This window comes from Cheilinus undulatus, linkage group 20, assembly GCF_018320785.1.
Source record: "Cheilinus undulatus linkage group 20, ASM1832078v1, whole genome shotgun sequence".
In the NCBI taxonomy this organism is placed as follows: Eukaryota; Metazoa; Chordata; class Actinopteri; order Labriformes; family Labridae; genus Cheilinus; species Cheilinus undulatus.
The window spans coordinates 29709276-29831171 of record NC_054884.1 but is presented as its reverse complement, the minus strand read 5'-3'; the positions used below and the strand labels follow the sequence as shown (position 1 = coordinate 29831171).

At 39.0% G+C, this 121896-nt stretch overlaps 3 protein-coding genes across 5 annotated transcripts; all 3 read left to right on the top strand.

The window, feature by feature from the left end:
* Window positions 1-551: 551 nt before the first annotated feature.
* On the top strand, window positions 552-59687 carry kif19 (kinesin family member 19). The gene is made up of 19 exons (XM_041814958.1): window positions 552-1044; window positions 5094-5174; window positions 39041-39151; window positions 39245-39332; window positions 41195-41331; window positions 47914-48039; window positions 48122-48316; window positions 52339-52485; window positions 52592-52714; window positions 53051-53207; window positions 53321-53495; window positions 53714-53912; window positions 54004-54274; window positions 55658-55782; window positions 55862-56025; window positions 56108-56213; window positions 56939-57062; window positions 57741-58129; window positions 58598-59687. Exons 1-19 carry the CDS (start codon window positions 1006-1008, stop codon window positions 58880-58882), a joined length of 3042 nt encoding a protein of 1013 aa, XP_041670892.1. The 5' UTR covers window positions 552-1005; the 3' UTR covers window positions 58883-59687.
* Window positions 59688-60664: 977 nt separating this feature from the next.
* si:ch73-127m5.2 (uncharacterized protein LOC561202 homolog) lies at window positions 60665-67947 on the top strand. 3 transcript variants are annotated; one of them, XM_041816432.1, is made up of 6 exons: window positions 60686-60794; window positions 63534-63809; window positions 64085-64211; window positions 64588-64788; window positions 64902-65031; window positions 65112-67947. In XM_041816432.1, the coding sequence occupies exons 3-6, from the start codon at window positions 64154-64156 to the stop codon at window positions 65578-65580; spliced, it is 858 nt and encodes a 285-aa protein (XP_041672366.1). In that variant the 5' UTR covers window positions 60686-60794; window positions 63534-63809; window positions 64085-64153; the 3' UTR covers window positions 65581-67947. The 3 variants fall into 3 exon arrangements, with proteins under 3 accessions (XP_041672365.1, XP_041672366.1, XP_041672364.1); XM_041816431.1 differs by having other exon boundaries at window positions 60665-60759; window positions 63534-64211; XM_041816430.1 differs by having other exon boundaries at window positions 63534-64211.
* A 1469-nt stretch (window positions 67948-69416) lies between these two features.
* On the top strand, window positions 69417-77481 carry si:dkey-21e13.3 (uncharacterized protein LOC100150043 homolog). The gene is made up of 5 exons (XM_041816150.1): window positions 69417-69510; window positions 72653-72760; window positions 74186-74308; window positions 76164-76289; window positions 77009-77481. Exons 1-5 carry the CDS (start codon window positions 69417-69419, stop codon window positions 77479-77481), a joined length of 924 nt encoding a protein of 307 aa, XP_041672084.1.
* Window positions 77482-121896: the final 44415 nt, after the last annotated feature.

Below are 121896 nucleotides of genomic sequence, written 5' to 3'. Positions count from 1 at the left end.
TAAATAAAAATAAATAAATAAAACAGTGTTGGTACACATATATTTTTGAGAGCAATTTAATTTGTTGTGAAAATTTGTACTTTTGGTCCAACATGGGGCTGTTGGAAGTACACGAAGGCAGTTGTGGGTTTTACCAGAAGATGTCAGTATCGTCTTCTCTAAAAAAATACTGGCAGCTGTCGACTGAATTGACTGCTGTATGATAAAACCTCATCACCTGCACACAGTATGCAACCAATACAGGTTAGTTTTGGGATACTTTGACTATCAATACATGGCTAACCATCAGGTAACAGCAGACAAAACGCATATGTATATTGCACAGGTGACAGTCAACAAACATAAAGATGAGGGAAAAAATGAACTTACAAGGAAAATATACCTCATGTTAGTGGTAGTATTATTTGTACATAGAGACATTTAACACGTTTTCGTGATTAACTTTCAATAAACGGAAGTAGCATTTTTAGCTAGTTTTTACAGTTGCTAGCTTGATTAGCAACGCCGGTGCTCGCGTGTCTCCAGGGACAACATAAAGGCAACGCACGCTCACGCGCTCACACGTAAACATACAGCAGCAGGGCAGCGGAGAGCAGCGAGGAGAGGCAGACAGGGAAGTGAGCGGAGCAGGTGGACAGCTGTTGGTGTTCTCCACCTCTGTGTGCTTGGATAATTGTCATGTTCGTGTTGCTAACCTGCAGACGAACGGAAGCACAGGAGAAGGAGAAGCGGGGGAGCGTCGACGCAATTTAAGGGACGTTGAAAGAGAGAGACTGGCTGGGTGACGGAAGAGTGATAAACGTTTTTTGGTTCGGTTCAAGGTGCAGCGGAGGCAGTCAGAAACCGTTACAGAGCGGCTAAACAGAGAGTAGCTCCTGTGTTAGCAGAAGAGCGTCAGGTGTGTCAAAAGAAGAGGTAGCATGCAGGTAGGGACAGTGAGGAGGATGGTGCAGTGTCTTGTCTGCTGGTAACGTTTCTTGTTATCCTGCCGGACGGAAAGTGACCATGAAGGACACGGGGGAATCCAAGGACCAGCAATTAACTGTGAGTTAAACTTACAAAATGTCCTGTTATGTTACCTTTTTAGTCCTACGTTTGCTGGAATGCTTATGTTTTAAAAAAATATTCTAGTATGTTTTTTAAAAAGGTGAAGCATGTATCTCAGAGGTACTAACCAATACATCTGCCGCTAGCGTACACTCTTTTGGGTACTCCAGTTAAGTCCAGCAAAACGTTGTTTTCTACTCCAGTCTGTTGACATTTTATGTTTCGTATCATTTAAGTTAAAAAAAAAACACAAACAATGGAAGCTGCTTTATTTACAGTCTGGTTGTTTGGCTATATTGACTGTTAGCCTGCTTTCTATACTGATTTTATACACTGTTATGTTTGAGTTAAGGCTGGAAATTACAGGAGTCACGTATTGATAGAATGATGTTTGATGTAATATTAATAGTCAAATCTCAAGCATACACTTTGATCAGCACCTTTATGACATTGTCAAGAACATTAACGGTTGATATTAAAGTACAATTTATTGCAGATCTGATGCATTTAGTTGCATCACAATTTGTGTTTCTACTAAACAACCACATCTTTTTGTTTGATCATAAATCCCAACAGTATGTCCTAATAGTGAGTCACTGTATGCATGATTTTACAGCCTTACATTACCTGCACTGCTGCAGCCCATAACTGAATAATTGAAGTGGCTGTTTCAGTTGCCTGGCCTCTCTCTTGTCCAGCATGTAATACACTTTCTACAGGGTGCTGACAGAGAGAGTGACTTATTAATTCCCCCTGGAACTGAGGTAGATCATTTTAACAATAATGTTACTGTTATTACAAAACCCCTGCTGCAATAATTTTAACTAACTAAACTTCCTCCTTGTATGAAGACTTGCTGTGATTGTCAGAGGTTGTCTTTATCATTATATTTCCCCTTTAGAAGCTATTACCAACTGGAGGATTAAAAAAACACAGCTTTAAGAAACTAGACAGCCCATTATTGTAGAAGTTGTAAAAAATGTATTATATTTTTAAAGTCATGACAGCCACAGCCACTCAGAAATGATATAGGAAGTGTTACTCTAAAGCTGTGTTAGAGGTTAGGAGCTGAGCTGCTGCTAACTGTAGTTCAGCCCAATTTCAAGGCCCAGGTTATACGTTGCTGAGCTGCAACAACAAAAATGTAACTAACATCATGTTACCAGTTTTTGTCAAAAATTTCCTCATCTTTGTTTGGCTGGAATTCACTTTTTTATACAACAGATACTACTTTTAAAGCCTAAGTAGTCACAGTTAACAAATTTCAAACTATGAATTATCCCTGTGAATGCACCAAAGTCTTTAAAAACCAATGCTGTAGTATTCAGAATGTGCTAATTTAAACTGTTGTACAGAGCTTTGGTTATGGTGGCTATGCTTTCACTCTATTATGATGAAGCTTGGTGACCTGATGTAGTTTTCAGCTACCCTTGGATTAATTTGTGTTATTTTAATGGCAAAAATCATTTTGGATGAAAGAGAAATATATTGCAAATAGCTATAGATAATACTGATATATGGGTTCTTAGATAAGTCCAGGGTGTACCCTGCCTCTTGCCCAGTGACTGCTGGGATAGGCTCCAGCTCTCCCACTACCTCAAACGGGATAAGCAGTGTAGAAAATGGATGGATGGATTCCTAGATATTGTAGCACTTTATGTGGTTCAATATTGAACAATGTAATTGCACATCACATCTTGTCTGATATTATGCAAGCTGAAAAAAAGACTTTAAATCTAAAATAATTCTTAATAAATTGTTTGGGTATAGTTGTGTAGAAATTTATATCACATTTTATATTCCAGAAGGAAAAGATATCACATTGTCGTGAGTGTTTCCCAAGCACTGACAATACTTGGGTTGGCCACCTAGGTATATTTTCTGACCATTTTTCTTTTACTAATAGAATTAATGAATTAGGCGTCTTCTTTATAGTTTTCTGCAGCGTCTTGCTGCCGATATGATCCTGTACTTGTGCACACAAGGATAATGGTTGCCTCAGCAACAATAAGCCTTCACACATCAATCAATCAATCAATCAAACTTTATTTATAAAGCGCTTTTCATACATGACATGTAACTCAAAGTGCTGTACATGGACAAATTAAAAACATTCCCTCAAACCCACCCACCCCCACCTTTTGCGTAATATAGACAATTAGAGTCATTCCCTCACACCCACACACCCGCAACCACCCTACAGACAACAGTTACATGTGCACCCACTCACACCCACTCACACACACTGTTTCACAAACACACACAAAAATAGTGGACATTAGGCTGAGTACAAGAGGCTGAGTACAGATGAACCAGTTGAGAAAGCGCCATCAGAGGGGCCGTCTGCACCAGGAGCAGCGAGTCACCCACAGCTACAGGACACCGACGCAGGACCCAGAGGAGGGATGAGGCAGAGACACCAAACCTCCACCAGGAACCCACGAGACAGACCCCTGCAGCCATAGCCGACCACCGCTCCCGGTGCAGAGGGCTCCCCCAGAGGAAACACTGGAGATCCTAAAAATGATAAAAGGATAAAAATAAGTAAAACCTCAGTACAAATAAAATCTAAGAACTAAAATATAAAATAGCATAACTAAGAAATTAAGGTAGGAAAAGAATAAAATTCATAAATAAATACAGATTGAAGGCCTAAAATAAATAAATATCATAAATGAAATAGATAAATATTAATCAAAAGCTAAGCTAAAAAGGTGTGTCTTGAGCCTGCTCTTAAAAACATGAACGTTCTCTGCGGCCCTGAGCTCCTCTGGCAGGCTGTTCCATAGACGAGGGCCGTAGTGCTGGAAAGACGCCTCGCCATGAGTGTGTGTCCTGACTTTGGGAATGACTAAGAGCCTGCTGCCAGAGGAGCGCAGGGTCCGCGAGGACGACTAACCTCTGTGTATATAGACTAACGAGTGAAACTTTTGAAAAGGCAAGTGATACTTGCACATCTTCATAGTACATACAGTTCATACACAACAATTATACCCAAAGAAAGAGGCAGGGTGGGATCCCCACTGCCTAAGTACACCATCATTCTGTGGGACACACTAGCAACTTATTCCAGTATTGCCCAACCTTTACTCATGTAAAATGGATGTTTACTTCTGTGCATACGTCATTTGCCAGCAAAAAAATAAAATGCAGCTCTATTGGCTGTCATTCTCACTGACGTAGAATAAGTCGGTCAGTCCATTCATATGAGGGAAAACTGTCCAAAGTTTATCACTGAAGTTGGTGTAACTTTCCTCCTGTTTTCCATAAAGCTTGTATACTGAATATTATCCAGTGACTACTTGTGGAGGCTAGTTAGACCTCTCAAACAACAGGTGTCTGTTTCACTTTGAGTGATGTTAAGTATTGCTGATTGTGGTGAAAATGTCACCGCTTTAATTTGTTTTTTAATGGATCATTAATCAGGCTGTGAAGTAATTAAGAGTTGAATATGGGACTAAAAATATCAATCAATCCATTTAGATAAGTTTTTTTTAACCAAAGTCAGTGTGGTAGGAAAGAGATGTCACCAGTCTGCAATAGAGCGAACACATGTAGAGATAAGCACGTTGACAGACATATGGAAACATTTAGATATCCTTTATGCCTGAAAACATATGGATGGAATCTAAAGAAAACATCAAAAGAATATTATGCAAAATTTCACTTAAAACAACTAAGAGTGAGTGTTCTTATCATCTGGCTCAGGGAAAAAAATCATACATCCCTTACTTGACATTTCAGAGACTGCTCATGCAATTTTCTTATTGCAACTCCACCAATCTGGGCTGCAACGGGTGTCAGGAATTGAATTACAAACGTCAATACATCTGCCTCAGTTCAGAATCCAGACATATTCTATTATTACACATTAATATTACCATTTTATTTGCAATACAGGAGAAACCATGCACTAGTGTCAGTTATCCATACTCCTCAAAGGCAAAGCTCAATTCATTTTCTGACCCATGATTGAACTAAATCAAATTTCTCTGTGTGGATAAAATCCATGGATGATGTTATTCAATTTATTCTATGTGCTTCAGGTTGCCTTGAGGATCCGACCTCTCAGTGATGCAGAGCAGGAGGAGGGCGCAACAATCGTGGCCCACAGAGTGGACGACCAGGTGAGATCCTTTGCGTGTGTTTGTGTGTCAGTAAACTGTTTACCTCTTTTTACATACAGTATGCACTCATGTGACTGAGTGATAGGGTCAGTGTGTGCAGTCCAGAGGAAGAGAGGGCTGTTGTCTCTGTTTCAGGAAGCTGCACAGATAAGGTATCTGCAGCTCTTTTAAAAACAGACTTGTTTGTTAGGCTCAAATGTCATGTTTCATTTGGAAATGAATGCTGGATGAGTCAGACCTGGAGCAGAAAGGTAAACCTTTCTAACGACTCACAAAGAGCTTCACAGTTTTTCATAAGGCAAATAATGGCAGAAATCTGAACCACAGCAACAGCTCAGGCTTTAATTGGGAGCTCACAAACGCAAAGCTTTTCATGCTGCAAACATAAAACATTTGTGCAGATGGTACATTTGTCTGTAAGTGAGTGTAAGTAGTAATTATTTCTGCTATGGATTATTCATGTATCAATTATGCTGTAATTTTCGGTTAATTCATGGTTCACAGGGGGGTTCCATCCCTTCAGCTTTCTAACAGAATTAATACAACAAAATCAGTGAGTTATTGGTCAAAACGTGCTGCCAGCATTACCCAGACTACAACACTGAAACCACAATTCAGTTGGATAACAGACCTGTTTTGTTCTAGTAACAGTTTATCGATTATTACTGCTTAGTTAACTATATCTGCAATAGAGTTGAACTTGACAGTTCAGCAGGAAACAAACCTGCTACTTTTTTCTTAATTACTTCTGTTCAGAAGGCACAATATTACCAGCATAATATTGGTTTTGGCAGGTTATAGCTTGAAAAGTTAATTATCTATACTGGAAAATATGAACATTTCTGCTGATAATCACAGCCAGTTTTGGCTGTACACATTGTCAGAATATGCTAAAATGATTGTGCAGTTAAAAGCAGAATCAGTGGACCTACCTCCTCATACCCTAATCCTCTCTTCTCTGGACTTCAGCCATTTGATTTTTTTTTTCCCTTAAGAGGAATTTGTTTTTGTTTTATTCCAAGCACTTAATCAGGGTTGGCTTGGGGCACAACTATTCAAATTGGCTGTTTTATTATAATTAATTTTGATAATTCAGTTCTTGTAGGGGAAAGACTCTGTATTCTTAACATTAAAAAGTCATGTATGTATGGGTAGAGGTTTTTTTGAAGGATGTGATTTCTTAAAAGAGAGGCCAAACTTTAGTGCTGTTTACAGTTGTGCCAACTGTTTAAATTGCAGGGGGTAAAAAAACAATCTTGAGCTACTTTTGAGTCCCTAAAGTAGCGACAAATTCAGGGGAAAGAGTTCAAATAGCTCACACAGAGGCGAAAACAGTCATGGATTAAAAACCTCCATCTAAAGCTGGGAGAAGTGGAGTCAGTCAGTACTCATGTATGGTCCAAGCAGTTTGGTTAGGTGTAGTAAAATTTGTCATGGCTAAGCTTGGCAAATTTGGATGGGATTGGAAATCCATCTGTTTTCTTAGCAATCTGGATCATTTGGCTAAGCTTAGTACCAAGAGCTGGTGTTCTAAACAACTTCTCATTTTGTACTGACTTTTTAAATGTGTATAAAGCCTCCTACAGACTGCATTTTTAACAATCTTACACATTTCTGGCATGCTACACTGTGTGACATGAATCTCATACATCAAGTTTGATGTTTGCAGACTGTACTATGACAGCTCCATCTAATTGCTGTTGAATTGCAGGCTACCACATACACCAATATGCAAGAAATAAACATCAGTGTACGCCACATCAGTGTGTGTCGACCATCTATGCCGCCAGTGCCGTGGTAAATAATGAAGCAAAGCAACAACTAATTTCATTAACTGTAGCATTCATACACTTAGAAAAACATCTGAGATCAAGATTTTCCTCCTTGTTGGAATCCCATAATGTTCTGCTATGCAGTATTAACCTGACACGCCAGATGGATTTGTTTCACACATCCATCTGGGAAAGCTTCAATAGGAAACGTTTGAGAAAAGGCAGAGGATTTGAAAAAAACTCGGAGTATGATTGGGTGAATGTTCTGTCTATCACATGGCCAATAAGAGCAACTAAACACTTGACATAGCTGCTATCGAGCTGCGCATGCACAGCTACCAAGGAATAATGCGAAACATGGCAACTATAGGCATGTAAGTACTCGACTTTTGTGGTTTTTGAAAAGAAAACAACTCAATGCTGTTCTTTGTTCTTCTTTTAACAAAGAAATGTCGTCTAGTTCTGATAAAACTGGCGCTTTGGCAGCATCCACGCTAAGCTCTTCCACCGTAAGGGCACCGGCCTGTTGCTGCTGCTTGTTTACGTCACGACTCTGAAAGTACTGCCCCCTCATTGCTGATTGGTCCTGTCACTTTCTAACCGGGCCCAAACGATTCAGATGGGAGCTTTGCGAGATTGATTCGCCAGTGAAAAACAAGGAAACGGGTGTATCCATCTGCTTTGCAAGGTTAATGCAGCATCGCGTTTATCGTTATGTCATTTCTTGTTGCATTCCTATTGGTCAGTTAGTTGATTTAAGTTGTCGCAGCAGTCACATTGTGAGATGGTCATCCTAAATTTCTGACACTGTCGGAATTTTATCCCAGGCTATCTCTGGTTGCAAGACCATGACAACAGTCGTCTGCCAACCTGTGCCACAGTGCGATGTTGGACCACCATTTTAGTGCCACAAACAACACGACTGGTCATCTTTCAAAAATGGAAGAAAGCAAAGAAAGGAAACTGGCACTCAAAAGGAGTCAGCTCATAGAACTTGTTAGTTTGTGAATAACACATCATCGTTTGGTTACTTTTTATTTAAAGTATGTTTGTGATAAAACAAGGATTAAAGGCTATTAAAGAGGTACAGCTAGCTTTTTAGTTCAGGACAGGATTTCTCAAGTCTCTTGTCTCCCTTTATCTGGCTAACCATGTAGTAAGAGGTTTACTACCACACCCCACCACAATCTGACTTTCGTGTGCCATTGGATAACATAACAGCATACAACCTATTGGTATCAATATTAGTTACAATGAGTGTGAAAGTGTTGGCATATCCATCAAACTTCAAATAATCTGCATCGCTAAATTTAATTTAAGGTGATGTTTAGAGCTTCAAAAATTTAAAATTTACTGGTTCTAGCCTCCCAGTTTTGATGTATATTATTCACTATTTTTAAACACACTCAAAGAAAAATAATCAATTATTTAATTTAGAAAGTTACAGAAAAATGATCAACAATTAAAAAAAACAGTTTCACTCCAGTGTAATGCTGAACCATATAATGACTTGTTGTTAATGTCAAACACATGATTTGTTTACAGTGAAAAATGTGAACATATTAATAAAATAATTATACCAGGTTAAAATTAATAACACAATTTAATATAGTCACACCAGATTCAGGTTTTTCAAATTTAATTTATTTACAAACAGCAACATGAATGAAACCTCAGCTAGAAGACTCTAATCACACTGTAGAGGTTTTTATAGGGTCCCTACTTTAGAGACCAACCACTATGAGCAATATCTAATATTGTTACCACATGACGCCTCAAATGAGAAGCACAAGTATAAGCTCCAGGAGGGCCACGTTTCCTAGCAGGTGTCCCTCTGAATGGGTCCCTCTTGGAGACCACTTAGCAGGACCAGCAGTGAAAGTGGGATGATGATTAAGGTAGTGCGAATGATAATGAGCATCTTGACTGTGAACCTGCTGAGGTGTCTCCCCACTCACTGCCAGCTGATTGACGCTGGAATGGGTATACTAGCAGCGGACAGCTTTTCCTAATTAGCCAAGAGGAAAGTGAGAACGTAGCAACAGCTGACGTAGTGACTGCTTCGTATCATATCAGTAGTGCTGGAGAGAAACATATTCATATCACGGTGTTTAAACTTGAAGCGGGGATTATAACCCTTCTCAAACTAGATAATCCACTGCACTGTGGACTGACTGGTTTTTCTGTCCCCTCTGAAGTAATTCAATTACACCGAGTCTTAAGGACAACATCAGCACTACTGTCTGCCATGACATCATTAAAGCAGGCATGGACACGGGGGATTAGGGCACAGCAGCAGGCAGGTAGAAAAGTTGCTGACACAGCCACTGTAACAAGGCATTGTTTTTTTCCTCAGCTCAACCAAACCTCAACCTGAAAAATAGTGTTATGTTTCAGCTTTACCTGCAATTTGTTGATTTTATTCTTAAAAAGTAAAGTCCATAGAGAGTTACAAGCAAACAGACCTACTGAATGAGGTTATTTAAGGTGCACTCACGCACATTCACAGTGCAGGATTAGCTTAGCTTACAGTACACCCTTGTTATTCAGACAGTAGGACACTGGGAATCTGTTTACCCATGTCTTTAGACAGACTTACAACGGGTTGCTCTCACATGAGTACAGGGGATGAAGCCAGGTCGGTCACATCAACACATGGATGAGATTATGGATCACGGCAAGGCTGAGTCTGTTTATTTTACAAGGCACTACAATTATTGTATTCATACATTTCATACTCAAAAGATTTACTGATCCATTTTTTCCCTTTCTTAAACTCTTTCACTTCATGTTTAAATCAGTCAACGTTTTGGTACAAATGATAGCAATACAAGTACTGGTAACAATACACTTCTAGCTTAAATTTTGTCAAGGTTGTTAGGGTATCTTGAGGCGAGGTCAAATAAGGCTCTTGTCAATAAATTTCATGAAGGGTGGGACCAAATTGCTCCCTAACCAGACATATTTCTTTAACGAAAAAGACCTCAAAGGAAAAAAAAAATATATAATAACAATAATAATGATAATGATAATAATAGTGTTTACCAGAGTGATACTAGTTATTCAAAGTAGCAGAACAGCAGCTAGGCTGTACTTTGCTGTGTGCTTACAAGGCTGGCAATGATGTGATGCAAGACTACCTTCTGTCTGTCTCGACTGGTGTCTTCTTGTGCTTTATGCACTTATAGGTAACTGGTATTTCTAAGGCATATATTGTAAATGCCACATTTCTTGCACAGCCTGCTATCACTGTCTTTTTTTGCCAAAATACCTCCAGACACCACTTTTCTTAGTCATGGATGACATGGGGCATGTAGCCGCAATTGAGCTGATTAATTTAGCTTAAAACAACCTGTATGTGTGTAAGCAAGTAGTGAAAAATTACTCAAACAATCACAACAGAAAGTACCTGGGTACTTGCACCAATACCTTTAATACATGCCAGTGTCAGTTTTGATACAGGGGACTACCAGCTCTCAAATCTGCATACAGTATAATGAAATAATTGACTGGACATAAAAATAACTTCTTCAGTCCCTTTCACACTCTGTCCCTCCACAAATACATCCAACAGTGGGCTCAGTACTTTGCTTTCAAGGCAGACAATTAGCAACCATATGGCTGAGAGGTAGTGCTCAGACAGATTAGCGGGACGGTAGTGGCTGACTTGGCTGACTGGGTGGGAGTTTGCAGACCTGGCTCTTGAGGCAGAAAGCAGACATCTCAGAGCTTGCTAAGCCTGAGGAGATGAGCTCATTGGAGGGGGTTTAGCTCAGGTTAAGCCTCCTGCCAGCTGCTCTTCTCCCCTCTATCCCCCCACAGATAGACGGTCCCGGGGGGTCAGCCAATGCCTTTCAGTGACCACCTGTTGCATGTTACGCTCAATGGGCTTTCCTCGTCTTTGAGAGAGTAGTGCACAGGTTAGGTGTAGTGAGGTGGTTTTATGAATGAGATATGAAATGGCCCTGGTTGAACTTTTAAGTCGTAGTATTTTAGGAAATGTAACCAGTGTAAAAAAAAAAGGCAGTAACTCACAATGGCAGGCAAAATGTGGATGCACAGTATGTCTGGTTTATAAGATATTTCCATATATTTTCAAATGAGTTAGAGGTTATGACAGTATTGATTATATTGATGTAGTTGATGTTGATTTTCATTAAAAGAGCATAGATGAAGCCTAATGCTTAAAAAGATTCTTTGCAGAACCACGAAACAGTAATATGCTTGGTGACAACAAGATAATCTATTTAAAATATTTAGTCTAAATGAGGAATTATGATTTCACTCAGGGATGTGCTAGTAGCCCTTGTAGCTGTTCTTAATGACTACTGACTTGCTGCCACAATACTCTTGAAAAAAGCATAACAGCTGAAAGCTGACAGCATCCATACCCTCTCATAGGAACAGTGCATTTTAGCACTACATTAATCTAGAAAACAGGGATAAAATTTACCAGAGGCTGTGTCAGGTTCTACCTACATGTAACCAAAGAAATGATGTGATGATATTCAGCACAGGTTTCGACATTAACCTGTAAAGAGGACTGGAGATTGGTGTTGCTTGCGCTGCTATCTTTAGCCATATTTGGTAAACCAACTTTGCACCATTATGGTGCAAAGTTGGTTTAGAAAAAAAGATGCACGATATTGGATTTGTGCTGATATCCCATACGCCGATATTAACAGACTCATTTTAGCCGATATCGATACAATATTAAAATGTGTTTTACATAACTAAAAATTCAGTCCTTTGAACACAATTTAAGGTTTGAGGATGGAAAAAGAAACAAACTTTCTTTCTTAAAACACACTTTAAAGTTTATAGAATGAGGATAAATAAAGAAAAAGGTCTCAACTTAAACAGGTCTTTTGGTCCAGCCTAGAACTACACTGATTTATTATATATATTGCCAAATTTTACAGTTGTTTGATGCTCATATTCACAGCCAAAATATCTGATGTAAATATCGGCAGAAATTTGATATCTGCCAATACTGATATTTGCCTTTTTAGCTAATATCTGCCAATACCAATTAGGGGTGGGTGATGTGGAAAAAAAATCATATCACGATATATTAATAGTATGTGTGTGTGTGTGTTTGTGTGTGTGTATATATATATATATATATATATATATATATATATATATATATATATATATTATATATCTTATCCCACAATATATAAAAGTGCCAAACATTTATTTTCCTGCATTCTGATCTATTTTGTCTTCTGGAACCAACTTCTAAATTTTCTGCATCACTTTAGAATTATTATTTGCGTTTATTTGTGCTTTATTAAGCACATTTTGACACTTTGATTTGCGTTTTAAAGTATATGGTCTTTAAAAAGAATTCCTGCAGTTGAAGCTTTAAACAAGTAGCCTGTTCATACAGAATGCAATTTAACATCACATTGACTTCAGCCTTGTTTACAGACTGCCAAATAAAGAAAATATAAATATGATACAAATTTGATTAATTTTTGAGACATGTGGTTGACTTGCCTTTTGAAAACTGTTACCTGTTTGTTTCCACAGCAACAAAAATAGAAATCCTGGACAACCATTGTTAGGAAATGTTTGAATGAAATGAAATGTTTAAATGCTTAAATAAGCAAAGTCCTGCACACTGACACTGCCTAAATTGCACACAAACATGAAGGAAACCCTTGCTTCTTGGGAGTTCTCCCACCTTTTTTCAGTGTTGCCAATGTATTTGTGCAAGTCAGGCAGTGTTCTCACCCTTTGGTCAAAATTCAACTAAAGATCATTAAACTTCTGCCCTTTTTCTACCACCAATCATTAAAACAATCAAAATCTGATCATTTTAAAACATAGGGTAAAAGTGTAGCAGATTCTGACAGCCTTAAATAAGATGGAGGTTTCTAATGTTTTTGTACAATTAGATAGTATATTAGAGTTTGTCTGTAATCTCTGATAACTAGTAGGGAAAACTTTCTGGTATTGGGTGTCTGGGACTTCTTTTATTATTTCCAGGATATCAAACATGTTTCAAAATAGTTTAATTTCTTACAAGAATCCCATCAAAATGTATGAATCTGGTATTGTAACAAGCATTGACTCTTTTCTTTAAAAAAACAAAAACAAGAGATATCTACCAAGTTTCACCATCCAGCTAAAAAGTATCGATGTATGTTAAAAAGTCCATATTGCCTACCCCAATACAGAATACTAAGTAAGTGCCTTCCTTCTAAGATTATAATTTTGATGTTTATTTGACCAAGATGTAAATTTAAATACAGTTTTTCCATGTTTTATAATTTGAGGAAACCATCATGGGGCGAAGACTGATTGTTTTGGCCAGCTTTTCAGTGACGCAGATTGGAAACTGGACCAACCGGTGTTGTCTTGGAAACTTTGGATGGAGAAAAGATCAACACTCCCAGGGAGATCAGATGCTGTTTTGGCATGAAAAACAACATTTATATCAGTTTGAGATTGTATTATAGCTCTTTTACATTTGAATTGCAGCTCAAAATGTAAGGGCACTTGGCTGAACCCAGTAAGAATTGTTTCCATCAAATTGGCTTTGGCAGTTCAATAACAAGATTTGACTAATCGTTCCTTATTTTCTGATCAGTAACCTCTAACTCCTATTCCAGGCAACATGAGTCATTTGTTTACCTTACCTGTGAGAGGTACGCTTATCAGAGATTTCACTGCCCGGCAGCTGTCAGCCAAACATGTCAGACTGCATAAGCAGACTGTAGTCATGATGTTCCAAGTAAAATAGCTATACCTTCCAGTTCAATCATTTCTCAGAAGGAATTATTTAAGTCATCATAAGTCTGGATGTAAAGTTATCAGGAAAAAAAAAACACCTATCTAAGATTAGCTGCCCTCAACTCCCAGCCCCTAAAGCCAAGCCAAGTGGCATCATACAGTATGTTTACATGGACTTGTTTTGAACCTTGATCCTCTTCGGGATGGCGTTCACATGCACACAAGAGAAACATGGCTATTAATGGCCCTGTATACATGGTAAATACTGTTCAAGCTTCTGATTACTGCATCATATCCGTGCAGGTGTTCACATGCCACAGTGTGCTGTTTTCCTTCATGGTTCTCTAGGTAGCAAAATAAGGGTTATATTTAAGTCAGGATAAGAGCTTATCCCAGCTGCTATACATGTGCAAACACAAAACAGGATACTTTAAATGAATAATCATATCAAAACTTGGTCACTGAAGTCCATATTAACACACTCACTGATTTAAAAAAACAAAATGCTGTACATTGTTTTCTCCCAGTACACAAGTGTTTGTTTTTGGGAGGAGAACCATAGATAATGTAGCTTCTGATCTAAATCTTATGTTGTATCTACTCTAAATGCAAAATGGGCCAGCTTGTGTCCATCCTCTGTCCACCAAAGTGTGTAGGAAAAAATTGATTTTTGGAGTGAAATTGGTTTATTCATTGCTTTTTTTCATAGGGTATGGTTGCTGGGGAGTCAGATCATTTTGAACTGTGTAAAAGCCTTCTTAACAATGAACACTAAATGGTCTTTTTGAAAGCGGATTTGTAAAGTTAAAAGCCTGCATGTGGTTGATCCGTCCTGCTTGCACTATCACAGGTGAGGAACAAAGGTGCTGAGACTCAATTAACAAAAGTACTGTTAGTCATTTCTGAGTCTTCTCAACTCTTAGGCCCGAGTTATACTAATGTTTTGAATAAGGATGTAGTATTGGAGTTCTATTATTATAAGGGACACAGAGTGTCTCCCATTCAAAGTGAGGCTTAGTCAAGCAGAACTTAGAGAGGAGCAGGGAAGTAGATCGCCTGGTAGTTGTTTGACATTTGGGGCTCTATTCAAAATGTTCAGGCCTGTAGTGCCACATTATGTAGTAACGCCACGTTATGTAATGATGTTATAAATTTTCGATTCATTATGTAATAACACCGCATTTTGTAAGCCACTAAGCGGTCAGGGTTAGGGCAAGGTAGTAGGGTATACCCTGGAGCCTATCTTAAGTCCTAGGGTTGAGGTTTGGCATTTAGTCTAGAGCCCTGAAGGGGGGTTAGGTGTAGACATGAGTCACTAAGCGGTTAGAGTTAGGGCAAGGTAGTTGGGTAGGGCATACCTTGGAGCCCACACTAAGTCCTTTAGGGTTAGGGTTATTACATAATGGGGCGTTATTACACAATGTGGCACTACAAGGCCTCATGATGGGCCACCTAGGCAACTACCTATAGGCTACCTGATGGTATGGGTGTAAATTTTGCCCATACTTAAGGCCTATGTATGATATCGACTGTTAATATCAGCAGGAATTGTCATATCTGCTGATACAATACTTGATATTTTTAAGCTGAAATCTGCCAGTACCGATATCATACTGACACATTTTTCTTTAGTTAGTTTGAACCTACTTTGCAGTAAACTACACCACTGAAAGGATTATATACGTTTGTGTTTGAATGTTTGTGACGCTCTTCAGTGCTCCATATCTAAACACTAGTATGTAGTGCGATTTTCCTGACAGCACACTTGCTTGTACAGAAACATAGCACCTTAACTGAGCAATTTATGTTTGAATTTGAAGCTGATAAATATTGATCAGCAGTTGATTATACTGCTGTAATTACAGAGAAGAAACGAGAGGATATACTAAGGGAAGTGAAATGAACGGCCAAAGCGGAGGACTCGAAAACTTTCTACATTGCCCTTATGTTGGCATGGAGATGGTAACTGTTAATCTCACAGCAGAGTATGCATAGTTAGATTTTTTAGGAGGTGCATCAGGATTTAGGCTGCTGCTCCAACATGAGTAATGTTTTTACAACTTACATTTAAAAGTTCTAACACCATGCTGTTGTCAAAATATTCATTACAACATGTTCTGTCCTTTACTCTCATTACTATCAAATAGATAGTAAGTTGTGGTTTCTTGTTTTTTTCTCCACTGTGTTTGTGGGCAAGATGTCCTTTCTTGTTCTGTTTTATTTTATTTTTATTGCCATTCAACTCCATTCACTTAGACCTATTTGTCTGGCTGGTCAGAGCTGACCTGACCTTATTCATATCAAACCAGAAAGAAAATTTTATTTTAAAATTCAGATATCACAAAATTCATGGTAAAAATCCTTTTATTAATCTTATCCATCATTTAAAATTTAGATCAGATGTTTGTTTATTTACTTGCTGTTGTTTGTGTCTACGTTTCTACTGACCTTAGCTCAGATTGCGAGTATCCTCTGACGGTATTTACTGTAACACACGGGAGTTCAAGACCCATGGAGGTGATATCATCTGTGCTTAAGAGGCTCACGGGAACACTATTTTTATCCCCCAGAGAGATAAAGATGGTCGCTCTTCCTCCTAAATGGGACACCCGACACTGCTCTACACTCATAAGATTGTAGATACCCATGGTTGTTTATGATGATTAAATCCTTTAAACCATGTTGATGCTTTAATTTATCTGGACAGATCTTTGTTTACGTACGCCAACACAATCTATTTTTTGAGCTCCTGCCAGTCGTCATTGAGTCAGCACAGTAATAAAGCAAGTCGTAATATCTTGTCAGGAGAAATGCGTTTATAACCTGCAGGATGTCTCTCTCAGGACTTGTTGAGTATGTCTCCAACAGGGCTAGCCTGTCAGCAGCACACAGTAGGGAATGCTTTATAGTGAGGCCTGGTCTCCATGGTGACACCTAGGCAAGGTCAGGGCCATTGTTTGTTTTTTGTTTTTTTTTTTCTCCTTCGTCTTCCTCCGTTGTATGGGAAAAAAAAAAGGAGAATCAGCAGGGCAGGGCAAGCCAGCACCATTTAGTTGTTCTTTTTTGTCGGCAGATGAACTGGCTGTTATAAAAGCACTTTTGATGGAACATTTGTTTGGCTTTATTGTCGGCAGGTTTGGTGCTGCAATTTAGGTTGGACCGTTTTTAAGTGGCAATAAATGTATCACAAAAAAAGTGTGAAGAAGGCACTTCATGGTCATCTTTTCAGAGAGGTTCTGTTGTGTGCAGATAATGGAGGACTTGAAAGCACTTCTTCACAACAGATGGAGCAGAGACTTAAACAAAAAAACACTCTCTGACATGTATTCATTTCTGTGTTCACCTTAAAAACACCACCAAACTCTGAGCCAGGTGGCTCATTTTGAACCCAAAGAGAGAAAATGTCAACCACTGTGCAAACAAAGATGTAGTTTTTTACCTCTTGGTTCCTCTGTAAAGGTCAAGTCTTTTAAAACAATGCGCAGCATTCAGTCTGGTCCAAGTACAAGCCGACTCGATTACAGTGTGCCATGAACGGGCAAATTTTCTGCCTTTGTGGACTACAAAGCTGCTCACCTCAAGAGCTCAGTGTAGAGTTTCTGCTGACCTCCACACAGTGATAGAGATTCAAATTGGCCTCACCTCAGAGACTCCTTGTTCATTAGCCTGAATCAGCAAAAGTAACTCACTGTGGAAAACAAACTAATGTGAGTGAGAATGGTGTTGCTCTTCCAACAAAATCCCATCTGTTATCAATAAAAAATACAATACAAAACCAACCTGAATATGGTATGGCACATGCAAAATTGGTGCAAAAAGGCAGGGCCAAAACAGGTCTCTTTTAAGAGATCTGGATCATTCAGCTCAGCATGGAGCACTTTCAGCTTCATTTCTAGACCATTTTCGGCCTCATTAGATCAGCCAGATTTAACAATGTTCTGACATATGACTGATTGATATCTTTGCTACTTTTCTCCAATTGTGCTGTTCTTTCTAAATCAGTGACAATCTTGTGTGATTATTTTCTGAAATAGCCTGAAAATCTCTCAAAAAATCCCTGCAAGCCAGTTAAAACCTGCCCACTTGCTAGGCCATGTGGCACCCGTAATATAAAACACTAGTGTTACACCAGGCAAAGAGTCCCACCAAGACCCCAGAAAGTTTGTTAAGTTGGAGGCTTGCTAGAAAACGTGTAAGAGCTACAAAGGTGTGTGAGACGGCATCAGAAAAGCAGGATGGGGGGGGGCTACTGAATAACACGTTTTTCTTGTCTTAGATGCTAACACCAGACCCTAAAAATAAAAGCTTACAGGTGGGATCCTGATCCTAGCATTCACATAAAAGATCAGAATCTTCAAACCTGCTCACTAGTGAATGTGACACATTGCTATTGTTCCATTATTGAGTGGTCCAGGCTTCAGTTGCTGACACATTGTTATCAGGTATGAGAGAAGGTCAGATGTCAAGTCTTTTAAAAGCCTTTTTGAAAATTTTTCAAAATCTTCAACTGTTTGAAAGACATAAATTGCCCTGTTAGTGTTGGACAATGACAGGTTTAAATTTTTCATCGAGAATATGTATTAACTGGGAAAATAGACTGGGGTTTTTACAGCTGAACTGCATAAATTAGCAACACTGACTTGGTAGAAAAAAACATGTCTCCATGTGTTGACAACACTATTTCCCTGCTGTCTAACTTATAATTGTGTCTTAAATTAAGGCCATGTAGACTGAAATTTGGGTTTATGTCCTTTTTTACACCTCTTAAATGTGGACGCCAACACACAATCCCACCAGGTAGGAATTGGGTCAAGTGGATGGGGCCAAATAAGGTGAACTTGGCAAATTATTACCACCAAGGAGGTTATGTGATCGGCAGGGTTTGTTAGTTTGTTTGTTAGCAAGATAACTCAAAAAGTTATGGACGGATTTTGATGAAATTTTCAGGAAATGTCAGAAATGGCATTAGGAAGAAATGATTAGATTTTGAAACAGAACCAAAGGTAAATTAATTACATGCCCTTTAATTTTTTTAATCTGCATAAAAAGTATTGATGTCTTTGTTTTTTTGGGTTTTTTGTTTTTGTTTTTTTTTTAAACCTGATACCCTCTGAAATTGCAGCTTTAACACCTCTGCACATCAGAATATGGGATAATACGAAAAAGAGCCCACTTTGTTCATCCAGTCGTTTTTATGAGGCTGAGTGTTTAAACAGCTCCCCACTCACACAAGAGGGAGCAAAGAACTACAAACAGCCTTTTCTTTCCCAAGCAGTGAAGATTTAACCTCCATGAACAGACACAGAGCCATCAACAAGACCTGAACCTGAAAGAACTGCACCACAGATAGACACAGACATGATGAAGAAGCTCTGCTGAGTTTATTTTAGGCCTCACAAACAGAAAGGTAGACCTACTTTTGTAAAGCTAGGTTAATATGTCAGCACAAATACTGTCTGACCCCAGGAAGGGGATAATCTTCGCTTTCCTCATTTTACTCCGACTTCACTTCTCTTTCACGGCTTCTGAGAATCACTCTCCCTGATTCCTCCTCATCCCCTCCACCCTCCTTTCCTCCCTACTTCCCTCCCTTGAGCCTCTTTTGCAACAAGGACTATTGTGGGAGGGTCTGTTCATGTTAGTATGTGATCCCTCTCCATACCCTTGGCTCTCTCCCCCTACTCATCTCAATGAGAGGAGGGCAGGGTGTGACGGATCACCACAAGGGGCCTCTGAAGGAGACTAGATGAGAAAGTGGCAGGGGTGCGTTCATCTGAGCAGCACACAGTACTCAAGTAAACACTTGTTTCTTTTATAGAAAAGCAGTCTGTGTGGCCTCTCCTGATGGGAGCATCTCAGAATCACAATGAGTTCATTATGCAGTTTGATTGAAAAACATTACATAATCCAGCTGTTGCGTAATAAAGAACATAAATTAGCAGAGTCAATTGTTTCCACCATGCTGTGGCATCTTCTGAGTCTTGAAAGGGCATCTTTTGACATGTTCTTCCCTCTTGAAAGGACAAAAGATTGAAATTGAAAAGCCATCTTTATTTTTTATGGCAATATCTTCATCCCAATCAAGGTTTCAGTAAAGCTCATAACTGTTTGCTAACTACTATTAAACAACATGGTTGGTGATACCATAAGAAGTCCATTAGAGCAGTGGTTCTCAAATAGAGGTACACGTACCCCTAGGGGTACGTGAGATTTTAAAATATATGTAGGCTATTTAAGAACATTAACGCCTTTCTATGCACGTCCGGAGCGACATGATTTTGCGAGTTTATTATGTACATTCTAAAAACACATTTGTGCTGTGAACGTCTGCGGTGTGTTTTCATCTGTCCTCTGATAAACAGAGATATATATGGGAGCGGAAGATAAAAGGAGGTTTCTCCCTCTCTGTCCTCCACTCCATGTAGCATGGCACTTTTGTCCACAGCCAGTCAAGTTTGTAAGAGGAGGGACTGACTTGTATTTATTTTATGTCAGATATTATCAATAATAGTAATAAGGGTGCAGCTTTGACTGTTAACTCCCCTACAGCGCACCAACTGGCTCACCTGTTTGTGTTCCAGACATCACAGGAGTAATGTCAGTGAGCTGATTGATCCAGAGTATTTATAAGTCATGTGTCTGAGATCAGAGGAGACTGTGTTTTTAAATATTTCATTGTGCTGAAGTCCTGTTAGTTTAGAAACAGCTCCAGCTGTGCAAGTAGCATATTTATGTTCACGTGGACATGTCGGGCTGCCTGCTGCCTATCTCCCTCTCTACCAGGCAACTTAAGGCAAAAACCGCAGGCGCTGGCTACAGACAGATTTGAGGAGATGTCAAACATCAAGTGGTGTGAGGACGTTTTGGTTCCTCTGTCTGCTTAAAACTCGGTACTAACAAGTGTTTTGATGTGTGCTTTTCGGAGCAAAACTTGGAAAAAATGTCTGCAGCAATTTCGCGCTGTGAAATTATGTTGCTGGTGTGGAAGCTTGCATTGACTTTCTAAAGGTTTGAAAAAAAATTGTGTGAATAATTTGCATGAAAAAAAATTGCACATATAGAGTGTAAGGACCTTAAGTTTATAAACCAGACTTAATATTTTGTAGGCTGTTATTTAAGGCTATTTAATTATCCTTAAACCCCCTGAGTCTCCCCCATGGCAGGATGGTTTGACCCACACTGGCACATGCCTGTCAATCACGGAATTCACAATCTCTCCATTCATTAAAAGGTTCAGGATTTTTTTTTTTTTTTTTTTTTTTTTTTTTTTGTGTGAAGAAATGTTTATAACTAAGTTCATGATTTCAGTTTTAGAAGAGATCTTTATTGTGATCCCAAAAAGGGCCACTAAGCTGTCTTTTTTATAATTAGTAATTTTTTCAGGTTTTTAGTTCTTTGTTTTTAAAGGTACAGTGTGTAAAAATGGGACTATCAACATCTAACAGTCAATTCTGGAGTGTGATGCTCATTTCTCTGGTGATTACTGTGGGAACCAGTGAAGTTTAAAAATCAATACATGCTTAACTGTTATTTGGTTCCTTCTATGGTGCCATAGAAATGGGCAAAATGCAAAAATCCAAGATGGCAGCTTCCTTGGAGGGGACCCTCCCTATGTATGAATAAAAGGCTTATTCTGAGTTAATTTAAAACATAAATTTAAAAAATGTGTTATCAGATGTCATCACTAATTTAGATCAATCTACTTATAAATGATATGTTTCATTTTAACCAAGCTTGTTTTGCAAAATGCTAATAGGCTAAATATTACACACTGCACCTTTAAGAGAACATGCACACTATCATTTTTCCTGTCACTCTGATTGGCCCGTCATGAATGTGACAAACAGAAAATTCCTCCAATTACCTTATGAGAATTAAAAAAAAAAAATCCTACCTTTCCCAAATGCTTTCTATGGGAGCTTTCCAGATGAATGTGAAATATATTCATGCAATAGATATATGAAACAGTCTATCTGGCATGTCAGATTAAGAATGGCCAACCCTGTTTTTTAAAAGCTTCTGAGTGTGGAAGTAGAGAGTTAGACATTTCTGAGGCTCATACAAAATTCATAAAATATACATTCTGTAAAGATCAGTCTTTTTCTTCTTTTTCTCAGTTTTCCTGTATTCGTATTAGCCTAGCAGTGATGTGATGACCAGATGCATTTGTGTCTTGTGTTTTGTGTAACAGAATCACTAGCATAATGTTCTTGCTTGCTTCGCAGCCACCTAATACCGCTTACACAAATAGGAAGTACAGGATCAGTAATGGGTTGTCTTATTAGGATTCTGGCAGGAGATACAGGCATGGATCGATCCATGTGTCACAGCTAATAGGTCACTAGTTAATGCCCTCAGAAACCCTGGCAAAAGCCCAGAATTTTTTTATCACTTAGACATAAATTCGCGGGGGGACAGAGACCAACAATTGGATAAATGAGGGTAGCGGGAAATTCAGGACACAGAAAAGAGGTAGTGCTGAGGACAGGCAGATTTGCAGCAAGTGATTTGTAGGGTGTTTACACAGAAAAACATCTCCCATATGTCTCCTGCTCTAAAGGGAGTAAGTCTCCAAGGATATATTCTGTGTAATACCCCTGTCACAACATGTTGTTTGTCTACTAAGACCGATCCTTGAGACTGCCTTTTGAGGAAATGACAGCATCAGATAAAGCAGGATATGATGGAAATGTTTACACACAGAATGGCAGATGTCACCTTGGCATAACTGATCAACAAGGCAGACCAAAGACAATCAACAACAGACTTTTGAATATTAAGAACTAATGTACAGAAAAAGTGAATGAATCGATAAATTAAGTATAGTTTTAATTCTGCTTTATTGAAATTGGTTAAACAAGAACACTATAAATACAGAGTCCTGACAAACAGAACCAAGCTTGTTGCCTCTGTCTATCTGTCAGGCCTCTGTTTCTTCTGAGCTACTCTGCTGCTGTTGTTCTTGCAGTCGTTCTGTTCTAGGGATTGTAGAGACGGCTTTGTCCATATTTGCAAACCAGTTCACCATCATCTGCAGCTTATACTGATGGTGGCTTTTAGGTGTACAAGGGCTTTTGTATAAACGCCTTTTATAGCTGCACTTTAGGGAACAAAGGAGTTGTGTCATCAGTTTTAAAGGTGTTTCTGACCGTGTGGTGGTAAGAAAAATGGAGAGACATAGAGACACTATATGAGATGTCATCACTTGTTTCCTCAATGGCACAAAACAGGTCATTCAGCGTCCTGACGTAGATTCCCAGCTTCTGATCTGTCCCTAACATGGTGTATGTCTTCCCACAGCCTGGCAACAGAAGAGGAACTGTGGCCAAAATGAATATTTCCTGTTATGTTTGAATTAAATTAGGGGAAAATGAAAGCCCTCAGTACTAATTGCTTTACTATTCCCCTCATTAGGGCGGTTCGAAACCCCTGCTTGTTCCATGATACATCCAGGACCATGGCCTCAATTTAAACTCTACATAAACCAATCTCTGTAGTTATTTTTGGAGTTTTATTTGGCTCTCTGCAGTCAAGCTTGACAGTTCAGACCTTGTGGTTTGTAGAAAAATCTTCCAAGAAAAAGGAAAACAAGATTTTACTTCTCATATGATTTAATAAAATCTCTACACAATTAAGACAGCAAAAGACTTGTGCATAAATGAGCATCAGGGAAAGATGAGATGGTGTGAAATATCTTGCAAGAAAGCGAGAAATATCTTACACTTCCAGTTAAGACTTTCATTTTTGGACACTTCCAACTCTGTCTGCAGTGTAAAAATGGTTTCCTCATGAGCCTTGAGCTTTGACATAAGCCCTTGGCTTTCGGTTTACTTTTCATTAAGCTTTGGCTGTAAACTTTTCAGCTGCTTTTTGTAGAAGATGTCCCTGCGTGTGGCCTCATCTTGTAGGTCTTTGACGGTCTGCTGCAAGGAGGATTTCTCCACTGTCAGCTTTCCAATCAAAATCTGTTTTTTGTTTGTTGTCTTCAATTGTTGAGCTCTGACTTCCTCAGATCTTCTCTTAAAGTTGTCAGCCAATGACAGACTTGCATTTTTTTTGACACCTCCAACTCTGTTGGCAGACTAAAAATGGTGTCCTCTTGGGCCTCGAGCTTTGACATGAGCCTGAGGATTTTGGTATCCTTTTCACTAAGTTTTGTCAGTAAGCTTTCCAGGTGCTGTTGACTGAAGATGTCCCTGCTTGTGGCCTCTTCTTTTAGGTCTTTGGCGACATGCTGCACTGAGGATTTCTCCTCTGTCAGCGTTTCAGTCAAAGTCATGTTTTTGTTGGTTGTCTCCAATTGTTGTGGTCTGGCTTCCTCAAATTTGCTCTGGAAATCTTCAGCCATCTGTAGACTTTCATTTTTGGACATTTGCAAAGCTTTCTCCAACTCCACATTGGCCTGTACTAGATTGTCAATCTTTGAGCTGATCCCCAGGCGTTCACGTTTAAGTTCATTCCTCAAGCTTTTAAACCACCCGGCTTCATGGTTGTTCATGGCTGCGTCCTTGTAGAGCTGTACCTTCCGCTAATAGGACTTGTTTTCGGCGGTCAGATATTCAATGTGTGTCTGGTTCTTTCTTATTGTGGTCTCCAACTCCCTCTGAAGGCTGTCTGCTCTTGACTTTTTCTGATCTCGTTCCTTAAGGGCCTCGTCCAATGCTATCTTTTGGTCCACATTGGTCTGGACCTCAGTTAGGAACTCTTGGTCTTTGTCGAACAGTTTAATCTGAAGTTCAGAAATAAGTCCAATAAGCTCCTCTTTTGTTTTGGTGTTGAAGTTCAACATGTCCTGGTTTTTCTGTTTACTACTGTCATTGGATTCCTCTCCCACCGCCACCTTAACATCTGGCAATTGCGCCATCTCTGATGTTGTTTAAATCGGTGCCTCAGAGAAGGAGATACTTTCTTCTGCAAAAAAATGCAGTTTCACACTTTACCTCTGTGACATTCTGTTCTCACTAGCTTTTTTTTTTTTTTTTTTTTTTCCCCATGAAAGTCCTTCGCTGTGCCATTCTAATAACACTATTCGCTCCCTCTCTATTCTATCAAAGCATTTCCACAGCTGCAATCCAGACTGGCAGTGGTGCGTGCCTGAACTGACACTTCGCATCACTTTGTTCAAGATACGCTGCAGGTCTATTTTCATCGCCGGCCGCTGCCAAACCGCGTCAGTACCTGTCGATCAGAAAGCTCCAGAAGAAGAAGTCACAAGCGTAGAATATCCATTTCTTTTAAAATACAACACAATGCACAGACTCTTGATCATTAATCATCAATATATCAATATTACGTCTCATCCTGCAGCGAGAGCTAAGGGTCACCGAGAGGTCAGTGGGTCACAGAGCTACAACAGCACCATTGACTAGTCAAAGTTAATTTTGGGGATGTTTAGCCAAAGAATTTAGCATAAAACCACAGATCCTTTAAGCAAATATTAACCTTTTAACTTCCTAATCTACTCACCCAATGGTGGAAGCAATAATATCACAGACTTACACCGGAGGATGGTAAAGGATGACAAATTAAGCCCCAAAGGTAAAATAGCCCGCTGTTGACATACTATTGCTGTGTGAACTCACAGTTCTCCCGTGATCTCTGCCCACTGATCAGGACTGCAAGGCGCTGTGCTGTAGACTCGCCCTCTGAGCAAGAGGTCGCTCGGCTTCCATTGGAGCAAACCTGCGGCGCTTCAGTGCGTGGTGCAGTCGTCCTATGTGTAAATTGCGGGAAGTCATTGTTGTTTACTGTGTGTCATACAAAGACATCTTTGAGTTTTAATTTCTGTTCAGAATCCAATATCCCTGGATGTTTATCAGTCATTATGGTTCTTACTTCATGTTGATTTGCTAAGAGACAGGATGCACAGTTACAACAATAACAAAAAAAACTGTAAACCTGATCTGATCTTTTTTTTGGCACAAAAATGTGAGACATTCCTAAAAGTTGCGTTCTTAGGTGGATGAGTTTGAGACGCTCCTCTTCAGCTTCCCACTTGACCTGATTTTAATCCAGAGATTTCCTTCTTTGACCTGTTTTTTTATGCCAAAACTCAGCTGGACAATTTCCTTTAAACTCCAAAGACTTCCATCTGGCACTGAAACTGTTGGACTGCCGTTCAATGTTCATCCACAGGGTTTAGTTTAATTCCTTCTAGTGTGTCTGTGTGCATATCAGTGTCGGTGTGTTGTTGTTGAGTAATTGGTGTCTGTCCCTTTGTGTGTGTTGTGGTGGACCTCTGGCTTCCACACTACCCCCTACCTTTAACAGCCTCTGACATCCAGATTATGAATCCACCAACTGTATTTTACCCTTAAATGTTTGTGGTTGGTGATAGTACTAAGATGATAATTAAATGAAAGATTACCTCCATCATCCAGGTTATGCTTTTTCTGACCAGTTAGAGTTGTCACGACACCAGAATTTTAAACTTTGATATGATACAAGTAGTTTAACTCCTGTGCTAATTTAAAGCAGATATTATCAGGTAATTTCTCTTTTTTAAGCACAAACAAAATACAAGCAATAGCCTGCAAACTGTCTAGACAGTGCAATGTGACATTTGTTTCTTATGAAAACATTTTTTTAAAGTTATGACAAGAGATTTGTGTCCTTTAAAAGCTTCTATGCTTTTCAGTATTATTGATCATTAAAACAACAGAGATTAAATCATTAAAAAACACAAACACACACACACACATTATACAAGAATCAAAACTAGGCTAAACAGCATGTTAAAGTGGCTACCTAACCAGATACGATGGCATGGTTTTAGTTTTGCCTGTTTAAAATAGTATAAATATGACACGTGCACATTTAATTAATGGCTGATATTTTCTGTCATGGCTGACATTTGAGGATATATTGAGGCACTTGGCTTCCCCTATATCGTAATTAAGATCTGGAGCTTCAATGAGCTTTCATGGATGATGAATTGCTGTATTGTCCCCTTATCCTTTGTGACTATCTGTGCCTGTGCTATCCAATAAACTACATCTGTGCCCTCAAAGCACAAATGGCGATGGAAAGAGTAAGGCAAACTAATGGCGAGGCCTTGATAAGAAAGTCAGATTTCTTCAAAGGTTCTTTAAGGTCTCCTGTGGTGCAGTAGAATGGAGTTTAATTCCTTGAACAACGCCTTGCAGGTGTATTTGTCAGCATCACTGTAGAGATGTTTCATTCAGCCCAGACATCTTATGTAACATCAAATGAAGAGCAGGCCTTGCTATCAAGCACCATGTATCAAGTGCATTCTGATCCAGCACACGCCTGCGATCATCCAGAGTCCCTGAAAGCGGATCTACATTAGCATTGTTAGGGCGCGGAGAGGGCAGCTCCTACGTTTTCTATCAGATAACCAGACTCAATTGTACCCGTTGTGTTTTTTTTCCAAAGCTTCGGTTGCGTTTCTGAAAGAGCAGCTCGAAAGGTCGTGCCGTAAAGGTCAGCGCCCAGACCTGATTGCTTTCTTTCTGTGATCTTGATACGTGGTTCTTTGCTTTATTCGTAATGTGACACACAGTTGTCATTGTCTAAGGACTCTGGTTATGTCAGTGTGCAACCTAAAGATAAGGGAAGAGAGCCAAGCTATTTGAACACACAACCACATAAACACACACATAGGTTATTGATTCTTTTATGATGGTATGGATGCTTTGAGGCTTTTCTTTTACAGTCAAGATGAATATCTACACTCACATGAAAAGAGAGTATTCAAGGCCTAATGTAGGCGGTTGTCATCCTTATGGTCTTATCATAGTGTTAAGTCAGTACAAATTATTCAGGGCAATACCTCTCTGTTTTAGAAGGATATTTGGCTTGAATTAGGACTGGGCAATTAATTGCAAATGAGATTAAATCGCAATATGGCATGCTGCAATTTACAAATTGCAGACATTGTGATATTGCCTTAACTTGAAAAATGTAGGGCTGACAGCTTTAATTCGATTGGTCGATTAATTGATCAAAAAGCTTTTGTTCAACTAAGCTCACCCTGGTCAGTTAATCGCCTCCCCACCCTCCCCCCCAAGACGCTGGTCAGGGGGAAGAAGCTGAGTGTGCAGCTGACTGTTAAAGGGAGACGTGCTGCTGTGGATGGGAGCAATGCAGCTCTTAGAAATAACAGGTAGAGGAACACACAAAGCAACGCAGAGTGGGATATTTTCTGATATTTTACAGCAGTAACGCTCAGAAACAACGCATCAACTCGTCACAAAGTTGCAGGCTGTTTGTATTGAAGTGGCGCTGCTAAGTATCTCTGCTCCACCCTCCCTCACTGCATCAACTCCCGTGGTCAGTTTAATTCACCTGTCGGTAAATAGGCTGCGTGGTATCATCTCCTTTTATAATCTCCCTTAAGTGTTCACGTTAGCGTTAGCTTCTCTTACAGACAGACAGAAAGGAGAGGTGATAAAGGCGATGCTTGCTGGTCATTAAGTCCTGACGAGCGAACTTTTCCCTCTCACCTCCCTGAAAAAAAACACTGCATGCTGTCTGCTTTATGCTAGTAAATGACACGGCGCGGGCTGGATCAAGTGATCCTGTTATTAGTTAGGAGATCAAAGGCAGGTACGCGCTGATCGTCTCTTAATTAGTTTTTTTTTCGTACAAGGTCATGAGCCTAAAAAAAGTATTAATGCTTCCAAAGGATTGTTATGTTCATTTTAGGATCATTTAGAGTACCAAGCAGGTGCAGCAAGGAACCTGGATGGATTGAATTAGTCCCCAACAAAGTGATTTTTTTTCTTTTTTTCTTTTTTTTTTTTTTAATTTACCTGAACAATTAATCAATTAATTGGTGTCTGGGTGCGATTTTGATCGACCAAGTTTTTCTTTGGTTGACTACAGCCCTAGAAAAATGTCAAAAAAGCAGTTTATTACATTCTTTTTTTTTTGCAGCAGAGATTTTATGCACATTTTGCAAACATTCAAATGTCATTTTTTTTATTAAATGGTTTACAAAAATTTTCCATTTCATGTTTTATGTACTTTTTTCTTAATAAAAACAGGTGACATAAAAACAATAATCCCATTTTAATTAACCAATTGATATCAAATCTGCAATATGAGCAACAATAATGCAATTAGTTATAGCTATTTTTTAATCATTCTGCCCTATTCATTCTATTTAAAGGTACAGTGTGTAATATTTAGCCTAGTAGCATTTTGCAAAACAAGCTTGGTTAAAATGAAACATAACATTTATAAGTAGATTGATCTAAATTAGTGTTGACATCTGATAACACATTTTTTAAATTTATATTTTAAATTAACTCAGAATAAGCCTTTTATTCATACATAGGGAGGGTCCCCTCCAAGGAAGCTGCCATCTTGGATTTTTGCATTTAGCCTGTTTCTATGGCACCATAGAAGGAACCAAATAACAGTTAAGCATGTATTGATTTTTAAACTTCACTGGTTCCCACAGTTATCACCAGAGAAATGAGCATCACACTCCAGAATTGACTGTTAGGGGTTTCTAGCTATGCACTCCCTGGAAAGTCAAAACATGCTGCTTGACTAAGTGTAGGTTGTAATATAGATGATTTATTGCTTGAATTTGTTGAAAAATACACAAGATGAGGTACCTAGTGATAATCACATATCAAATCACAATCACAATACTGGGGGAAAAATGCAGTTAGATTATATGCAAATCATTCAGCCCTAGTTTGAATTGGGCTTTGTCTGTGTAGAAACTACACGTGTTGGGATGGCATACAGACACTAAAAAGGTATATATTTTGTTAGCTTTTAACTTTTATTTTTTTGATCATGATATTCCTTGTTAACAGCTCAGCTTTACTTAGAAGAAGAGGAAGGGGCTTTCAGTTTAGCTGAATTAGTGAAGGAGGCACCACGTGTTGAAGCTTCAGTCCTCCTCACAATGGTTGCTCGTTCGATTCATGATCAGAAACCCTTTAAAGAATATCATGTCAGAGAAAAATAATACTAAAACATTCTCAGTATTTTTATTCAGAAATGAACAAGCTTGATTAATCCTTGAAGGATATCCTCAGTTTCCCAGATATTCAATGGCATTTGCAAATGAATTAAAAAACGTGCCTCCATGGTAACAAGAATGCCACATGGAGGTGAGTGTGAATTGAGGTTGGTGTCACTTGTGAAAAAAACATGTTTAATTGATGGACATGCTCTTCAGATATAACACACTGATACATAGTCCACATAAAAGCCTACATAAAAATCTGTTCAGCACGTGTGGTCAAACCTTGAAGCTTGATGAAAAAAGGACACAACCTTAGAAACTTGGAAAGATCATCAATAACAACAAGAGACATAAGCAATAAAACGTGACTTCCCTGTGTACACGTGGTTTTGACGTGTTTGGCCCTATCGCTCTGATGCAGACTCCCATGTGCGTGTATGTGTTTAAAAAAAGGGCCACCTGTTTTATTTGGCATTCTTTTTCAGCCTTAATTGTAGCTGCTGCTCTATTTATGGCCTCTAGTGACGATTTATCTTTTTGTTAATTACACACACTTATTCACTTTGTGGCTGCTTTGCTCTGTATCCACCTGAATGTTTTAAATGCAAAAGAATCATGTTTTAGTTACTTTTTCACAGTTTATTTGTAGCTATAATTGACTTTTCTGTGTTCACATGACTGTATATTCTTGGTAAACATACTTAGCATTTTAAAGAAGATAAATCTGTAGTTTTTCCCTCCATATTATTTAGATAGGACAACTCTTACTTATGCTTTCAATGTGAGTGACAGCCGATGAACTGTCGGCTCTTTATGTGGTTGTGATTTCTAAAAGGTCTTTTGTCATTTTATTAGATATACAAGACACTATTTAGGAGTAATGAAACTTCTCTCCATTTGATGTCTACACAACTACTGACTTTTGTTGCCCATCTTGGCAGTATTCTCCTCTTGGCACACTAAAGTAGAGAGAGTCAAAGAGATCAGACTAGAGCAGTCCCGCTTGTGAAACAGTACCACATCCAGGCGTTGAATTATGGATCCACGGTGGGAGCTAACGGCGCCATAATCAGCGAGATGGCCAACCGAGTCAACCCTGCTGCTTTATGGCCACACCAGCAGGTCCCGTTGATTAGAAAAGCCATCAGCCAAGAGAGACGGCGGTCAATATCACACCCTGCTGCTTTTTATGGCGTTTAGATAATTCCATCATGCTAATTGGTTTTGTGTCGCTGCATAAGCAAGCTGCTGTTTTGACTTTGACTGATCCTCACGAGGCTATAAATATTTCAGGAGGCTCCTTTTTTCATAACCACAGTGTGTAAATTCACGCTGTGGGCATTTGTTTTGTCAGCCTTCAGGGTCAAGTTGAATAGGTTCAAGCCCCGCATCCAAATGAAAAGTGATGGCCGCCTGTTGCATCCATTGTGAAAGAGACAGCATGATTAAAAGCGCTAAAAATGACACCATGTTTACAGATGCTGTCAACCAGGATATTACTCTCCTTTTCACCTTGTGTCACTCTTCTCGGGCTTCTCTCCAGCTTGTTTCAAAGTTGGCATATCCTTTAATGGTAACCATGAATAAGAAAACACACCAGTTGGTCCCAGTAGAATGAGCAACAAGACTCCGTTCAGACAACAGTGGAAAATTGGGCGATGACGAGGTTTGACATATGATGAGTTTTTGAAGTGGGCCCTAGTTTGAAGAGCTTTTGTCTACTCATATCTTCATCCCTCCTGTTCTCAGAAGGACCAGGAGCTGAAACAGTGAACCAGATGCATCTTTGCTGTTATCAAAGCAGAGATAGAAACTGAAGGTCACACCTGAATCAACAACATTATGCAGAGGACTCCACTGAAGCTGTTCTCATCCCCTATCTGGCCTAATTACGTCAAATGGTTATTGATAGAATCACTTGTCTTTTGCTGCCTTTTAGCATTAGGGGTTTAACACTGAATATTGGAACACTGAAAGCAGGAGGCTGTAGAAACAAGAACACCCATAGCTGATAAATGAGTGAGTCATAGTCTTCTTATTAAGTCAGAGCAGTCTGCTTGTGAGACGCTATGTAACTATTTGACCAACATGGAAGTCAGCATGTAGAAATATTAATGACTTGTTTAACTTAATTGTAATTTTGTTGCCACCAAGCATGGACAGTGATTTTAACTCCTTAGTTGACAAAGCACGCTGACTCTGAAGGTAATCAAGTCGTGGTTTAAGAATAAAGCTGTTATTCACTGTACATTGATAAAGAGTGGTGTAGCTGCTTGAGTGTTTACATGCATATATGACAGCACAGTGTGTGGGAGTCAACGTTCTGACTTCAGCTCCTGTGGTCAGTCATGCCACCTGCCACGTTGCCTGCACAGACTTGTTTGTTGCAGAGAACATGAAACACTGCTTTCTTAGTTGCTATGTATGTGACTACATGTTTCCATGCAACTGTGTGAAGAGAGGATGTGTGGGGGATTTAATGATTGTCGTGAGACTGCCAAATGCTCCTTGACCTGCTCTGCGCAGTAAACATCCACACTTGACAGTTCACAGTGACCTGAACACTTAATTAACCTGGACAGACAGTGGACAGTGTATGCTGGCACAATCTGGAGTGAGGAGGTTCAACTCTACTCCTTTGTTGGCATCCAAATCCACATGCCCAGGCACATGCCCAGACATCAACACGGTGTGCTGTCACTAGAGCCAGCATCCTCGGTCTTATCAGGAGACTTAAAGAAAATTAGAGGTACAGAATCTGCCTCGAGCAGCAGCTGCTGGGTGTGGACGCTTCTTCTGTAACTGAAGAAACACGGATGACAGATGGGACAAGAGGTGTTATCAACACCCCTGGGCTTTAATGATTTTCCCAAGTGCATGGATGCACCTAGTATTTGATACCTCCTATACATGCAATTATGTAAGAGGAGTGTTGCAGGCTCATCAACTTTCTTAAGGAACACAATTAACTCACACAAAACACTATGCATATAGTATCATGTGATACTCACTCTAAGCATTCTAATTTTATCTCTGATTAACATTTGCATAACAGAATTTCACTTCTACAAGTCTTTGTGTGGATAAGAAAAGTGAATGTTCTCCATAATCAACTGTCACGTCATGTTATGAGGAATGACTAGTTTCCAGTGTTTCCAGCTCTGCTCTACATGATTTATATTGTTTAGAAAATCAGACAATATAACAAACGTAAAATATGGACTTGATAGCAGTCTACATGCATGAAGAAGACAGTTGCATATGTCTCACTTTACAGGACATGTATTAACAGTAATCTAATAATTTATGATACAAACACAGCCTGAAACACAAACATAAACAGCAATTGTGTCTATCTTTTCACTGAAACAATGATAGACTATTTTAGAGAGGTGAAAACTAACACTTAACTGGATGATGGCTGACAGTTACATTCTTACTTGTAGCCAGCAGAGCTAGGGTTGATTTAGTCAAACAGCAAAAAAATATGAATGCTGCCCCAACATTGTAATTTCAAATGTATTTATCAAGTATTTTTTGATGATATGCTGTTGAAAATGGTAGGTAAATTAAGTCAGGGAGATATTTAAAACCTCTATTTCGGCTATGAATATCAGCAGGTATCGACTGTAAATTTTTGCCATTTGTACTAACATGTTTGTGACGTTTTAGGCTGGATTAACAGACCTAACATAGTTGAGGTGTTTTTCTTCGTTCATTCCAATCTTTAACCTTCAAAATGTGCTTTAAGTACTCAAGTTTGTTTTTTTTCATTCTTATACTCTAAAATATGTTCAAAGGACTGTTGTTGTAGGTCTGTAATACATATTAGAATATCTGTATTGATATATATCTGTACCATCTGTACCAATGAGCATTGTTATTCACTATATAGTGCACTCATTCTATCCCACAATGCATTGTGAAAAGTAGTGAACAACCGATGGTCACTAGCCCAGCAATATTTACCATAATGCATTGCGGTTGCTGCTCTCAAACATGACGGACGAACGAGAGGAGCACAGGAACATATATAAAAACTTTTTAAAACACTTTTTTGTGGAGCGCAGATGGTCAAGTGGTTTAAGGCGCTACCCATGTACGCGGGCGGCCCGGGTCTGAATCCGGCCTGTGGCCCTTTACCGCATGTCTCTCCCCACTCTCTTCCCTGTTTCCGAATCTATCCACTGTCCTTCCTCTATCAAATAAAGGCATGAAAAGGCCCAAAAATAAATCTTAAAAAAAAAAATGCTTTTTTGTTTGTTGGTTTTAACAAATCTGTAAGAAAATATTAAGGATTCAAAACAGAGTAACTTTTTCCCCCTATGATGATTAGAAGACATGAGACCATCATCTTTTTGCAAAAATAAGTGATAATAATACACACAAAAATGTATATTATTTTATCACTATAGAGACAACTTTTTTATCTATTAGTATATTAATTTTTTGTGAAAATACGTTACATTTTGTACCAGTTTTCATTGAAATTCTACCGTTGATTTCGATCCTCAGCCATTGTCGAGGGAATCTACAAGCCGTTGCTGCCAAATGTTTTAATTGTGAGACGGCGATGATGTCATCGCCCGCAGTTGGAGTAGTGTCCGAAATCATTTTTGTGTTTTGCAGTTGAGTCCTCTATATAGTTCACTATATGCTGCTCACTATAGAGTGGATGGGGAGTAGGGAATGAGTGAGTGATTTCGGACACAGCCTGTGACTCCCACTGCTAAAGTCTGATGGCAGTGGGAACAAAGGAGCGTCTGAAGCGCTCAGTTTTGCACCTGGGTGGAATGAGGCGATGGCTGAATGAGCTGCCCATCTGCCACAGCTTGATGTGGAGACAGTGAGAGGGGTTACTAAAGATGGAGGTGACTTTGTCCTTCCCCCTCCTCTCAGCCACTGTCTCCAGACAGTCCAGTCAATATATTTAAATCAAATGGCAATGCAAGATTTTGAGTTTCCAATTTTTTTTTTACAACACAACATATAGTAGTCAGCTGTGATTCCAGTAAAGTCCAATAATATTTTCACAACATAAATAGACATCCTAGACTTGCAATTTTATGTAATATTCTTTTTTTTAATTGTTGATAATCTCCTGCACACTGTTCAAATTGTACAAAAACACTGGCAAATGTTCTGCATATTGAGTTTGTAAAACGTAATATTCTTAAATGGAACTTTGTCTAGCCTGAACTCAAATATGTGTTTTTGGGCAGATTAACCATGTTTGGTCTCAAGAATCTTGTGTTGTGAAATTCAACTTCTGAAAGGCCTTTATTATTTAGATTATTTTAATATGCTGGACAAGTTTGAGGTGGATTTTATGAACAACCAAAGTTTCTCCTAGTATGACTCTTACAAATGATGAGGAATATACCAACATTGCCAGTAAATCGCACTGTTAGATAACAGTGAAAACACTTTAGGCAGAGCAAGGCTCTACCAACCTTTAGTTACTATTCACTGGGCTTGTCACGATGAATCTAGTTAATCACTATTACTAAAGGCCCACTATTAATGAACTTTTTTTTAAAATCGCGATTTATCCCATGCTTCATTGTCCCCTTAGTTAAGGCATTTCACAGTCTCCCTGCAGCCATAACAATGTAAAATAAGCCCACCACTGCTCCTCAATGTCTCATTTTACTTAAAAAAAAAAAAAGAAAAACTCACATCTTAACCTTTTAAATGTTCTCTTATATCATTTTCAATCCATGACAAGTTCCTTTTTCTGTGGTTAGGTTCATGTTGAAGTCTTCGATCTATCTCCAAAAGCAGGTCTGTATCCAATCTGGAAGTCAGTTATCCCCAAGGTGTAATTACTGTTTAAGACAGTAGAAAAAAATCCAAAATGAAAAAAATATATGTTTAGAAAGGAAAATAGTGGAATTTTACATTGTAATTAATGGGTATTATTAATCTCAATTAACCACTGAAATTCTGAGATTAATCACAATTAAAAAATGTAATTGTCTGGCAGCCCTTCTATTTACATATTTTAATCCGCATGTGGACAAAGTCCTGGTTTTGCATAACCCCCCCTTACTGCCATAGTGTGATCTTGGACTGACTTACTCGCCACTTTGTGTCTCTGTTTCTTTACAAGCTGATTTTTCTGACTCATTTTGTTGTTGAAGGTCCGCACAAAGGCCAAGTGTAAGTGGCTTAAGTGCCTCTGACCTCAAGTGCTTCTGATAGAATGAGAAGGAACCGGTTGTTCACTGTATCTTTCCTGTGAAATGCGATCAGAAGTCGTACGTCACTAAAGCTGTTGGCTCACAGAGTTAGCAGAGAGGCAGGAAGTTAAGAGGAGGGGGAGGACAGATCCGATAGATGAGCATCAAGTATTTCTCATGCCTCACTGTTTTGGCCACAATAGTGCCTCATCTCTTACATGCATTGCATTAGATTCTTATTGTAAAAACTGCATGAAAAGGAGTATCTTTATCCCAGTCATCACAGCAAAACAAACATGTTGTATTTATCTCTGCAACCTCGACCCTTTCCCTCTCTCTCCTTTCTCACCACTTGAATTTCAATTGAGAGGCTTCAAAGTGAGCGGCTCACTGGTTGAGGGGGTCATCAAACAAGGCGGGTGCTTCAGTGTTAGGCCTCAGAGGACTCTCCAAACCCAGCTATGAAATGGACTGATCAGCTGAGAAACTTGGCACAAACCCAGCTTCTGCATGGTCACATATGACGTAACCTAAAGGGTTCATCTCTCTACTTGTAGCTTTTTTTATGCCAAAGAAAGTACATAAAATATTAACATGTATCATACCTATGGAATATACTTGTTTAATCATCTACTTGGTTTAAAGAGAAATACCTTTCTACTGATAAAATTTAATGTCATACATAACCATGTGACAATGCAGGGATAGAAGCATGTTTTGTGTTAGTTCAGATTTGGAGCAGACCCACAGCTCTGTGATGAGCATAATTTCCTGTAGCTGTTGAGAGCCTGGCAAGCAGATTTCACCCACACTGTTTCAGTGATTTGTCAACAAAATTATGATACTTTACTCTGATGTCAGGCTGTGATGCTTCTGATAATAATTTGTCCCTGAAGTTTTCATCTCTGAGAGCTGATGATCGTCAATTGGGCTGAAGCTTTGTCAAACAGCACAATTGGAACATAAATACTTTTATTATTCTTCTATTCACAGAGAGAGAAATTATACCCCTCAGACAAACACGTTTTCACACATGCCACTTAGTCCCTCACTCCTCCAGATGCCACTGTGTGAATGTCCTTAACATGTGAGCTGTTAGATTGGTCATTATGTCCTATAAGCACGATTCACAGTTTGGCAGATGGTTGGAGGAAAAACACATTTGCATACATGCATACATACTGACAAATGTGCCTGCATTAAACATGTGACAAAGCCAGATAGCGTCAACATGTGCATAGAAATACATACAGTGTTTTTTTTGTTTTGTTTTGTTTTTTTGTTTTTTTTTTGATGAAATAGGATGAAATTATAAAAAGCTAAAACACTACCTGAAAGCAGAGAAATTGACCAGATTGTACTTGAAACTTTGGGCAGTGGTCATGTTGCCATGTCCCTATCCTCACTGTCAAATAAAACACCTATTTTTGAGCTACCTGTACAATTTAGGTCTAGCATCAAATGGAACTGTAATGTTGATGTGTTCCTTAACCTGCTATATTAGTACCAATTTGTAAAACAAATCAGATTACTTAAGTGTACAGTCAGGCTGATCTTGAGTTAATTTGTCGCAGTAACAAATTAAGTACCAGGTTGGATAAGCTGTATCCACAAAACATGCCGCCCCACTAACCCACTTCAGATAATGTGTCTGATTAACACAGTCTGATTTGTGTGCAAAAGGTTGTAATCAATGACACAGAGACTGAAACCTTGAGGTAACATCTAAGAAATATCCAGCTTGTGACACAGGTGTTTGTTTGATTGCAGACTTTACCAGAAGTACTGAGGACAACAAAGAGAAATAGACTCCAACTTCACAACATACAATGATGATTCCTACTGTTGGTGACCTATTTTAATTAGTTAGATAAATCCAGGAGGAGAGAGAAGAAGCAGTTGGTACACAGAAATAATTTTTGCTTGCTTTGAAGCAGTTATGCTCTGAAGAACTTACACATTTTTGACTCAAACTCCATTTTCCCTCCCTTGGGCAATGTAGTGTGGACAGATAGAGAGCAGAAGAGAGAGGCAGTGATGTCTCCAGGTCCCAAAAAGATTTTCTTTAGTTTCGGTGCAGACTCACTTTTTGTTCACCTGGGTAAACCTACAATGTATGCTGACTGAACATTATTTGCCACAGTTTAAAGCACAGAAATTACAAACAGTTCAAATGACAATAGAGATGCACAGTAGAGTTGTAGGCAGCAACAACAGACCTATGTCAGCTAACGTCTTTTTCTTATTTTATTCTCTTTCTTTAATTAATAAAGGAAGTACATAAAATGTGTGTTCTAAGGCCTTTTTTTTTAATTCACAAGCATTTTTCATTCAGGGACCAAACAAAACAGTTTTATCCAAACATAAAATCTCCAATATGTTATAAAAAGGAGCAGAAAGAAGCCTAATCTTATGTAATCTGCATCTCTTTTACAAGTCATTGATTAAGACTATTTGGTTTCTTTTCCATAACCTGGTTACCCCCATAGAAAGGTCTTAACTACATTTAGGTATAGGTGTCAGTAAAGTATCAATGTTGATATCTGCATTGGCTCAAATGAATATGTAAATCCAGATATATCAGATATTGGTAAAAATTCAGTGTCATGCATTCCCAATAAAAATTGATACCCGTTTCATCCCTGGATGCAATCTGATCTGTTTTGATATGATGTGATATGATACTACATGATAGAATACAATACAATACAATACAAAACTATCCAATATGGAACGATGCGATGCATTACGATACAATATGAAATGAAATTATACGATACAATACGCAACAATGCAATACAATAAAATAAAAACAGATTTGTCTGAAACAATGAAACAAACAAACTAAAGATAATTCACAAGATCTCCATGGAAAAAAAAAACACATGAAAAAGAAAAGAACAACCAGAAGCTTTTGTACAACCAAGTGGCAATATCTGGTGTGGAAAAGTGATGCCAGAACAGAAGTGAACTGTCTACTTGATGCTGGTTGTGACAGCCCCAGAAACACATCTACAGCCTGGGTGAAAAAATGCTGTGAATTGCTCAAGCCTTTTTTAAGATATTATGCCTCCTTTACTGTGGTTGACAATGGCAGCAGGATAAAATCACTGTCTTGATTCTATATTAAGTATTTTAGTTTATATACCTGTGTCTGTCTCATGGCTTAATGTGTGATTGTGTTGGTTGAAATTGAAGTCATGTTCATTTCGTCATCAGGTGGTGGTTCTGATGGACCCCATGGAGGACCCTGACGATATCCTGCGTGCCAACCGCTCCAGGGAGAAGACGTACATGTTTGATGTTGCGTTTGACTACTTAGCCAGTCAGGTCAGTCAAAAGTAAAACATCTAAATTAAATCTAAGTTTCCGAGATTTTTGTTTTCTTCAATCCTTTAAGTGTATTTTCTGCTCTCTGTGCAGGAGGAGGTGTATCGAGCAACAACCAAAGGGCTGATCGAAGGCCTCATATCAGGCTACAATGCCACTGTATTTGCCTATGGACCCACAGGTCTGTGTGTGATTGAGTGTTATCTCCTGTTAGCCTCTTTGTGAGTCAGCTTTTTACACACACTTGGAAAGCAGTGAGACATCTTACTCTCAACTGTCTTGGATTTTAATTGTAGTTCAGGTGTGATTATAAAAGGACTCATGTTTTACCTCCAATGTTTTAAATAGGCAGGGACAGATCATAGCCATAAACTAGTTGAGCACTATTTGCCCATCTATTTTTCCATCTGTCTCATGACTGAATGTGCCTTCTGTCTGTCCATCTGTCTCAGACAATCACAGCTCTTTGTTTCCTCTTGTGGGGAAGTAAATACAGGTTTTAATGTGTGTTTATGTCTTAATTTGGCAGTTTGGTCAGGCAAGCTATAATTTAACATATTGAAAAAGCATATTGTAGTCATGAAAACACAGCCCGAAATTTGTTTGTAGCATTAGGTTGTTTGGTTTAGACATAGGGAAGATTTTTGTGATTATTTTTTGTATTGGTATTTAGTAAAGCCGAAAAAAGGAATGTTTTTTATGGATGTAAACAGTACTTTATTTAAGGAATGGCAAGCTGTCATATACCTTCTTTTCCACTGAGCTGAGCTCTGTCTTTTCCTCATCATCCTATTGATACCTCACTGTAGCTTTACAGAAAGTTTAATGTATTATTGAAGATTATTCAGTTGACCTTTAAGACTTACCAGTTTGTTTTGAAGTGGGTTTCTATACGTTTTAGGCAGTTTTTAGGGGATGATATCGGTATCATCGGTAGATATTACCTTAAAAAGTAAACGGTTGATATCAGCAGTTCGGAAAAATCTTTGCTGACATTTACAATTGATATGTCTGTAAATATCTGCGTATATCAGCTGTAAATATTGGCTGAACGAACAATTAAGTTAATGGAGTTTAAGGCTGGAAGTTTTTTTTTATCCATTTATCATCATTGTTTACACTTTAAGTCTGTTTTAAGGACTGGAATTTGTTCATCCTCAAACTCTAAATGGTGTGTTTTCAGGCCTGAAGTTTTAGGTCTTAACTGCACTTAAATATCTGTATCAGTATCTGATAAAATTAATTTGAAAATAACTGCACATTGGATAACAGCAAAAAGCTTGTATTGTGCATCAGCTTTTGTTTTATCAGATGTGAGAACTACAATTCTTTTTCTTTCAATCTGGCATGCTACACTTTAAAATTCCAGCAATAAAACATGGTTAAATAAAATTTATTTTGATTTTTTTATTTAAGCTTTATTGAACCAGGAAGTCCCATTGAGATTAGAAATTCTTTTTTACAAGAGAGACCTGGTAACCATGAGATCTTGATAATACAACAACATGACATGGAAACATAATAAGCATGGATGATATAAATCTTCTGCTGATATATCAATGCCATGTCCTCAAATTCAAGCTTGAAAAAAACATAAACATCACATTTTATTCATATCTCAAGATATTTTACACCATCTAATGTTTCACTGATGTTCATTTATGCACAAGTCTTTTGCTGTCTTAATTGTGTAGAGATTTTATTAAATCACATAAGAAGAAAAATCTCCTTTCCTATGGAAGATATAGTAGAAGATTGGAAGATTTTTCTACAAACCACAAGGTCTGAATTGTCACGCTTGGCTGCAGAGAGCCAAATAAAACTCCAAAAATAACTACAGAGGTTTGTTTATGTAGAGTTTAAATTGAGGCCATGGTCCTGGATGTATCATGGAACAAGCAGGGGTTTCGAACCACCTTAATGAGGGGAATAGTAGAGCAATTAGTACTGAGGGCTTTCATTTTCCCATAACTTAACTCAAACATAACAGGAAATATTCATTTTCAATATTCATTTTGGCCACATTTCCTCTTCTGTTTCCAGGTTGTGGGAAGACATACACCATGTTAGGGACAGATCAGGAGCCGGGAATCTACGTCAGGACGCTGAATGACCTGTTTCGTGCCATTGAGGAGACAAGTGATGACATGTCATACAGCGTCTCTATGTCTTATCTTGAGGTCAGTATTTCATCCTCCACTTTTACCTCCATTTTTCTTAACACCACACAGTCAAAAGCACCTTTAATACTGATGATACATCTCTTTTGTTCCCTGAAGTGCAGCTATAAAAGGCATTCATTTACCTGCTTGGTTGAAGATTCTGCTTTCTTTATGCTTGGATTTTCTCTCTAGCTGTGCGTCTGCCAGCATCCCAATTAGATCTTCTGATTTAGCCGTCGTCTCTTTAACGCAGATAAGATCTGAGGTTTAAGCTGACGCCAAGTGCAGACAGATACGGCTGGTGTCCTTTTACTTTTGCCAGCATTGGTTTCCATCTGGAATGGGCTGAGCTCGCATCCTCAAATATAACCCTGCAGAAAAAATGACACATGTTCATGGTCATATATCTTTAGGATAATCAACAGCAAACTAATCACCTGTGACTACATTAACTACTTTAATAAGTTGTTTTTGATATGTTAAACTTAGTTTTAAGAAGAAACTTGTTTGGTTACAAGATTACTGCCATTAATAAGCAGCCAGTTACTTGATTAAATTAAATACTGAAAAAAAGATGCATTAGAGTATTTACCAAACACTAAATCCTTGGACAACTCATTCTTCATGATGGTTGGATGTAACCTACTGTACCTCTACCATTGAATGTATTGACTTTGTTTTTCCACAGCCTATTTAATGGCTCGTAACTTGTAAATCTGCAGTCTTATAACAGGAGTAACAGATGTTATACCCTTTACAGCTCTTTATTACACTAAATGACAACGATCTGGGCAGAGAATTCTGTATTCACAGCTTTTTCAATTAAGAGAGTACAGCACAGACTCTTGAGCTTACATTTAGCTGTTTTTCTTGTTCCTTTCATTTTTAAAAGCAATGGTGACAACATATAAACATCAAATGCTGTCCTCTGTGTCATCTTGTAGGCTAAGGCCCTGTCCACACAGAGACAAATTCAGGAGTATACGCAAAAAATTTTTGTCGTATCAGCATTTCATCCACACGGAAACTGCGTTTTGAGAGGCCATAAACACTACTTTTGAAATTGGATCCCAGAGAGATCAAATTTGTAAACGCTTACCATTTCATCTCCATGTGGACAGCCAACCACATCTTTCTTGAAGTCATTACGTCACACATAGTGTAGCACACTTACGCCACATGCGGATGTCGAACCAAAACAACAATGGTTGTATTCATGCTGCAGAAGCTATTGAGCTTACTAGGACTTTTACAGCAAAATCTGATGCCCCTTTACACCATGGCGAACAGCATATACCAGATATTCTTAAAGCCAGCATGGAGAACAACCAGAAGGGCAACCAGGAGAAAGTTTGTGGCAGTTTTCTGTAATCTTCTTCTCTCTTTTTCTGCATTTACGTGGCAGCGTTACAATGCCACTTACAGGCTTGTCGTTGATACTACAGCGTTTTCAGTGGTTTGGTGCTTACGGGGACATTTCCTGAAACAACCTCGTATTTACAGAAAACTTTTTCAAAACGAAATGGAAATAGAACATTTTCGTCTCCATGTGAACAAGGCCTGAATTAGCTAGCTACAGACACAGCTGTGTTTGCCTTTGCTGGTATACAGCTAAAAGCCTAAAAGGGGAAGAGAAACAGTGCAGATACTTGGGGGATTTTCTTTTTTCATGGTGGCAAAAGTGAAGGGGAAGAAGGGCATTTTTTTCTTACAGTAACAGATTGCTCTTCAATGAAAAGGTACGACAGAAAAACTTATCTGAGAACTCTTACCTGAGTACAAGTGGCCTCAGTATATAAGTCATACTCTGTTTGTTTGTTGTTTTTTTAATCTCACATGGGTTTAAATTGTCGGCCCATGTGACGATTTCCACAACGACAAAGTCCACAACGTGCTGTTTCTTTGCAGCTGTGTACCATCTGTTTTCACTATAAGGAGTTTGCACATCTTTTAGCTCCTGATGTCGCAGGAAGTGTTCTCACAGTGAATTTTCTCAGCAGTACCACAATGATGCTCTACAGTAATCACGCTTTGAGACATCCATATTAATACCACAACAGCATGCAGGGGTGCGAGAGAGCACAGCACACAGTCAGATAAGCACAGGAGGTGACACATTTGGCAGTTACAAGAAAGCAGGATGTTTTTTGTTTGTTTGTTTGTTTGTTTTTTCTTCACAAAACGTTTTTAGACATGTGCAGGACAAAATCAGCTATGTAATCAAGTTTGCGGCTTTTTCTACAGGGGGCATCAAAAACAACACACACTAAAACTTTCTCTCAGGAATTCAGAGGTCATGTACACAATATTGAAGAGCTATCATTACGCCTGTAGATTTTTGCTGCTTTTACTTTTACTTACAACCTTTACATATGACATGTTTGACATTTTTGTTGTCAGCTGTAGCTGTTTGTTTTAAGTTTTTTTTTTCTGAAAGGAAATTAAGCATGTATTTTCTAAATTTTTTTGCTTATATCAAAGCCCTCTTGCTTTTCTTTTTCTTTCCTTTTTGTCTTCTTTCTGTTGCAAGGTAAAACTGGCTGAAATTGCCCGTATTCTGGGTAGATTTAAAGTGGGGGTATTATGCCTTTTTTCAAGGCTTGACACCATCTCTCTGATACCCATGTAGTAGCTTTATTTGGTTTACAGCTCAAAAATCTCCTCATGTTTCTCACACTGGGGTCCTGAAAAACCCTTATTTTAACCTCCATCTGAAACGCTTCGTTTTAACTGCTGTCTATTTAACCCCCCCCCCCGACCTGCCTCCCCCCAATTGGCCAATTTTCCAGAAGCTGGCCGGTGGCACGACTCAATGTTTAGTGACCGCCCCCTCCAATGTGGCTATATTGCTATGCTAGTAGTTGTAAACTTTGAATGAACTGGTCCAACTGAGTAAAATATGGCGAATTTTGATATACATCTGTACGTGTTAGACATGGAGTCTGATCCTGATCGTTTGGAGAGAGATGGGGAAGAAAACCAGCAGCAGTGAAGGATAGAGCAGGATGTATCTGTTAGGTAACTGTTTAATTACTGTGGTACTAAATGGCTAAAAGGCCTTGTGGGGGCGGTCTGTTCCGCCTTGCCGGCAGCACGGATGAACCACGAACCCGTCAGGAGATCCTATTGCGATGACCTCATCAGTTCGCTCCATCGAAATCTCGTCTCGGGAGAATCTCAGAGAGATTTTCAACAAACCGTTTTCATCGGTTTACACGCTAATTCCAAGATTACTGCCGCATACATTTATCTTGCGGTTTGAAAATTTGCATGCATGGAGTACGGACACCCAACACTGTGACTTTATATTTATGTTTTAAAAATCGGACAAGTATAATACCCCCTCTTTAATTTTTAAGGGTTTTTTTGTCTTGTTTTTCTCTCTCTTTGGAAATACAGTATTGATTTAAGCTTTTTCCCCTCCTGCCATCATAGAGTGCCCCATTCTGTTCATAAGCATTGACTGTGTACCGTTAATGTGACGCTGGTTTTCCATTTTAGGGATTATTTTTGACTATGGTTGACTTTGGTCACTTTAATAAGCAAAGGGATTTCTAACTTGTACTCCTGAATAAAATGTTCCTTTTTAAATCCCTCTGCGGTTATGTAGTTACAGGTTTTGACTTGAAATACAGCTAATATATCATGTCAAACTTGGATCAGCGGGTCATTTTTCATCAATTTAAGTGAATTTTTTTCCCTAGGTTTTTTATTAAAGCAGGTTGTTGCTTGAATACAAAGAAGAATGAGTCAGATTTATTCAAAATTAGAGGAGAGGAATAGAAAGGGAAAATCATTTTGTGGAGGAAAGAAAAAAGAGGACTAAAGCACAAGAGCACTAAATGTGTGGCTGAAAACGGCACTTTTTGGTTACAAGGCAAAGACGAGGGGTAACATCAGAAATTAAAATAGTATTTTGTGTTTCCGGTACCAGACTTTATTATTATGGGCTATGATTGACAACATTATTAAAGCCTGGCTCTTTAATGGCAGCGTGGGAGGGAGGAAATGAAAATTTCCCATTAAATTGCCAATCATGGAGTTGTGTTATTCTCTGGCCTGCTCTGAGCACTTCAGGAAGAGTCCTGACTCAAGGCTGTGTGTGATGTGTGTGTTTGCTGTTTCCAGGGAGTAATCGGTTGCCACCGCCACCTCGCCACAAAGAGGTTAAACTCCATTTTACAGCCTGGCTGGGCCATGAGCACACATCTGCTCTTTTGCTTTCTCAAATAGAACACAGTTACACACGTGCAATCACAGAAAAGCATGCACACAAAGAAAAATAGACATAAATAGATTATGTAATGATAAAAAAAATCATGCCTTTTTTCATGTGTCACATGCTTACAGCGTTGCACTCTAACCTTTACTTAAGCTAGTTTTTTTGTCAAAGTTAGAAACCCTGATGAAGAGGAGACTTCTAGTTTAATAACTTTTGTATGGTTGTTGGCGATGCTTCTGATGCTATTCCTTTTCATTAAGCACAGTCAGAGTCTTTAATTTGTGGCGTACTTCAGTTCATCACCAGTCACCAGTCCTCTGAAAGAAATCTACCACCAAGCAGGGGTTCATTGATGTTGGTTTTTCAGGGCTCCTTCTTAGTAGTTCATAGGACCTATAACTGAGAATTGGAATAATATGGGTTTACAGTCATGTGATTTTTTTTTTTTTTCAGTCTAAAGAAATACAAATCTTTAGAATTTATATTGGTACAAGTCCAACAGTGATAAATGTGTCCTTTTATTGCTGAAAACACCATATTTTACAGTTTACATATTAACCAAGTGTACAAGTGCTCTCACTTTTCCCCTTAGTGATACCACAGTGTAAAAATACCCCAATTCAAGTCAAAGCCTTGCATTCAAAGTCTTACAGAAGTAAATAGAATTAAGTCAATTAGAATATACTTAATAAGACAAAAGTAAAAGTGCATTTCATAATCATATTACTACTGGATTATAACTACAGATGCATTATTGTGTTCATCACTGAAAATGTTGCAGATGATAAAGTTTAATCTCATTAAGATTAATAGCTTATAATAGCACACAAGTGTATAAGTAGACTTTTGTTTTGTTTAATAATCAGAATCAGCAAGGAAGCTATTAACTAAGTCATCTAAGTCAAATAATTTCATGATTAGAAATTACTATATTTGTTTCTTAAACTGAGTAATTCCACTCCCAGAGTTCACAGCCAGGTGAATGACAGAGCATTCAAATGGAGAAAGGACTCTTATTATTTAGAAAAGGGAGAGTAATAAATCAGCATCTGCTGTAGCTTTTCTATGAAGTTTTGCATGTAACATGATGCATATTTTTTTTACTGAATGTTGTGGGCTCTTTCATTCAATTAACAAGCAAATACTTGCAAGGTTCCTTGTATTATTTCCAATTTTAACTCTTTTAGAATCCCTTTAATGTTCAAGCAACATTGATTTTTTTCACGAAAATATCCCTACATGAATCAACATTGAATTGAATTGAATCAAATTGATTTTAATGCTACATTGATAGTGAAAACAGGGGAATCCAGGAATAAGAAATCATTTCCACAATCACAAATAAGTTAGGACTGATAGTTATGAATAAAATGACTGATTTAAGAACCAATGAGTAATAAAAGTTGTCTGCGAGTTGTGAAAAATATATCATTTAAAATTTAACATGGATGCTGCACAGTTATCAGAAAAAATAATGGCACATTTTGGTAGCTCCTTCTGTACTGAGGTGAACCACAGCTCAGCCGGGCATAACTTAACATTAGACTGTGAATTTTACTGAGAAAATATGCGCTAGCTTGTATGCTTACTTGCCCAAATGTATGCAGTTTTTCACACAGTACAGAGACTAAATGATCCATATTTCTTTTCTGGATTTAACAGCATTCAAGTCTTGACTTTTTACAGCCGACTTCACCTTCAGGAGAACTTACAGTGCTCTTTTATAATACCATATTTCCCATTTTATACAAAATTGACTTAAAATAGTAATTGTAAGTACAGAAGAACACAGTGGCCTTGTTGAAACTCCACTATCCTTGAAAGAGTACAGATGGAAGAAATAATAAAAAACAAACATCCATCAGCCAGCGACAGTAAAGCTCTTCTGTTTCACAGTTTGTGGCTGAAGTCTGTTTGACAAATAAAATCTGTCATTACGACCCAAACCTCCCTGTGGTTTGTCACTCAGAGGTAACTTTTCCAGGATGTCATTTCCTGCTCTGAGCTTTTATGTGGGTCTGGGGGCTTTAACAGCACCATCAGTCTTGGGTCAGACGAGTCATCTGAGTGTTTTTTAGACACAGAGGAGCACTGACACAGGCTGATGACCGCCCGCCACCCAATGAGCCGTGGTTTCTAAATGACAGGTTGCTGAAAATATAGAACTTTATGTTTTTGTGCCATGTTTGGGTCTGTGTAGGTGGCCTGAAAAACTCAATAGAGCTTTTCAATGCACATAAACTACTAACTAGTTCAATGATGTCACAAAATAAGACAAACAAAGCTAAAGTATATGTAGTAGAGACTTGAATTGTAGTTTTTATCTGATTTTTTTACTGCTTTTTACCAAAAAATTTTCATTTATTTGGTCCTTTTAGATCTACAATGAGATGATCCGGGACTTGCTTAACCCATCCTCTGGTTTCTTGGATCTGAGAGAAGACTCCAAAGGTGTGATTCAGGTCGCCGGCATCACTGAAGTCTCTACCATAAATGCACAAGAGGTAATGTAATCTAACTAAGCAAGATTCCTTGATTAGAGTGCGACTTTCATGTTTTCATAAACATTATGTGGGTTTTTTTTAGATCATGGAGTTGCTCATGAAGGGCAACAAACAGCGCACACAGGAGCCGACGGCTGCCAATAAGACGTCATCTCGCTCCCACGCCGTGCTGCAGGTGGCCGTCAAACAGCAGAGCAGGTGTCGAGACGTACTGCAGGAGGTCCGCTTCGCACGCCTCTTCATGATTGACCTCGCTGGCTCTGAACGAGCAGCACAGGTATATGTTTCCTTATTCAGGGTTTAAATGGCAGAAATCATGTTTAATTGATAGTTTCACAGGTGGAGGATTTATTTGCGGTCATGTGTCAAAGTGGGTGCGCTCACTTTTGTCAACTACTTTTCTGCCAAACTCAAGTTTAAAGACTTGGCCCATTTGCCTTTTGAATACACGGCATCTTTATAAATCCTCAGGGTGACATTTTTCATCTATAGACTCAGAAATACCGTGCTCTGCTTTGTGACTGTGTTTGCACTTAGCTGCTCACTGGGGATGCTTAGCAGAGAATCTTTATGACAGACTGGAGGATTGAGGCTTCCATAGGCCTTTGGAGCCTCTTTATGACCCACTATGCAGCCTATTAAAGAAACTCTTGGTGAATAGGATGATGTTATTGTGCTGCACAACAGTTTGAAGCTTCACAAGAGCAAAGTAATACCTGTGGCAATAGCACTTTTGCTTTTAACATGCATTTCCATGTTAAGATTTCTACTTTGTCACCTGTGCACAACTATATATTGTAGTGAGCAGTCATTTTTCAAGTTATGAAATTTACATCCAAGCTATAATCCAACTTCAACTTTCAACTTACTGGCCTCAAAAGAAAATTTGCTTTGCAGACAAGCAAAACAATAAAACATAGAGTGCACAGGCACTCGGTTACAAAGCAGGGCCAAAATCTGAGTACACTTCAGCCCAAAGTCCGGTTCATTTGATCATTGCAAAAACAAGTGTATCTGCACCATGCAGAAGTGGCCTCTAACCCTAGGCATGGTTCGTGTGGGCTCGGGCATGGTGCGCAACCATGCCTAAGTACTTGAGTTTCCCTTAGGGTTAATTAAGTATATATCTATTGGTACTTTTAAAAAATTAGAGTTGTAAAGGCAATATCTTAATGTTAGTTAAGGAATCTTAGGCTTAAGTGGCTAGTTAGAGGCTGACAAAATAAATAACCTTTTATTTTAAGGACATTTTGGTGGCTAATCAGATTTCAGGGAGCCCTGGTTGATCACTGGCACTGCTGTTTACTTCCATAATCCATCAGGGCACAGGAAAATAATAATAATATAATGATAATATAATAATAATATAATATAATAGTAATGTAATACAATATAATAATAATCAGGAAATTGTTTTTAATTTGGTTGCCAAAATGTTTAAAATGTAGTCTCAATTTAGACATGAAAAGGCACGTCAACAAATTCTTATTGTCAAAATGTTTGATTATAGAGTTAGCATTGTAGCACTGCCTTGTGCTGAAACTAAGAAGTACAGTACAGTCAAAAATATACATATACTATACCAACAGCAAAAACTGATTTCACTGAAGTGCATCAGCTTGTAACAGAATATCTTACAGAATAATATAATGTAAATGCCAAACAGAACATTTTACGGACTCGTCTTACTCTGACTTAACAAGGCATCCAGAGAGTAGCCCTGTAACAATGACTTGGAATCATAAGATTATTTGTATGATGCTGTGATCACAGTGGAGCCTTTAGCACTTCTTTGTGTTAGTATTCGTCTTTAAAGTTTCTATGAGGAGTTCCATGTGGTTATGAAACGGACGGAAATTAGTTCCGGTTCCTTTTTATGAGCTACAGAAGCAAACTAGACCATCAGGGAGAATTTTACTGTCATCCTTGCTTCAGGATCTGTCCCAGATAAGCTAAAAGCATCTTCCCCCCACACCAAAGCTTGACTGAGTTGTATGTCAGACATTCAAAAGAAAAAAACAATGAGACTTATTGTCAGAGAACACATGTAAAAGTCAAGAGCAGCAAAGTAGGAAAGGAAGTTCCCTTCAGGAGCTATAAGTTTAACTGAGACATCTACATTAATCACACACTTTTTCTTTCTATGTGTGTTATTGTATTAACAAGCTTAACTTTCAACAGTTATGTAAGACCTTTTTATATTTGTGATGGATATTGTATTGGATTGAACAAATACAAGTTTCAGACAACACAAAGAGAAAAACCGCATGAAATATGAAAGGATTTATCAAAAGAGCAAGCTTTTACTGAATAATAAACACTCAAATGGAAAAGCGTGAAGTTGAAAAGCAGTTTTATAATAACTCATTATATCATGTAACAAAAGGGGCAGAACATACTGTTGGGAACATTGCCTTCAGGATTATGCTGGTTGGATCAGGACTTTGTGTGAAGAACAGCGGCACTGTATTAAGTGGACTAAGAGAGAACATGTGCTCTATTATCATGTAACGTCCCTCATTAAGTTGTCAGGTGAGGGTTTTGAAAATATGAGATGAATTTTTTTCAAAAAATTACTCAAAATGAATGTTTTATCTGCTAAGTTAATAGCTTTTCATTGTTCCTTCTTTTAACACTGCCTTGAACATGGTTCAGTCAATGGGTGTTATCTACCATTAGACGTGGAAAAAGTACAGACTAGTGCACCCAAGTACAGGTTTACTTCCCTTTAAAATCCATTTAAGTCAAAGTAAAAGTAATCAATTTTAAGTTTGCTCAAAGCAGAGTTTCTGCAGACCCTTAAAAAGTCTTAAAAGTCCTAAATAGAACTTTAGAAGTGATATGCTTCAAATATAAGAAGGCACTTTGACTTAGACAAGTCTTGATCCAAGCTTTCATTCAGTCAAACTTTATTTTAAAAGCACTTTTCACACAAGACAATGTAGCACAAAGTGCTTTAGAAATAGACAGATAAATGAAAGGGGATTAAAGGAAATGTGATCTAAAATACAGTTTAAAAGGGCATAAGGTAACCCTGTGTGATTAGGAGACACAGCAGCATAAAGTTGATTGTCGTCAGCATTGTGGAAATTGATGCCTAAGAATCAAACCTTGAGGAATGCCACATTCCATTTCATAAAATTTAGAGGAGCGATCCCCAAAATTCACATAAAACGGTGCCATAAAAACTTTGTATGTTGTGTTAGATATCACTACACCCTATATTGATTGAAAAGAGGCATGAAATGCTCCAGAAATCATCAAATCTGGGTGTTTATGAGCAAAAATCTCTTGGTCCTGTATTATTGACTAACATAAACAGTGCCCAGTGTCCAGTGTATCAAGAAATCTCACATGACCTTGCATTTTTGACCGTTGCCACACAAAGATGAATTTTTATCAGCTCAGGACTTATAAAGGTCTTAAAAAGTTAAAATTTGTAGGAAGTAACTTCCGTCTTGTAACCGAAGCAAAACAACTGTCTTTGACACAAAGTTGGAACCTCCTTGTTTTGATTTTTAGTTTGTTATTTTTACTCAGTAATTGATGCTTTTAAAAAGTAAACGTAAAACTTCTGATTTTAAAAACTACTCAAAAAAGTACACAAGAAAGCTGCTAAATTACAGTAATGTGAGTAAATGTAATTAGTTATTTTTCACCTCTGTCTACCACAAGGACAGATTGTAAGGGTTCCTAACCAAACTACAGATGAAGAGCTCATATATGGCAGACAAAGAGTCACAGGAGGCAACGGGGACATTTGAGGACTCTGCGGGGTCTGTAAAGTTGATTTAGTTTGGACAAGTGTCAGTGGACCAAAGGTGTAGGGTGACGCCATCTGCTGGACATGAGTGGAAACTTCACTACTCTTACAGAAACAGCTGTAGGTCTTAATGTTAAAATTTTGGATTTAAAGCTCTGGAGAAGTGAAGTCAGTTCAGTTGCTCTTTAACGCAAAGAATTTGCAAATAAAAGGGAAACACTAGAAAAAAACTGAAATCCCCCTGTAAATAAGCCTGTATTGATTTCTAAGGATTCTTCCTTTTACTTGGCTGCAAAACACATTTCCACTCAAGGACTTTGGGTATAAGAATAGATATACAGTATAATTTTATAAAGATATAAAAAGTTAGAAAGAAATTTATTGAGTAAAAATATCAAGAATTCAAATAAAGACAGGCGACCACTTCAGACAGTGACCCAACATTAAATTTTTTCTTCATCTTTCCTTATTTCTAATCAGCTGTTCATTCTTTCCATTTTTCTCACCTTTACCTTTCATTTGTTTTTTCTATTTAGACTCAGAATCGGGGCCAGCGATTAAAAGAGGGGGCCCACATAAACCGCTCCCTGCTGGCTTTGGGAAACTGCATCAACGCCCTCAGTGACAAAAATGGCAACAAATACGTCAACTATCGAGACAGCAAGTTGACTCGACTACTGAAGGTAAAACCGTGTAGGAACTAATTTAAGGTCTGCATGGACTTACTCTGTTTTATGATTGAGATGTTATTTAAGGAGGATTTGTGTTCTGATACCTTTTGATTAACAGGACTCATTGGGCGGGAACAGCCGGACGGTCATGATCGCCCATATTAGCCCCGCCTCTGTGGCGTTTGAGGAGTCTCGTAACACGTTGACGTATGCTGACCGTGCCAAAAGTATTCGAACACGGGTGAGCATAGAACATAATTCCTTTTTAAGCCATTTATCATCTTTTTTAAGAACTAAAATAATGGTCTTTTTCATAATGTTTTTTTAAAATTATATAGCATGTACATAAGGCTGCAATATTACATGATCATTAGATGTTATTGTTTTTAATTCATACATTTTTTACAGACCGATAACAATATTTGTTACAGCTCAGTTATTTGGTGTCTTTTTAAAAGGTCCAAGAACAGAAGTGATATCTATTGTAGCCTATTTGGAGGATAAGATACAATAAATCTGTCAGTATAAGGTATCTTGACATATTTTTCTTTCTCCATTTCCTAACTTTGTGCTACAGGTAAAGAAGAATCTGATAAATGTGTCGTACCACATCGCTCAGTACACAAACATCATTGCAGACCTTCGCAGCGAGATCCAGCGGCTCAAGGAGAAGATTGCAGATCAGGCGAGCCGCCAACTAAACTCAGACCGCGCTGACATCCGAAATGTCCAAGGTAGACCTCATTCACACAGCCCCTCCAGGATGTGAAAAATTGTCCAAATAAAGCAGCTTTCTAGAATTTGTGTCACCCATTATTTTCCTTTATCTTTTCTTCATATTATGTAGCCGAGGTCCAGGCCCACTCCAGTCAGCAGAGTAGAGCAGAGATGGACCAGCTGAGGGAACAGCTCCTGGATGCTTTCCGCCAACAGATGGAGATCAGAAGGAGCCTGATGGAGCTAGAAAATAGCAACATGGAGATCCAGATCGACACCTCCAAACACCTGCTGACCATTGCAGAGTCAGTGTTTATACAGGATTTATTGATTTCTTTCCAGTGTCTGCCTTCTGATATCACATTCATGGTAATCTGTAGTCTATTAGATTGTTGGCTGAATAGTTCTAAATTGTTTAAACAGTTTCAAGTAGAGTTTGTGAAACGTATTTTCAAGTTATAAATCTTAAATCAAACAAGTTTTATGTTGTGGTAGTAAGAATATTTTGTAATTTTGCCTCTAGCTGGGAGCAGGAGCGGAGTCGGCGCAGGAGGAAGTGGCGAGCTGAGAGGAGGAAGGAAAGTGTCCACAAAGATGACAGTGAAAAGGACTCGGACTCTCCAGAGTCTCCTCCTGACAGTTCAGAGACGCAGCAGGTAGCGATGGCCCGAGAGAACCTGGTTACTCTCATGGCTGAACAGAAAAGGATCAACAAACAGAAAGTAAGGTTCTCAATCTACTTTTTATGGTGTTTTTTGTACTTTGACCTCATGCTGTAGTAAATAAAAACAAACCCTTCATCTTTGCATCAAGGCGTTACTGGAGCGCAGGTTTCTGGAGCTCCGTGATCGGGCCCGGCGCCTGGAGGAGCTGCTGCCCCGGCGGGTGAGCTCAGAGGAGCAGCGGGAGGTGCTGGGTCTCCTCTGTAAGGTCCACGAGCTGGAGATTGAAAATGCAGAGATGCAGTCCCACGCGCTGCTAAAAGATAACGTCATCAGGCACAAAGACTTTGTGGTGCAGCGCTTCGAGCAGCACAGACACCTGTGTGACGAGATCATTCAGCAGCAGAGACAGTTCATTGATGGTGAGGCTGACACTGAAATTTGTTTTAAAAAATTCTTCATTTCATAGGTGCTCTCTGTAAGCCATTTTGATTTAAATAGCTTTTATACCTTTTATATTATCTCAAACTATGAAGATTGATATGTTTGTAGTTGTGGTAGTAGTGTATGGCTGTACATGGTTTGCATAAATGGATCTTCTTTTAAAAGGAAATGTTAGAAGTTTGTGAAAATTTCATATAGGGATATTGAGAAACTACATAAATAACTCAATCATATTTTATACTGATCAAAAAGGTGCAGGCTAAAGCTGTAGCTTATATTACCTCTCCTTTTACAGAACATACAACAACCATTGATCCACCAAGTTTAAGTTACTTAATTTGACTGCACAGCTGCATCTCAATAAATTAGAATACCATCAAAAAGTTGATTATCATAGTTAAATTCAAAAAGTGAAACTCATGTATAGATTCATTACGCTCAGACTGCTATATTTCATGTGTTTTATTTCTTTTCAGTTTGATGATTATGGCTTACAGCTAATGAAAACCCAAGATTCAGTATCTCAGAATATTACAGTATTACTTAAAACCAATTAAAAAAGGATTTTTAACACAGAAATGTTGGACTGTCGAAAGTTTGAACATGTACAGAGCTCTATGCTTGGTTAGGGATCCTTTTGCATGAATTACAGCAGCATTGCAGCATGGCATGGAGGCGATCAGTCTGTGGCACTGCTGAGGTGGCACTTCTTCAAAGCAAAAGCTTTGAAGTCCTTTATTATATTCTGAAGTATCTCCCAGTGGTTTCAATGCTCAGTCTGCTCTGAGGCTGTTAGCATTAGATCCTAAATAGATATATCCTGGATAGATTAATCCTGTATAGATTAAATCCTGCATAGATTAATCAAAGGTTGGTAGATACAGAAATAAATGTTTCCTCTCCCAAAAATATCAGGCTACTTTGTTAGACACATTTTTGCAAGTTTGACACACTGAAATGAAATCCCAAATTTTTGCAAAGGTTTATTTTGGGCTTTTTATGCCTCTATTTGAGTGACAGGACAGTGGATAGAGTCCAAAATCAGGGGGTTTGATTTGCAAAAAATGAGTCACAGGTTGATATAAACACAGCCTGCCTACTTTGAGAACTAAAGCCCTTGCACATAAAAATTAACGGCTAGACCACTGGCACCCCAGTTTCTCTTTATTTTTTACAACAATGTTGACCTTTCTTCATGTGGGTCCTGGGGGTCTTGACTTTTTTTAGATACAAGAAATAAGGATGGCAACTGCTGCTTAAATTAGTTGTTTTTTTTTTTTCTTTTCAATTTCCCTTAGTTTGTTTTTTTCACAATGAGTTCCTGGTTTTCTAAACTGTTTTTACTTGCATTTGTTTTCCAGACCACAGTCTGTTAGTTCCTCCACATCTCCAGGAGCTCTACGACATGTATATGAGGGAGCTGGATGAGAGGAAACTGGACAGAGCCATGGCACTGGAAAAAGTGACCACCAGACACACCATCAAGGTGAAACAATCAGGACAGGAAATGTTCAATTCTATGAATACGAGTACTTGTTTTTCTTAATGAGTATGTTGTTCTTTAGGAGGGCTCTTTACCCAGGATCACTCTACCCGGTCAGTGTCGTGACAATATGCAGGAAATGGACTCGGACCAGGAAAGCGTGCGCAATATGTACTCCGATAACAGACGAGGCCAAACCAAAACCCGTAGACACACTTTGCCCCCCATTCTGCCTGAGCCTGAGCTGTAAGAGGACATCCTGTACTTTCAGAGCCATTATAACACTAATGCATTAAAGTAATAATAACATGTTCTGTCTCTCTCTCAGGGACAGTAACAGGGTTTTTAAGAACAGCCCTCATGCCAGGCAGATGAAAAACTCAGTTGTAATGACTCCACCCCCGATCCACATTAACGGGAAGGGCAACAGAGAGGTGAGGATACTTCTAGTAGATGATTTTTCCCTGGTTCTCTCTGCTTTGGTCCTTATTCCTAAGAGAGGCCTCATGCTGTGAAATAATTGAGTCTAGTCAGTTGCTATTTTTCACTTAGAGCAAGATGACTCAACCAGATACTTCAAACTGTTCCATCGTATTCATTTTTTACTCACGCAGCTCCAGAAAAGACTCCCAAATGTCAGCTCAAGAACACTGCAAAAACTCAAATCTTAACAAGTGTACCTGTCCAATTACCTGAAAAAAATGTCATTCGAGTTGTTATTATGAGAAGTCTGTATCTTGAATTAGATAGTACAACACTTTCTTGTTGCACTGGCAGACTGATTTACTAATAAAAAGCAACCCAGGCCTTATTTTTTTCTTTTATCTCTTTAAACCATATTTTTATTTGAATTGATCTGTGATTGTGGCATGGAATAAGTGTAATGAAATGTATTTGACAAGAAATTCAACAATACTCTGGCCAAGATGTGCAAATCTTATCTCCCCCTGGTATTCAGAGTTTGTTTATGTCCATCTATCAGTGCTTAAGAGAGCATGATTAAATCTTTATTGAGTATTTAGCTTCATCTAACCTTCTCTATTTGAAAATAAAAATGACCCATAGAAGTCAAGCAAAGAGTTGAAAAATGAATTAAAAACACAAAAAGTTGATTAAGTTGGTGCTAAACTGTGACCTTGGCTGCATGTTGTGTTTGCAGCTGCAGCCGCTGGCTCATGAGGGCTGTCTAAGCTACAGCCACCTCAGCCACAGTGTGAGCAGCCACCTGGACTCATCGCCAGAGAGCAGCGAGGCTGGGGCTGAAATAGCTCTGTCAAGACGCGGTAAGAAAGGCATATGATGTGCGGATACCTTTTAATACCAGGATTTAAAATCATTAAATTGATGTTATTTTGATAGTAGATAGTATTGAAACGCAAGCTTCAGTAAAACTACATGTTTTTCATCAGAAGAGTCCAAGGAAAGGAATAAATCCACATATGTCAAGTCTACAGTCAAATTTTTAACTAAAATCTGCCATTAGCAATGAAGAGAGCACTGTCGAAGTAAGATAAATAAAGAAATTACTCAATATTGGGTGTTAAACTTTAAAATTCTGCTATCATGACAGCCCAATAATGATGATGAATATTGTTCTTAATGAAAGAAATGCTGTTAAATGTTTTCTCTTTAAGGTTTCAAGTTTGATGCCTTGGACAAAACAACAAAAGTAGAGCCCAGTTAGTATTTGTACTTCAATAGCATGTCTTACAACTTTTTTTTCTAATGAGAGTCTCCTTTTTTTTTTTTAAATTACCTAAATAAAAAAACACACATAAATTGTTGTGGATTTATTCCCGAACAGAATTCACATCAAACGCATGTTAATCTGTTCTCTTAGATACATAAAATAATCTTCTTTCTTTTCGAAAATGACTGTTGATGGACTGTTGCAAACCTTTATTCTACCCATTCATATGAAGTGGATTGAATAAGATGTGAAAATCTCTGTTTCTCCGCAGAACGACAGCAGATCCTTAAGGGGGTCCAAAATATTGTAGTTAAAGCTGCCCGTCGCCGTTCCAAAGCCCTGGAGGTGGATGCGTTGCGGTTGCCCCTACCTCTCTCTCCTCTGGACCCCAAAAAGCAGAAGAGCAGCCTCTCTCTGAGCGAGGAGCCCCCTTCAGGCCTGCCAATGCGGCGCGGCAGACAGCCCAGCCCCGAGCTCAGACACGCCACCTCTGACGACAACCTGTCCAGCAGCACAGGAGAAGGGTCCAGCCTCCAGGTGACCTGGACACGGCCACGAAACCGTCAGGTCAACAACAAGAACCAGACGCCAAGGGATGTGGACTTTGAGGCGCGACGCAAAAAGAGGCGCTCTCGATCTTTTGAGGTTACTGGTCACGCAGTAAGTATTTTGTAAACCTCTTTAAAAGACACTTAAACGTTAACCCTAAATATTTATGTTTTATGTAAGCTGCATTAGATTATTTGGGGTTTGAAGAAAGGTGATGAGTGGCTAGTGGTTTAAGGCGTGCCCCATGTATACAGGCGGTCCAGATCAAATCCAGCCTAAGGCCTCTTTCCCACATGTCTCCTCCCCCTCTCTCCCTGATTCCAACTCTATCCACCATTCTCTTTTTTGAATAAAGGCATAAAACCCCTAAAAATATGTTTATTTAAAACAAATTTGTCATGTCATTTAGTAGATAAAGACTGGTTTTAAATTACATTTAGAAACTAAAGATTTACTTGACGTTAGCATTTTTAGACCCACAGTAAGATCCACTCTCTCTGTTCACAGAACTGTAAGCAGAAACTGATATTTGGTCTTGGAGAACTTTGAGTCATAATTTCTTCATTATCTCACTTTCAGTTGCCTCAGACCAAGACCACCACCGCTCAGAGGTTCCGCCCTCTGGACAGCACATCAGACACCCATCTTCTCAACAACCCTCTGCCCCAGGCCCCTCTGCTCCGTCCTCAGTTCAGAGGGGTCCCCCCTATCGCCAAAGTCAGGGCTCCTCTGAACAACCAGCAAACAGAGTCCTCCACAGTCCACATGAACAACATGAAGCGAGGGCCTCAGCTGCGACAGCCCCAGCCCCTCCTCTACATCACCACCACGGGCACCGGGGGCCAGCGAACACGCAGACACTGAGCCACTACTCACTTTGATCCCAAACACCAGCACTAACATCCACACCAGCCAAGCCAGCAGGGGAAAGTCAGCTCCATTAAATGAACAGTTAACCCTTGAGTGACTGATATCAGGCAAGACTGTGAGGCAGTCTGATTCGAATGAATAGATAACAGCTGTAAACCTCCATACAAGTCTGTTTTGTGCTTGATTGTGGACACTGAGGATAGCTTAACATACACTGTGTTCACTGCTTGCTATCGTGCTGAATTTTGTTATTGTCAAGTCTAGATGGTGTCAAGCTCTCACTATGAATGCAACACGGTACTGATGTTTGTGCTTTACAGTGGGTTTGGTCATATTCGGTGCTTGTTATTGAGGCCAGATACTAAAAATGAAGTTAATGTGGGATGTTTATGAAGGTCTGTTAGATTGATCTTTCCTCTCGGCTCTCACTGAGGGTATTAAAATTGTGGCTATTCAAAAACTGTCAATAAGAAATCCTGCTATCTTATTTAACCCTAGAAAATTTGTGGGATTTTTCTTCAGTTGAATAGCATACTATTTTTTCAGCACAATCATTCTTTGTTTTGATTGTCATGCACTTATGGATTCAGACTGAATGTTTTTTTTCTTACAAAACTTGTTTCTATGCCTTTTTCTCCACAAATGTGTCTGTAAAATATGTCTGTGTAGATGTATAGTACAACAGGTTGCTTTTTCAGATTAGCGTGCTGTATTTTTAAGGAATTATTTAACTGTTGCCTTTTGTTTTATTTTGTTTTCATAATTAAACTTTCTATGTTTTATTTTGTATATTTTTTAATTTGTACCCAAATAAATTTGAATGAGATAAGTTTCTTTTTTCTTGTGCATGCAAATAGTCCTCATTGCCTCATTAATTTGACATTAAAGAGTTTTTAATATACTGTTCAAAGGCACTGAATGCTACTGACATGGCTTTTGATAGATAAAAGGAATCAAATTGCATTGATATTTTTGACATTTTGATTAAATACATTGTACATTTTGGAATCTTTGTAATCTGGAGACAATATTTTGGCAATGTTAAGAATTAACAACTGGTCAGATAACTGACACATCAATGAGCACATAAATAGACATTAAGTCTCATACTGAAGATTTAAATACTCTAATATCAGTCTTTGAAATACTCTACTGCATAGCAGGGGCCAATCTCTATCAATAATACTATTCAAAGCACCACAGCTTTAGCACGCCCTCTGGTGTGCTCCCCCTCTTATAACAACATTGCAGCTGAACGAAGAGGTTACTGCACTTAGCATGTTAATACTGTTTAAAATCTTTGTTACTTTGTTTACAGGGACTATTTTAAATCCAGCAAAAACTCAAATGAATTTTAAGTTTATAAAAAAGAATCTCGAAATTGTTGGCATTGCACCTTTAAAGGAGATGTTTACAAGGTCTGTAAACAGACAAAATGCTTGGTAACATTTTACCCCTAATTATTCGTTTTCTGCCTAAATTTATTCAGCAGATCACACTGGAGACCCGCTGTGTCTTTTTCTAACAGACTTAACTTAAAAATATGTCAACCAGACTTTTTTTTTTAATTAAATGCAAACAAATTATTTACAAAAATATTTCACTCCGCTCTGTTTGGGTAAGCCAAGTCCGGAAATGCCGCCCCTCTTTCCTACTGACAGTCTTCTTGTTCAATCACACCACATATGCAATGTGAGTGACGGGTCAATGGACCAATGAGCGGAGGGATTACAGCCTTCGGGCGGTAGTGCATATACGGCTGATTTGCAACCGGCCGAAGCATCAGCAGTGAAGGAGGAAAAATGTCGCTGGCTTCGACGCGGACCGTTCTAGGATCAGTGTCCTTTTAGGCAAATTCATACGGCGATTCGGTAAGTGGGGGACAGCCGTCACTAGTTGCATCAAGGTTAGCGGATTCATTTAGTATGTCCCGTCACTGTTCTTTGGGTATTTGTCCTTTTTGTAACGTTTTAGGCCTGCTGTTACGGAAAAACCTAGCAACGGTTGCGCCTGGCAGCCATGATGGATGTTAGTGACGAAAAAAGCAGCAGTGTTGATACATTTTGAGCAGTTAATTTGCAGCCTAAATTAAGCGTTTTTGTCCAAATCTCATTTTTAAAACTACACTTTTAAGTTAGTTACATGTTTCTCAAACGGCATAAGAGCGTAAACACTTGCTGTAGGTGTAATTTTTCTTAGGTCAACTGTTTACACGACAGATGCCAACCGACGCACTGAGTTGAGCGCGAGAACCAAAGCGAAAAATCATGCTGTCGTGCACGCGCCACTTATGCACTCGCTCTTAAAAAGTTAATTTTGGTTTCGTTTTACTACACAGACGCTTAACACTTGTTTGCTGTAAGATGTAGACATTTTTCCTACATTTTCCCAGTTTTTTTTCTTCTAACAGCTGCTGGGCTGTGAAAGCCAGCGGACAGTCAGCAGTGTGAATTTTTAACATCAAAAGTGGGACATTTGATTAACCAGCTAGCTTAGTTGTCAAGGTGTCACGTAAACATAAAACCTGTGCAGAATTAGATCATTTTCCCAAATAATGCTTACATTATGAAAGGCACTGTATTGAGACTGCGTATAATCGCGAGCTTCATCACTTGGCATCTTATCATGGTCCATCTTTTACAGTGTTTGATGTTCTGTGGGATTAGGTGGTGTTAGATAAATGGGAAAATGTTTAATACTGTTTATTTTTTACTTTCTAGCCTCCAACGTAGTAACTCTCCCTCTACTAGCTGATACATTTTTACAGTTTTTGTTAAATGCTGACCAGGAGACACAATAAATAGTTTTTGCTCCTGAATTAATTCCTTTACATCCATTGTTTTCAAGTTAAGAATACATTTCACCTCATAGATTACAGTCTACATCAGGGGTGTCAAACTCAATCACAGCAGGGGCCGGGTTCTGAATTTGGGTCTAGCCTGAGGGCCTAACAGGGTCAATAATTAACCATTGACTGTCAACCTAAATGGTTTTGAGACTAAAAGGTCAACACGATAAGTTAAAAACTCCAAATCTGAGATAAAAAGTCAAACTTATAAGTTTTAAAGGTAAAACCATGATTTAAAGTCAAAATAATGTTTTTAAAAGGCAAAATATGAGATAAAATTACAAATCATGAGTTGATTGAAAGGTCAAAATATAAGATAAAAGTGAAAGTTAGGAATTTAAATGGTCAGCAAAACAGATAAAATTCCAAATCATGATATTTGACAATCAAAATATGAGATAAACATCTAAATCATGATTTTAAAAGTCAAAAAATGAAATAAAACCATGACTTTTAAAGGTAAAAGATGAGATAAAAATCAAAGTTAGGATTTGAAAAAGATCAAAACATGAGATAAAAGTCAAAACCATGACTTTAAAAGGTCGAAATAGGGTTTGAAATGTAGAATTATGAATCTAAAAGGTAAAAATATTAGATAAAAAGTTAAAGTTATGAGATGTACTTTCTTCTGTATTCCTCACTTTTTATCAAATTATTTTTACTATTTCCTTTTTCTATTTTTTATGACTCAGCAAGGATATTATAAACCATTAAGGTTAAGCTTACATTTTTATACTGGAGGAAATCTGCAGACCTCATACTGGTGGGCCAGTTGTTATAAAAATATCATATGATCTAGTGGGCATCTGGTGGGTATAACTGCACCAAGGGCCGGATTTGGACCCTGGGCCTTGAGTTTGACACCCCTGGTCTACATGAATAACTAAAGATTTTCAACCTTTGTCTTTTCTTTACAATTCAGTATCTCTTCCATTCAGTATGTAGTATTTACTTGTCTGGTATAGCGTGTAGTTAGATAAACCAGTGGTTCTCAAATGGTGTGGCATGGCAAGAGCCAAGTCTTGGTGTGCCGTAGCCATTTGTACAACACTCCATAGTTACTACAACTATAAAATGTCTTAAGTTCAGTCAGGACCACATTGTCAAGAAACACACATTCACTTATTGCTGTAATTCATATGTGGCTGTTCTGTGAAGGAGGAGCTGGGGTGGAGGACTGTTGTAAAGAGTAGCCTAGAGAGGGAGCTGCAAAGTGTAGCCAGGTTAGAGCAGTTTAAATATGGCAGCACGACTGTGATTCGCCAATAGCCTGTATAAAGGGCTTGGGAAATAGTCACTTATTCAAATCTCGGTTGATCAAAGCTTGGAAATATTTCTAGTAGCTGGAGACGTGCCATTTCACTTGCAGAGTGCTGCTGAGGTGCCCTTGCGAACCAGGGATGCAAGATATTAGCATAATATTGATATCAGGAGATACGAAAATTTTAGTTGATATTCACAAACAAGTATCGACCATAGGTACAAATAACTTTGTGACCTTTTTGGTACTTTAAAGTGTGTTTTAAGGAATGAAAATTTTTTGTTTAACTCTTTGTGGAGATAAGTTGAATTACACACCAACGTCAGTTTATTTTATCCAAAGGCGGCAAGGTTAAAAATATTTTATTAGTTTAAAAGGTCTCAGAGATTACCATAGGTGCTAATGCAAAGAGACTAGCTTTGCTGCAAGCTATTCAAGTTTGAATTAACAGTAGATTAAAACTGAAATGTTTAGAGGTTTATTCATAAAGCCAATGTCATGATACTAACTATGTTTTGTCTTTTCTTTTCTTTCAGAATGAGACTTCTGCTGTGGTGTTACCATGACTCATTAAAAGCCTCAGGAAAAGAAACAGAGACGTTGTAACAGTTGCAGTGTGGGAGGTTTTGCCTTCACTGCAAAGAGAGAGAGTCATCTTACGATCCTCTTTTGTCTGGTCAGTTGAGGCAAACCGTTTAAGAACAGAGAGACTAGTATACAATCGCACTACATGGGTCTTCAAGGTAACCGGATCTGATAATTAAAGCCTTTGAGCCTCCTCCCTTACCTGGAAAGATAAAGTTTAAGAGAAGGTATGGACCAATCTACCAGAGTGGTGGGTCTGGATGCCCAGGGGAACATGGTTTTCACTGTGGTGAAACCTGTAATGGGCATCTTTCAGGTGTCCTCAGATCAAACAGGAAGTGTTCCACAGGGCAGCATGGGCCTTCAGGGTTTATCAGAAAACACATTGATCCTCCCACACACACAACCTCAGCTGGACCAGAACCAGATGGAAATGCAAACCATACAGACTCATATGCAGCCTCATATTCAGACTCAGATGCAGGTTTCTGTCCCTGAACAGACAGAGGATGTGGCTCAGGGCCAGGACCCACCAACAAATTCAAGCACAACTGTAGAGTCGGCTTCACAGATGCCATTTGCTGAGGTTTCCTCACTCCTGGACCCAAACATGAAAGGATCAAAAGCAAGTAAGTGGGCAGTGGTTTTTAGATGTCATCTAAGTTCCAGTTATAGGATGATGAAATGGACTGAATGAATGAATCCCACGAGGAGTAACTAGTATGGAGCAGCTTGTATTTAAAAGGTACAAATGAACATATGGAAGAACAGACTTCTTTGTGATGAAAATGTAGCGTGATTTTAAAAGAACACTGATCGATAATCAGGCCTACTGAATAAAAAATAAGACGATCAGTCTGGGTAAAGGCATTAGGTGAAGATAGTTTAATCTTAACACCTATATAAGGGTTTGCTAACTTTTGTTTAAGAAAATTTTGATTATCAGATCTGATAAAATGAAACTGAGTTTCAGCATGCTGTTTGAAACTTTCTCTTATTACATAGGAAAATATCTCATCTCCTATGATGAAATCAAACGTCGACTGCAGGCCCCGGAGAAGATGTCCCTGCGCTCCCTGGCAGCCTACACTCGGGTCAGCAGAGGTCCGGCCAGCAAGAAGACTCTCCTGGAGTCACTCAGTGTTCTCGGCCTGACACCGAGCACAACTACCTCTGTGTCCTCATCTTTCTCCAAACTCACAGAAGGTGACTAAGTTATGCAATGATAAGATATGACATATAGATATACCTATACATAGATGTAACATGGAAGGAGAATGAAAAAAAATTAAACAAAAACTGTTTGATTGTGTGTTCAGGAGACACCAGAGCTCTGTGTGATGATATGAAGGATTTTTCCCATGACTACATTGACTACAGTAACATGGCGAAGCAGCTCATCCCTGAGGTCAATACAGTTCAACACTGGTCCAAAATAATTGAAACTAAGTGAGTAATGTAAGAACTAGGCATGATATCATCTTTTAATATTTTAAAAACAGAGTAATAATAACTCTTCTTTCTCTCAGAAATCACCTGGAGGACATGAGAAAGTATTTCAAGGACCCAGTCAACAGTGGAGCGTTTGATAACGTCACTCATGGCCTCGGTCTGGGAATGTTAGACGTTGCTCTGGACATGATCATCATGGTAATCGATCAGCAGATTCGGATCCTCTCTGGCGCAGCTGCATCAGACCCAGCTGACTCTGGCCCTCCAATGCGGCGTATCCGCAGGCGACACCGTAAAACTCGTTTGCATGACAGCGAGAAGTCTCACAAAGTGTCTGGAGGGGGCAAAGAGCAAGGGAAGATCATTCCAAAAGGTAAGGTGCGCAGAGCCAGGAAGAAGATCCCGCGGGAAACTGGGCCATCTGGTCCTGTGGAGATGCACTCAGAACAGTGCAAACCTGATGATGTGGAGAGTAATGTCCTCACTCTGGTTTCTGTTGGATATGAAGCTGTTTCCAGTGGGCTCAACTCATCGGGAACTGTCTGACACAATAAGGATCTATTAAGGAAACTGAGCCCTGTTCACAGGGACACTCAGCAATGGGATAAGGACACAGCTTCAGCTCATTTCAACTCTTCTGGAGGAGTTTTGCCAAGCTGAATATCAACGAATGATGCCACATTGTTAAGTCCAAATCATGGGAATAGTTTGACATTTTATTAAAAATGCTTTAGAGTTATGGTGGGTGGATTTTGTTACTTATGTCTCATTAACCTTAAAAGTGATTTCACTGAAGGTGTCTCCTAAAAAAAGATGTCATACAAAATGACTGCCTAAACAGTCTTTATTTACATTCCGCTACAAAGACTGAATAACTCATATTTTTCTGTGGAAATAATGCAGGAGGTGTTTTTTAAACACTACTTTTAAGGTGGTGTAGGAGAAAACTAGCAAAGAGATAAAAAAGGCACTAACCTGTTCAAAAATTCCTCACAGAAGCATCAAGGTTTAGTTCATTGAACAATCTTAAGGTCACCTGATGTAAAAATGTCTACAACATTGTGTGGGTTTCCCCTTTGCAACTCAGCAGCTCACCAAGTATGTCATGTCCTAACTCGATATGAAGAGATTTTTGGGCACCCTTGTTCTATAAGAACACCATGTTTACCCAGCCAGTTGAGTGAAAGCCATGAGAGTGTAATGAAGCTGGATCCTAATTCCTATTGCTAACCCCGATAATTTTAAGATGCCAACAATGGCTAAACGTAAACCACCACACACCGTGTATCTTATATATCTGATCCTGAAAGCACCAGATATTTTCGGAATTTTATATTCTGTGATTCAAATCTTTTTGTAAGATAGAGTGCCTTCCTCAAACCACACTCTTGACACATTCACTAAGCTCTCCAGTCAGGTCAGGTGTGGGATAATATGCCATTTTGGCACTCCTCTGAGTCAACCTTGGTCCTGTACTGCTCTGGCCTCCTGATGGCCATCGTCCAGGTGTGCACCAGGCCCATGTCCCATTTCCCTCAGGGGTTCTGGGCACCAAGTAAGTAGTGAGCTGGATCAGGCCCAGGAAAGCACACCAGGTGCTCGTAAAAGTAGCCTGTATGAAATAGCTGACCCTTCTCATCCCCACTCTACTGAGCACACCAGCATTCGACACACGGTCGACACGCAGTCTTACAAACAGTACCCCAAAAAGCGCCAAAAAGAAGTTTTGACAAAGGAGCCAAGCCGGCATGTCTATCCAGTCAGCGCCAATAAGCTGTCCTCATGCATAATATAAATTCTAGTGCAAAAATTCAACATACTACAGCTTTAAAATCACTCCACAAAATGAGAAAAAAAAGTTCCTTACATTTCTTTCTTTTTACATCTTGTTTTTTTCAGTCTGATGTTTACAAGATGATTAGTTTTTACAATTACTTATAAAATCAAGTCACTACAGTGTCACATGTACCATGTAAGACCAGGATATTAGATCATGACAGTAATAATAACTTTTTGATTTTATATTTTAATGGTGTTTCTGAATAACTGAATGTGTTTAAGTTATGTACATTAACTTTTATGTACAGAGCAACTCAAATGATGACCAATAAAAGGTGTTACACCTGTTTAGTAAGTCAGGCTCAATGTTGGAAGGATTTAATGGCACTAACTCCGCACTCTTAAGGTTTTGGACAGCACTAAATTCTCCATGTGAGCGTGCAAACAGAGGGTGCAGGGAGTGGTTTGAGGAAGGTCCAGGGTGCCAGACTTTAATCCATTAAGAGTGTTTTGAAGCTATGTTTGAAGTCTTTGAGTGTATGGTAGCAGTACCAAGCTGCTTCTGTAGTGTTTACCTTATAGAAGAAAGAGTGAAATCTATAAGAGAGAAATATTTTAAATTATTCAACTGTGTTTAACTACTGCTTTCCCTGAATCCTTTTTCTTAAGTAGCAGGTTTCACGTTGAATGTTGTCTAACTAAATCTGACCATATTTTATTTTTCTATGCTGTTTCAGCGAACACAAAAGCATCCACATTGTTGTCTGCATAAGTGTAAACACTGAGAAAGCTGTCTCTATACAGGTCAAAAATGCAGGCCATAACAGAGGTCTAGATTATATTTTTTGCTGGGGTTACAAATTCTCATGTCTCTGTTGTATTTATTCATGTTTAGATTTATAGTTGAACATTGTTGAAAAAGTTTGTTTTGACTTGAACCTCCAGAGTTGAGTGAAATATAAAGATTTAGTTTTCACAAAAACTTTGATTTTTTTTTTCTTGTGATGAATAACATGTTTGGTGAAAAATGTGCCTTGAAATGCTGACATGTAAGAAAGAGAGGGAGAGAGAGAAGGGCTCCATTGATTTCATTTTTTTTTTTTTTTTTGGAATTACAACCCCAATTCCAATTAAGTTGGGTCACTATGTAAAATGTAAATAAAAACAGTGCAGTGATTTGCAAATGTCATTAATCCATATTTTATTCACAATAGAACATAAGCACAAATCAGATGTTAAAATTGAGACATTTTACTATTTCAAGAAAAATATTAGCTTGCTTTGAATTCAATGGAAGCAACACATCTCAAAAAAGTAGGGACAGGGCAACAAAAGGGTGAAAAAAATCATTGGTACTACAGCTGGAGAAGCATTTTGCAGCTAATAAGGTTAACTGGCAACAGATCGGTAACATGACTGGGTGTAAAAGGAGCATGTAAGAGAGGCAGAGTCTTTCAGAAGTAAAGATAGAGGTTTACCAATCTTCAGAAAAAATTATCCACAAATTGTGGATCAAGAAAAGATGTTCCTCAGAGAGGAAAATTTGCAAAAACGGAGTGTCTCAAGTATCTCACCATCTACAATCCATGATATCTTTAAAATATTCAGAGAATCTGGAGAAATCTCTGGGACAAGGCCAAAGGTCAGGATTGGATGCTTATGATCTATGGGCCCTCAAGTGGCACTGCATTAAAATAAGCATGATTCTGTACTGGAAATCACTGCATTGGCTCAGGAAAACTTGTCTGTCAACACAGTTCATTGTGCCATCCACAAATGCAGGTAAAAGCTATACTGTTCTGTGGTCAGATGAATCAAAATTTTGATTTCTTTTGGAAAAACTAAAGGGGATAGGAACCATCCAGCTTGTTATGAGCAGACAGTTCAAAAGCTTGCATCTCTGATGATATGGGGTTGCTTTAGTGCCTATAGCATGTGCAGCTTACGCGTCTGGAAAGGCACTATCAATGCTCAAATGTATGTAGAGGTTTTGTAACAACATATACTACCTAGAGGCTATTTGGCCATTTCAAATATGATGATCTGAATGATTTTTCCATATAAAAAGAGTAATCACAACACTGAACCAGACATGTCCTTTGGATAAAATGCTGTCTATTTATACATTTATTAACAAACCATGTGCCAGAAGCTCACCTGTCCTGTTGTTTTGGCAGGGATTTCCCCACAGGTGAAAGGAATTGTAGGAGATTTTAGTGCTGTGACAATACATCCAGCAGAGTCAGCCAAGAAGTAATACCTTTCCTACACATGCACGCATACGTACACGTGTGCCAGAGAGAGAGAACAGCTTTAGTGAGGATTTGCCCTGCATTAACCCTAAGAGGAGACAGATCCAGCTGGAGCATGAGTTAGAAAGACACATTCATCCGCAGACTAAAGTTTGTCTTGCCAAAGAAATATAGTTCAGAGTGGAAAGGAAGTGCAGCAGTTGGATTAACATGGTATGAAGTTAAAGGTTTCCTCTAAGCTACAGCTAATGTCTCCAGAAGTCTGGCAAGAGGTGAGCAAAGTTTTGTTTATCTTGCATGAAGATGTGCACCTGACAAAGTTTTACCACCAGCTGGCTGGAACGGGGCAGGATGGGACATCCGAATGTGCCGCTCATCTACACATACTCGCACTCCCAAAGGAAAAGACACAAAACTGGTCAACAGGAACCCTATCCGCAAAATGGTGAGTCCAACAGAGTTCAAAACAATGATGCTTTACAATGTGAATGATTCAGTTTTTGAGCTGTTTTCACAATAATATGGTTGTCATACCTCCTATTATGCTTTGCTGAGATTGCAGAGATTTTTGCATTAGTATTGTTCATGCTTCATGTACTCGCGTGGGAAAATGTCAGCTACTGAGCAGCTTAAGTAGACAAGACAGGCCAAGGGTTAGCGGTGTTGTTTCAGAGCTCATCAGTAATATTTGATGAAGGAGAAAAGCTTTATACACACATTTTTATAGACAATGAAGAGGCTCAACTTGTTTTTTGTTCCCAACTTCATAAATGACACTGCCAGAGCAAGAATCTGTCCCTTTAATTCAAATTTATATGATTTTATTTAGATTCCTCAGTATGTTTATCCTGCTGTCCATGAAGACGTCTACCAAAGTGCATCTGCACAAAATGACAATTTATCTCTTAAATGCATCGTTTTCAAGTTTTGGTACCAAAAAAAGGGTTCAAAGTGGGGCTGAAAGATGATAAAATCTTCATTTCCTCTTTTTTCAATGGTGGGATAAGAAATTTGATCCTAATATTAACATATTTTGTTTAGTGCTTTAAAAACGGTAGTTTAACTAAGCTTAGCTTATAATAATAAAGAAGAGAGCTTGTCTATATCTGTCCAAAGTAAAAAATATCCTCTTACCAGCATGATTAAAGCTGATCAAATACAGCTTAAATGTTAAATCTTATTTGCATAATCCATAAAAGTACCTTTTAACAGTTAATTTTCAAGTTAAACTTTTTTTAAATCTTTGGACGGATACAACAGTGTATTAGAGCCCCTCTGGCAAAGTAAAGTAACAGGATCTGGTCATTTTCAAGGAAACAGGTTGATAATTTAAGTCCGAACAGTCAGATGAGAAAAAAACAAGAAAATTTGCATTTAGAAAGTCACAGATTTATGAGTCAAAAGTGGCATCTTCATTCCTGATGAAGTTGTTCTTCTTATAATTTTTATTGGGACTGAGAAATAAAAAGGTGTTTGTGATTTTAGCCCAGAATCATCAAATATCCTTATGACCTAGGCTAGACGAGATATTTCTGAAACTAGGGGCCATCAAACCACTGTTCTCAGTTTTGGTTTGTCATAAATTCAAGACTTTCTAGTGTCACAAGTTTTGAGTTTATAAAGTCAAAATATATAAGTATATGACTCAAAAATGTCTTTTTTTTTTCTTGTAAATTTTCAGCTATTAAAAAAAATCGATCTCTATTCATTTCTTTAGATGTATTACTATAATGATATTAGCATGAAAAAAACTCAAACACAAACATGGCTGAAAGCTTGCAGCTTGCACTAAAGCCACTGTTCATAATCAGTAGAGTAGAAGTGGCTGAATAAGTTTTTCGCTCTTAATTTATGCCCCACATTTTTAGCGACCTATTTTCACATTTACACTCAACTGGTGCTGCTTGCCCTGATATGATTTAAACAGGTGACTAATCAGCCCAAGGTCAAATTAGACTAATTACAGCTGTCAAGAGAGCAGGGTGGGTGGGGCCTACCAAATATAGAATATTACACATTATCTGTACAAGCCAGGGTTATCACTGTAAACTTGCTTGGTTAAAGTTTAAAGGAACTGCTGGATAATGTTAGGAAGAACTCTCTAATTTGACATAGACACTGACAGATAATCCAGAGCTTTCTCCACAGGAATCAGGATCAAATTTTATGTACCGGCAAAAAACAGGTAATGTCCAAATTATTGCTCTCTTTGAGAATGGGAGATTTAAAACACTGGAGTCACTGAAAGCCCATTACCATAAACCAAATAAAGACTTCTACAAATATTAACAGGTCAGATATTTTGTCTATAAGCAGAACAATCCTTTGGAAATTCCTAACAATTCACATGCATCTGACCTCAAACTGAAAAAACATTTCATATCCAGGTTTTATTCTGAGATGTTGAACTTGAACCAAGCTAAGCTTGTAGGGTTGAAGACATCTTGGTGTAGCTTGCTTAAATGTGTAATGGAAGATGATGTGTGGGATGAGATTCTAAGACTGCCCTCCAGAATTTCAGTTTGCTACAGATATAAAGAGTTACAGTTTAACATTTTGCATCATGTGTACATATCTCCGTATATCTACAGTAAATATAACACAGGAACATCACCAAACTGTCCTCAATGTAAATCTCACAATGGTACCAGGTTCCATATGGGAATGTGAGAAGGTCCAGATATTTTGGAGGGCAGTTTGTGCAGAACTGACCGCATCAATTGGCCGGCAGGTGTCATAATTTGGACCTTAATAAATGATATAGCGGACAATCAGAGCATTTTTGGATCTTGAGAAATGGACATGAGATCGTCTGAACCCCACAGTTTTGGTTACTTTGCAAGTTTGATTACCTATGACAGAAAACGTTTTAGTTTATGGATTATCCAGTCTTGTAGCTGTGTTATTATTTGTTTGTGTGTTAATTTTGTTCTGTTAAAAACTCAAAAAACAGAATTTACAAAAAAAAAAAAAAAAAAAAAAAAAAAACAGGTGACTAATCTCATAATTTGGCTACCAGGATTACAAATCTTAGAAATAAGCTATAGTTGTAAAAACTAAGACCAAAATATGTTTGATTTTGCTGAAAGACTTGCATTTTAACACGGGGCTCTGGGATGAAGGACTTACTACTTCAGTTTGGTGCATTTGCTGTGGCTTTAATTTTATTGTTGTTTTTTTATTGATTTTACTAAAATGAAAACTCGTTGAGTTTAAAAATCTGTTTTTCACAAATGTCCTGGTCAAGATGAGCAGCTGCACAATGCTGAAACTGAATGCTAAAACTCTGAAATATAATGGTGAAAAGGTTCTCTACATACCATCACTGATGAAAAGTGATCACGGTGGCATCCATAAAAGTTTTAAAAATATTTACCAGATAAGGAAAACCTCTAGACACTGGGTCTGTCTGACTGCTTTTCTTATTAATAATTCCAGAGCACATTTTACACCCTACTCTCCTCTCTGACCAAACTGCCATAATTTCAGCATTGTCTTTGATCCGACAGCATCCACACCTGCTGCTTTTATTTGTTCCTCAGTATGTGACTCTAAATATGTCTGTATTGTCCAACAATCCTCTTTAGACAACCTGAACAACGCGTTAGGTGCCATCAGAGTCCTCGGTTTGGAGCTGATTGAGGACGAACTTAAACCACATCTGAACACAGTGCTGACCAACATTAAAGAGAGAAGTGAGTTTCTTCACACGTTTCTATACTGTGATATTTAATGTCTACTTTTTGATATTCCTAGCTGTGTTATCCCCTGAACTGCAGCCATAACATGATCTGCCCAACAGCATTAAACATGCAACAGTTTATCCTTCCAGGTCATAGTGAGAGCTGTCAGGGTGAGGTTTTGGGTTAAAGTAGGTTCTGTTGTGATTTGAATTGCAAAATAACAGCCACATTGTCGCATATAATTTAAATATTTGTGTTTCCATACTAGTAAACCTTAAGTCATCATACCTCCCACACTGTGCTGCTGCATATTTAAACAGCTCCCTGTTTTGAACGATAAAACCTGTATACAGTGGTGGGGGGGGGGGTTGGTGCTGGGAAGTCTGTGAAGGGATCAGGTGTGTCAGAGGTAAGTCCTCTGCAGACGTTAAGCTGCATTTGTGTCTCATAGCGAGAGAGCGACGTGGGGAGTGGAGGAGAAAGGAGGGGTAAAGAAGGTTTAGGGAGATATTTCAGAAAGCAGGGCCTAAACAGACGAGAGGTACAATTCAGGAACAGTCTGTTCAATATTAAGATGAACAAAATGTTTCTTTGACTTTAGGCTTTAATAGCAGCCATGTCTAAACTTTGAATTCAAGGATTTATGTGAAATCTAAAAATATGTTAGAGCAGCTCGATTATGGGGAAAATCATAATCAAGGTCATTTATAAATATTACAATCATGACTATTAAACGTGTGTGAATTTAGAATATCTGCATCACATGTATTTGCCAAACTTGAACATTTTAAACAAGACAGAACACTTAAAAAAGAAAGCAATTAAGCAGAATAAAGAAGTGGAAAAATATGAAAATAAATGCAAAGATAAATTAATGGATAGAAGTTTATTAAGTAGGTTTTTGAGGTGGTGGAAATATACTTTTGTGGCTAAAATAAAACAACAAATACTGAAACATTTGCCACACATGACAGAATCCATGGACAAGATGAGCACAGCATGGCATAAGCAGCGGTAATTGTTTAATCTCCCTTAGCTTGTTTTCATGATCATGGGAGGCCAAGATCGCGAAATTGAAACTGGATTAACTACCCAGCTCTAAAATGCTTCCAAACTTTGTATCTCACTACTCGGATCACTCCAGACTTAGATTTGAAAAAATAATAATAATCTGATTTTGTAATCTTATTTCAAACTATACCTACAGTGTTGTAGTGTTGTGCAATTTACTTGCATATTAGTCAAGAAACAAAAGCAAAGTTTTATTATTTGTTACATAAGACCTGATTAAATGAATGCCCCTGAAAGTTCTGGCTGCAGTAAAAACCCACCATGAGGCCACACTTCTGATTTTCCTCTTATTATGTGATTCTAGTTGGCTAAGTTTAGCAAGGATTTGTATTACTGTGTTAAAGTTGTAATTCCACATGTGTCCAGACAAAGGCGCTGCTGAGCAGGTGGTCATCAGTGGGATCCTTCCAATTCTGGCCTGGTCTCTGAGATCCAGAGGGCCTCTCACAGTTCTGACTGCAAAACTGGTGGCTGAACTCGCCAAAGAATGTAAGTTAACTCTGATAAAGTACACTGACTATAATCAGTGCTGTCAGTCAATTAAAGAAATTAATCTAATTGATTATTGGCTTTGTAATCAATCACATATAGTCACATATGCTGATAATTAGAGAAAGATTGTTGTACCAGTAGACTTAATATTCTAATAATATCAGAATGGACAGTTTTCTAAATGGCATTTAAACTTTTTATTAGCTTTTGAAACAGAAGAAGTGGAGACCAAGGGAAGACTGCCCACCTCCCAGTCAACCTAGGATGATGTTAATCTATAGAATAGGGATTTTATCCATAAAAATATTAGAGAATTTTTACAAGCATTAAAATCAAAGCTACTGTAGCCGGTTGTGCAGTGTTATTTTTGACAGCTATTGTTAATTTTAGCCTTAGTCTATGTCTTTAGATGAAATGTCTTTTACTTTTAGTCACATTTTACACATTTCTACCTTTTTTAGTTTTAGTCTAGTTTTAGTCGATGAAAACTCCAAAACATTTTAGTCTAGCTTTAGTCCATGAAAAGTCCTCACATTTTAGTCTTTACTTTTAGTCCAAGCATTTATTTTCTTGTCTGAATCTGCTACCAAATCATGGTGGTGTGTTTTATGCTCTCTGCCAAACCTGGGGTCCCTGCTTTCTACAGCTGAGAGGCAGAATAGATACAGATGCATTGTTTTTTTGACAGAATTACCCACAGTGGAGAAATATCATGGCTTTTGAAAGTCCAACAAAAACTGAATTACATTTTAGTCTAGTTTTAGTCATCTTGATGAAAATTAAAACTTACCTTTAGTCAGTTTTAGTCATCAAAGATCTATTTTTGTCTAGTCTCATTCTAGTCTTTCTCAGGGAAAAAAGGCTGTCAACAAACTTTTTTAGCCTTAGTTTTATTCTAAAAATTAACACTGCGGTTGTGTGATGGCATTAGAATGCAATTAATCAGCATAGATTAATTGGCTTTTTCCCTGTGATTAATTGAAATGTTTTAAAAATTTAACAGCACTAATGATAATGTAATTGTTTTGTGTGTGGTGCAATGAAGATAAGCCTTTGATTCTTTGAGATGCTATAATACTTCCTTTGTGTTAGCAGCACTTTAAAGGGATACTTCAACATTTTGGCAAATTCGCCCATTGCCATAATTCCTATAGTCTTAGTAATAGGTTTGTTTCCTTTAGTTTTCAGTTCAAGTTGTTTGTAGATCTCGGGGGACTGATAAACCAGCTGCACAGCTAAGGCTATGGAAGCAGACAGTATTATTTGCTTTCCCTCATCAAGCTCATCAAGCTCATCAAATACACAATCCAACAACTCCAAAACGCTCTTGTGGACAAGTTGTGACCTGTACATTCACTACGCTATGAAATAATCATGGAACATTACCAGACGGAGATGTTTTAAAGTTAAATGCAAAGCCGGAACTACACTCCAGACATGGCTGCTGCATTGTGTCACTCCACCGAGTGGTTTACTCAAGAAATAGTTCCGAGTATTTGCTTCATGTCTCGTAATGTTACATAATTATGTGTTATTATTTCATAGCATGGTGAATGTGTAGGTCACAACTTGTCCATGAGAGCGTTTTGGAGTTGTTGGATTGTGTATTTGATGAGTTTGATGAAGGAAAGCAAAAAGGACCGTCTGCTTCTATAGTGTTAGCTGTGCAGCTGGTATATCAGTCCCCCCAGATCTAAAAATAGCTTGCACTGACAACTAAAGGAAACAAACCTATTACTAAGACTATAGGAATTATGGCAATGAGCGAATTTGCCAAAATGTTGAAGTATCCCTTTTATTTTGGTTTCAAATCAGCTTAATTTGTATTCCTTGTTTTTCTTTTATCTTTCAGCTGTGATTCGTAAAGGTTTCGGTGATGCAGGTCTGGGCACGGCTCTGCTGTCTGTGCTGACCAGTCCAGACCAAGAATTACTCTTCTATGCTGCAAGAGCAATCTCCCGCATGTCTTATGACAGCTGTAAGTAAAACTAGCCAGTAGTGAGTGATCGCTTTCTGACAATTCATGAAATGCTTTGCTGTAGCGTAATTATGACTTCTGTTCATTGATTATTCACTGGTTTGATTGTGTAAAAGTAGTAAGAAGGCTGTTTTTGTTATCAATATCTCCATTAGTGAGCATATATGGTACGTTTATGTAACACTATTATGCATTTTCTACCAACTCTAATGTCCATCTGCAATTTAAATCACCCATAACTTCATGCTAATTTCTGTAAAAGCTTGGTTTTATTGGCATACATAACAAGACCATTATCTCTGTGTTAGGCCCATATCAGAAGAAAACATCAGTTCAGTTATTTATCAGTTGAGAAAAATATGTTTGAAGAAAAGGCCAAAACGTTTAATGCTGTGGTGGACTCAAGACTCATTTGAGGGGCCGGGGTGAAAATGATTTCAAAAAAAGGGCACCAGATTTTTTATGATGTGATTAAAACTACTGTACCACTCTAATTAAACAGATGAGGAAGTATTAACTATCATTTATTTTACAAAGATACACTCGGGGAGACCTGTGGTTTAATGCATGAATAAGTTAGCCTTGTAGTAAACAGAGGACGTTTGTCATAAGGTCTGTAAGGTTCATGAATATAAATCTGATAATCCTAAGGTTCATTTTGGCTGCATGGATGATTTAAATGCCACATGTACCTCTCTCTGGGCCTTTGTCTCCTCCAGCTAAGCTCCAGGACCTGTTACTCCGTCGTGGCGCGGTTCCACGTCTCGTCGCCATCCTGCTGCGTTTCCATGATAAGGAGGCCCTGGAGGAGGTGTGTCTTCAGGCCCTGTGTAATGTCAGTGGCATGGGTGTGTCAGAGGAGGCCGGGATGATGTGGGAGAGGGGGGCGTCAGTGAGGCCGGGGGAGTGCGTTTATCACGGCGTCACCCCTCACACCTGTGGTTTCGCCTCCTCTGTGATTCTGGTGTGTGCCACTCAGTGGGCCCCGGGTCAGTACGCCGTTAAAATCGAGGTGTTCCAGCGCTGCTCCTCCTCCTTCTGGAGCCTCCACGGGAACAGGCAGGGAACGAGCTGGTTCCCCTTCTCTGGTTTGGGGAGCTGCTCAAATCTGTACAAGGTGATCAAGTTCACGCCAAAGAACATTCCCCGAACTAAAAGCCTGAGGTCTCGCGTGTTTCACACTTTACTCTGACAGATTAAACTCTGCAAACATGGCTGCCAACCTCACGCATCTGTCTTTGATGGGATTACTACAACCTTTAAAGTTACACCAGCAACAAAACATCAAGAGACTCTTCAAACTCTAACTCCGAACATGCACACATGGAAAGATTCAGATGCTTCAAAATGCCTCTCCTGCATTTCTTGAGAGCTTATTTCTCATACTTGCTCGTAATGTGTATTTGTTTGCATTTTTTATTGTAAAACACAGCTTTAAAACCCACAGGCTTTAGGGAAAACAATCAGTCAAAGATAATAATATAGATCCAGATGTTACCAGCTTTTACACATGCTCATATTTTAATCAATAATCAAATCAGGGTTATAGAAAAAGCTATAAATCAATGAGAATTATGTATCTAAACATGATTACCTTAAAATGAATGCCATTATAATGTAATTAGTGTTGATTCCTTCACAAGTGCTTGAATAATCATCTACGGCAGCAATATCGATTGTGCTCTTTTTTCCAGACCAGTGGAGCATGGTTTATAAAAGCCAGTACATTTGAACCAACTATATTGATTTATTACCTTAAATACTGTAATAAATATTACATTTGTTTATGTATCAGTGCAGCAAAGAACCACATTTCAGAGTCAATTGTGAACACAAATAACTTCTGTGCATGATTTTCTTTTGACTTAGGGATGCCGGAGTATTATAAATGCTATTGAGATAAAAATGTTCCTTTGACATCATCTACATATGTTTTTATAGTGTTTATCTTCTGTGTTTCGTGCAAACAATAAGTTGATTTGAGGTACCAAATGCCTTTAAAGAATAATAGCGAAGACGATACAAAACCATTTAATATGAATAGAAATGGTGAGAAAATGCTTTCAGTTTTCAGAGTATGGGTTAACTCTTTGACTGATAAATAAAAGCAATACTCAGTCATCAAAACTGCACGTTAATTCCCATCTTCAAAAATGCACCTTCTTTGACATAGTTAACATAAAAAAGAAAAAAAAATGCTTTTTACTATTAGAAAATGCCCCTGATTTTTTTTTTTTTATTGTAATCCCAATAAAAAAGGAAGCAAATTTTAAGATTAATGTGGTAAAAGCCCAAATATGTCTTGTCTACTTACATAGGTTAGGACTTTTTATTGTTTTTAATGTTTGTGTCACTGTAAAGAAATGAGAACTGAAACTACTGAATAAAAAGAACGTGACTGTCAAGTGCATCATGGTCTTTTTTTTTCTTTTTACATGGCACATAAACAACCTGAGGATTGACCAGAATGGTGGCACTGTTTCCTGTTTTTATGATAGTAAAAAGCAGAAGGTAAACTAAAGGCCGGCCCAGATTACATCATTTTTTTTGGTTGTTCACGACAGCGCCATGTCAGACTATGCAACCAAAATCCTGTCCCGTCTTGACATACAGCATAGCCACAGCACCAGTTTGATCCTGACCACTCATTCTATACCAATTTCACCACTGTTTCTGATATCACTCAGGTTACATCTAATAATTTCCAACAACAGGCTTGTTAAGCAACTGAGCCTTAAAAAATTGGGATAAGCTGTTACTAGAAGTTTTATGGTATTTTAAGAAACAACAAAACCATCATCTACTAACATGTTATGTTTAAATGAAAAGGATTAAAACATTTTTTAAGCTTAATTTGTCTCCTTTATTTGTCTTACCAGCTTTGCAGGTTTCACCTTTAAATTGTTATTCATTCATTATTCCTTACACCACTAATGAGCTGTCCCTAACTGGGCTCAGCAAACTGGTTTAAATGGGATTTAGCTCCAGGGAGAAAAACTTACAAGGGTAAAAGGACAAGCCTTCTACAGCTTGATTTATTATTAAATGTGGCAAACATGCAAATAAATCCTGAGTGTCTCTGTCTTCTCTCCTACTCATGTTGTCCTGACCCACTTTATGGCTCTTCTTTAACACTAGATGGCATTGATGTGCTTTGTATGATCCTCTGTTGTCTTTGTACATTGTGATATTTAACAAACACAACACCAGTTTGTGATTTTATACATAATCCCACTCACAGACTGAGCATAGAAGTGGATATTCTCAGATATCACATGAATTAATTGGTTTACTTTGCTGATTGATACTTAAGAGGTTTGCGATTAGAGTAATTGAGCTCTTGCCCTTTGACTCCTGCTGATTAATACAACATAGACACAAGTGTATCCTCCCTCTCACTCTCATTTCTCTTTCTATAATTACCTCTCTTATTGGTTCTATTCTGCTCGAGGCATCGGTACGCAGGGCCACGTCCTCTAATCAATCCTAACTTTATTACTCCAGAGCTTCTTAAATATTTCATGTGATAGAGATGGGACTTTGGAATTATTTACAGGTAGACAGGAGGCGCACTCACCTATCTCTGCATAACCTGACAGCCCTCATGTGGAATATCAGTCCACTGTATACCTATTGAGTTAAGAGAAACCACCTATAGCCATCATTATTGTCACTGTAGCCAGTAAATGGTGGAGGGGTGTATAATATTGGAGCAAAATACTTGTATGATAGGATATGTTTTGTTTCTTGGCCTGGCTAGAAGTGACTGTTCTGAGATACATCACATTTATAAAATGTGAAAATCTTACTCTTGCTCCAGCAAACCACAGTGAGAGCCGTTATCCACAAATGGAGAAAACTTGGAATTGTGGTGAACCTTCTCAGGAGTGGCCGGCCAATCAAAATGACTTCAAGAGCACATGGACGACTTATCCAGGAGGTCACAAAAGAACTCAGAACAACATCTACGTACCAGCAGGCCTCACTTGACCCAGTAAAGGTCAGTGTTTATGATTCAACGATGAGAAAGAGACTGGGCAAATTTAGCATCCATGGGAGAGTTCCAAGGCCAAAGTAGTGTGATGATCTGGGGCTGCTTTGCCATAACTGATGGAACTACGTAAAGTTAAGTGACTGCATACATGTTCACCTCTTTCAAGTCAGTACTTAGTAAATGCAACTTTGGCTGCAATCACAGCACTGAGTCTGTGTGGATAGGTCTCAATCAGGCTTGCACAACTGGACAGTGCACTTTTAGTCCATTCTTCTTTGCGAAACTTTGACAGGTTGCGCAAGGGTTGGGCGGGAACAGCCCTTTTCAAGTCCGGCCACAAATTCTCTATTGGATTGAGGTCTCGGCTTTGACTCAGCCAATCCAAAACATTCACCTTGTTGTCTTTAAAGGTTTCTCTGAAGCTTTTGCTGCTTGCTTCGGGTCATTGTCTTGCTAGAAAATAAATCTTCCCACAAGCCATAGTTCTCTTGCAGACTGAATAAGACTGTCCTCCAGGATTTTCTTATATTTTGCCACATTCATTTTACCCTTTACCTTAACAAGCTTTCCAGGGCCAGCTGCTGAGAAGCATCCCCACAGAATGATGCTGCCACTACCATGCACCATGGTGTTTGCCAAACATAGTGTCTTGTCTGATGGCCAGAAATCACCATTTTGGTCTTATCAGACCAAAGAACTTTCTTCCACTTGACCATGGAGTCTCCCATATGCCTTGGGGAACTCTAGTCGAGATTTTATGCGAGTTTTCTTTAACAGTGGCTTTCTCTTTTCCACTCTTCCATTAAGCTTTGACTAGCATCAGTTGTTTTCTATTAAGAGCCTCTCCTATCTCAGCTGCTGAAGCTAGTCATAAGTGTCTTGATGGCCTCTCTCACAAGTCTCCTTCTTGCCCAGTCACTGTGAGGACGGCCTCATCTGGGCGTATTTACACATGTGCCATGTTCCTTCCATTTCTTGATGGTGGATTTAACTGAACTCAAGGGAATATCCAGTGCCTTGGAATTTTTTTGTATCCATTCCCAGACTTATACTTTTTAATAACTTTTTTTCTGAGTTGCTTAGAGTGTTCTTTTGTCTTCATGGTGTAATGGTAGCCAGGAATACCGATTAACACTCACCACTGACTTACCAATTTCTCAGAATATTCTGCAATCTATTGTTTGTATTTAACCGTATGCTGTGAAGTAAAGATTCATATTGATTGTGACGTATGTGTATGAAAATCATCTTAACTTTTTGTCACAGTTGTGATAAGGAAATATACTGTTCAGTATCTGTTGCCTCACAAACCCTGGTGTGTCAGACTGATAAAGTTTTTAATCAATAGCTCCACTTCCTCTCCGTAATAGCAGACGCAGGAAGCTTGCATATATTACTTTTAATATAACACTCATTAATAATGCATGACCAAGTCTGCATTATATGCCCTCAATCCCGGATAACATGGCTGAAGACGGTTTTATTGCTCGTCTTTGCAAATGAGTCATTTAAACTTTAATCCTCTTGTTGTTTTGAGCTGAAACAACTCCATGTAATTGCATTAGGATTTCATAGCGAGCAGATTCTAATTACTGCTTTCGTCATTTCTCCATTGTGGCCTTGGTTATTCTTCGCCTGAGGCATGCTCCAGTGAGAGACAACAATGATCCACCTCTGTGACTCGCAACACAATCTTTGTCTTCGGATACGGACAAAGGAGGAAAACACAAAGTAGACAGCAAACACAGGGAGGAAGATATGATTTAATAATTACAAACAAAGATAAAACCTGAAGACACACAGGAGGGATTTGAAGGAACAGCAACGTAATCACTTTCGTCACTTCTTGTCTTTAGATTCTGATGATCTCACAGATAAGATGATGAACTCCCTGATTCTCAGCGCCTCGGACTCCACGTTCTCTCTGCAGTCGACCAAACCACGACCTCTGTCACAGGTCGATGGCGTCTCTCATCAGCAGAGAGTCGGGATTAGCATTAACCAATCGATGCCGCTGTCAAGTGCTGCCGAGTGTTTGGGCGGATCCACTCGACTTTATTGTGTGCCAGTCTTGGAGGGGACGGTGTTGGACTTGACCTCAGAGAGGAAAGATTGGGAGAAAAGCCAGAGGAATGTGAAATCAACAGCCTGACTCATGGCTCCACTGGACGGTGACAAAAAAAAAAAACGTAATGTTTCATGTCATGTACACGCAGCTTTCACAGTTTTCAACCAGTATCTGATTGGCTGATACAAACACTGCTTGTTTCAGCCAACTTAGCAAGACATAACCGTGACAAGACAATTAACTCACTAGTCTGAAGCAGAGTATGAGTCCTTCCTGGATTCTTATTGGACAAATTAACCCGACATGATTCCCTCGAAGTACGCCATTGGCTGTTTGCATTTGTGCTGCTGTTTTTATACCATTTTAATGGAGTTTTATGTCCTCTGACAACACAGTTTCAATTTATGTCAGACATTTTTGGTTTGCACTGACACGACCCTTCTAGATGAAACCTTTTGAAAAGAAGGAGGTATTTTTGTTTCAATAATCCTTCACACAAGGCTAAAGTCTGGGTTTTCTCTGCTAGCAGGAGCACAGATAGACCATGAACCACATCATGTTGTTGCTCTGTCTGCAGCTGCATGAATAAAGCTTTGATGCATTTAGCTGCTGTACAGTATTCATGTTTCCTGAAAATAGTACAAGGCCAGACAGATATCATTGAAGCACCACAAAAGCAAGATATAGTGATGAATTGGCTGAGCCCTTGAAAATCCTTCCACATTTTTTGATACATTGACGACACCCGTGCATGTGTGTTAGATCAGTAACACTAGTGCTAGCACCTTGGCTAACAGTTACTTCATTCTGGAGCTGTAACTACTTCTGGGTTCTAATGTTGGTATGGTCTTTATGTGCAACTTTTTAGCTCCTTTTCACCACAATTTCTGCAAATTTTTGTTACTTCTTTTTGCCACTTTTAACCATTTTTTGTGGTTTGTTGCCATTTGATGCCACTTTTTTGCCCCTCTTAACCACTTTTTGCCAGCCCTCCCCCCATTTTTGCCATTTTTCACCACTTTTAACCCATTGTTTCTGCTTTTCCCAAAAATTTTGCCACTTTTCACTCATGTTTGCAAATTATTTTTGCCACTTGAACCAAATATTTCTGTTATTCATCCTTTTATACCACTTATTGCCTGCTGTTTTGCCAATTTTTGCCCATTCTTGCCACTTCTTTTTACTTCATTTACCTGTTTGAACTTATGTTTTGCCACATTTTTTCTGCTTTCATCCATTTTATTGCCACATTTTGCCCACATTTGCTACTTTCTGTCAATTTTTGGCATTCTTAACCCATGTTTGCTGTTTAGACCCTTTGATGCTATTATTTTGGCTACTGTTTTGCCACTTTATGCCCATTTTGCAACGATTATCCATTTTTTTACCACTGTTTTTTTGCCCCTAACCCATGTTTGTTGTTTTTTCCCTTTTTGCCACTTGTAACCCATTTATCCTGGGGTTTTTGTTGGCCATTGTTTTGCCTTTTTTTCTGCTTTTTTGCTTTTTATGTCAGTTTTTGCCACTGCTTAGATAAGAGTGATTATTATTCAGGTTAAAAATAAATGGTTATCACAGCTTAACTTTGCAGTGGACCATGATTTGCTGACACATTTGTAACCCAATTTGGCTGGGCCCCTGACAGCCCTCCCCTTTATCCCCCCTTATGGGCGGCCTTGCCTCTTGGCTGCCAAATCTGAGTGAGAAGATGACAAATTCGATCATGATGAGAGAAATTAAATTGAAGTCGACCTCTCAAGATGGCAGCGTTGAAATCAATCGATACTTCATTCAGTCTCGTCTGATTGTTAGAACACCTGTGGTTCGCCCCATCACCGTATGATGTGAAGCAGGTTATGACAGGCCGATGTTTGACTCAATACCAAACAGCAAAGAGCCCGGCCGGTCCCAGACAGACAGACGGCTTATTTTTACCCGGCGATGTCACCGAGCTGAATGGTCGGTTCAAACGCCGGCTGCTTTTACTTCTATTTCTGTGCCAACATCAGAAGCCGAACGCGGCACAGATGTATCTCTCTCCTGCTGCTCTGAGCGACAGAATAAGGCTAGTACTGGAGCAGGCACCAACAAGCGCGTCCAAACACTGAGGCTGCACTCCAGGCGACTGTATGTGTGTAAATGTGTGGGTGTGGGTGGGCCGGTAAATGTGGAAGGGTTGGTGGGAGAGGAGGCCATCTGTCCTGGCCTATTACCTCCATCACAGGTGGGCCCTTTTCCACAAAAATACACTCACATAATCTCATGCATGTTGGAGCTAAAAGATGACAGTGCACAACTAATTGTGGACTTATCTCCCTTTTTTACTGTTGTGTTTAATAGCTGCTTTAAAGAAATGTTGCATTTTGGCAGGGAGAAGAGTGGGGACTTGTTGAAGGGACGGAGGGAAGGACAGAGTAGGAAAGATGACACGGCAGATGGTTGATTGGAGATTATCACCATGGGAGGAAACACCAAGAAGTCAATTAGGTGATGGGAGAGTGACGCACAAACATAAGAACAGCCAATCAGGGTTCTCTATACTTGATTGTTTATTCCAGTCTTAAGGGTTTGAAAGCATAAATCATTCAAAGAGAAACCTCTCATGAATGCAAAAAGAAACATGCTGCAAATTCATAAACAAATCAAGCCAAAAACACCAAAAAAGCCCAAAAGATATTAGAACTTTTTCACATTAAAGAATCATGCTGCAGGAATCTTAAAGAAGGAAATTTATGGCTGACTCACTTCAAAAGCCGATCAGTGTAGAAAAGTAAACAACACAATCAGAGACAACAAATGCAGAAGAAAACAGTGCATTTTCAGCTTGAGGCTGGCACAAACAAGATGATTTTAGGCCTCGTTTTAGACCAGATTTACCTCTGGATGTCCTTTTTTAAGGCTTGTTGCAAATAATTATTGGTCCAATGAATCCTCAAGTTTGTTGTGTCAGTGTAATTTTTTAAGGGGTATTATTAGATTCTTTATTTCTAAAGTTGTGGAAAGTGGATAGAGTCAGAAACAGGTATGAGGGTGAGGGTGAGACATGCAGACTGAACTTGGAGCTGGGCCGTCTGCGTACATGGAGCTCAGCCCAACCACCAGGAAATCTGCGACCAAGTGTAAATATTTTACTGCTTTGATTAGTCGGAATCCCTGATCTGGGATCATACGTTTTAAACATGCCAGGATTTTAACTAGTCTTTCCCTTGTGCCTTTGCTCTGTGTAAATGCAACTACTATACAGGGGTGAAGGGCTGTATCTAGACATCTGATTGGCCATTCAAGTCTAACCTATAATTAGCTCTGTGCAATGTCAGAGGTGCAAAATTGAGACTTAATGAAGCCTAGTGTTAGTCCATGCAATACATAGTATATTCCTGCTGTGATCAGCTGATGGGCAGCTGATTGCCTCCCAGCTCCCACAGCCAATCACAGCTCTTTCTCTCAACTTAGGGGTGTATTTGAAATGACATAATTCTCACTGATCCCTGCTTGCATTAGTGGTGATGCACTATGCTGCTGCTGGAAAAAGTTAACCTCCTCCACCCCAGCCTCCTCCTTTATAGCATAAAGCTTGTTGCACCCTCATATTCAGATTCATGATAGTATGGTTTAAGTACTTATCAACTAATTTTATAGTATTCAATCTACATCGATGTAGCTATCCATATGGGGGTTCCTAGCAATGCGCTTCCTGAAAAGTCAAAGCGTGCTGCTTGACTGACCCAGGGGAAATCTTTTGAGCAGGGCGTTCTCCGCCAAGTAAAACCGTATGACAAGAGTGATCCTGGGCAGCTGTGCAGGCTGCTTGCGGTCTCATAGTATGGCCAAATCAGCTAGTGCAGTGCTTCCCAGCCAGGGCCCACTGGTGGGCCCAAGAGGTACTGAAGGAGGGACCACAAGAGGTCATTTACAATTACGAAAAATCAGAAATTAAAAAAACCACTGAATTTATCTAAAGATAATGGATTGCATGTTTGTTATTTTAAGACAAAACAGCTGGAAGTTTTAACTCATGTCGCCTGTTTATCATTTATTTAGCCTGGTGTATATAACCAGTGTCATAGTTTAAATGGTGTTGGATTAAGTGGTGACACTCCTTCTAAACATTCTACTATGCCACTGACCTCTTAGTTTCAGAATTTATCAGCAACTTCAGAGTCATTAACACTATTTGGAAAGAGTTTGTTGGGCCACAAAATAAGTTTACAGATTTAAATATTAGAAAACAAAATTTAAGTGACTTTACAGATGTCTGATTAAAACAAGATAAATTGCAGTGGCTCCAAAATGGTACTTTATAACCCTACAAAAACTTCCTGAGTAGTTTTAACGTATCTAAATGCAAAGGATTAACAATGAAATTCCCGATTTAAGAAATACAATGATAAATACAAGCTAAATATCTGAGTCTCATTTTATGAATGTACAAGGGTTTTGGTGACCCCCCAAAAATCTTAAGATCTCATATTAGGCTGGAGCATAATATAGTTTCAGAAAAGCTGAGCTATAAAATCATAATGCTAGAAATCTGCTTAAATTGTATGCGAGTATATGTAAGTTGTAAACCAGTTAACTGATGAAATTTGGATTGCTCCAGGCCCAAAGGAGACTGGTTTTGCTAACTCGTATTTTCATAAAACAATTATTTATACAGGAGCTTTTGGACTCATGGAGGAACAGGAATCTAGACCTGCAGGACAGCAGGCCAGGACGAAACACTGGCCTTGAGGCAAACAGAGGTCAGACTGATGACAGGAGCAACTCTATCAAGGCGGTTTTCTTGTAAAGGCTGTCTCTCACTAAGCTCTACCTCTGCCTTGAGTTTGATAAACTCTGTCTCACGGGATTAAAGCTCCTGTTCAAATTTGCTGTGCAGACATATTTAATAACTTTGGCAGGGTGAGCTCATAGTACTGCTTGCTGCATAGCAAACAAGGCTAAAAAGCTAATAATAGCTAAACTTAGCAGCAGCAGTTTAGCAAAGGTGTGGTGCACAAATGCAGCCAAAATAAGGTGGGATACTTACCCTTTAGGAAATGTCTGTGATGAGTAACTCATGGTAGCAGAATTAGAGAAAGTCTCCTCTCTCCTGATCTTACAACTAAGGTAGTGACAAAGGCATAATAGGGGAACAACTTGGTAGTGTGTATGTGTAAGAGGGCATAACCATGCTGTGTTTGTGTGTGTGTGTGAATCTCCTAACACATAACAGAATTTGAAACCACACAGGGACACCACTACTTCACCTTTGCAGATGCAGCGTGTGAGTACAAAGGCTTAATGACTTGTTAAACTTCATTACACCGCTGTTGTTTCATCTGTGAAGGGCTTTAGGAACAATGTTTCCATAAAATTTGACCCACTTTCCTCAAAATCAGAAAAAAGAGGTTAAATAGTTGTGTGGGGTTTTGTACAGATTTATTAAACAGACAGTAATTCTACTGCCAGGGGGCTCTCCATCAAAACAATAACAAAAGATGACATGTAGAGACAAAATGCTGAGCATCGCCTTCTTCAGCTGCTTACCTGTACTTTTGAATTTAGCAGAACTGCACTCCAAATGGTGTGTTTACAAAACAGTAAACAAAACGTAAATATTCTTTAAGGAGGGCAGTTTTTGTTGAAAAGACTTTACAATTCAAATACCTTTAAAGTAATAGAGACGGGCAGGGCAGAGCAGCACATCTCTATGTGGCTTGAAGTCATAAAGGGAGGCTGCAGTTACAGGGGTGGGGCTTTGATAACAAATTTGCAGCCAGTGACAGAGAATAATTGTACAAGTAGAAGTTAGCAGCACAAAACATGGATGAGAGAGAGGAAGGGAACAGCAGCTTCAAAAAGAATTTGAAATTTTGATTCAGCTGACCACAGAACAGTTTTCCATTTTACCTCAGTCCATTTTAAATGAGCTCTGCCCCAGAAAAGACTGTAGTGTTTCTGGATTGTGTTCACAAATGGCTTCATCTTTGCATTGTACAGCTTTGACTTGCATTTGTGGATGGCATGGTGAACTAACGATTTTTAGTAGTGGCCCTAAACCTATAGAGTAATTTCCAATACAGAACCATGCCTGTTTTAATGCAGCGCTGCATGAGGGCCCAAAGATCATAAGGATCCAGTATTGACTTTTGGCCTTATGATTTGTGCACAGAGATTTCTCCAGATTCTCTGAACCTTTAGATGATATAATGCACTGCAGATGGTGGGATATACAAAGTCGTTACAATTTCATGTTGTGGAGCATTTTTTGGAAATTGTTTTGAATTTTGCAGATTAGTGAGCCTCTGTCCATCTTTACTTCTGAGAGGCTCATCCTCTCAAAAATGTAAATTTTATAGCCAGTCATGTTACTTACCTGTTGCCAGTTGACCTAATTATTTGCAAAATGCTCCTCCAGCTGTTTTCCATTTGTACCGCTTAGCCCAGAGTCTTTTCAGGGCCAAAGCTTATTTAAAATCGACTCAGGAAAAAAGGAGAACTGTTCTGTGGTTGGTTGAATCAAAATTTGCTCTTTTTGTTCTGTTTTTCCCCCAGTACCACCTACTTTTCCAGCTGTTTTTCATTAGTTCCACTTAGTCCAGAGTCTTCTCAGGGCCAAAGCTCATTTAAAATCAACTTAGGCAAATGGAAAACTGTTCTGTGGTCACCGACCACAGAATGTCAGTACCACCGTCCCTGCTTTTTTGAGATGTGTTGCTGCCATCAAATTCAAAATGAGCTTGTATATGTCATGAAATGGTAAAATGTCTCAGTTTTTGCACCTGATATTCTGTTTATGACCAATTGTGAAAAAAAATAGTGTTTTTTTTTTTAGATTTGAAAATGATTGCATTCTGTTTTTATTTACATTTTACCCAGTTCCCCAACATTTTGGAACTGGGGTAATATAAGCCAGGTGTTGTGATGTAAGATTTTAAGGCCCTGTCTGCTTACAAGTATATAAGGTTGCATGTCAACAAGACATGATCAACCTTACTACACAAAAGATAATGAAGCTAGCTAAACATGCTAGCAGGCCATACGTTATCCTGAGGCCATTTCTTGGCCTGGACAGAAGAAGGCAGAGTAGTTATCACTTCATCCCACTGAGGTGTAACAGATGAAAATCAGACGTATTATTCTTCTTTGTCTATCAGAATTAACCAGAAATATTTTAGTAGTTACTCACAGAATTCACACATGGTAAGGGGCTAGGAATAAGCAGGATAGTTTCTACATTTGCAGCTAATTCATTTTTTTTTCCGGTGTTAGCGGGCCAATAACAGAGCAGAAACCCAAGTGTTGATCCCATGCTCGCCCTATCTTAGTGTGATTGTGCGTCTGCATGTAAAGATCCATGTTTGTGTGTTTATCGGCCCGAGCCTGTGGAGGTGTACAGTGAGTTCTGCGAACGTCAGACTGCAGACTTAATAAACAGTTTTAAGAGCTTATTATGTCTGAGACCTCTGGGATGTTCTTCAAACAATGATAAAATGACAGCAACGAGTGTGTGCATGCATATGTGTGTCTCTTTGTGGGAAAGATGGCGAGGGAGGCTGACAAGAGGAAAACAACTAAAGAGACAGTTACAGACTGAGACTGAAAGACAAAGATAGAGGCAGAATGTAAGATGAGTCACACACAAAACAAACAGAGAAGAAGAAAAGACAGCAGCGGCAGCAGCGAGACAGAAGTGAAAATAGAGACTTGCTTTGACAAAAAAAAACATCAAAACGATCCTCGAACTTTCTTTTCAGGCTCCTCTTTTTTGCTCTTCATTTATAATGTTGTCTCTTAACTCGTTTCTCTGCGTTCTGTTTCAGTGAAAGAACCGACTCACTGTTTCTGTCAGCCTGCGTGTTTACTGTACAGCATGTGCTGCTGTCATTCTGCTGGATAGAGATGACAGTATTAGTAAGTATCTATATTAATTTGCTGCAAAATGACAGCAATCAGCTCTGACAGGCTTAAGCCTGGATAACTTTCTCATCCCTGGGGATGGATAAAAATTTGATCTGAAATTTTGTTTGAATATACTTCATGATTTCCTTGAGTTACTGATTGGGATTGGTCAACAAGTCCTTCAATAGTCTTTTGTTTTTCTTCACAAGTCCAAGTAAGTATAAACGTTATTCTCTTCAGGAATACTTAGGAGGTATCTGGCTGCAGCTCTATTGTGGGACATTTTGGGCTCATCCATTGCAGACCTCTACAATGGGGCGACCTCGACCGTGGGGTGGGAAGTGGCGCACGTGGCCCAAGGCGGAACTAGAATAACATACTGACCAGGAAAACCACGATGCTTGACGTATGATGATGTATATTTTCTGCTTGCTGGCAGAGGTTACGGTAAGTGGTTAAACAGTAGAATTTTCAGAATAAAAACTGAAAATTTGCTGAGTCTTGCAATTTTTAATTACACTATATTGCCAAAAGTATTCGCTCACCTGCCTTGACTCACATATGAAGGTTAGTGATATCCCATTCTTAATCCATGGGGTTTAATACGACATCAGTCCACCCTTTGCCGCTATAACAGCTTCAACTCTTCTGGGAAGGCTTTCCACAAGGTTAAGGAGTGTGTTTATGGGAATTTTGAACCATTCTTTCAGAAGCGCATTTGTGCTCTCAGTCTCCCTTCTAATTCATCCCTAAGGTGTTCTGTCGGGTTGAAGTCAGGACTCTGTGCAGGCCAGTCAAGTTCATCCACACCAAACTCTCCCATCCATGTCTTTATGGACCTTGCTTTGTGCACTGGTGCACAGTCATGGTAGAACAGGAAGGGGCCATCCCCAAACTGTTCCCACAAAGTGGGGAGCATGGAATTGTCCAAAATCTCTTGGTATACTGAAGCATTCAGAGTTCGTTTCACTGGAACTAAGGGGCCAAGCCCAGCTCCTGAAAAACAACCCCACAGCATAATCCCCCCTCCACCAAACTTTACACTTGGCACAGTGCAGTCAGACAAATACTGCTCTCCTGGCAACAGCTAAACCCAGACCTGTCCATCAGATTGCCAGATGGAGAAGCGTGATTCGTCACTGCAGAGAACGAGTCTCCACTGCTCTAGGCGGTGTGCTTTACACCACTGCATCTGACGCTTTGCATTGCTCTTGGTGATGTATAGCTTGGATGCAGCTGCTCGGCCATGGAAACCCATTCCATGAAGCTCTCTATGCACTGTTCTTGAGCTAATCTGAAGGCCACATGAAGTTTGGAGGGCTGTAGTGATTGACTCTGCAGAAGGTTGGTGACCTCTGCACCTCAGCATCCGCTGACCCCGCTCCATCATTTTACGTGGCCTACCACTTCGTGGCTGAGTTGCTGTTGTTCCCAATCACTTCCACTTTGTTAAAACACCACTGACAGCTGACTGTGGAATATTTAGGAGCAAGGAAATGTCAGGACTGGACTTGTTGCACAGGTGGCGTCCTATCACAGTACCACGCTGGAATTCACTGAGCTCCTGAGAGCGACCCATTCTTTCACAAAAGTTTGTAGAAACAGTCTGCATGCCTAGGAGCCTGATTTTATACACCTGTAGCCATGGAAGTGATTGGAACACCTGATTTTAATCATGTGGATGGGTGAGTGAATACCTTATAGTGTGGCGATGTTGAGTTTCAATATGAGAAGATTTTCACGTTGCAAGTTTCAAACAAACAAATCATCCGACCTTGTAAAAAGTATGCAGCAAATTACATCAAAAGGGAGCTATGCTAATAGTTGCTAGCACAAGCAATTGCTAGCTAACCAGCTAACACTGGGAGTTTATTAAGTAATTTATGCTAATATATCCTCACAATACATCAAAGCATAAAAGATTGGACTTACATTAAGCGTACTTAAACTGAACAAATGTATTACAGCAATTAAACCCGACTAGAGCATGATTCAAGCTAGCGGTTGTTAACTTTCTAGCATTAGCAGCTAGAGCTAGCTCAATATTGATGAATGTTTTGTGTAAACATAAAGTATAATCTGTCTTATTTATGCATTATGCATATTTGTTGAATAAAGATGTGATTAAATATTCTTTGCTAAACCTTTAGCTACCCACTGTTCAAGAGTAACACAAGTATTAGCACATTTCTGTTTAAACTGGTCGATAGAAAAAGCCTTTACAACTTTGAATCAGAAAAGTGTTTTACAAGGTGTGATGTCTTGGTCAAGTCTCCCTTGAAAAGAGATTATAATCTCAAGGGACTATCTGGTTAAATAAAGGTTAAACAAGAAAATGACTCATGATTACATGTATTTCTTTTTGTTTTGGTAAAAACAAAAAAGAAGAAGAAAGAAATGAGCAGTCGGGAAACAAGAGAAGTCAAACATGAGCTTGTGTACCGATTTTCTAGTTGTCTGACTACTCAAAGGACTTTTTATACTCAGGCTATATTCACACACAAACTCATGAAACTCATGGTAGAAAGTCTCAGATTCAACATCTGATATGTTTTTTTATGTTCTATTGTGAATAAAATGTGAGCTTATGAGATTTGTTAACCATGCAGTCTGTTTTTATTTACATTTTACACAGCGACCCAGCTTTTTTGGTGCTGGGGTTGTAGATAACAAACCATCTGAAATCAGTTCAGAAGGCAGCTTACACTGTAAATTAATGTGAATTAAAGAAACAGTCAAACTTCATATATGCCTACATATTATGGCTGCAAACATCTCCTACATTTCCATGCAGACTGTTCCTACTTCACAAAGCACACCCTGATTGCCATAGACTCCTAAAGTGAACAGCCCTTAGAATATCGCACAGTCAGTAGATATGCTATTGGGCTGACTCAATAAAGACACTCAGAACTATTAATGGCTAAATGTGTGCACCTGTTTCTCCAAGCATTGAGGTTTTCCTGACTCACCAGGAGTTCAACACCAAAGCTAGTGGCTCTAAAGCACACAAACCAACTCAGCTTCTCTTGTACACTAAAGGAGGGAAAGGTAATCGAGTGTAAAGGCTGGGTTCTGAAGGGGGCCAATTAGTTTCAACATAGAGGAAACAGGATCTGTCAGTGAATGTGTGAAGGGCAGACAGAGTGAGGGAGCGGAGCAGTGAGAGGGAAGGGTTTATGCTAATATATGTCTCAGCGCTGCTCCTCGTCCTGGTTATCTTGGGCCTGGAGGAGGCAAACCTGAGAGCAGAACCCACTCATGACCCCTTGAGAGGCACTTTGCCTGACACTGGGATGATTGACTGTTCAACAGCCAAGAGTATGCAAATATATTTCACTTTTCCAATATTCACTGTTCAAACTCAGCTTGGACCAAATTGGACAGTTAGCTTTAGAAGAATGAAACAATGCCAAATAACAGAGATAGATAAACTGAATTACATCATGTACAGTCACAGATGAATGTTATTTCAGGTTTGTGCAGACACACACAGCTGTCTCCTGATGGGAAATGACCAAAATCGCCCTTGAAAATTACACATAAATACTACAACCTGCTCCATGTTAGCATACTAATATATTTTGTGCCAGGCAGGTGCATCATTGTCAAGTATATAGAAAGCTAAGGCGTTATAAAACTGTGTATGCACAGAGGTGTTTTAGTTACTGGTCGTGTCCCATGTGCACAGGTGGCCCAGGCCTGTGGCTCTCCTCCATGTCTGTCCCCTCCTTATCCACTGTCCTGCTCTCTGAATAAAGGCCTGAAGTATATCTTAAAAATATCTTAAGAGGATGTGTTTCACAAAATAAGTAAAAAAAAAAATGTTAGTACCACTTTTGTATTACTGTGTATGTAACTATTTTGCTTGCATATCTTAAATTAGTACCAACTACTTATTTTGTTTCCAAATAAACAGGCAGTAAAAGTACTGAAACATTAATGTTATATTGCCATTTTTGGGAAAAATTTCATAACAACCACGATGTGGCATCTATTTCCATTTTGTTGGTGATTGCATTCCCAATAGGAATGCTAAAGTGATGTTAAGGAGTTGGAGTATTCAGTTTGCTCTTGTCGGTTCAAATTAGAATTTTTGATTTTTGAAGATTTCCCTGTGTAGATAACTTGCATTACTTTTTACCCATTCACAGTATGAAACGAAGCTGGCGAGTTATTTCTGTCAACATCTCGAGCGCAATGATTCACACCTGACATGCATCTAACTCAAATCACGACTCACATCCTCCTAAATTAGTGGTCTATTTAAGCTGCAAGATTTCTGGTCTCTTCTGCTCTGCAATTACCAGCTCTGCACTGTGCTGTCATTTTAACCCACCTCCACCCCTGCATCCACCTGTTGGCTCTGACTACGGGTTTAAGCTGTTATCTTTTTTTTTTTTTTTTAAAGATTTATTTGGAGCTTTTTGTGCCTTTATTGACAGAGAGGTGGATAGAATCAGAAACAGGAACGAGAGAGCGGGGGAGAGAGATGCGGGAAAGTGCCACAAGGCCGGTTTGAACCCCGGCTGCCCGGCCCCTTAACCTGTTATCTTATCACTCCTCAAATTCTGTGTGTAAAAATCTGTTAGTAGTGATTAAATTGTAGCCTGACTCCAAACATGTTATGCTGCCATAATAAATGCAGCATAACATGTTATATAGTGAAATAACACAATGGAAAGTCATATCAATCATATCCAATGGTTTGTATCATATTGTATCGAATTGCATTGCATTTTATCACACAGTTCTGTATCATATAGTAGCGGTTTACAGCTTAAACTTCACATAACACCATGGAACTTAATATATGGTATGGTGTAGTAATGCATAGTAGCATATCCATCTACTGATTGCCTACTGCACTGTGCTACATCATATTGCATGTAGTGGTTCCCAACCTGGGAAAAATGGATGGGAGCCATTTTTCTTTTTCACTGTATCTCATTGCATAGCATCGTATTAAATGGTATCATACCCCAATCGAATTCCTCTCCCATCTTATCGCAGCATTGCATTATATTGCATTGTTTTCCCCTCAGGCGGCCTACTCGCCACATCTACGCCTTAAAGCAGCTTCAATTTTTGGCCCAAACTTGCCTAAAAGTTGTGTGCCGTGTTGTATTTTAATTCAAAATTTCACATGGCATGTCATATCTCCTTGTAACAGTTAAGACGTGGTATGGCATTGAATCACCTCTTATCCCACAGAGGGCTTTTTTGTAGTGTATGATAAGGATTTGTTTCGTATCCTTTTTCTTTATTATATCCCCTTGTATCATGTCCTATCATAGTGCATTATGCCATTTTGCCATAACTTATGGTATTTCATCATTTTCTAACACCTTTTATCACATTGCATAGCGCTGCATCAAGCAGTGTGTTTGCTGAGTAACGGCACTGAACACTTAAAGCTAGAGTTATTTCAGTTGTCCCTGTTTCGGACCATTTCTCAAAGCTCTGCCTTAACGTATTCATGTTTTTAAAGATGCCACATTGACTCATGTTTGACTGATCAAAAACAGATGTATCTGAGCCAATCACTGTGCGTTTTTCTTCCTCAGGGTTCTCCGAGTGTTGGTAGGGTATTATTTTTTAAGTTATCTTAGAACAATCATTGTTTCCACTTATTCTGTATGCACCAAAGATAAAAGGGCTGCTTTCTTCTGATCGTTCCTAGAGCTATGAAAAAGGTCCCACTGTCTAAAGATGCCTTATGTTATGGAAAATCCCCTCTGTTCAAAGCCTATAATCAAAAGTTAACATCAATAAATCTTTTACCTTCCAGTCAAAATCTGACTGATCGAGGCCAGGCTGAGTGCTGCTCCTCAACCTAATTAAGATACTCTGCTGATTACAGACTCGTCTGATTAGGCTGTTCATTATGTCTGCTCAGGGTGAGAGCTTTCACACTGGCAACATAAGATCTTTGATATCATTGAACAACACTAGATAGATACAAGCTTAATGGAGCTTAATAGACCCAATTTTTCAGCCTTTGATCCGTCTTGAAAAACATCATCAACAAGTAAAGGTGCCTCCTGCTCATCCACTCGAGCGACTCTGAATTTGTTTTTCCTGCTGGCTCTAGCCTCCCGTATCTCCCCCAAAGCTGCCAGGCTTCCCTACCCTTCCTGTCCTCCTCCTCCACCTCCTCCTCTCCTTTTATTTCTTCTCGTCTCGCCTGATCTGTCAGCGAGTGTCTCCCAGCCATCACTCTGTCTGACAGACGGACTATCTCAGAGTCGTCAGTCACTCCTCAGCCTCTCCACAGCCGTCATCTCCAGCCAGCAGGGACACCCCCTGCAACACAGCCATCACACTGCAAATGAAGAGAGGCCCCATTTCTGCCAGAACGGGGGGGAGCATGAGAGGAATATTTCTGCTGATTAAAAATCTTCCCTCCCCACATGGTCATTAGCAATACCATCAGTGTTTTATTTAAAGCAGTTTAATAGTCAAGACGAGGTTTGACCTTGAATTTAGGAAAGTACAGCCCTGCTTTAATCAGATGTTAAACACTGCCTCATACTGTCACAGCCACACTCCTCCCTGACATGACATTTGGTAAAAGGATATTTCTTATACAGTTAATTTTGTAGTCTAAAGAATTGTTTTTTGACTAGATATCTTAGGTTTAAGAGGTAGAAAGAAGATGCTGATTTAAAATACTGAAAAATTAGATCCAATGTAGCTTTTTCTAAATCAACCAAAAACAATGCACTCATAAAACAGAAGCCGTAGTTCCCTACAAGGACAATAAAGTGTGTTGTAGGATATGGCACTGCAAGATGCAATAAGGCGGTGAATCATGGCGTGTCATGGCATATCCTGTCGTATTGTAACCTGTAACCTTCCATACTAAGCGTTCGGGAAAGGGCAGAGGCTTTAAAAAAAAACTTGGAGTGTGATTTGATGAACATTCTGTCTGTCACATCTTTACAGGCCAATCAGAGCAACAGAACACGTGACGTAGCCACGACCGAGGTGCGTGTGCGCAGCTACCGAGGAATAACGCAAACCATGGCGACTGTAGACATGCCAGTACACGACTTTTGTCGTTTTTGAAAAGAAAAACAACTCACTGCCATTCTTTGATCTTCTTTTAACGAAAAAATGTCAAGTTTTGATAAAACTGGTGCTTTAGCAGCATCCACGCTAAGCTCTTCCACCACAATTGCTCCGGCCTCTTGTTCCTGCTTGCTTACGTCACGACTCCGCACTGCCCCTTGACGCTGATCGGTCCTGCCACTTTCTAACTCAGCCCAAATGGTTCAAACGGGGGCTTTGCGAGATGTATTTGCCAGTGAGAAACACAGAAACAGGCATATCCATCTGCTTTGCAAGGTTAGTGGTATTATGTTGCATCATGTCATATTGTGGTATACCATGGCGTATTGTGTGGTATCATATGGTGGCGTACTATGCCATGTTGTGTCATGTCATGTTTTATAGTGGCATATGGTGAATCACAATGTTTGATCATTCAGCCCTAGCATTGAATTATATTTTATCATTGCATCTCTTGTCTGGTGATGGCAGGTCTTGTCCTGTCCTTGTCAGGTCAGGTTGTGTCCTGTCAAGTCAGGTCAGGTCCCTTTCAAGTTCTGTTCTGACAGGTCCTGTCATGTCCCGTCCTGTCCTGTCTTGTCTTGTCTTGTCAGGTCCTAAACCTGTCGTATCAGGTCTTGTCCTGTCAGGGTAGGCTGTCATCTTTAAATCTGTCCAGCCAAGTCCTGCACTGTCAGGTTTTGTTGTGTCGTGTCGTGCCCTGCAGGTCCTGTAATTTCAGGTCCTGCCCTGTCTTGTCTTGTCTTGTCCTGTCCTGTCCTGTCCTGTCCTGTCAGGTCCCATTTTACCAGGTCTTGTCATGTTTGATCCTGTCCTGTCAGGTCCTTTCCTGTTGTGATAGGGCGTGTCCTGTCCTGGCACCCTGTAATGTCAGGTCCTGTTTTGTCAAGTCGTGTCCTGTTGTGTCCTGTCATGTCTAGTCCTGTCTTTCCTTGTCATGTCCTGTTGTTTCAGGTCCTGTCCTATGAGGATAGGTCTTGCCATGTCCGATCCTGTCCTGCCAGGTCTTGTCATGTCCTGTCCTGTCAAGTCAGGTTGTGTCCTGTCCTGGCAGGTCCTGTAATGTCAGGAGCTGTTGTGTCAGGTCTTTTCCTGTCATATTGTGAACTGTGCTGTCATATCATATTAATCATATCATATCATATATCATATCACATCATATCATATCATATCATATCGTATATCATGTCCTTATTAAATGCTGACATCATGAAACCTATAAAATATGTTATCATCATATCATAATCATATCAGGTCATCACAGATTGAACCACATTATATTTTGTGACACAAACTTTTATACAAGATTGTAAAAATGTATTGAATCATGCTGAATGTCCATTGTATCAAGGTCAAGATGATAAAATAAAGTCCAAAAAGAAAGACTGTATGCACATGAAATACTGATCTTTAAGTAGTACAGCATTAATGCAATCCTATTTATGTTATACTGAAGAATTGAATAGACTCGCATTTATCTGGATGCATTTTTTCAGAGTAATGTACTTAAAGTAGAAGCACGCATAGTCAAGGTTATTCTAAATATATCATGCTGACTTAATTTATCTTTCTCCTTTTTCTCTTCTGTCTCGTCTTATTTTCTATCTACACCAACAAGCTTCTCCTCCTCTCCTCTTTGCCTTTAAATCGTGCCTCACTAGTCTGTCATTGTTCCCTGCTCTCAGTATCCCTGTGTAAACAAGGATAATATACTGCTGGTCACTGCTCCAGTCTGTCCTAAGCCAATAAAAGCAGCTCTTCTGACAACAAGTGAAAGAGCAAGTAAAAAAAAAAACATGCTACAAACTCAACAAACAGATGACAATTGTTTGGTGTGTTGTTTGAAGTGGCATCAAGTGCAGTTTCCAGTCCAAACATTCAACACTGCTGCTCATACAGATGCTCAGAATGACCTTGGTTTGTCTGTGTATCTTCACAGAACAATGTTTGTGTGTGGCTGAGCTTTTTTATATTCTGTGTTTTTGCTGGATGTAGCTCAGGCTGGCATGATAATGAGGGAAGATGAAGCTCTGATCAAATTAAGTTGGATGTATGTTTGTATGGGAGAGCATCCAGTGAAGTAATGAAACGTAAATACTCATTATATCCATTTTTATGAACCTACCATGAATTACATTCTAAGAGTCCTATACTAAATCGCAATAAACATGACTAGTTAACTGTTTCATTAAGCCATCCACTGTACGAAACATATTAAGCCACACAATGTTCTCTAAAGCATCAGTGCACAACTGCCTACACCACCCATGCCTCCGTTTATGTGATGAATATTTATAACTTGGGCTGCAGTCAGCCTTTAACTGACCCCCGAACCTCCGCACATGGGATGGTGCATGGTGTAGTCATGGCAAAACTGCAAAATGGGCTGCCACAGAGAACGTTCATCAGCTATGTACTGTTATTTATTTTTACATAAAACCTGAAAGGAGAGCACAAATTTCACAATGATCCACTGAATTTTGTCATTCAGGGCTGAATAGGTGCTACAACTGCCATTAACAATGGCTCACAGATGTGTTAAGAAATTATCACAGCCAATAAAAGCAGTTTGAGGCAGAAATCCTGTATGTCTGAATGAAATATACTTCTTGTTACATGGCGATACATCAAACTTTGAGTAGCCGCCAGAACCAACCCATTAAGTGTTGGGGCCTTTGTCTAAAGTATTTGCACCCTTGTCTAAGTTTTTCCTTAACAGTCATTTCTCTTCTGCAAATTGTAGTAAGTTAAATGCAATTTTTGGGGGGGATTTCTATTATTTCTGACCGGGCCCCTAAGAAAAACCCAGACAATGGGCCCTCCTCAGATGTGATTAATTGATTATTTTCTATGGATGTGTGTTGGATCAGTAGCATTGGCCCTGGCTAACAGCTCCCTCATTTGGAGCTGAAAAGTGTGCCAAACTGTTACTGAGTGCTGATGTTTAAATTCTTTATTTTTGCCATGTTAGAGCCCCCTTCCATCACTGTTTTCCCTGCCTACTTTTTGCCACTTGAAACATGTTTTTGCCACTTTTAACCCATTGTTCTACATTTGAAACCTCATTTCTCTCCTTTATCTGTCCACTTTTACCACTTTTAACCAAATTTTTCGCATTTTTTTTAAACTGTTTCTACCCCTTTGACAAATCTTTGACACTTTGTGCATATTTTTGCCATCATTCAATCATTCTTGCCCCTTTAAAACTATTTCCCCTCTTTTAATCCTATGCCATCTACTTTCTGCCCATTTTAGCCACTTCTAAGCCATTTTGCTAATTTCTGCCTACACAGGAAATTCTGGGAAGTAATTTTTCCAGAGTAAAAACATTTTACTCAAATATAGTCAAACATACTCTGTTTTGAGTGTATTTATCACCAGCTACTGCCAGAACTAGGAGGAAATAGGAAATTCTGCTGGAGTAAAACTTTAACCACACCCACTTAAGTTTTAATCCAGCTGTCATCATTCATGGACAGACGCAGATGCAACACGTTAGCTGTCCCAGCTGCAGATAATCCTTGGCAATCAAGATCTACACACCTGGTGTTGAACTTTCATTTCGAACACATCGTGTATGCTACAACTTCAGGTAACCTGGCTCCTCTTCATCCCTTAAAGACCCTATAAAGTGAAAATAAATCTGCATTTAGGTTTGTTTTATGACAGCTCACTGTGTTATGAACCCCCAGGTCAAATTTCAGTCAAATGAAACATCTCTAAGTTTATAAAATTAAACTTCAAAATCATAAAAAATGAGGCAGTAAAAACAGTTAGAGTTAAATAAAAACAATTTTTGGAGTAAAAACAGTAAATTTACTCCAAATAGACTGGGATCAAATGTTAGATTTTTCAGCATAAAATTTTATTCAATTTGAGTAAAATTTACACAGGTAAATTTACAGTATACCTTTGACCCTTTTGTAACCCATTTCCACCAGCTTCCTGTGCCTGTTATGCCCATTTTAACCAGATTTCACACCAATTTTTGCCACTTTCAATGCATTTTTTACCACGTTAAACCCCTTTAAATCACTTTTCCTGGCTAGTTTTGCCACTTTAAATTGACACATTTTGTCATTCTTGCAAACTTTTTACCCATTTTGACAACATTTGAACCTCTGTTCATCGTTTTCCCTGCCTTTTTTTGCCACTTTGAATATATTTTTTACCACTTCTGACCTTTTCGTTTTATACTAAAAACTAATTTTTCTGCCTTTTCTGCCAATTTTTGCCACTTGTAACCAATTTCTGCTATCTTTGTGATCTGTTTTCACCTACTTTTTACCCATTTTAGCCACTTTTACACCATTTCACCACTTTTCTATGCCAGTTTTAGCCCATTTAACTAGAAGCCACATCTATTTTGCCACTGTAAACCCGTTTTCCCACTTTCCGCCAATTCCTGTTTATCTATGTTTACCAATTTTACCCACTTTTAACCAGTTTTAACCTTTTTTAAGAAAAGGGGTTTACATCATTTAAAAGCATATATACTATTAGATAAATAAAAAATGTCACGTTGATAGTAATGGTTATTATTGCAGATTATATCAAAGCTTGCTCAAATTATCCTTTGTTCACCAAAGAGCTGTTATACAGTCCTTGTGAAGTGTTTTGAGTTTGTTTTTGGGCTCAAACTTTTTGAAACTGTGTTCACTAGTGATATGCTTAAACAAATAAGTGAAAAATAAGACCCTGTGAATCATTTTCAAAAAGAAAATGTTTATTTTGTTGTCTCATTGACTAATGTACTGTTTTAAAAGTACCATGAATTAAAAGCTGGATTTTAAACTCGGTCAGTTGTTCTTGGCCAAACCTTGAGGGTAGTTTCTCTTCAGCTCTCCATATAGGTGGCGATACGCCTCAAGGCTGTTCCTATATACAGCTCTTAATCTTAATTCCTCCACATACACACTGGACCTGTGTAAATGGTGTGTCCATAATGACAGCCATTAGTTATCAGCATCTGTCTCCTTGCTGTATCCCTCCTTAGATCCCAGAACAGCAGCCCTACGCTGACATTGAGGCCAGCTGTTTTCGTGGCGCTCTCATGTGATTAAGACTAAAGGAGGAGGGTCGCAACAGCATTTCCTGGAAGAAGGAAATATGAGAGGAGAAGCAACGTCTGTCTGTCCTCGTGAGGCCGACACAGTACTTTAATCACCTCGCACCTACCCTCCATTTCATCCTCCCATCCCAGATGCCCACAGCAGCCAGCCAAAATCTGAGGAATCATTTTTTACGTCTCTGGTTTTCACAGATCCTTCATATTTTCTCTCGTCCTTCTGTGTCCTATTTCTCCACCTGTTTCTTCATTGTCCACAACTCTCCTTCAATCTTCCTGTCCTCTCTATTTATTACTTATTGACCATCTCTATGCCACTTTCTGTTGCTCTCACCCTCTCTCTTTCTCCGTCTCAAAATGGAATCTATGAAGACAAATGTGACCCCACGGATAGAGGGTATCTATTTCCCAGCCAAAGTCAATCTGCCACCGTGTAACAAGGATAGATCCTCACTCAAAAGGACAGAGAGGTGGAGATAGAGAGCAGGGAAAGAAAAAACTGAATGTCAGAAATATTTCCAACAGATGACACCTTCTCCAATAATAATAACATCATCAAACATTTTCAGACAGGTTTTTGGACTCTGGATTGTTGAGGGCCCCATCTAAACCTCCTCATAAAAGCTGATGATGACTTCACCTTATTTTTGGTCCTCTGAGATTTCAGCACATCCTCCGTATCAGTTAACTGACTTCAGTCCTACAAGAGATGCCTAACTCCTCCTTTACCCTGTTTACTTCTTACGTGTGGACTTCTTTTTTTAATCTCTATGCTTATATTTGTAAAACTGCTCTGAACAACAGTTTTTTACTATACTGTTACACAGATGGATGTGTGAAACAAATCCATCTGGTGTGTCAGGTTACCTATTTGGACCATTTATTAAACCAATGTTGCCACTTTTAACATATTTTTGCCACTCTTTAACCACTTTTCACCACTTCTATCCACCCATTTTGTGCACTTTTGTTTATTTTGACCATTAATTAACCAATTTTTACTACTTTTTAACACTTTTTCCCCCACTTCTGTCCACACATTTTTGCCACTTTTTACCATTCGTATGACACTTTTTTACTGCTTTTCACCATTTTCCCACCCATTTTTGGCCTGTTAGCCTTTCTTAGCCCATTATTGCCCCTGTTGGAAAATTTTTCTCTGTTAACCCATTTTTGCTACTTTTAACCATTTTGTGTGCAAAATTTCAGCTTTCCCTCCCTCTTTTAGCAGCTATTATTATTATTATCATTATTATTATTATTATTATTATTATTATTATTATTATTATTATCATTATTATTATTTTTAACCTTATAGTTGTAAAAGTCAAAAGGCCTCCATTTAGCTGGGCCCCAGAAAGCTCTCCCCTTGATCCCCCCTTATGGGCGGCCTTGGTTCCTGCTGCTGTGGGAGATCGTATTCGTTATTCTAGTCACAGGGTCAGTACACTGTTAAAACTATATTGTAGACAAAAACTGAAGCCTATAATGAGCCTTGTCTTCCTGTGTTGTTCTTTCAGTCATTTAGCTGTTTTGTTGTTCAATAAAATGAAATGCTACAAAGACAAAATGTAAGGGCATGCTGCTTGGTTTAATGAACTGAAAATGGTAACGTGTGTTGTGGGAGTGAGGAGCATACAGCAGTTGTGTCCATCCATGTGTGTGTTTGTGTGTATTCAGTGCATGACAGGCTAATCCATTCTGTTGTGACAGTAATTCTGAGGGATTGTATTGATTGGTCCTGATGGGGGCAGAGATATCAAGCAGAAGGACACTTGTCTCTGTCTGTCGGTGGCTCTCTCTCCCTCCCACACACCCACCCACACACATTCAAACACATGTCTAGAGAGAGACCACATGGCTGGATAAGAATGGAGAGTAATCACATAGTTAAGTGATTAGATGAGCGTTTCAGCCTGAGAACTTCTCTTCTCCGTGCCCTCATGAAGTCCGTCGAGTTTAAATGACTGAAAGGGGAATTCAGTGGCAGTTCACTTCATCACTGCACTGCTGGAAACAGATGTGCTCCGCTGAAAATGGGCTCCATTAGATGTCAAAATGGGTCATTTCATAAACCGCCTTGAAAGCATCTGGAAATTTGACTTGAAGTAGTAGAAATATGATTTCAAGAATCTCACTGATCATCCAATACAGTACAAGTGAAAATGTTAGATACAAACCAAATACATGGATTACATAAACAGCTCCTCAAGCCATCTTGACAGACTGTGTTGGTGTGCCCTTTGTGCAGCAATGGTACATGGGACAGCAAATCATAGCCTCATGAGTATTGTGGGGTCATTTAATGCCACATCTACGTCACAATTTAGGCAGAAATGGTCCCATCAGTTGTGTCTTGACTTTATAGATCATTATAGTTATGAAAACTGCCATTAAGAATTACTCTGAAAATGGAGAGGTTTTTTGTTTGTATTGTATGTCTCAAGCACAGAGAATCTTTCTACTATAATTGGCTGCATGTCTATGTGTCTGTGTTGATTTGCACACCACACTGTTGCTCCAATTGTCCTTGAAAGCTCTCAGAAGATATCTGGGGTGTACTGGTTTGAAACTGGCACCATGAAAAAATCATAAAAATGTACACACTTTCTATAAAATCCCAACATGTTGCGCCAAGTCATCACTCAGGAACTTCTGCAGCGTTCCATTTATCTTGAATGTCAGAGCTGGGAATGATGTCACACCTGAGTCAAATGTGTTTAATTTGCTATGAGATCAAAAGAATAAGTGACAGCCGGTGTTTTGTGCCACCTATAGAGATGCGCTCATTTGCCTTTGTACTAATTGAGTGAATGGTTAGGGTGAGAGTTAGGGATAGACTCTTCTATCATGTCGCGCTGTGGAAGCAATTTTCTACAAAGCAGCAGAAATATTCAGAACACTGGAAAAAAAAAACATACTTTTTTTTAAACACTATGAGATGATACACCTTCTCCACGATCCCTAATCAAAGTAAACTCTCTTTAAAGCACTTTTTTCTTGCTCATATTGAGCAAGATCATACAGGAGATGTACCACACGTTGCTGTTTTGTCAGCAGTTTCCGGTGCTGCATAAACATGTTTGAATATGGGTCTGTTTTCACGTAGCCAGCATCCACACAGCAGGTGGGCTGTGGGGTGCTTTGTTAAAGCTCCACAAAAAAGTGCATGTACTAAAACTTTGTAAATAAATCAAAAGCGCAGCTTTTTTGCTCCTCTTTATTGTGTTGTTAGTCTATCACAGCACATGCACACTGGTGTGCAGAGATGCTGAGCCATTCTGCAGTTTTTTCGGGAAGAACATCCCACTCCATGCAAATTGGCCTTATTGCATTAAGCATCTATTGATGAGGATGGAGTGAAGATTAGTCTAATGTCTGCAAGAACTTATGGAATTGGACTGCAGTTTCTATGGCGCAAAACTTTCCAGAAATTTCGGAAATGATTTCACCTCTGTATGACTTTAAAATACATGGCATACAAATAAGGTTGGAAAATATTATTTGCTTTGCTTTTACTAAGCAATACCCAGGAGTTAAATTAATCTGAGACTCCCAGCTGCCTGTTTATCTGTGAGTGGCACCGTTATGCATGAAAAGGACGTGGTTGTTTTCTTAGGGTTTCCTTCACTTAGAGAGGAAACTTAACCAGGGTGGTGCTTAAGTGAACATATCAATATTGCCTTTAACTAAACAAACTGTCTATTATTCTGAATATTTAGCACTGATTGTCAGAATCCATGCAGGATTGAACATCTCTTGCAGGTGCCAGCATGAGTTGACAGCATGCACAGCGGGAGCAAGCAGTAATGGTCAGAAATCCAGTGGGAGCAGGTGGGAGGCAGGGCTCTAGTCTAGAGAAAAGAAGGCTCCTAATTTTTCCACCAGCTGTACTCATCTTTGGCTAAAACAGGCAGGATAATTTTTACTTTAGTTTAGTAGGTATGTAGGCCTATGTCTACAAGCCAAAATGCATTGTCCTATTAAAGGTGCCCTCTAAATTTCAACTGTTTCCACATGGGTAGAGTGTCACTTCGGGTTTGTGATTTTTCAAAGTAAAAGCCCAGTTTAGCATTGCTGTGGAGAAACTCTTTGTGCAGAAAGCTTTTTTTTTTTCTTTTTTTTTTTTTACCAGCTAAGTTAGGCTATAAAAAATCAAGTCACTTGTAGGGAGATTTATTGAGGTCAAACTTGAATGGCTGGACAGTGACAGCAAGGAGATGCAGCCAACATGTAGTACACATGCGCCTCATATGAAAGCTGTGGCAGTGCAAGCCAGAGTGGACAAACAGGCTGAAATGTGACTAACTCATCAGCCTAAAAACAATATAAAAGATGGGAACCATCTCTTTCCAATATGCTCAAATTCTGACTGAACTGGACAGAGGCATGCAGCTTTACACACAGCCTGTGTGTAATGCTGCATGCTGAATGGAAAAAACACAATATAAGCTTTTAAACTTACATTTTCCTAAGTCCTTGTCCCTGTCAACCAAAATTTCTCAATAAAAATGATTTTTTTTTCTCTTTTGTGATGATGAATAGGAAAGTAAAGAGCAGTTTGTTTTCAGTCACATTTTACTTTTATTAGAAACTAATAATAGATTACTTTGATTGCAAAAACAGCTTGTTATGACAAAAAGGAATGAGTTCTCTAAGCGATCACATTTTAACATGTTACCCCCAACACTGTTTTATCAGTATACTCCAAAGTCTGCTATTACATAATTGGCCGATACAGTTCAGATTACAAATGTATTACAAACAGAAACCAAGACACTTAAAATCCTAACCCCTGTGTGTAGATTATATGCCTTTTACAGTAGATACTAGACTTCATCTAGCTCTAGGGGATTTTTGTAGAGACTGTTCTGATTCTTGGATTAACCATCTTTACCTGCCATGCTCTGAAAAGGGAACAGGTATGACTGAATGTGATGTCATGGGTCAATGACATGATAAGCTTGGCTGTCCATCATGTCAGCTCAGCTGTCACCTCAGCTGACTGCAGAGTCTTCATGTGGTTGTCCAATAAATCTTCTCCGTTCAGGTGTGTAGTCTTTTGTATTCAGAGCAAACAGGTACCATTCCTCTCATTATTTTCTAATCGTGCTTTAATTGGTCCTTTAATGGAGCTTTTTATCGAGGTCTTAATTGGTGTTTTGTAGCGTCGCCAGCAGTCCCGTCCGCCTGCCAGTGAGAGCTGGGGTCCTCGGGGCGCTCTCAGGTGTCTGAGCTGATTGCCTGTCTGCCTGTTTGCTCTCAATCTGTCAGCTCTGCAGCCACGCTGGCAAGAAAGGTAGTGAAATTGAATGAGAGCATTGTGTGTGTGTGTGTTACCTCATTGGCGTTGCATGCCATCCTTCAGGCGGCCACACGACAGGACCCATCTGCCAGCCAAAACAGAGGCGCTGGTCGGAGAAAGTCTGGCACATAGTGGTCCAAAACGCTGCTCACCTCAGTTGTTGACCTTGTTTTAACAATGTTTTCTCATCTTTCTGACACCCTCCTCTCCATTCATTCAATCATTTATCTCATTTTCTGCTTCTTGCATCTCTTTCAGACTCATCCAGCTCTTTTCACAAAGCCTCTCTCCTTTTTCCACTGTACACAGATGAGCCTGCCAAGCGTAATGCAAAAAATATATCACAAACACAGAAACACATCTATTTTGGCCTCAAGATGATCCAAGGTATATCTTATCTTTGCACTAAATCCTATCTTGTACTTTTGTCTTTATCCCTCCCACTCACTCTTTAAAGCAGGTGGGTGGGTTATCACGGCATTCCCATTGATTTTTCTAACTGAATGTATGGACTGCAGTGGTTGTTTTGCATGCAATTAGAGCTTAAAGACACATGCTTATAGACTTATCTTCTTTGTATTCTTTACCAAGGCAGTGTTTGCAGGTTTGACCTCTTGAATATCAATCAATAAGTCAATCAATCTTTGTCTGTATAGCTCAAATTCATCACCAAAGTTATCTCAAGACAATTAACAAAGTGGGCAGGTCTAGACTGTACTCTCTGTTTTGGCCTATTATAACAGACCAATGTTAACCATTAATATTATAATGCACCAGTTACTACAGCCTGGCTTCACAGTCAAACAAGTACAAGACTGACCTGTAGTCCAGAAATGTCTCCCATGAAAAACGTATGGCACATTATGAAGTTCAAAATATGGCAAAGGAAACCTTGCAGCATTGAGCAACGCAAGATGTACATCAAATAGTAGTCATTTTTTAAACTGTGAAATTGTATGACCGGCTGTTACAGCTTTTTTTGTTGCTATAAAGAAGACTATTTCACACGGTATGGCATCAGCCAGCTAAAGCATGCATGTCATCATCGCTTAGGCTGTTGAGAGCTGAGGGTCATGGTTTAACTCAGCTCAGACTCAGACCCAGGTACTGTGGACTCATCTAGGACCTGAACACAGGTAGTTTGGACTCAACTCAGACTAGAACACTGGGGACTCAAAGTTTGGTGACTCCACCTACAATGCTAAATTCCACTTTCAATACTAAACTAATTAGTGCCTTCAGTCCTCAGACACTTACAGGGTGTAACACAGCAGTAAACAGGCCCCTGTCCCAACTTTTCTGGCAAGTGTTGCAGCCATCAAATTAAGAATGTGCATATAAAAACAGTTTAAACTTCAAATATTAATTTAATATGGTTGAAAATCATTTGAAAATCTCTGTACTTTGTGTCTTTCACGTTCCATGCACCCTGATTTTTTTGATTGGTCTGCTGGGTAGCACTGCATCATTGACCTTTAGGCATATTGTGTGAAATAAATGGCTGCAGATGGCGATATAGTCAGTCAAATTTACTTGCCAGCACTTGAAATAATCATTGGTGCATTTCTTCATCCATACCTTGTTAAAAGTTGCCATGGTTTCGTAAACACAAGCAAGCAGGAAATGTGCCAGCAAGACCAGGAACTGGCAAAAAATCACACTGTTAATTAGCATTTAGCAACCAAGCTAAACCAAGACCCCTTATCTTTAGTGTTTATACCTGTTCTTCATTACTAGATTCTGGAGGGAAAACAGTGTGAACCAAATGCATCTGCAGATGCAGACACCGTACAGCTGGGTGACACTCAAGTTTGACAAAGATTTCTAAAAAGTGTCTTGTAGCCGTGAAATCTCCATGAAATCGGAGTGTGTCCGTCTCAGCTTGTCAGGCTCCACACTGGCTAATTGTTTGGTGATTATCAGCCCGTCACTGTTGGAGCGGGAGTGACAGACTCGCTCTTCAGGTGGCGGTGAGCCGCTCACACAGCGTCACACAAACAGATGATAACAGCAAACACATGCAGGTGCTTGTCCATAAATACTCAGTGTTGAATCATAGTCAAAACAAATAAAAACAAGGCTGTACACAAATTTACAAGGACATACACACGTTTTACTGCTCGTTCATCCTGCTCTGTCCACGTTTAGCCATGCAGAAGGTAAATGTTTAACCATGAGCTTACTGAGGGTGAGCAGCTTTCACCTTTACTGAACATGCTGACAACAGCTGCAGGGGCCAATGTACACCATAGAAAAAACATGCTTTTAGTAAGACTGGTCAGAAACACAGTGGAGTTTTGACTGACTTAATGTAGCTGCTGTGATGCTTTGCCACTAAAAATTGACTGGAGTGGAAAGTGAGGTCCAACTAAAGTGAGGAACATGCTGTTAAAGAGGCAGACAGTTAGGACAGAGGTGCCAACGTGAAGCTGCAAGATTCACAAAACTGTTGACATCTCCTTTCCAAATCTGGAATGGTTGATTCAGCAGCTGAAGCAAGAATAGAATATAGATTAATTCATACTCTCAAAATAAAACAGAAAATTAAAGCTGATTAAACTCATATGTGAACCAGATCTTATGACTCTGAAGTTTTTTTGCATCACGCTGCTAAGGTCAGAGGTAGGAGTAAGAAGTGGATTTTATCTTTTCTTCTTTATCTGATCAAACTCCAGCCCATTCTTTAAACTCCTCTCTTTTCAAAGTGCCACTGAATGCACAGAACACAAAAAAGTATAGTAGTAGATTGTTAGTTATATTTCAATAAAATATTCCTACACAATCAGAAATGATCAAAAAAAGACGTGAACATTTCTGGAACTCATTACTCATTAAAATCTCAGACACAGACAGGATTGGACAGGATTTATGTTGGTTAATCTCCCATGAGTTGAGCATTAAATGAACAGCAGCTGTAAACATTAATTCACTTATTTTATTCAGGAATACTCTCATCATATATTATACCATTATATTGCAAAATGGATAGACAGTTTTACTCGGCGGAGAAGGCTCTGCTCCAAAGATGCTCCCTGGATTAATCAAGCAAGATAGATACATTCATGACAATGCATACTGAATACAATAATAAAATAATAATATTAGTTAATAATAAAATTAGTTCAAAAGCAACTCATCCATGGTGGCATGAATCTGAATATGAGGGTGCAACACACTTTATGCTATAAAGGAGGAGGATGGGGTGGAGGAGTCTAAGCTTTGCCAGCAGCAGCAACATGGTGCATCAACATTTATGCAAGGAGGGATTAGTGATATAAATACATGGCTGTGTTGAGAGGAAGAGCTGTGAGCTGTGATTGGCTGTGGGAGATAGGAGGCGATAAATAGGGTAAGCTGGCCATCAGCTGATCACTGCTGGGGTATGACTACAGTGGCCTGCATGAATTCAGTCCAATTCCTTGGCTGTATTTTGTAATTTATGTGTAAAGCACTGGTGGACTCAGAGGGCGGCAGTGGAGGCGATCACCCCTCTTGGTACCCTAAAGTTTGAAAAATTGCCAAAGATGTGTTGTCTTGTATGCCACTATGCCAGATAAGCACAATAAAGGTGCCCTCTTTAGTGCCCTCTAAGTAAACTGAAATTGACAAATTGCCCTTCTCTGTGCCCCCAAAGTGGACAAATTTGGAAAAAAGGGCCTTTTTAATAGAAAAAATGTGCCTTTAAGCTCACTGGTGTAAAGCTTATTTTCACTGACATCCTCTTGTGTATCTGTTAAATCAGGGGTTAAATGGTTCATAACTCCTTGTCTGTTTTTTACAGAGGTGTAGTAGGTATAATTTAATTAATTAAATCTTAACCAGGATTTCTAACTATTTTACAATAAACTTTTTGAACCATGCTGCCCTACCCCATACAGCCGGTGCACTTTTTATCATTATCGCCCTGCCCCAAGAACATCCAGAGTCCACCACTGGTGTTGAGGGCGTGAGACAGTTTCTATTAATATCTATGGGCTAAGCTATCAGCAGCACTCATGTGAGTGACAGTTGTGTTTCAGATCTATTAGAAATCCAACAATCTGCTGCACAAAGCATGTCTGTGTGCTTCTGTTGTTAGACAAAATCTGATTTAGAACAAATGCACTCAGAGAAAAGCTTGTAAGCAAACAGAAACAAAAGCTATCACTTTCTTGGTTCCATTAAAACATTTGTTAGAAAATGCACTGATAGTTAACTGAGAAGAATTTCTGATGTTGTGAATCCTGCAAGCTCCATACAGCACTGCTATACATCCATCTTTCTAAAGCTTCCTCTAAATATTATACAGAGCCACAGACTTGAGAACTGCCTGTTTTGCTCCTCATTTTAAGATAAACACCCATGGGCATAAACAGGAGCATATTCATTTGCCATTTCATCCATGTGAAAACTAAAAATGTGTATTAGGTAGAAAACAACGATTCGGAGTTGTCCATTCATCCTTCCCTCTGGGCCAATCCTGTGAACTCACTGTCTCAAAAAGCTTCGACAGATCTTCAAACTTTGCCCAAATACCCACTTTGACCCAAGGATGAATTACTTTGAATTTTCAGGTCAAAGGTTAAGGTCAGACGCTTTCAAGACCTTCTTTTTAACATTATTTAAATCAGAAGAGACTTGAAATTAGTTTACCAATAATTTATTTTACAAATTTTGATGAAAGAGAAATGTGCTGGATAGCAACCCCCCATGGAATTTAGACACTGGTTGTGGTCTTGATGAGGGATGCAGGATTAGGTGAGGAGGAGACTTCTGAGAAGCTGGACTGGGACACCAATGAGGTGACTTGGAGGAGGAGAACGAGGTATGCAAAATGAGAAGAGCAGAAGACCTGTGAGGATCTGGATTGGATGCAGATGAACTGAATGGAGGTGGCTGGGTTGGAGGAGGGTTGCAACATCCGCACTGAAACAGACTGACGGTGAAAGAGAGGACAACAGATTTAAAATATGACAGCTGCATGATGATTGGACAAACCAGGTTGCGGCAGAATTAGATTAGCTTGGGAGAGAACGGCCACAATCAGAGAGAGAATGAAAGGAAGAAGGGAGAGATATGAAAGAGTGGTGACAAATTAACGAGTCTTCCTGCTCAGGCTTCCACTGAGCTCCGCAGGTTAGAAAGTTTGCCGTTTGAAATTGACTACTGATGCTTATAACCATTTCAGCTGTCATGATTAGTGATCACCTGGGGGCGGCAATTGTGCAGTCTGTTGGGAACCTGGTGGAAGCCTTTTTATGGACTAAGGTTTACAGGTTTTGGAGAGATCACTGCTGAGGCCTTCTTTATTGTATGCTCTGACATTTCTTCAATGCTGGGGATGCACATGATCATTTGTATGTGTGCATCCCCAGCATTTGCACACTGCATGTTTGAAAAACAATGTAAAAACTACATTTCCCCCAGGGTTAATAAAGTATATCTTCTTTTCCAGTGTGAAGAACTGCAAACTTAGTTCCAGTATGCTGTATTGTGTTCTTAGGCTACATGACATGTTAAAAATATAATATGCATGCTCCACATGCACACAAAAACACGTCTCTCCACACAGGTCCAGCTGCAGGTAATGAAGCGGCTGTCATCATTACAAAGACACCATCCATAAATCATCAGCCATATGTTTCTATGACATACAGTGCATGTATTGTATATATAAGGGCTAATTTGTCCTGCAAATGGAGGTTGACATAAGAGAGATGCATGGTTGTATACAGACCACACAAGCAGGAGGTGTTACTGGAATCATAGGAGACAGAGAAGATGAATTATCTCCACAACATTCATTGTTTTAAGTGTTATATATGAACAAGCCTACATAGATGTAGTGTTATTCTGCAGTTATTAGATTAAGTGAGAAATGAAATATCTTTACTGACTGGATATTTAAAGGATATGTTGCTGTAAGGACTAAAGCTGCAGATTCTTCTTTAAGCATTCAGGTATTAAAAGTTGTGTAATTATCATTAGTGTCATTACACCTCTTCCTTCGCTCTCTTCCTTCCCTCTCTCCCATCAGCGCGGTGTAATCAGCAGGGTTATCAATCACGGCGTTTACTGCCAGAGGCTCGCCACTGTAATACCTGCGATGACGGAAATGATTCATGTCCGCGGTTCGCTCATTATATCAACACAGACAGAGCGCTGGATGAAACGTTTATTCTCTCATGCAAAGCTGGCTGGTCTTGATTTAGTACATAAACACTTTGTTTTATTTATCTAGATCAGAGTTCATGATGGGAATAAAAGGTAATTTAATAATGTTTATACAAATGAATAATGGCTTTTACAAGTGCAGTGTCCTTTTCTATGGAAGCCTAAAAGAACCATGTATTTTATTTTAATGTTTTCTCATCATAAATTATGGTTGTTTTCTGGAGATTTTCCATTTTGTCTCTCATATACTCAGGACAATAAAGGTTGACTTCACCTGGTGCTTGAACCATATTATAAATATTTGACCAAAGCAAAGCATAAATGTTTCCCTTCGACCAGGGCCAGGACCACCCAGGAAATGGCTTGACCCCTGAAAAACCCAGAGAATGGGCCCCCCCCCAGGTGTTATCTATTTATGATTTATTAACCCCTTTTGCCACTTAATACTCCTTTTCAACACTCTTTAACCCTTTTCAACACATTTCCTGCCAGGTTTTGTCCCTTTCTGCCACTCTCAAACTCCGTTTAATCAATTTTCCTGCCATTTTTTGCCCATTAATGCCTCTCTTAAACCAATTTCTACTACCTTTAAACCCCTCTTTTGATACTTTTGCTCCTTTTTGTCTCTTTTAACCCAATTTGTTTTTGCCACTTTTCACCAAATTGGCACTCTTTAACCAATTTTTGCAACTCTTTAACCTCTGTTCACCACTTTATCTGGCCATTTCTGTAACATCTTTGTCACTTGTAACCTATTTTTGGAACTTTTTGGCACCTTTTAAACCCATTTTGACAATTTATCCAGCCATTTTTGCAACATTTTTGCCCCTTTTAACCAATTTTTAAAAATGCTTTTCCCCTTTAGTCCTCTTGTAACACTTTTTTTTTTTTTTTTTTTAAACCAGGGACCAGTGACCCCCATTGTCCCTGAGGTGGTTTAAGTATTTGATATTGCACAAAGCAAATTAATTATTTAAGCAAAAGTTTCACCCAACTATGGTTCACTTTGATTTAACTTTAAGAATAAATAATGTTTTTAAGAACAAAATTTAGTTTAATCATTTTAAATTTCAAATATTTTTTTGAAAGCATCCTGCGACCCCTGTGTGTGTTCTTGCAGCTGCTACAAGATTTCAAACATATTCTACCACTGTGGATGGACATACACTGCCTGGCCAAAAAAAAAGTCGCCACCACAAAAGGTCACACACTCTTATATTTCATTGGACCGCCTTTAGCTTTGATTACAGCACGCATTCGCTGTGGCACTGTTTCGATAAGCTTCTGCAATGTCACAAGATTTATTTCCATCCAGTGTGGCATTAATTTTAATATTGTGCGCAAAGCCTTCTCCAGCAAATCCCAAAGATTCTCAATGTGGTTAAGGTCTGGACTCTGTGGTGGCCAATCCATATGTGAAGATGATGTCTCATGCTCTCTGAACCACTCTTTCACAATTTGAGCCCCATGAATCCTGGCGTTGTCATCTTGGAATATGCCCGTGCCATTAGGGAAGAAAAAAATCCATTGTTTAAGAAATAAGAAGTTACTCATTGCATCAGCTGGGGTTAAATAACTTGTTGCCAGCTGAAAGATAATCGCCCATGCAGTAATTATCCAATAGGAGGCTCGTACCTATTCGCTTAGTTAAATCCAGGTGGCGACTTTTTTTTTGTCATATTTACCTTCTTTGCTACAAGAAGGTAAATAAGACTCTGTATTTACCATTTTCCTGTCTATTCTGACCAATAATCACCCGTGGTGCATGGAAATAACAGACGAGACCTCAAATCTCAAAATTAGCTGTGTATTAGGCATACCTGTTTTAGTGTGAGAGATGCAGCCCTCACATTAGAATAGTCACACCCACATAACCTGCTGTGGCAGAAATCAAAATGAGATGGGTACAAACAACAGCTGGTACAACTTTTACCCAGCACTGTCTAATATGCTATCATATCATCTAATCATATAATATAATCATGATATATTACTCATCCAGCTTTACTCTGATGCCATTAAATCATGATGACATATTTACGGTGGAAACGGGCATTTAAAAGTGTATTAAGCCCTCAAGGATCCAGCTTCCTCCTTTTATCGTGCTATTATTATATTTTTTATTTTATTAAAGAGAGGAGGAAAATGATGGGCATTAGATTGTGGGTAATTCCCAGGATACACATGTATATTCTTGAAAATTCTCTGTTCAAAGGACTCAGTCCTTGGAAAAGTTTTGAGGATCCCCAACATTGTAACAGTCCTATGACAGCAGTCAATAACGCAGTGGCCGTTCCAGGATCCTTCCTCAGCTTTGAGAAACAGCTGATGAGTCAGGACAGAGCACTGGAGCTAAACATAAGCTTCCTTCACCTGGTCCTGATCAAGGCCAATCAGCCACACACACCTGGATCTGAACTGAGCTGATTCACTCAGCAGCTTCAATGAGCAGCAGTGATCACTATCAGCTCTAAAGCATGCAAATTGCATGTGACTGAACCAATCAAGAGATTTGTCATTTTAATCTGTATGCAGGGATACACCTTACCATGAACCTGAGGTTTCTGGGGAGCTTTGACCTTGCTGGTTCCAGGGATACTCCCTAGTGACTTTTTTGAATAATTGTGCCACTAAAAACAAAAATTTAAAACAAAAACTTGCACTAATTACGGACCTTTATCAATCATGATGAGGATCTTTGAATGTGTTTTTTTTCCCTAGACATTTGTTGCACAAATCAGAACTCCTGGGGTTTTATGAGAGTCAATATGGACAACTTTTTGCCACTGTTTTAAAGATTCAACCTAAGCCAGAGCTCATCTGAAGCAGGTGGAAATCCTCAAAAACAGCATATTATTAATGGTAAAGTGGGACAATATCCCTTTGTGCAGTCTTAAGCATATGTTGTGTGTAGAATATTCATGTCCAAACACTTTTATAAACGAGCATCATGTCCTGAGGTGGTGCCGGAGCCATATGCAGATCACTGTAGGGTATGTGCAGCCGACACAGCAGCAGCTTGTGTTCAGCTAAGATCCACTTTACAGTGCGACTTCTGTTCTCAGTCTTTGATGTCGAAGAGTTTGGCAAAAACAAAAATCTCTGCAAAAATAAAAGTGGTGGGGAGTTTGCATGTTGTCCCATAGCAGTGAGAGGTAAACAGCATTTTAAATATCTGTAGCATGCAGCCATGGAAGAACTATTTGGGTCAGTAAGTTAAGGCCGTATTAGATGATGTGCCTGAGGGTAGAAACTAGCTGTAAACATATGGTGACATATCACAACCTTAGGCTAATATAGAGGTAAAAGGAGAAGAAGAAGGGTGGTAACCTAGTTTTAAAATGTTGATGCATGCTTACCTTTCTTGGTGTATAATTACATAACCAATCAGATAGCAAAGTTAACTCTGAGGGCATAAGAGCAGAAGCTAAAGGCTAATTGGATGAATCTTCTGTCTAACAACAAAAGTCCAGCACTCTAGAATCAGCCAGGCTTTTTTGGTGGTAAATAACTGTAAAAAACACCCTTTGCAGCTCCTTGTGCATGACCTACTACCCTATTACCTCACTCTACTTAACTCTGTCACTTTGATCAACACCTCGTCTCCAGCTGTCACACTCTGACCTTCACTGAGCCTGTTTGTGTGACGGATGTTTGTGGGACAGCGGTATGAATGGATGGAGAGCTGTGTAATGGAGGCAGCAGAGGTGTTGTAGCTAACAGAGCAGAGGCTTATTTCCTGCTCACTTTTAGGATGAATTGACAGCCCCGGCTCATCTGTGTGAGTAAACGAACACACATATAGAGATGCACCTTTTGCCTTCATGAATGGCTACGGTGAGTCATCGTTCTCCTTGATGACCTATTCGACAACAAGTGTCTGTAATGCATGATCCCCCCTCCAACCTCACTCATCAAGGCCCACCGTTATTGCTCTTTTGTTTTATTTTCCTCTCTTCTTCACAAACACTCTCCTGTTCTGGATTCCATGTGTAAAACACTAAGTTTCTTCTACCGGCGACTGCTACTGTGATGGCATATTGAATATCTTATGCAAACATCATCACTTGTAGTTCCAAAAACCAAGATTAAAGCTGCATGCAGCACCTTAGCATATCAGGGTGTTGCAAATATGGGAAGCAAAGTTGTGATCATACCTGTGAACTTATATGCAAATCAAATGCTGCATGTCAGAGTTGTAACAACTTCCTGTTTCATGGTGAGAAATCAAACTCTTCATCACCAGCAAGGTGTCAATCAATGAAAACCCTCAATTCTATGTGCAGTTGATGCAAAGTTCTTTGGGAGTATCTATTGAAATTTTGACTGTATTTGTTCGACTCAGTTATAAGTGTGACTTGTGTAAATTGTGTGACTTCCTGTTTTCAGTAGGGGCCACTACCCTGAGAAATTTTCATGCATGTTCAGTCCAAGACTGTTGATGTGCCTGATTTGAAAAAAAAAAAGAAGTAAATAACAATATTCAGTCATACAGCACAAAAACATGGGTGTTATTTTGAATCGAAAAAAAAAAAGATGGTGGACTTCCTGTTGGGATATGGTCACAGTCCAAGAGGCTCTGTTTATTTATTTATTTATTGTAGGTGTAGCCATAATGAATTGGCAGTCTAAAAATTAAAAGTGTATGTTGAAGGCTGTGCTGAGGCTTGATATTTGAATTTTTTAGATGGAAATTTATACCCCAGAAGAAGAAACTTGCAGAAGGTTGGCTGTGAAAAAAATCACATGTAAATGTCTTCAAGGAGAGGTTGTGATCACACCGGTGAAGTTTGGTTATTATTGACAAATGCACTGCGAAGTTATATTGAATTACACATTCTGGGCACACTGCAAAAATGTTAATATGGCCACACCCTACGGTTAAAATTTAAGGTTTAAATAACTTCTGAAGTCAATCAACAGAATTTGTTCTGACGAGTTTGTTCAAATGTGAAACTTTACCTTTAACTGTCAATTACTTACATCCTGTGCATGTCGGAGCATAAACTTTTCAGTTTGTGTGGTGATGATACATATTTTATCTTTGAAATTTGAAGCAAACCAAATGTAACATAGAGTTCTACCAACTTCCTGTCTCATGGTGAGAAATCAGAATGCTCACTCTCACTTGCAAGGCTTCCAGTAAATGAAACCGCTCAGTGCAGGAAGCCAGTCTATTGTGACTTTATATGATCAACAGAATCCAAATCCAGTTTAGAATGACCAAAACAAATTTGGAGCCAAATCGATGAAATTCTTTTGACTACTTAGTTCATGTATTGAACCTGAGACTCATCCAAAAGTGCAAAAATAGTACCTTTAACTGTCAATTATTCATATTCTATGCATTTTGGAGCATGAACATAATAGACGTATTTGTCTATGTGATCATGATACATATGCATACCAATTTTCATGTATGTCGCTCTTGAGTCATTCTCCAGCTAAATTTTGAAGGCGCTATGAAGTCTTTTTTTTCTGATAAAATTGCACAAAAATTGGCACAAAAATTCCACAGAGGCTGAATTTTTTAGCAAAGTTTGGGGGAACTCTTGAGCATGTAAAAGTCTCCAGATTCATAATTGATGTGATGGGAGAAAACTATTCCTCGATCCAGAGATGATATCTGTGATGTTAATACATGTGTGTCATCAGTGTAAAAGCATATGTGGGACCTAAATATCTATGAAATACAATGGAGCTTTTGCTAACTGGTAAACAATGTATATTCCACAGGTTTCAGTTGGGAGTGACATCTCTTGATGTAAAAATGTATTATTTTCTTCAAACAAGAGTGTCATAAAAATGTAGGCTTAAGGGATAATTTCTTTGTCAGTCAGATCATTTAGACTTTTTTTTTCAGGCCCTCAAGTGGCCAAAAATCAAATAAGCCAGCTTTATATATACACTGTTGGGCTTTGGTGAAAACAGCAATAAGTAAGAGTTATGAAAACAGCCCTTGGACACAAATGGATTACCTTATACCAAACACATGAAAAACAAAATAATAAGTCCCTTTGAAACTTGACCTTTGCAGTTGTTTTTAGGTCTCTGGGCTTCGGATCTCTCTCCATCCTGTGTGACCATGAACACTAAGCCTGACTCGTAGATAAATATCAAATGTTCCTTTTTTTACACTGTTGTGCTAAAATATGAGCTGGCAGGGTGGTTGCTTTAACCTTCCTCCCTCCTCTCCTTGCCCTCAGTGGTCTCATGTAGTCACTCATCAGCCTTGTGGTGAGCTCCAGGTTGCAGGTTGCATATCAGGACAGGTGGGGGGAGACAGGAGATGCTGTTTCTGGAAGACCCCCCTCAATGGATTCCCATCTGTCTGACAGTGGGGCCGAACCTTTAATCTCCAGGTGTAGACTGCAGAGCAGGAAGAATACTGATTAAGATCACACCATGTGGATAATCAGGAGTCCAGACTGTGGACACGAGGACAGAGTGTCTTCAGTGGTCACATTATGTCTGCTAGTCAAAGTTCAGAGAACTCATTTGTGTTTCACTGACAGGTGTTCAACAATTATCTATGTACTTTTATGAAACCCTTTTACAGAGCAAAGTGAATTTTTTTCACAGACTTTGATGGAGAATGTTATCTTTCCTGGTACTTTATAGTATTGTATCATATTATAGTGAATTTTATAGTATTGTATCATATTGTATCCTGTTGCATTGCATCCTATCATATCGTATCACATTGTACTGTATCGTACCGCATTTCATCATATTGTTGTCGACCAGGTGTACTGTATGATTTTATACACTTTTCCTACCTCATATTATCTTATGTTAATGCCCACTCCCATATTTCCCATTGAAATATATCAAAATCAACAACAAATACACACAAGAAAGTTCAAATTGAAATTTTAAATAAAGCAATTTAAGGCAATGAAACAACCTCTCTAACAGTTGTTTCAGTGAATTGTTTATTTTGACTAAATATTTTGGCCTAAATTTAATATTTTTTGTTGTTCAGGTGAAATCAAAAGGTAATAATTCATTTGGAAAATTAGAAAACACAATTCTTTTTTTAAATGATGGCACGTGGACTTTAAGTACAGATAAATGTGCTTTAATTCACTAGTACACTGGTTCCCAACCTTGGATCTGGGACTCCCTTTGGGGGCGTGAGTTGCTTTCTGCCGTAAGCTAGACAAATCTAGATTTGCATACATTTGTAAAACCACGCTTACTGAATAGGTCTGTTTTTAAAAGCAAGCATATGTGGGCATTTTCCATAATGTGTGCTATGCATGAAAATAATGACGACTATTAAAATTTGACAGAAATATTTCACTTTTTTTGGTGTGGGTCTAAGGGGACCTCAGCTTTTTTTAGATACAAGCAGGGGGGCTCTATGGAAAAATGTAATAGACCACTGTGCTGATACATGGATTAAAGAGCTACTCACCTGGGCAACAATTTAAAGTTTAGTTTTATGTATTTCTGTCTTTTTGGAAGAGCAGCCTTGCACTGAAAGGAAATTAACTGTTGTTTTTCCATCATAACTGTATATAGTGGGTTTTGTGTTTTGTGTCGTGTCTATTGCTTTGTCCTGCACATGAAACAATAATTCTCACCTTATCTGACAGTGTGTTTTGCTGTCATCATGTGTCTAACTACATGTGTGAGCTAATGTGTAGGTGTGTTGTTCCATCACTGGGGAATCTGAGACGTGGTGTCTTGAAGTTGACATGAATCTCTCCATGGTGTCATGTATGAAAGGACAAGAAGGAGAAAGTGAGAGATTTACTGCATCAGCGTCTGTCCTCTTCATTGTCTCGGGGGTAGCGGAATGATCGACATATTTTTGCCCTTTTGCCTTTGGGTCACACCAGGTAAACCCTCCAGTAAATGACACAAGATGGAAGGATAACGTCAGAAAAAGTCATACTGGAGGACAAAATAGAAGCTTAAACCATAAATAACCACATGATAATATAGCATTATAGCTAAGCATGTCATTCATGGTTACTGGGCTGGAACATGCTAAATCATCATGGTCACTGAAAGCTCTCCCATCTGCTTCCATCAGTCACTGGCTGTTGTGCT

What these genes read in the sequence shown, in the direction of transcription:
- kif19 (XM_041814958.1), top strand. Translation starts at nt 1,006, where the DNA reads ATGAAGGACACGGGGGAATCCAAGGACCAGCAATTAACT. An exon ending in CCAAGGACCAGCAATTAACT is followed by an intron (nt 1,045 to 5,093) that starts GTGAGTTAAACT and finishes TATGTGCTTCAG; the next exon opens with GTTGCCTTGAGGATCCGACC. An exon ending in ATTTGCCTATGGACCCACAG is followed by an intron (nt 39,333 to 41,194) that starts GTCTGTGTGTGA and finishes TTCTGTTTCCAG; the next exon opens with GTTGTGGGAAGACATACACC.
- si:dkey-21e13.3 (XM_041816150.1), top strand. Translation starts at nt 69,417, where the DNA reads ATGGGACATCCGAATGTGCCGCTCATCTACACATACTCGCACTCCCAA. An exon ending in GGAACCCTATCCGCAAAATG is followed by an intron (nt 69,511 to 72,652) that starts GTGAGTCCAACA and finishes AATCCTCTTTAG; the next exon opens with ACAACCTGAACAACGCGTTA. An exon ending in GGCTGAACTCGCCAAAGAAT is followed by an intron (nt 74,309 to 76,163) that starts GTAAGTTAACTC and finishes TTTATCTTTCAG; the next exon opens with CTGTGATTCGTAAAGGTTTC.
- si:ch73-127m5.2 (XM_041816431.1), top strand. Translation starts at nt 63,812, where the DNA reads ATGGACCAATCTACCAGAGTGGTGGGTCTGGATGCCCAGGGGAACATG. An exon ending in CATGAAAGGATCAAAAGCAA is followed by an intron (nt 64,212 to 64,587) that starts GTAAGTGGGCAG and finishes CTTATTACATAG; the next exon opens with GAAAATATCTCATCTCCTAT. An exon ending in TCCAAAATAATTGAAACTAA is followed by an intron (nt 65,032 to 65,111) that starts GTGAGTAATGTA and finishes TCTTTCTCTCAG; the next exon opens with AAATCACCTGGAGGACATGA.